This window comes from Pelodiscus sinensis, chromosome 4, assembly GCF_052426305.1.
Source record: "Pelodiscus sinensis isolate ZL-2025 chromosome 4, ASM5242630v1, whole genome shotgun sequence".
NCBI lineage: Eukaryota > Metazoa > Chordata > Testudines > Trionychidae > Pelodiscus > Pelodiscus sinensis.
In genome coordinates this window covers 67352812-67496990 of record NC_143055.1, presented here as the reverse complement: position 1 = coordinate 67496990, position 144179 = coordinate 67352812, and the positions used below count along the sequence as shown (strand labels likewise).

At 41.7% G+C, this 144179-nt stretch overlaps 2 protein-coding genes across 7 annotated transcripts; one reads left to right on the top strand and one right to left on the bottom strand.

Moving 5' to 3' along the window:
- Positions 1-30180: 30180 nt before the first annotated feature.
- FBXO8 (F-box protein 8) lies at positions 30181-52923 on the bottom strand. 3 transcript variants are annotated; one of them, XM_089777914.1, is made up of 7 exons: positions 52779-52917; positions 49626-49740; positions 43689-44025; positions 40992-41118; positions 32933-33072; positions 31625-31821; positions 30181-30816 (listed from the first exon to the last, which is right to left on the bottom strand). In XM_089777914.1, exons 2-7 carry the CDS (start codon positions 49711-49713, stop codon positions 30629-30631), a joined length of 1077 nt encoding a protein of 358 aa, XP_089634040.1. In that variant the 5' UTR covers positions 49714-49740; positions 52779-52917; the 3' UTR covers positions 30181-30628. The 3 variants fall into 3 exon arrangements, with proteins under 3 accessions (XP_089634040.1, XP_025042403.3, XP_089634041.1); XM_025186618.3 differs by having other exon boundaries at positions 30182-30816; positions 32933-33051; XM_089777915.1 differs by lacking the exon at positions 49626-49740 and having other exon boundaries at positions 30182-30816; positions 52779-52923.
- An 85-nt stretch (positions 52924-53008) lies between these two features.
- Positions 53009-106605, top strand: CEP44 (centrosomal protein 44). 4 transcript variants are annotated; one of them, XM_006126986.5, is made up of 11 exons: positions 53009-53277; positions 61094-61244; positions 73230-73377; positions 75785-75931; positions 80738-80845; positions 90879-91013; positions 92691-92900; positions 101599-101674; positions 103578-103705; positions 103967-104004; positions 104866-106605. In XM_006126986.5, exons 2-11 carry the CDS (start codon positions 61156-61158, stop codon positions 104912-104914), a joined length of 1128 nt encoding a protein of 375 aa, XP_006127048.1. In that variant the 5' UTR covers positions 53009-53277; positions 61094-61155; the 3' UTR covers positions 104915-106605. The 4 variants fall into 4 exon arrangements, with proteins under 4 accessions (XP_006127048.1, XP_089634039.1, XP_006127046.1 ...); XM_089777913.1 differs by having other exon boundaries at positions 53025-53165; positions 73227-73377; XM_006126984.5 differs by having other exon boundaries at positions 53115-53246; positions 73227-73377.
- Positions 106606-144179: the final 37574 nt, after the last annotated feature.

Genomic DNA, 144179 nt, shown 5'->3' with positions numbered 1-144179 from the left:
AGAAAGAGTAGGCTAGAAAAGATTCAAAACTGGTATTCAGCAGCCATCGAGGATCCAAAATACTGCACACACCCTCCACATACAGAATATTCACCTGCCCCTTCAACGCTCTGTTCAAATACCGTCCTTCCTGAACACTCATTTTGCAACCCTCGAGCCAGGGACCATTAGTTCTACTCACCATAGTACAATTCGACTTCAGTAAACCAAATGTTTGAAGTACACAATGCCCGTGTTATTTCCTCCTTTATTTTCATGGAGCTCTTATAGAGGCATTGCAACCTCCTGGCTGTGATGAGTCCTGATGCCAGCGATCGATGCACGCCTTGTGCAATGCATTATGCTAAGAACGGATTTAGTTCTTCAGCTACAAGCAACCAAAGAGGAGAACGCAATACGAGCCGAAAAAAGAGACATTTGAGCGAAATACCATTGAAGTGCCGTTCCGATACAGTGTGTACTCAAAAGACACTTTTAATCCCGCTCTACTAACTTTTTATTAGGAAATGAGAAGCAACTTCCACCTAACTTCCACCGATTTTGGCATTAATGAGCCAGTCAGTTGGGTGGACAAATATACTGCCTAGTTTATGGACGAGACCCACTGGGCAAAGGGCATTGGTCCGCAATAAAAACTGTTTAGAAACAGTTGCTGCTGGTGAAGGAGGGAAGCTGCTGGTGACGTTGGAGGCTTTAGTTTGTAGAGCAAAATCTTCAGTCAAGTAATTTTGTTAAGGAAAGAAAATATTTAAAATCAATATCCTCTCTAGTAGCTAAACAAAAATCCTGACCAAATTGGAATCCCCCTTCCCAAACACACACACACACCTTTGAATCAAAGACACTTCTATGCTTAGCAATAGAATATCACCCTAAAAGATAGATTGCTTTAAAAATAACTGCACCCAGACCCATCTGGCTATTTAAAAAACGCTGTTTTAAAAAAGTGTCAGGCCAGAAATCTGCCATTGTAGCTATTTCAAGCAGAATAAGATGGGCACGGATTAAAGATTTACTCACAATTGATTTCTGCCTTAAAATACTGGAATAATAACAAGTTTGGTCAATTCTTTCCCCTGAGTTCCCACAAAGCACACGTTCGCCAATGTAGAATTTCACTATTATTTTACATATAGTTTGTCTCCAGATTCATTGAAAGAATTTAGCTTGTGACAGTTAAAATTAATCAATTAGTTTAATTCTGTAAAATATATGGAGATGGAACAGTCAATTCTGCAATGCTTGTGGAAACATATAAATAATAATAAAAATCTTTCTTATTCTCATTGCTTTGACTTGTATTTAGAAAATAATTTCGAACCGTAAATATGTACACTACACATTCCAGTATTTTAGAAGCCAGCAAATTACACAAGAGAGTAATCTTGTGATCAAAACTACGCCAAATAGGCAAAATATGTTTCTCGTGGTTCTATTTATGGTCGTTGTTAATATTCTCATAAAGTTAAAAGTTTCCTGTAACTTTTGAAGTGTAACTATTTCTTGGTCGTTGCTCTGCATTACAGAGGCAAATGCAAATACTAACGCTCTTGAGCCTCCGATTTAAACGTGACCATGAATTTTGCACTTGTTTAAAACCCTTTCTATGAAGCACAGAGAGTGAAAAAGTGCCAATGAAACGGGTTTTAATCAAATTAAGGGGAAACTGTCTGCCTCTTTTACATATCCACCTTGCCCTTTGGGATTTTTGCTGTGCTCAACATGAAAAATGTGGTTTTGCGTTATAAAAATAAATACATACATTTTAAAAAGCCGCGTCCACCCCGTTGTTATTTTGCTTTCATTGTTCTATGCTGAGATATAACAAACAAACGTTTACAGGCTGGAAACCACATTAGAAAACCGTAAAGTCACAAAGCTCTGGGCAGTATTAATCTGGTGTTTGGGAAACGGCTGACAGTTGAGCCTTTCCCCCTTAAACTGGTCTTTAAAAAAAATCCTTAAAGCTCCCTCACCCCCAAATATTAAATGAAATCTCGTCCGGTTTTCCTCTCACAATCAGAGTCAGCATAAAAAAAGAGTTGTTTGTTCTTTCCATTTATACTCTACTTGCCAAACCCCTCTTGTACTGGGAAGAACAAATTATTCGTATTTTAACAACATCCACGCAACCCTACATTTCCTGCGCATTAACCGCTTTCGGGCTGCACCGGACCCTATTCTTATCTCGAAAAGGGGTGCTGTGCAGTAAGCAGCATAAAGGAGAATTTTATTTTTAGGGCGAGCAAAAGTTTCACGGGGGGGGGGGGGGGAAGCTTACTGCAGCAAACTCCAAAGGAAAACCACCGGTTTTTACTTGGCCTTTTACTCACGCACAGTCCTAGCTAGCTCAGTGAACGTACTTTAGTAAAGATCACAGGCTCTGATCCCCTATATAATACGGAAAGCCCAGTATAACCTGTTTCTTCTTAGGAACCCGAGATGTGCCCTTCCTGCTTGCTGCTTTATGTATGGGACTGCTGAGAAACTGTAATAATCAAAAAGGTCTCGCTATTTGGGGTTCTCAGGAGGATTCTCTCCCGCCCCCCGTCGTCCCCCCCATAGGAGCTAGCGGTGGAGATTTAATTCCTGATTGTCCCGAATCGAGGACACCCCCCCCCCCCCCCACTTGTCCACCCGCTGTGTGAAGGTGAAGAATTTTTTTTCTCCCCTTTCCGATGAAGTCAGCCCCTGGGGCGGAGACTGAGGCACTTGTAAGCTTATCTGGCGTCTGGCACTCGGATATCTGGCCATGCTTGCCTCAGATTCCTCTTATCTAAATTCCTAACCTGGAGACTTCAAACAACCCGTCCGACTGGGAGAGAAATGCAGATTTATTTTGTATATTCTCATTGGAAATAAACAGATACATACTGGGGACGTCGCCAGATTACCGTCGTTCATTTACTAGGAAAACAAAGAGGAGACGTAACTGACTCTGATAACTGCACCAGAAGTGACTCTAGAATGCATGCGATGCTTTCTGTGGCAAGATACACGTGCCCTTTTTGGTGGTCCTGTAGGGGCAACCAAAACAACGAGGAGTCCTGTGGCCCAGGAAAGCTTCTGCTCTGTTCGTCCCTCAGTTGCCACAGGACTCCTGGTTGTTTTGGCAGAGAGAAACTGAGGCCTCGGGCACCCAACTCATCCGACCGATCCAGTTCAGATCACAAAGGGGCAGCTTGCAGAAAGCGACGTGGCAGAGAATCTACTGCGGCTAGTTCTGGGTTGCTGCGCGGTGAACTCAGACCGTGCCGAAGAGGTTTGCTTCTCCCGCTGTCTCTCCCTACTGCGGTGGGAATCCGGACAGTGATTTATGTGCTGGTGACACAGGCGCAAATGACCATAAACCTGATGTTGTTTTACAATAGTTAGACCTGCAAAGGTTCTAAGCAGGCGCTTAGATCACACGGAGGGCTTGGTGTTTCTTTACCAGCCTGGATTTGTCCCTTCACAAATCAAATCTACATCCGAGGTGTCAGTAGGTCAATTATTTTCCGGAGGCTTGCAGGTTATACTGTATTGGGCCAGCCTGCAGAGCATAATAATGGTGAATCACAAGGGATTTGGGGGAGGGGGAAAGTTTCCCCAAAGTTATCCTAACTATCTCCTGAGCGGCACAATAATTGCAATATAATCTCCCTGATCTACACCACTTACATGGCACTAGTTGAGTCCTTACATTTGTTCTGAGATAAAAACAGAACAAATGAGGTTTCCATGTGACATTTATCTACTCAAGCATCTCATTTCTTTTAGTGCTCAACTGCTGTTCGGATTCGGCTGTGGCTTACGTCTGAGATCAAACAGCAGCTTCTAAGGGCTTTCCCTCGATCGCAGGGAAAAGATAAATGTGTGCTTGCTGTCTGCTTGGCGAAGGGAAATGGTTCCAAAAGCAGTTTATTATTATTTCATCTCACTTTCACTGAGAAGGGAACTGACAGATTTGCATCCCAGAACAATTTTGACCGATGCCTTCAGTCGGATCGCTCCATTTCAGTTTAGCTTGTTTTAATCCTCTCCTAAATGATTGAAATGCCCTTTCGCCGTCACTCGCATTTGCCTACAAATCTCGTTTACGTACTTTGCTGGTTTGCGTTTTTCTTACTGTAATTGAATCGTTTCAGTCCAAAGTTTCTGTGCCAACAAGGGTGACACGATCTCTCTCCCTGCCTTCCTTGGGAAACCGACTAATCCAACCGAGCCCGTTCTGAAATGGCCTTTTCGGAGCGAAAGCCAAGGAGATTTTCAGCTGGTGTAAACTGCCAATGCAATGGGTGCTTTACATCGGTGGAAGATTTGCTAGGATACACAAAGACATGGGAGAGGGATTCATCCTGCCCTGCCCGCGAGGGGAGAAACGCACACGGATCCTGTCGCTTTGCGTGGGAAATTGGGAGTTTTGCCGGAACGGGGACTGGGAGCGAACAAGAGGAGCCGGGGAGTAAGCGAAGACAGAGACCATTTCGCTTATGAAGAAAGATTCCCCTGCATGGGAGAGGCAGCTGTGGGGGAGAGGGGCAGTTGCAAAGTGTGATTGCTTCAGACCTGGGAACCAGGAAGACAGTCGTACCTGTGTAACTACATGTATACGATGTAGAAACGTTTCGGTAATCGTTGTTACTGGATTTATTCCAGTTTACCTGGCTTAAATACCCCAACTCTTACTACCTAGAAAGATCATAAGATCCTCCAAAAGTGAGAAGTCCGGCTCCCCACTGCTCTTCAGTTAGGGGGTTCCCCTTCTTTATTTTCAGGGGAAAACCTTTCCCAAGATGAGTTTCTGCTAGGACCAGATGATTAATTTTTCCTGGACCACCCTTTAAATCTTCAAAGGTTGCTTTGCCTAACTCTTTATGGCTTTATGGCAACTGTGTCCTGGATACTACAGCAAATAACAGGCACAGAGCCTCTCCTCTTAAAGGTGTAGTACTGCGTGAAAAGGCGGAAACGTTCACACCATTTTAGATGTATTCTGGGTACCTTCATAGAATCACAGGGTCGTGAAAGAGACTGCAAGGGTCATTGAGTCTAAAAGACACAGGATTTGTTCTGTCTAAATCATCCAAGACAGCGGACCACACTCAGTAATAATTTAACTCTTCCTGTGATTTTCTTTGGTAGTTCAGATAACTACTGGTAACTTGCTTGTAAATTTGTACAAAACCCATTAAATTTAAAAAAAATCCTACGATATTGTGTCCAGAGAGCTTAAAATGTATTTCAAGCATAAGCGTTATTCTGTCCACGCATTTAAAAGTTCTAACAATTTTAGCATTTTCCACTCTAAAGTTATGTGCTTTTCTAGAAGAGTATGTCTACACAGCGTGGAGGTATCCCAGAGGTATCCCTAAATAGCTACTCTGCATCTTAAAAAGCCGCCTGTTTTGAAATATTTTTTGAAATAATGTGTGTGCTATTTCAGCAACCCTGTAACCCTCATTCCACAAGGGTTAAGTGATGTCTCAAAATAGGGCATTATTTCAAAATCTGGCACTATGTAGACATGCCAAATTTCAAAATAAGCTATTTTGAAATAGAATTGAATAGTGCAAATTGCCTATCTTATTTCGAGTTTAAGATGCTGTGTAGATGCACCCAAAGAATTACTACATATAAATGTCCCCTCAGACAAGCAACATGTCTAAATAAATGAATCTTTCATTATGAAGTCAGTCTTCCTTAAATGTTTTCCCTCTGCTACCAGATACACATACAAGCAGGTTGTGCCTTTTAATTCTCAGTAATATTGAATTCAGGAATAAACTGCTGAAAAAAAGTTGTGTGTGGCAATTGTAAAATGTTTTATATTATCCCTAGACTGATCAAAGTTTACTGGAGAGTCCAGTCAGAAAAGGAGTCATTGTATTTCAGTCATCTGTAAATTTTACTTTTAATTTGAAACATATTTATAATTTAAGGCTACAGTTCTTGCAAAATATAATACACTGTTTTCTCATTAAGAAGATTCAATGGCAAAGCCATATAGGTGCCTTGTGTGCTTCTTGGAATCAATGGGGGTACGTCTACACTGCAACACTATTTCAAAATAACTAGTGCTATTCCGAAATAACTTAGGGTATGTCTACACTACCCTCCTAGTTCGAACTAGGAGGGTAATGTATGCATACCGCACTTGCTAATGAAGCCCGGGATTTGAATTTCCCGGGCTTCATTAGCATAAGCGGGGAGCCGCCATTTTTAAATCCCCGCTGCTTCGAACCCCGTGTAGCGCGGCTACACGGGGCTCGAACTAGGTAGTTCGGACTAGGGTGCCTATTCCGAACTACCGGTACACCTCGTTTCACGAGGAGTACCGGTAGTTCGGAATAGGACCCTAGTCCGAACTACCTAGTTCGAGCCCCGTGTAGCCGCGCTACACGGGGTTCGAAGCAGCGGGGATTTAAAAATGGCGGCTCCCCGCTTATGCTAATGAAGCCCGGGAAATTCAAATCCCGGGCTTCATTAGCAAGTGCGGTATGCATACATTACCCCCTAGTTCGAACTAGACGGGTAGTGTAGACATACCCTTAGTTCGTGTCTTCACAGTGGGCAGATATTTCGAAATAGTGTCAAAATAATGTCAAGCTGGATGTTTCTTACTCTGACTTCTGTAACCCTCATTGTATGAAAGTCGGAGGAAGGGTGTATTATTTCAAAATAAGTGCTGTTTAGATGCTCTCTATTTCAAAATAAACTATGCAATTGACGTAGCTCAATTTACGTAGCTTATTTTGAATTAAGCCCTACAGTGTAGGCACATCCTGCGAGGTTTTGTACTTAAGGACCAGGACTTGGTTTACCAAACAGAATTCACACCACAAGAAAATGTGGCAGGTTGTGACATCACAAGAACATAAGGATAATATTTTCTCCCTCCAAATATGAAAACAATAGACTTTGATTTTGGATTAGAATAGAGGGCCAATTTTTTCAGCTAGTGTAAATCAGCATAGTTCCACTGAAGGCAACCAATTTGTTAGTTTAAACCATCTTAGGATCTGGTCCTTATGCATATGGTCCCCTATATGAGCTAAATGCTAGAGGAGGTGCTATTCACTCATTGGTTTGAGGGCTGCTGGAACAATTTGAGAAAAAGAGAGAAAAAGTGGCACACTCAATGTGAACTAGAAAGAATGATGGTATATTTCATGGTTGTGACATATTTAATGGCTGTAATGTCAGAATCATACCATCATTTTTGTGTGATATCAATACAGTGTATAAAGTGAAGAAAAATTAAATTCTTGGGCTAAATTCAGATCTAGTGAAAATGTCTGCCACTCCATTAAAGCCAATGAAATGGCATATTGTTCCACCATCTCTGAATCTGTCTCTTTGACTCTACAAGTATAACTCACAAACAGGAATCATTTATCCTACACATTTTCAGACAGTGTACTGATTCTGCTCTTGTAAACTGTATAAAAGTGCACAAACACATACTAATTAATAAACAAATGTTTCACGCACATTATTGTAATCACAATCTATCCCCAAACAATGCCAACATCTACTTAGATTTTTTTTCTCATCTACCTTAAGTCAGTTTCCTCAGTTTTTGAACACCTCAAGATTTTAAACCTAAATGGTTATTCCTTTGATATATCACAAGTTCATTTAAAGAGAAAATATCATATAAAAGTTCCTTATAACCTACATTTTAGCTCCCTATATTTATTAATTTTACATATAGACACCCCAGTTATTTATAAGAACATCTGGGGTATATTTATATAGAATATCATTAATAGGGAGCTAAAATTTAGGTAACCAAGAAACTTTTATAGGACATTTTTTTAAAATAAGCTTGTAATATATCAAGGGCTAACTATTTAGGTCTCAATCTTTAGGTTTAGAAAGAGATTGAGGAAGCTCATTGACTTACTGCAGATGAGATTTTAAAAATGCCTGTTTTAAAATCTCAGGAATCCCATTTTCAGTTTGCAGGGCCTTTAAGAAATGACAATTACAAACTCAAAAATTCACCAGTTTCATTTCACAAGAAGCATATGGCATACAGTTCTTTAGATAATCTGCCCTCATTATTGTATTTTACAACATTGTTGTATTGTACAATTTGTTATTGTATCTATGGTGAGTATGAACAAAAAATAGAGACTATGGAAAGAGATGTAACTTTTGGAACAGCATTATTTTACAAGAAAGGAAAGCAGCTTCACATAAGTTGTTCTTTGCAGATTTTCTGCTTGTTGTAGCATATATATATATATATACACACACACACACTATAAGACTTACCTAGCATCCTAGCATTACCCAACGGTGAGGGCACAGACCAGCCCCAGTGTGGCCAAACTGAGCAGCCCAGTAGGGGAGTGAGTGCTGCCTGTGGGTCTGCAGGGGTTGTGCTATGCTGCCTGGCTCTGGTGGTGTTGCAGGGGGAAGGAGTCACAGTGGGGCCAGCAGGGCTTCCCCCCCCCCCTCCCTGTGTGGCACTGGGGCTGAGAGGCAGGGGGAAGGATTTGAGGCAGGGGTGGGAAGTAAGGTTGCCAGGTAGACCCCGCCAAAAAAACGGACACACTTGATCGTGGGCGGGCGGGGGGGAGAACCATCCAGGAGATGGGCGGGGTGGGAAGCAGAGCTGGCGGGGGGGAGGGAGGGTCCGGGGCCCGCGGGGCTAGACGGGAGGAAGGGGGGGCAGGAAGAAGAGCTGGCGGGGGAAGGGTCTGAGGGCTGCGGGGCTGGTCGGAAGGAGGGGGGGCGCGGAGGAAGGGGGGCAGGAAGCAGACCTGGCGGGGGAGGTGGTGCAGCCACTGGCCACAGTCAGAGTCCTTCGGGTCGCGCCCCCAGCAGGCACTCCCTTTAGTTGTAAGCAGAAGCCGGGCGGGGGCAGGGGTGGGGCTGGGAGTTACTCCCCCTGCCTGGCTTCTGCATGCAACCAGAGGCTCTCAGCTGGGAGCCTCTGGCTGCATGCAAAAGCCAGACGCGGGGAGTGGCTGGGAGTCCCGGTCCCTGCCCTCCCCCACCCACCTTTTGCATGCGGCCTCGCCTCCCAGTCGCTCCCCCGCCCCCACCAGGCTCCATCTGGTGCCCAGCCGGAAATTCAGAAAATACCGGACATCGCACATGTGTGGTATTGTCTGAATGTTTCTACCGTACAGATGGTGCAAATACAGGGCTTTCTGGTAGAAAACTGGACACCTGGCAACCCTAGACTGGGAAGCACTTACATGGGCTGTTTGCTGCCAAGATGTCAAGCTCCATTCCAAGTTGGCCACTCCTTTCTTGGTACGGCTGTCCTCTAGTGGTTACCCTGCAATACCACTGTCCCTCTGTATTCGCTGTTCTTTTGGTGACTGTGCAGTATCATGTCCCTCTGATTAGCCCCTCCCTTTCCATGTTATGGAAAACTGTCCCATTTCAGATGCATCCAATTTTTCTTGCCACAAACAAACCCTGACCTTGCTTTAAGTTTGGATAAGAGGAAGCTGAATATCAAATTTGTGGTCCTAGCTGTTGCACAGAGTGGACAATGCCACTGGAAAGATTAGCATCATATTGCAAGGATTTTAAGAGGGATTTGAACAGGAGCAAGCTACTTGACATTCATGAAAGAGGGATGGTGTTTCAGGAGCAAGGCACAGCACCTAAAAAGGCACAGAACTCTGAATGGTGAGGGAGAGGAAGTAAGAGCCGAGGCAGTTGTATTTTTAGTCATTGTAATTTCTGTGCCTTGAGACATGCATAGCATAAGGAATAAATTGAGTAAAAACAGCAAAAATTGAAACTGTGACTTCGTTTTGACTTGTTATTCCTTTTTGTGTTCATTTTGGCAACATTCGAGCAATTGAATTTTACTTGCACATATGCTAGTAAAAAACAAGTTTTATACAGGTATGCCTAAGCTCTTTGAAATAAGAAATTTTAACCTTACGTTAGTATTTGCTCTGGAAAACACCCCCTCGTACAATTACTTTTTGTGAATGTGATGACAGAAAGTTGAATTCTACAGCTAGATAATTGCTCTTACACTGGTTTCATATATTTATAGAAATGATGTCTTGAGGAAGGCCTGCACAGGCCAGAAAGGAAAAAGTTTAATGCTGTCTCACTAATCCTGTTTATCCTCTATCTCGCATACTCCCTGGCTGCGTCTAGACTGGCAAGTTTTTCCGCAAAAGCAGCTGCTTTTGCGGAAAAACTTGCCAGCTGTCTACACTGGCCGCTTGAATTTCCACAAGAACACTGATGATCTCATGTAAAATTGTCAATGTTCTTGAGGAAATACTATGCTGCTCCCGTTCAGGCAAAAGCCATTTAGCGCAAATGCTTTTGTGCAAGAGGGCCAGTGTAGACAATGTTGTATTGTTTTGCGCAAAAAAGCCCCGATCGCGAAAATGGCGATCGGGGCTTTCTTGTCCAAAACCGTGTCTAGATTGGCACGGACTCTTTTCTGCAAAAAGTGCTTTTGCGGAAAAGCGTCCGTGCCAATCTAGACGCTCTTTTTCGCAAATGCTTTTAATGGAAAAACTTTTCCGTTAAAAGCATTTGCGGAAAATCATGCCAGTCTAGATGTAGCCACTGGCTTCTTCAAAGCTCAGTGACTCCTCCTGATTATCTAGTCAGGGAACAAAAACAATACCACAACCCTCATATAAGCAATCATGATTAACAAAATACAGACTTCGCATGGCCTCAGGCCCTTTGTTTTCAATTTTACCACCTTTCTATGAAAAAATTCCCCAGTTTTGAAGCAGCAAGTTTGAACCCAAATTTTGCAAGAACTAGAACTCACTGGAATTGGTTCCATCTTTGCAGAGTTCCCACCAAATAGCACAATGCAAAGTAATTCTTGGCTGGTGTTAGCTGCTGTGCAGAGGGAGAGCAAGCCCGGCAGTGAGCTCAGTCTTGGCAGCTGAGAGGGGTTCCCTGTCTGTCTCTCAGTGGTTAAGGGAGACAGGTGACGGTCCCCAACTGCTTTCTCTGATAGACAAAGCCCTTCCTGACCTCAGGGTATGTCTACACTACCCTCCTAATTCGAAATAGGAGGGTAATGTAGTCATACCGCAATTGCAAATGAAGCCCGGGATTTGAATTTCCCGGGCTTCATTTGCTTAAAGCCGGCCGGCGCCATTTTTAAATGCCGGCAGTTCGAACCCCGTGCCGCGCGGCTACACGCGGCACGGAGTAGCTAGTTCAGATTAGGCTTCCTAATCCAAACTAGCTGTACTCCTTGTGGAATGAGGAGTACAGCTAGTTCGGATTAGGAAGCCTAATCCGAACTAGCTACTCCGTGCCGCGTGTAGGCGCGCGGCACGGGGTTCGAACTGCCGGCATTTAAAAATGGCGCCGGCCGGCTTTATGCAAATGAAGCCCGGGAAATTCAAATCCCGGGCTTCATTTGCAATTGCGGTATAACTACATTATCCTCCTATTTCGAATTAGGAGGGTAGTGTAGACATACCCTCAGATATTAAGCCCAACCTCATCTATTTCCCCTTTGCATCGTGGGAATGAGATAGGCAAGGAGCCACATCACAGTAGCTGAGATCACCTGACCATGGAAGCAACAGGCCCAATGAAAGTGGGAGACATCCATCTTTCCCCCGCCCCATTTCCTTTTCAGTTTTTGCTGATTTTCATCTATTCTTAATTTTTTATAAACACCCAAGAAATGTCAAACAAAATAAAAGCCACAAATCCTTACCTCGAGTCCAGCATGGCTACTTGTGTGCTATATTACCACTGTCACTTACCTATACACCTGGTTCACTGACTCCAGGAAGGATCTCTCCAGTGCTAGAGAGATTCTGTGGGTGTGTCAAGCTAGCCACGGGTTTTGTATGTCATATGTTCTCTCCATTCCCAGACTAGTAGCGGAAAGGGGATGTTGCTGCAGAAATGAGGGATGGGCCCATCAAAAGTGATCATAAACTGTGATTTTGATATTCCATAATCATTAAAGGCTGGTAGAAGGAATATTATGCACACTGCTGTGCCAGTATTAGGGCAGTGCAAGATGAGATGTAAGCTACTTTGCATACTACCTTCTGACTTGTGCTCTGTGCATTATGGCTATACCCACATACCTGGCCCATTGAGTATCATATACTTCTACTCAACTTTTTGCCATCAATCTCTGAAGTAAAACAACAAAACAAAAATACCAACAAAAAATACAAACAAAATTTTGTCATGTACATTTGAGAAGTGAAGAAATTTACAGTAGATAGTCCTTCTCTGTGCCTCAGCTTTTCCTTCTGTAAAATGGGACTGGTGATAAAGAGCTTTGAAGAAAGTGCATAAGAATTATGGTCCCATCCTACAAACTGTTCCACATTTCTCTGCGGCTGCATCTAGACTGGCAAGTTTTTCCGCAAAAGCACCTGCTTTTGCAGAAAAACTTGCCAGCAGTTTACACTGGCTGTTTGAATTTCCGCAAGAACACTTACTTCCTACTGTTTGAAATCAGTGCTTCTTGAGGAAATGTTATGCTGCTCCTGTTTGGGCAAAAGCCCTCTAGCGCAAATGCTTTTGCGCAAGAGGGCCAGTGTAGATAACGCGGTATTGTTTTGCGCAAAAAAGCCCTGATCGCGAAAATGGCGATCGGGGCTTTCTTGCGCAAAACTGCATCTAGATTAGCACGGACGCTTTTCCGCAAAAAGTGCTCTTGCGGAAAAGTGTCCGTGCCAATGTAGACACTCTTTTCTGCAAATGCTTTTAACAGAAAACTTTTCCGTTAAAAACACTTGCAGAAAATCCTGCCAGCCTAGACGTAGCCTGCAAGAACCCCTGTACTCATAAAAATGGAACTCCTTGCAAGATCATGACCTACATCTTCAACTTTGTTTTACGTAAAGGTTGTTTGGTCTAGCTCCAGAAAGACTCAGGCTATTTTCCATAGACTGATCCAAATCCTGTTTTTCTGTGATCATATTAGATTTCCTGTGTACAGGTTTTGTCCCACTTGCTCTCATTTCATTTTTATTTTTTTAATTTGTTGTATCGTCATTTCTATTACTCTCATTTATATTCTGTGGTTCCCTTTTGTAATAAATCATACATAGTCTGATTCAGCTCCCATTGCAGCAAAAAGTGTAAACACATTTGAATCTTATTAGCTTTAATGGGTCTTAATTGTGTGCTTAAAGCTAAGTGTGTGCTTTACTGAATAGGGAAGAGATTATTCACATGCTTAAGTATAAGCACATACTTAAGGACTTTGCTGAATTAGGTTAGTATTACTCACATACTGAAAGATAACCATATTTTTCTGTGAATAAAAGTTTCTTACTTGGACCTTATGAATTTCTTCTTTTGCTTATAAAATTTGTGGCAGACTTTTCTTTCCACTCACCATCACACAAGGTTGTGAGGCAAAGCTCAGTGTAGTATTTACCAATCTTGATTGCTGTAAACTTGGTTCATAGTTTCTGTAACATTTACCATAGCAAAGGATTATATGACATCTTCATAGCTTTCACTGTTAAAAAAAAATCCTGTCTCACTTTGTGGAGGCCCAGCATTGGACAAAATGTGGGATGAAAACTCATACTGAAAGATGAAAATAAAGTAGTAGATGAAGACCCTAGAAATAATTAATAGATTTGACATGAGAGATGTTTCATATAGGCATATCTCCGCCATTCAGAATTATAATGGTCAGTGGTTGATAATAAATAGGCCTAAGTAAGCATGTTGATAGAATGGAGATAAATTTGTGTAAAAAATGAAGTACATAGTCCTTATCCACAAGTATCTTTGTGAGAATTCACAGGAATGGAATTTTAATATATTGTGGGAAAATAATAGTAGCCATGTATCTTTCACCATTGTAGAGAGAGCAATCTTACTTTAATGAAGACAAAAGATAGACAAGAATGATAAAAATGGGGCAAGATCTTGAAGTTATTCTCTCTGATATTTCCTCAAACTTCAAAATACTTCTGACAGCATAGAAACATCTGGTGGATGGTTTTCATGATTCTAGTATGATATTAACATGTACTGATAAAGCTTACAGTTTGACTGCTAACAAACCTAGTCCCAGACTTCTATGAAGAGATTTAAGATCCAGATGCAGGATCTGACTTTCCTTTCAAAACAAAAACAGAGGCTCTTTCAGAAAGGCTAGGAGATTTGAAAACAAACTGTTCAAGCCCACGCCGAATATATCATTATTTATGCCTGGTCCTGTCAAATCTTCTATGGGACTTTTGGGAGTTGAAAAAACAGGTGAAAGGTGATTATTCGTCACATCCCACAGTGTAAGGGGGAGGAGGGTACATGTTTTCATCTAGCTAAAGCTCTCAAGCAGAAGCTCTAACACTTGATGATGTGGCTGGTGCAAATACCTCTCTCGAAGATTCCATTTTGTAAAGATTCATTCAGAGACCATCTGGTATTCAGATTGTCAGCTAGAGCATGCACTGCTGATTGGAATGCTCTGTCTGAGCCACAACATTCCCACAGGTGACTTGTTACTGATGAAATATAATATGGAGGCCTGGAGCCTCCCTGGTAATTTTATCTGGAACAGCACCACTGTGTTTGCCTGTGAGAATGTGCATCAACTTTCTTTTGATCAGACGAAGGGTCACTCTTATAGCCCAGAATACCAAAATGTGTGGGTGTAACATGGGTTCATTTGGCTTTTGATATTGAGTTAGCTACTGAACATGCCTCACAAAGCTGGATGCTGTCACTAAGGTGATATCGCTCATTTTTTTTCTTTTACATTGGCCAGTGTCACACTGTACAGAGTATGTAGCACTTTATAATATTAAATATCAATGAATCTTGCCAGATATGCCATGTAAAGTATCTGTGAAATAGGCCAAGTATGCTAATCTTGTTTATATGTTTATATTACCGTTATCAGACTAACATTGCTACATCTCTATTACTATTACCTTTGTATTGTGAGTTATAGATATGTAGGATATACCTGTATTTCCAAACCTGTGACACCTCCCCAGACAGATTGGCATCAGCACTGGGCCTGTTCAATGTCAAGGGGCATCAGCTATACAAAGAACCCATTGAAAGAAGGTAGCTGCATCTTATGAGGCATCAGGACTTGTAGAGGCATGCCTAAGGACAGGGGACACTGAAGTTTTTCCATGTCATGTGCCGTAAAGCTTTTGTTTGGGACTATAGTGAGCAGGGGTGATCGCTCACTGACCCCGAGGGGGAGGAACCCCTCTCTGAGCCTGGGTGTACCGAGCTGGGTTCTGCCTCTTTAACTTCACAGAGGCCAAGGAATGGGGCAGGGCACATAAAAGCCCAGCCCAGGAGCTCAGTAGGGGGCTCAGCGGCCTGAGGAAGCAGAGGCCTGCCCTAATCTCTCAAGCCAGGAGGGGCCGAGGATCTTGCAGAGGCTGAGCAACACCGGGCCCTTGCTCTGAAGAGGAGACCTTCTACACCCTGCCCAAAGGTTCAGAATACCACGATCCCAAGGACCAGAAGCTGGTGTGTAGCCAGGTAGATGTGGAGGGGGAATTAGGAAGTGGCCCAGGGGAATCCAACAACTGTCAGGCTGACCTCTTAACATATTGGAGTGTGTCAGTGTGTTGTGGGCTGGATTCCACTGACTCCACTGCTAGGGCCCTGGGCTGGGCTGCAGCAGAGTAGGAAGGGCCTATGTCTCCTGTGCCACCACATTTACCGGGTGGCAGTCTCCCTCTCCCAGCTCGTGCCTGGGGAACTGCCTTGGTTTGCTGCCCCACCCTGAATTAAGACCAAGGCCTTAATAACTGGAACTGTGTTTGTTTGCTGCCCTGCCCTGCACCAAGGTCTGGGGCCTTATTGACTGGGGCAGCCGGTTGACAGCCGGACAGCACAGGGAAGGATGGCGCTAAGACTCCATGAGTGCCAGCTGCTTCTGAACCTGCAGGAAATCGAAACCGAGCGTGAAACACCTGGTGCGGGTGGCACACAGGGCAGGGGTTCAGGCTGAACATGCGCAGAACGCAGCTGGCGCACAGGCCTCATCTGCTACTACAATCCCCTTCACCACCAATTGGTCCGAGGCACCGCTGATTGGGCCACAGTGTCCAGGTCCTTGCCTGTAGCCCACCCCTCTGAGAAACTGCAGCCACTCACTGGCCAGAGGGTACGTCAATCTGGCTGGAAGCGGAACGGCCCCATGCGCCGGAGGGAACCCCACATGGTGGTGGGACAGGCAAGTGGTGGGGTCCAGCTGGGGGGTTGTTCTTTTTATTTACATTCTTATTTTTGCTGACTTAGAAATAAATAACATATACATAGTAACAAATGATTGGGGGGGGTGCAAATTTTGCCTTTGCCCCTGGGCGCATAACACCCTTGCTACACCACTGGACTAGGGGATTGCATTTGCATTGCTGCCTGCCGTGCCCTCAGGCCCTGTGTTTGAAAGGAACCACTGGACCTTTACTTACAGGCCTGAGCACAGGTCAGGGGTCCAGGACCATGCCAGCCAGCTTACAGTGACACAGGAATTAAAAGCTATATAGTAAAAGGAATATAAAGGGCAGCTGCATCATTTCCATTTTGTCTTCATTCCTGCTTCTTACCTCTGGAGTGATTTTTCTAAAAACAAAACTCCGAACAATGGACTACATGACCGATCCAAACTATGGATGTGTTCCAGAGGGACTTTCAAGACAGCAAGCCCACCATTACTGCTAATGTAGACTTTGAAGTCACTGTATGTACCTGAATGCTTTATCATTTTTCACCTTTCTTCTTGTTCTTTCTTTTTTTTTCTTTGTACTAAACCTGTAGTTTTAGACACAGAAGGATTGGCTGGCAGCATGGTAATTTGATAAGATCCAAACTAATATTGACCTGGTATTGGGGCTGACACTTTGGGGGCAGAAGAATATTTTGAATGGCCAGAAGAGTTTTTAAATAACTTCTTAGTCTACTGGATCCACAAGCTGATTGGGAGCCAGAGAACTGGAATGCAATAAAGGGGCCTATGTGATTTCTTTTTTCATTTTCGCCATAACCAACGTGTGGGATCAGAAGCACAGTTTGCACTGGTCTACACTAGTAGACCAAAATAAAACAACAAATAACCCCCCTCAGGTCGAATTTGTAAGTGCAACGTCCACACTATTAAGCCTGTTTCAAAATAACAGGCTGCTTAATTTGAAAATTTGCTTTTCATCAGGAGTAATGCTAATTCTAAAATAGTTATTTCAAAATAATGGTAGTGTGGACGCTCTGGTGCCACAATTTCGAAATAATTACTCCTCAGAGTAATTTGAACTAATTACTGCCCAGTGCTTCCTGGGATTCCAAGCCTGAGGAAGCACATCTACATTATCAAAGCCTGCCTCGGACTTAGTTTGAGTCTTCCTCCGTAGTGTGGATACGCTAGTTTGAATTTGGTAAATTGGGAATAAAGTCAAATTTACTAATTTCAAAATGGCTTCCTAGTGTAGATCTTTGTAACTAGTTGGTGAGTTTAATGTCAGTGTTAACCATTAGTTTTGGGAGTATCTGCTCTCCCTTTAGCAGCTTGCCCTGACCTTTGTATTTTCAGTGAGGGCTGCACTCAGTCCATGAACACAGGGTCACAGCCAATACATGCTCTGTCTGTATAGTTTCACAGAGTTTAAGGCCAGAGGGGACCATTAGATCTAGTTTGATCTGCATAGCATAGGTCATTAAAATTTTCACCCAGTGACCCCTGTATTGTTCCAAATTACTTGTAGTTGTTTAATTGTATCTTGGGTTTGGCATATCTTCCACGGGAAAGCATCCAATATTGAGCTGAAGACACTAAGAAATAGAGAATCCACTATTTCCCTTGGTAGTTTGTTCAAGGAGTTAATAACTGTCACTGTTAAAAGGATTTTTTCATAGGGTGCAAGAAGTCGGGATCTGTAGTTACCGAGAATATGGTAATGTTTATCCACGTACACAGTATGCAAAAAAAGAAAAAAAAAAGAAAAGAAAAAGAAACAATATGTAAAAAAAGAAAGCAATGCTGTCGGGGGGACAAATTCTTAAGCTACTAATCAGTTTTTACTCACTCCAAACAGAAATTGGGAAAGCCTAGCACATTTCAGACAATGGAAGTTTTGCAATTGATTTCAAGGGTTTCACATGAGTAGGATTTTTTATGCAGCATAAAAAGCAACATGGTTTTGCTGTGTTTAGTTCCTAGTTATTAGCATACTCATCATCTGAAGGAGCACCAAGGAGATGCTTCAGTGTCACTATTTATACAAAATAATGGACAACCCTTCACAACAGATAAAATTAATAGTCTTGCATCAAGGGTTTTAGTTACTTATTGTTTTATTCCAAGAATATCTCTGTGCGTTTTCTGGTTCTCAAAGTTATTACAGGTTGAACATCTCTCATCCGGGACTCCCTGGTCTAGCAATATCTGTGGTCCTGCCAGAGAGTCCCGGCTGTAGAGATTGAGAGTGACTGGGAGCGGAGCTGGTTTGGTCCATGGCAGCCTGCAGGGACAGGGACCTGGGGGTAGAAAGTCCTGGGGGCAGCTGTTTCTATGCATGGGGCCTGGGAACCCCGGCAGCAGCTGCTGCCACTGCTGCTCCATTCATGGGTCCGGGGAACCCTGGGAGCAACTGCCGCTCCAAATGGGGCTGGAGGCAGGGAGCAGAGCCCTGTGAGAAAGCCGGAGGAAACAGAACCAGGCAGGTGAGCTGGAGGAGGTCAGGTGTCTGGATTCTCCTGGGGCAGCTGCCAGGAGGGGACCCTGACCTCCTCTGGTCCAGCAAATTCCCTTGTTTCGGCCACTGTGGTCCTGAGGGTGCTGAACAAGGGAGGTTCAACCTGTAGATAGAAAGCTGCATTAGTTACAACATTTATTTCTATGGTGAGGCAAACTACAATATTTATCAGTAATTTAGCTCACCAATACTCTCTGTAAAAGAATTTTACATGTCTAATTTCTTGTGATATTTATAGTTCTGTACTCGGTGGATGAACAACAAAATATATAGACTACAGCTTGTATTTTTTAAGGAGAAGACTCTTGATGCCATATACTGTACATGTGTATTCTAGGTCTACCCTCTCCTGATTCAAGCTTTCGCCTTTCATGATACCCATAAAAAGTGCACAAACAAAACATAATCTTTGAAACTCAAAGCTAATCCTTCTTCTAGGGTTTTGAGAACATCCTGTCTCATTCATTTTGTCTCCTGAGATCCACAATTATTCTCCTTAGTAACATTCAACTCACTTAAGAGTCTCAGGCCTTTATACTCTCAGCATTTCAAGTTATTTTGGGTGAATTTCAGTGCTATCTAGAGGGCCAATGCAAGTCCTGCAAGGAATTTAAATCCTCAGATTAGGTCTTAAGTGCCGTGAATATTACAATGTGGCTTAGATAGCACCGAGTATGTTGTCAACACTTAAATAGTAATAAATACCAAGAAAAGGAAATAGTGTTAATGGGTTTATAAAAAGGATGGTTGAAAAATAGACATCACCAAAAGAGTTAGATTACTAACTATACGTTCTCTATTTTATTGTTTAGTAAAGGTGATATTAGTCATTTTTTATCATATTTCTAGTAAGACTTTTAATATATTGTTCTAGTGTGGAGTAGTTTTCCTATATACAGATCTTTCATTGGCATGTCATATCTGAAATGATACTATTGCTTTGTAGAAGGAACTTATCAATTACAAATATGAAAGATTAATCTAATTGTGGAGTCCATTAATTACAGCTTGCATGTCATGTTAACATGTGGAGAGTCTTACTCATCAATAAGGAATATGTGAAAGGAGAAACAGTTTTGCAGTTTGATGGTTTCCTTGGCTTTGCTTTGTCACAGGGATGACCTCAGATGTAGAAGCAAATGTGAGTCTTGCAATGAAAAAGTGTTTTTGCATTACCTGTGCTGTTCAGAACATTCTCCAATTATAGAAGTGTAGATTAACCCACAATAGAGAAAGGCAGCACAATGCCATCCATCATGCTTGACTTGTCTGGGGCTGCATGGGGAGATGGGCCAGCTGAGTGGTTAGCAGAATTCTGCCATGGATTGGAGGAGAAGTGTTAATGCATAGCCATAAAAATCTAAAGGTTGCACTGTCCCATGCAATGAGCAAGAGGGTGCCCCGACTCTGGCTGTGGAATACATTTTATCTCCCTAGCTTCCCCACACTTCACTCATATAGAATCCAAATATGCAGGCTTTGTGTGGGCAAACTAACATTTTTACAGAACAGAATAAAATACAAATTACAGAAGGTACGAAAATGATTTCCCTTAAACAACAGAACAAAGACATAAAAAAAGCCTCCCACATGAATCACTCATTTTCTTTACTGTGGTTATTACATAAGTTATCTTTACAGGATCATGAAATAGATTCTAACCACAACGTGTGGGCATGTATAGATGTGCCTGACTTGAGGCCTCAAATGACAAAACTTGACTTATGGTCAGTAGTTCCTTTGGCTACAATAACCCACTCAAGTGAATTAGGGATTGTAGGCATCCAACTCTCAGATTTATAGTCAGAGTGAAATGTGTTGCTTCAGGAAAAAACATGTTTGAACAAGTTTTTTAACCATATTAGCTCTTTCTTTTAATTAAAATCTAATTTCTGAGGATCTGATTTTATATAGTTAAAAGTAAGCCAAACATCTGCTATGAAAACATTTTTTAAAAGAATATAGTCGTATCCATTGTCCAAACCAGGCTATTCAAATAATGAATGATGTTCACTTCCTCAGAATGTGTAAATGTCCTAACTTAGAGTTAAACTGTCAACAGCTGAAAGACAATACCATTGACATGTACCTGGCACTAGTTACTCAGGTTTATTTTTTCCTGGAAAGCTGTTTGGGGCGACAGAGTGGCGTCCGGGTTTCCCAGGTTGTTGTGCTGACAAACTGCAGTGGTGGCAAAGGCAGGGAGTCTGACAAAATCTCATTAATCATTTTAAATTAAATCCAACATTCAGCTCCAACACTGCCAAGAAGAAAGCTAAACTTTTACAAATGAAAATTCCCTCTGAAAAGATTCGATATCCTGTCCTTGTTGCTCTCTAAATAAATATATTTGACACACACAGAAGAAATAATATTATTTCTAACCTTAAAAAAATAACTGTGGGGCCAATTGTCAGACATGTTGAGCTCCTTCAGGTCCTGCTGATTTTAATGGGACATATGGGTGTGCAACGTCCCATCTGAAAAGCAGAACCTGTTTGTTTAGTTAATATTTCCACAGAATCACAGTAATAAAAAAATGAAAAACCAGTTAGGCAAATAGGGAATTTTTTTAAATGAAAAAAACAAACAAACCCAAAAAACTTCTACATGGGAGTAGGAAATTTTGTCTGTAATAGCTTTATAGCCCATCTGTTCTTTTTAGTTTGAAGGAGTAAGAAAGGAAAATTACAAACCAGTTAACAGTGTTGGCAAATACCGTAAAAGGATGTAGTAACAGAAATGTGTATATTTCAAATATATTAAAGATATTTTATCTACAACTAATGTTAGCTGAAATATATTATGCTTTTACTCATTTATACAACTAAGAGATATCTTATATTTTCATCTCATTAATAATATCAAAAGATTTAGATTTTTTAAAAATTTTCATTGCTAAAATTACTATTGTAGATAGGTCGTGCAATTTTATATATTATTGCTCTTTAAACTAAAATGAAACCATAGTATGCCTATGGGAGATGCAGGAAATCCTTCAAGTCTGTCCTTTGTCCATTTTAATAGTGCTTTTGAGATTAGTGTGAAAGATTTTACAACAGCAGAAAGCTAGTAATTAACCTTAATGCTTATTAGTTTTGATACGTATTTGAAATATGTAAAAAGAAAAAAATTAAAAAACTTTACATTGATTTTCAACTGTAATTCAATACAAGGCAAGTTAATCTGGTTTTTGAGATGCTTACAGCTATGTAATTATGTGTCTTTTCTAAAAGAAAATAGTGCATGAATGTTGCTCATGACTGAAAATGGTTTCAGATTTGGTTCTAGTAACCTAGCTCACTTTATAAAAGAAAGTAGATTCCACAATGGTAAATTGAGACAGAGAAAACCCCACCATTATGAAAAGAACAATTCTTGCTGACAAATTAAATAGTGTATGTAAATGTATTATGCATACATTAGAAAGGTACTAGTGATGCTTATTTGCTGAGATTAGCATTTAATTCTTCAAATTGTTTACAATTTTGTCAGTGATATTCAAGGTGGGAAGATATTGCTTTATAATTGGTCTCATCTGCAAGGTGATTTTGATTTTAAAGTTTCAAGAAAATCGAACTGCTTTTGACTGGCAACTTTTATTCTCAATGCAAAAGAAACAGACCTATTTTATTCTTAAAATATGTTCATGTTGCATCATTATAACTCAGACAGCTTAATTTTATTTTAGAATGTCTAATTTGGCATACATCTACTGTGAGCTTCAATACTATGCAAGTAGCTATGCACGATAGAAACAAGTAGTTTTGAAAAAAAAAGACATTTAAAAGAGATTGAAGATGACATACTGAGCATGTGCAGGACATCATATTCTTTAATGAAATAAGTGCACTTGACATTCCACTAGTTTCATCTGGATATATGCAGAACAGTTGTGCTTGTGTCACATTCGAGTATGGCTGAAGGCTCCTCCATGGTGAAAGATTAAAACGTGGTCTCTCAGAATATGTTTTATAGGGCTCTGATCTGGGTGTGGCTCTGAATTTCTTCCCCTCCCCCTCTTCTGTCCATACACCAGTATTTTCACCCAAAGATAGTGGTGCTTTTAACCTCAGTCCTGACACAGCTGGGCATGTGGACTAAAGAGAGGCTTTCTCACCTTGTACAATAACTGAGGTTCTTTAAGATGTGTGCGTTTATGGCTGCTCTTCTTGAAGTGAGGCAATGTCCCTGTGCTTGGTATCAGAGATCTTCACCAATTGTGCCCATTGGAGTTCACATGTGCACCACCCTTCTCTCTTGCTGTGTGAGGGACATATATATAGTATTGTGTGGTCTGATTGTCCCCACTTCCTTCTCTGCCACACAGCTTGTGTTTTTGGCTCCGGAGAAAAGCGAGTGCAGCACCCATAGGGGGACACATCTCAACCTCAGTTACTGCACAGAGTGCGTGAGTAACAATCTCTTCTTCTTTGAGTGATGTCCTGTGGGTGCTTCATTATAGGTGACTGTAACACTGTTCCCCTAATTGGAAGACTGGGGTTTGGGGCAATATGAACTGCTGAGGATAGGGCAGAACGTCCAAGGAGAGTGTGTGTAATAGTACAATGCCAGGCAAAAGTGTCTGTCAATGCCCATCTGGCAGCCTTACAGGTGTCATCAAGGAGGATATTATTAACAAAGGCAGTTGAGGTAGATAACAATCATATGGAATGTGTTCTGAGGTAGGAGATTATTTTACAAACTCCATGATAAAAAAACATGTACACTGTGAGATCCATTTCAAGAGGCATTGTTTTAGACATAGCATTGCTTCTAGATCTTTCAGTCTTAGAGAATAATAATTGTGGTGATTTTTGGAAGGGTATAATCCTGTCCAAGAAGAAAGGTAATGCACACTTTGCCTCTCTGGTGTAGAGAGCTGCTTCTTGTTGATTATTATGAGACTTAGGGAAGAAACAAGGGAGACTGAGATTAAAAGATGTTGGGACCTTAGGTAAGAATCTAGGATATGGTGTAATGTAACTTTGCTTTAATAAAACTGTGTATGGTGGATATGCCCTGAGGGCCACAGTTTCGCCCACATATCTATCAGAGGTGATGGTGATAAGAGACTGTTTTCACTGAAAGGACATATGTACAAACAGGTTGCCATTGATTTAAAAGGGACCTAGTCAGAGAATATAGGACAAGGATGGGGCTGCACGGCGGAGTCAGGTCCTGTAAATGGGGATAGAGATTTTTTGAATATTCCTTAACCAGAACTTTGTGAATGGGCGTGTGAAGACAGAATAGCCCATCGGTGGGAGAGTGAAAAGTAATGATTGCCCCAAAGTGTACTTTAATAGAACTATTAGTCAATCCTGACTGTTTTAAGATGCAGTATGTAGTCAAGAATAAGTGGTAACAAAGCATGTCTGGTGTGAGGTGCATTAGCAGTGAAAGCTAGTCCATTTAAGCTAGTGAATTTAAGTGACCTTGGTCATGTCACACCTCTTATTGAAAAGTATCTTTTTTACTGTGTCTGAGTAGGTTATTTTCAGGCCTCTGAACCATGGAGAAGCCAAGCTTGGAGAAGAAGCGTCTGTGGAGTGGGATGGAGAATGCAACCTGTGTTCTGCTAGGGCATGTCTACACTACAAAGTTAATTCGAAATAACAGCAGTTATTTCGAATTAACTTTAATAGCGTCTACACAGGCAAACCGCTATTTCAAAATAAATTGGAAATAGTGGAGCCCTTATTTCGAATTTGGTAAACCTCATTCTATGAGGAGTAACACCAAATTCGAAATAGCTATTTCGAATTAAGTGCTATGTAGACACTTAATTCAAAATAGGGGGCCTCCAACCCTTCCCAGGGAGCCCTGGTGGCCACTCTGGGCACAACCAGGAAAACTTACTCTCCTCTCCCCCAGCCCCGGAGCCATTAAAGGGGTACACCCTGGCCAAAGTGCCTGTGCCAGCTCCAAGCCTACCAGCCCAGAGCCAGCAGTGCCCACTTGGGGCCCCTGACTCAGTGGCCCCAAAACATGAGCCAGCAAGCCACTAGCAGCCAGCCCACCACCGTTCCCCAGGAGCAATCTGCCAGCTCCCAGGAGCCTGCCAGAGCCCGGAGAAGGCAGGCGCCTTCCTGTTCCAGGGTGGAGATTATGGACCCTATTCAGGTTTGGGGCGGATGTCCCCAACGTCCATGATCTCCGAACTAGACAGAGGAATGCAGCCGTCTATGGCAGGATATCTGCCAGCCTGGCCACCAAAGGCTGCCTGCGAACCCAGGAGCAAGTTTGCATGAAAGTCAAGTTGGTCTGGCGAGACCCCCAACCCTGAGCTTCCCCTCCTCCTTCTTCCCCTTGCTTCCCCCTTCCAGCTCCCTCCTTCCAGGTTTCCTTCTCCCCTCTTCCACCCTCTCTCCTCCCCTCTCCCAGCTCCTTTTCCCAGTCTCTCCAGAGGTTCATCCTCCCCCAGTTTTGTTCAATAAACCCAGTTTCTATTTTTGAACGTATGTGTCTTTTATTTGACATCAGGAAGGGGGCTAGGGAGGGGTAAGTGGAAGGACGTGAGGGAGGAATGGGGCACAAGCCCCCAGTGAGGAGGACCAGGGAGGCTCTGAGGGCTCCTCGGGGTGGACGCTCTCCCTCAGGGCCTCCTGGATCCTGACAGCCCTCTGATGGACCCCCTAGATGACAGCCTGCAGCAAGTGCAGCCGGGCTGATGGCAACGACCCCACGAGACGCACCGGCATGCCCTGGGGCAGCTCTGGCTCCATGTGGTCGAGTGCTGTGGTGTCCCAAGTCCAAAGACAGGACTGCTTTGCTTTGGTAGACAAGCAAGCGGGGAATCCTGAGAACTGTCTGTCCGGGGTGGGGGTAGGGTCCCTTTAAGCACGGAGCTCAGTTAGCCTCAGGCAGCAGCCCCACACACTAAGTCCTAACCTGATGTCCTGCTGGCACTAGTTCCGGCCAGCTTTTACTTTAGTTCAGGGTCCACTCAGTGTGGACGTGCTATTTCGAAATAGCAAAACACTATTTTGAAATATTTTTTTGTGTATAGATGCCTTATTTCGAATTAGCTTAATTCGAATTAACTATTTTGAATTAAGTTAATTCGAAATAGCACTGTAGTGTAGACATACCCATAGAGAAGCCACGGTGTTGCGTGGAGAGAGTTCAGTCTGCATTCCATCATGGACCAAAGGTAAGTATACCAGACCTTTTGTGGCCATATTAGCTCTATTAGATGACATGAGCTCAGCCAGCCTCTATTTTGTGAAGTACTCAAATTAGAAGTGGAAAGGCAGGGAAAGCATAAAGGGGTGGTGCCCACACAAAGAACCCAAGTCACAAAGAACATGTATCCCAGAGATCTGCATCCCAGTCTCATTCTGGAACAGAATTCAGGGCAGCTGGCATTGTGCTGAGTGGGAAAGAGATCTATGGCTTTGGTCACATATCCAGCTCCCACTTGTGATCGAGTGACAATGTCCTGTTTATTGCACCCGCAGTAGTGTTCTGGTAACTCAGACTTGGAGATCTTGCACTTATTACACCAATTCCACAGTTTGCTTCCAAGCATAAAGAGTGGGACCTCACTCTGACATGCCTGCTGATATAATATATGCAGACAAGATTGTTAACTAACACTCTGAAGGTATGATGTTTGAGAAGAGATAGTAAACCTCAGCAGGCATTACAGACCACTCGTAGTTCTAGAAGATTGATATGTAAGGCAGATTTGATGGAAAACCCTGCACCTGCCTCGGGAATTCAATGCTCAGCCCTGCACTGTGTATTTGTGTAGATGTGCTCCCCAAATGATCAAGCAGGCATTGGTGATTAGGATCACAGTCACTGAGGGCACGTCTAGACTACATTTTACTTTTGAAAGAAGATATGCAAATTTGGTGGGAATTTGCATAACTTTTTCCAATCACTTTTTCAAATGAGTTTTTTATGAAAAAATACCCTTTTTTCTAAAACTTTCTTCCTCAAAAATTGAGATTACAGGTTCTTTAGAAAAAAGGTTTTTTTAAAAAAAGAACCGCATCTAGACTGCTTGCTTTTTCGAAAAAAAAAACCCTCTTTCGAAAAAGCGATTGGAAGATATGCAGATCCCCACCGAATTTGCATATCTTCTTTCAAAAGTAAAACAGACTAGATATGCCCTGATGGTGGTAGGAAAGGATCTCCAACACAGATATTGGTGGACTGTGTCAACCGCATCAGTGAGACGTTGGCTCATCTCAGCATGGATAAATATTTGTGAATGTTGTGTTTTGGGGGGAGGCATGCAATACAGAGCTATGCTAGAAGGCTTTACACATGGGCTGAGTCTAGATTGGCATGATTTTCCGGAAATGCTTTTAACGGAAAAGTTTTCTGTTTGAGCACTTTTGCAGAAAAGCGTCTGTGCCAATCTAGACGTGCTTTTCTGCCAAAAAGCCCCGATCACTATTTTCGCGATCGGGGCTTTTTTGCGGAAAACAAATCTGAGCTGTCTACACTGGCCCTTTTGCGTAAAAGCTTTGCGCAAAAGGGACTTTTGCCTGAACGGGAGCAGAATAGTATATCCACAAGAAGCGCTGATTTCTTATAGTAGGAAGTCAGTGCTTTTGCGGAAATTCAAGCAGCCAGTGTAGACAGCTGGCAAGTTTTTCCGGAAAAGCGGCTGTCTAGACACAGCCCTGCAGTCTAGAGTGCCTGACCACAATCATGGATGCTGCTGTGTGGCCTAGAAGCTGGAAATGGGGACAGATCTATGTGACAGGTTACAGATCCTTGATAACCAAGAATATATGAGATGGTAGGAAGGATCTGGCTTGTATGACACCCAACAGTGCATCAGTGAATTCCAGCTGTTGTACTGGCATTAGAGTTGACTTTGCTAGGTACATGAGGCAGCCTAACTTCATTAACATGTTTATTGTTATGCGGATGACTTGGCAAACATTGATTTTGGATGGGGCCTTGAGGAAGCAGTTGTCCTTGTCTGGAAAAATGATCATATCCTGTTTTTTTAAGTAGGCTGTGGCTACTTAAAGGACTTTGGAGAACATGCAAGGTGCCATGGATAATCCAAAGGGTAGTGCTTTTTATTGGCAGTGGGATGATACAACAAACTGAATGTATCATCTGTCAACAGAATGTATGGGAATATGAAAATATGGATCTTGGTAGTTGAGGGCCAAGAATGTCCCCCGGCTGCAGTGCTGGGATACAAGTGGAGAGGGTAACCATCTTAAATGTTGCAGCTTGACTAATTTGTCTAAATTGTGAAGGCCTAAGATAGACCAACTGCTGAATTTCTTTTGAATCAGAAAATAGTGGGAGTAGAAACCCTGTCCTAGTGAAGGACCTGTTCTTTGGCTCCCAATTGCAGAAGATGACTTATTTCTTCTCATAGAATGGACTCATGAGAAGGGTACTTAAGACAGATGAGGAGGGGTGGAGGTGGGATGAGATAGATAGGAATGAGTTAGCATGAAGCTTTGGGAAAAACATAGGAAGGTTTGATTCAAGTGGACGGAAGAATGTATCTTAAGTAAAAATTCTGGATGGATGTGGAAGGTCACTTTGTCTTTGAAGAAGGTTGTGTATGGAGGATCCTCCATGAGCATAGTAATCTCTCCCACTCATCTGGCTGATGAGATGGTGACGAGGAATGCCTTTTTCATTGACAGGTGTAGGAGGGAGGAGTGTTTAAGTTCAATTCAAAGGGGCTGTGTCTACATTGGCACCCTTTTCCGTAAAAGGGATGCTAATGAGACACTTCGGAATTGCAGATGCTGCGGGGGATTTAAATATCCCCCGCGGCATTTGCATGAACATCGCTGCAGCTTTTTTCCAGCTTGGGATTTTGCTGGAGAAAAGCACCAGTCTAGACGGGATCTTGCAGAAAATAAACCCTTTTCCGGAAGATCCCTTATTCCTACTTTCAAGCTTTGCCTGCGAAGGTTATCTGTACTTTCAAAATTCACTGTTATCCTTCCTATTTTTTTTCCAAGTACCTTGCACCTGGGACATACTACCTAGGAACTTCATTTTACATCTCTGACCAGGTCACTTTAAAGAGCATGTGTGTTTGTTCCCTGCTGGTTTGTAAAGATTACGCTGTATAATCAGACAGATGAAACTATATGTATCGAAATAAACATAGAGAGAGAAAATTAAGGAACAACTAAACATCATGGATCATAAAGAGAAACAGTGAGCTAAGTAACTTGGCTAAGTAACTTAGCTAAGAGTTTCCCATTCACTGTAACCCAGTGGTCTCCAATCTTTTTAAGCACAAGATCACTTTTTCAATTTAAGTCAATCCAGGATCTACCTTAAACCCAAATACACTTGCCCCACCTCCTTTCCCCTTCTGAGTCCCTGCTCTTGCCCTGCCTCACTCCTTCTCAGAGGCCTTGTCCTGCTCACTCTGTGGAGATGTGGTACAGGGGTAGGGAGAGGGGAAAACCCTGACATCACCATCCCCTTTTTTTCTTCCCCATCCCGCACAGCAAGCAGGAAGATCCTGGAGTGCACCTCCAAGGCAGAGAGCAACAGAACCATGGCAATGTGGGGAGGGGCAACTTCCAAGCCAAACCAGTTAGGATCCCCTGTCAATCTGCCTACAAGGCTAATAGTCTAGGAAAAGGTGCTTTTAAAAATTGTTAGAAAATTTATCCTCTTTCCCCCTCAAGAAGCCACAGTTTAACAACTTCAAAATTGTGTTAATTGATTATGTTTATCCCTAATTCTGGAATATCTAGATTGGGAAACTGGTTGAGGTAAGGTTAAGGTTAGCACATAATAGGTTAACATGTTGCTAGTCTTGACATGTCCTACCTTATCACACAATGAGCTAACATAATTGTAACTGCATTTATGCTATATGTTAAGGGGTGGCGCCAAACTTGAATTTAAAAGGCACAATTTTTCTAAACTATTACTCTTAAGCTACGACTACACTAAGAATTTTCTCGGCAAAAAATATGCTAATGAGGGATTCATTTGCATGAGTCATGATCTCATTAGCATACTTTTTGCTGATCCGTTTTTGCACTAGGGGGTTTTGCGCAAAAACAAGTAGTGTGGACATTTTCTTTTTGGGCAAAAATCACTTTTTCCACAAGATCGGTATACCTCCTTTTTTGGGGCATAAAGATCTTGTGGGGAAAAAGGGGTTTTGTGCAAAAAGAAAACGTCCACACTGCTTATTTTTGCACAAAATGGATTGGCAGAAAATATGCAAATGAGATCATAAGTCATGCAAATGAGTCCCTCAGCATATTTTTTGCCATGAAAACTTGTAGTGTAGACGAGCCTCTGCCTCAGAGACTGGTCCTCAGAGTTTGTCTAACTAGAGTTTGACTTGACTCATTTTAACCTGAGTTAATAACTGATTGCCAATTAATTCAAGTTAGCTAATGCAATATTAAAAATTTAGACACTTCACAAATGTTTGGATCCTGGTACAAACATTGATGAAGTAACAGGACAAGCATTATCTGAGAAAACCAGCATTACAAAAATAAAGACAAAGTTTTAAATGTAAAAGGAAGAAATACAAGACTATTTTTAAGAGAGAAAAAGGAAAAACTTTAGTTAAAATATTTTACAATAAAATAATGATTATAAATCTCTTTAGTTAAATATGTACACATTACATGGTATTTTAAAAAAGAATGGAACTGGTTAAAGTTTTCAAGCAAATCTAGTGCACAAATTCACCATCTTGTCAGCTTTAGACTGTAATGTCAGTTTAACATTCGTAAATGGCTGTGTCAGACTAATGGCACGGCTTTGTGCAAAACATAAACAAAATTAAGAAAAAACTCTGCAAAATCCTTCGGTTCCCATGGTAAATTGCTAAAAAAGGTAGTACATACAACACACATTGTGATTGTATACAGAGGTTAGAATGACCAGCACTAATATAACCCCCATATCTACAAAATAATTAATTCCGTGGGTAGCTTTAGTTTTTGTAAACTATAAATTCTAAGTCCTAGCAAATTGTGCTTTTAGGCAGCCACATGGCCAATAAGGTAGATGTTGTCATAAAGGTGCCCTACATAATCTTCACTAATGTTCTGAGCAGCACGTCGTGTGTTTCGGATGAATTCTCTCTTTGACATTTTGTTCTTCACATGAGGGCTGGTAAGATCAATGGAAAGCAGAATCAAAGAGTAACATAGTAAATAAACTGCATCTAAAGAAAAGAGAACATTATGAAGTTATTGTTTATAGAATTGTAAGTATAGATTGTGCCTTACAGGCAACTAAAATGACCAGTCCTTGCTTTAAGGATCTTGCAGTCTTAAGGGCATGCTTGAAAAAATATGCACAAGCAACTTTACTCACATGGAACAGCCCATGAAAACCAATTATTATTAAAAGTCATAAAGATAGTGCAGCACTAAATAAAACTGATCAATTTATTAATATTTACATGGCATCTAAACTATGCAAAATTCTTTACATTCATGAAGGTAGACAGATCCTTGCCCTGAAGAGTTTGCAGGAACAGGGTCTTGAAGTGCAATTACTATGTATGTTCTTAACACTAAGTAAGTAAGTAATCTCATTGGGTAAAATCCTAGCCCCACTGAAGTCAATGGCAAAACACCCACTGACTTCAGGGAGGCCAGGAATTCACTCCTATTTGCATTAGTGAGATTATTCATATGGTGTAAAGTCTTTTCAGGGTCAGAACCTATAGAGACCACAGAGATAAAGGGCAGACCAGGGTGAAGGAAAAAGATGCAACATTTTTGTACATGGAAGTTGTTTACCTGTCAGTGATTTTCCTCTTGTAGATACCCAAATCAAAAGTTTTTAAAATTACTTTTACTTGTCTGTATCATGGTAGCTCCTGCTCAAACCTGATCCTCTGCCAAGACTAATCCTTGTAAATGTAATTAGTCCCTCATTTAAACCCACTATGAAAAGTAAAACTTTACAAAGTAAATGTAGATAAATACAGACTCGTTGATTGTAAAGAAGTCCTCTCTTCTTACCAGGACTAAGGCCAAGTTCTCTCATCAAATCAGGATTACAAGCACAAAATCTGTGCGAGAACTTTGTTATAAGAGTCTCAAGATACTCCCCTCGCTCCTCAGGGGCATGAATGTGTCTGAAAAACTCTCTCAGTGCATTTGGCAAGAACTGATTTCTGAAATTGTGCAGTGTCACAAGGTCATCCAAAACATCTCTCCTGGTTGGAAAAGAAAAACATATTTAGAGAAATGTTTTCAACTATTTAAATATGAAACAAGGCTTCATAAATTAAAATGAACATTTCGTAAGAGTTTAAATTATAGGTATTTTCTGTCATGAGCAAATGAAGAAAAAAAATTCAAAAATGACAACACAAAAACAGGAAACAGATTTCTCATACTGCTACTACAGCTTTGTATACTTAAGCATAATACTTTATTATACTTCAGCCTAAAGTAATATTCTAAATTTGTGAGCGTGCGCGCGCGCGCACACACACACACACATACATAGAGGAAGTTAAGTCTGCAATAATGCCTGACAAAGTTAAGGAAAAGGAATAAATACACAATATGTCTTTTAGGGCTTATGTACATGAACAAACAGCTAAAGTAGCATTCTGTTAAAACCATGCTCAAAAGGGGATATTCAGGTCCTCTGCAACACTCAGATTTTATGGAAGTGCATGCTTCATCTATCCCCGGAATATCAAAAGAGCTTGATATGCAAGAGAAATCTGGAAGCAATCCAGCAGAGCAGCAAGAGATCCAAAAATGTTCTGATCCAGTGGCAGAAACAATCCAAGTATGGATTATGGAGAATCAGTATCTGGAATTCCAGCCTACACATCTACAATTTCCACACTCCAGTCCAAACAAAATGTCTTGCTTAAAGCATAACTCACTCTTATGGGAAATAAAGGTGAATCTCTTTCTTAAGAAACAGGAAAAATATACATAGCAAGTATTTAGAACAACATTCCAATGCTAGACAGCCCAATGATCACCCATATAAGGTGACATTCCAGTTAGAAATATAACTTAAGCTTTGAAGTGAAAATGTGGAAACAAGTTCACTATTTGACCTTTACTAGATAAACACACTATGCTTATATATATGGTGGTACACACACAAATGCTAGAACTAAGTAAATGTTCTGCTTTAGGAATAATATATATTAGCTGAATCTCTGAGTTTAAACTTACTTAGAAAATTTTGCAATAAAGAACATTTTTCATTAGATTAGTACATATAAGAAGAGTGATTACAGAAAAGTGCTATAGACTGAAAATGAATACAGAATTTTTTCCTCGTTAGATTCAAATTACCTTTCATCAAGATAGATTCTCAATTTCTTCCAATTTAGTGTTCTTGTACAGAAGATAAACTTAGCTATTTCCTTTGGTGAATCATCCAATATACCCTTGGACATAAAGTAGTTAACTCCCTGAGACAAAACAAAGGACATCTGTATATAAATAAGATTGGCCGTAACAATTCTTTTACGGGCAAATATAGTAATGATACTGGAACTAATAATAATACTAATGCATAATACCTTCTTCATCCTTTAAATTGCATTTCAACATGCACAGTGCAGTCTACAATTAATACACATTTAATGCATATAGGTTATATAAAATTAATGCAACATTATGGTTCAGCTTTTACATGTACTAACAGTAGGAAATTCAACATTACAGATCCCACAACAAGCACATTTGGCTGTTATTCTCTCTGTCTCTCTCTCTCTGTCTCTCTCTCTCTCTCTCTCTCTCTCTCTCTCTCTCTCTCTCTCACACACACACACACACACACACACACACACACACACAATGATTATATTATGTTTGTTGTAGGGATCATAATTTATAATTTCTATGTCGACTTATAATAACAATGGTATGCATCTTGGCCGTAATGTGCTTTTTGACTTTAATTTCTTTTTATTTAAAGCATTGATTTCAATGTTCTTCCAGGCATATAGGATCACATTCAAATAAATGCACTATATACATTTAAATGTATAATAAATTAAAGAAATGCAAGTTTTTATTTCAAAGTGCAGATCCAGATACATACACAAATACATACAAAAATTCAACATCAGTCTGCCTCTGCCTGATTTAAAAAAGGAGACTGGTTTAGAAAGTGACAGAATGAACATATATCATGTGATCTATTCACTTATATATTACTTCTACATTACAGCTATTTTCCGACCCTTTGTCAAGCACACATTTCTCACTGTATGTCCATGCCAAATTTGAAAATACGAATACAACATTTAAGAATTTTTGGATGCTTTTTCTAAAAAAAAAAAAAAAAAAAAAAAAATAAATCAGATATCTCAAAGAATGAAAACTACTTTTGTCATGGTCTTATAACTAAAAAACATCTTACTGGATTTTAACAAAAATGTTTGGGATTGGGAGACAGAGAAAGAGGGAAAAAAACAACTAGAGGTTGGACCTCCCTGGTCCGGCACCCTTGGGACCAGACCCGTCTCCCAGATGACGGATTTTATCAGACCGGGGTGATCATTTCTTCCCCCCCCCCCCCGGCACCAGCCCCCTGCAGACCTGGCCTGACTGTTGCCCTCCCAGCTGTCTCCCCTGTCTCCCTGGCACTGCTGTCCCCTCAGCCCCCACTGCTCTACCAGACAGTCCTGCTGCCTCTGCATGCTGGGGTCCTGCTGCAAAGCCTGGCTCCTGCTGTTGCTCCAGGCAGCCCTGCAGCCTCTGTTCTGGGCTTCCACTGCTGAATGTGGGGCTCCTGCAGCCGTGGCACTAGCCCTCCACTGAGACTTTCTGGTCCTGGAACATCCATGGTCTAGTGACCAGAGTGTCCCAGTTAAGAGAGTTTCAACCTGCATAAAAAATTTAATCTCAGAGCGTAACTTTTTTTTGGGAAGGGTCTTAAGCTCAAATTGTGTCTTCAGCAATAAATATGGCATCACTACAGTGATAACATAATGCTGAAATTTGTGCAAATGCACAATCTAGTGTCTTAATTTGCTTTAGCTATCAGTGCAATTCCCACAATCACCAAATAAGATAAACCTTACCCCCTCCACCCATTATAAATCTTCCTATGCCACGACTTCATAATATTTTGCAAATTTCCCTTTTTGATTTGTTATATCTATGAAGACAGCATAGGAGTGGGGGAACAGGCAACCTTCCCAATCAGGCCGACTGAAGTTCTGCATAAATAAGGAGTGTGGGACTGAGCTTTTAACCTGGAAAGTTATTTTATAAAAAAGTGAGACAGCTTAGTAAGACAGAAAAGCTGAAATGTCAAACAAACAGGAAACTAGAAAATTCATCTTAAGAGGATAACCAGGGACTTTACCTAAAACACAGGTGAAAGACTAGCATGCACACCAAACATAATATACCTAGCCATTATTTTTTACTGGTCCATAAATTTTGTTTAGTATTTGCAAAAATATTCCCTGCAATAACACAGTGCTTTGGTTAAAATCAAAACAATATTTTAAATATATGCAAAAATGAATATATGCAAACAATTTTCTATTAGGAATAAGGAATCGTGGTAATTTTAGAGTCTGATTCAGGGAAGCATCCAGATTCAGGGCAGCACTTTAACATGTACTTAAATTAATGCATGCTTTAAGTATGTGCTTAATACCTATTGACCTAATTGGGACTTAACTGGGCTGTTCTATATAGGAATGGCCTTAAACACATGCTTAAGTACTACTCTGAATCAAGGCTTAACTAGGAAACTGAAATTGATTATCCAAATGATTGAAAAATTGTTCACTGGTGTCTCAACTATTTTTTACAATTGCTTAACTATGAAAAAAGCAAAACAGCAACACAATCTCTCCTTACATGTTCTGTTTAATTCTGCCTCCTTAATCTTGCATTCTGATTCAGCAAAACACTTATGTGCTTAGATATAAACATATATTTAAAGTGCTCAGGTGAACTGGGGTCTTGAGTAATAGCCTATATTTAAACACAGCACTTACTGCAGAGTGTTACTAACAGATGAAGACATTGGACATCCTCCCCCAAGCTGAACAGAATGGATTTACCATCTACCTTCACAATGAAAAAGGTCATCTGCTCTAGAGAGACAATCTGGACTTTTTCTCCCAGAGTTGGAAGATGCACTCCCTAGTTTTTGTTTGCTCATGCTGTAGGTAAGTGAAGGTTATTTGTAAGGACACTGGACAATTTGCACGCTAAATTTATAAACTGTTGTATGTTGATGGAATCCCCTTTACCTCCCTGCCTCCCAAAGTCACTTGTTTGATAAACATGTTCCGCGATGAATGTATGCTATTTGAAGGGCATAATTCTACAAGGAGGCTAAATAAAAGTCAAATTATCAGCCTTAAAGACCTATTGCACTGATCCATCTTAAGCAGGCATTTGAGGATTCCTGCAGCATAGGGAATACTTGGTTGGAATAAAGCCAGTTAATCTATTAAGCTTTATGTCACCTGTTTCCCATCAATGTTTGGATAGAAGTGGTTTAAGGATGGTCAGGGCATATTGGGAGGGACAATCCTGATCCAGTGAAATGGTCCTAAAACCACCTTTCAAGTGGCCATGATTTACAGCAGTTCCATGGCCGCTCTAACTTGTTTCTGCAGCCAGCTTTGTCCTTTGGCTATCAGGAGTGCAGACTGAGAAAAGGTGATTTCTAAGGTGAACTGTCTGTGCCTTCCTTCCTCATTGTACTACAGGTTGAGCTTCCCAAATCTGGGACTCTCTAGTCCGGCAACATCCCTGGTCCAGCAAGGTCACGGATGTTGCTGGACTAAAGTTTCCCAGAGATGGTAGCAGGAGCCAGCTGAGAGAACATGAGGCTGGGGAGCCCCAGCTGGGCCAGCAGCAGCTGGACCAGGTGGCGGCCAGGGGAGCTCCTGCCCCGACCAACGAACCTCTGGCCAGGGGGCGGGGCCTACGGCAGGGCAGAGAACCCAAGGGAGAGGTGCCCAGGAGTGGAGCAGCCAACAGGGGAGCACTGACCTCCCCTGGCCTGGCAAATACTGTGGTTTGGGACAGCAGAACCTTGGGATGCAATTCTAAATTTGAAAAAGGCTATTTAAAGTATATGCAACTAACAGTCATTATCATGGGCCTTGCTTGACTAGGGAAGTAACTATCATAACAGGGTCTAGCTTATGGTCACTAGTTGTTCATGTCACACCTTTCTCATTTTACCATTTAATTCCAAAGCATTACACCAGTTCTTATTTAAATTCCCTCTGATTTTACCCCTTTTCCTTATCATGCCTCCATATTTCCTGGATAGATGCCTGAAATTGTGTAATATCAATTTATTTTTTCTTCATCTGCATTCACTTCACTCCACATTACTGTCGTACCCCTGCAGTTATTTTCAATATGCATGTTAAACCTTTTTAACTGCTTTTCATTGTTTGCCTTAGGGGTCCAGCTTCCATCACATACGTACAAAGATGCAAATTCCACGGTGAGCAATTCTTGAACATGGCCTTCTCTCAAATTTAGTTTCAGATGGACTTACCATGCCAAAGCTAGACTTCAAGATAGCATCAGCATAGGATTTATTGTAGCACATGGAAATGTATTAAAAGTAATAGATAAACAGCAGAAAAAGTGGACAATTTACATGTGTGAGGAAGTTGAGGTGCTGCTCTTTGATGCAAATCTAGGTGATTATCAGAATGGATTGCCAGGGATGCATCTTATGAAAGGAAAGGTCAGATTGAAGGAATTTATTAGAGATACCATTCAGAGTTCTAGAGAATTAACTGTGGCAATTACACTGTGTTCAGTCTCTAATCAGAGAAGTTATGTAGGCTTGTGTACGAAAGTCTTTTACTGCACAATAGAGTCAGGGAACTGTATAGCCTGGAAATATCCCAGCCAGGAGGGAAAGAGATGCATGTTTCCAGGAGAGTGATGACTAAGGAGCCCAGAGCCCAGCATGGGTGCCCTTGTGCAATTATAAAGGGGTAATAAAGGTGCAGATGCCCTGAAATGTGAAAATGAGGTCAATTGAAAATAAAAATATACATACATGACAGTCCCCATTCCACTTTCAATTCTCATAACTTTAACACAGCTGAACATTTCCCTTTAACCTAGGTTACTCCTTAAATATGTTTTTGTCATGAGCTGATTACCTTGCACAAGAATTTGGACAAAAACCACACGGGAAAGAGCATTTTCTGCACACAATTGTGATTATTAAACAAAATAAAAACAGACTAGTTAGTTTTGCTCAAAACTTCTGGAAAAAACCTCACTTCTCACCTGGAAAGCACAGAAAATTCTCCCTCACCAACCAAATCATGAATTAGTCTGACAAAATTAGGAATAATTCAAAGGAAGAGAGGAGGATGAGAAAGTAACCTGTCAAACTCAATTACAGATGCATTATACTCACTATAGTTTAGAACATTATTACGCTGTATAGGTGAAAATCTTGCCTCTGACATCAATAACAGTTTTACCATTGACTTCAGTGATCAAAATGTCACTGTTATTCACAAACAAATCATTAATAAATTCATGAATTCAGTTAAGACTATTAACATTAAGGGTAAAACAGAAATTGGGCATCTTTTCTGGGGAAAATATTCTCTCCCATCTCCCTTTCTAGTTTATTATGAGGCTCAGTTATCCACTTAATCTTGGGAGTATACTTTATTTATCTATCCTCCAAACTTTGAGTAATACTTTATTAATACTCGAAACTTTGAGTAATAAGTCTGCATGATATGGAATAAGTATTGTGTGGAAAAGTTTCAAGCACACAATATATTATTTAGAATAATATGTGGCAGAAATTAAGTTGGCTCCTTATAAAAATAATTCTCAAACTCTTAAAATTTCCTGATTCATTTTGTAGTTAAAAAAAAAATATAGATTTTAGTTAGGAGGGCATTGCCAATGGAATAAAAATAAAAAACAAACAAGTCTTGCACATGCATAAGGAGGTTGTCACATGATGTGTAAACATGGTTAGGCACATTCTTTAGTAGAATGCGGTCACCTGCCATGAATTATGCAAGCTCATGCACACTGTCAATATAGCATATACAGCAGATTTCACAACGCCATGCACACAACAATGGCGAACCAGATAATCCTACCACAAAATGTGCAGATGTTCTCCCCCACCCTGTGAGCCACCGCTAGCTCTGGAGTTGCTGCTGTGGAGCTTGGTTACCCATTTTCATGACATGGGCGGTGTCCTTTGGAGAATCTTGCTCCTGTGGCTGTAAGTATTCTTATTTTTATAATATTTTAATTAGGTCTGTTACCAAATGTAAAGCAAAGTTGGGCAGGAAATTTTAAGACATAAGATTTATCATAATGGAATGGTATTTCATATCATATTCCAGTCAGTGTCCTTATAGTAATAATTCTGCCAATATCACAGTTGTAAAGAAAATAAACAAGTGAATGTTTTTTTCTACTTTCAGGTCCAAAACACTTTCTGCCAGGCTATGATGCTCCACAGGGAGAAAAGACCAAAAGGGCTGAAGAGTTACTATGAAATTCCAAGTTCCCAGGGAACCTGAACTTGACTGTTCATATTCTGATTGACAATCACAAATCATGAAGCAGCAAATGTACTGTAATAAATTTAACATATAAATTAGACCATTAGAATATTTACAAATTGTTAATTTTCACGTACAATAAAAAGTATGTATCTGTATATAGTACATTTCTTATGAAGGATCCCAGAGTGCTTTACACTATAGAACAATTAACATCATTGCTAAATTGGAGTGTACCTGCGCACGGCAGGACAGGAGCGAATAATAATATATCCAATTGAAACTGCAGGGAGAACTGTATGTCGGCAGAGCTGTTACCAAATTTAGGACTTGGCCTGGATACTAGGATTAGCACTTGTACTCTTCTAAGCAAATGTTATATATCTCTATGTAAACTCTCATTTATAAGTCTCATTCTAGTAATATCTCTACTAACATTATTCTGGAAATAAATATATGAATTGTTCTTAACTTGAGCTGTAAGATACTGAAAACTTCAATGGGACTCAAGGTTTTCTACCCTCTTCTTTTTGTACTATATCAAAAGAACTGGGTGTTATATTTTATTTTGTGATCTATAAAAAAAGAGCATAGAATCCTAGGGCTGGAAGAGACCTCAGGAGGTCATTGAGTCCAGTGCCCTGCCCAAAGCAGGACCAACACTAACTAAATCAACCCTGTGTGGCTTTCAGCAGTCAAAGGACAAAAATGTGTGCTAGGGCAAATGACTCAAAGAATTTAAACCAAATTACTTTGTGGCATTGCATATATGACTGCTTTAAAATTGCTGGAGTGAATTATAAATACACATTATCTGTATCATACTGAATGAACCAATCATTTTTTTCTAAACATAAAATGGGAAGTAACACTAACTTTTTACTACTCTGGATTTATCCAAATATCATGTCTGTATTTTGTGAGAAGACTCCGTTTTTTCAGTGCAATTTATCATCTTTTTGAAGGAAATATGATGCTTGGGGAATCTAATTTTATATACAAGGGAATATTTTCAAAATGCTGGTAAGGTTTTTACCACATATTTGCTAGGCTGAACCTGGTTCTCTCAGATTTTTTCCTTACACAAGCAAAGATGTGACTACATTAGAAGTTAGTTTGGTTTTTGATTAGTTATATGAATTAATAGGTAAACAATTTTGTTTAGTTCTAAGACAGATCATTTTATTTAAAATAAATGTACATATTTAATATAACAGAATGGAAATGGAAGGATTCAAAAAAAATAAAAATCACTGCTATTTACAAAAATTCAGTCTATAAGAGCTTTGTTTCATCAGTGGGATTTTATCACATATGTTATAGGTAGGGCAAGATAAATACTATTTCAACATTTGCACCTTGAAACTGGAAATTTGTGCATTATCTTTGAAGACTTTTTATAAACAGTGTCTGCTACCATCCTAGACTTAATTGGTGTTCCACTCTATGGCAGGTTTCATTTGCTTTTAGGGCCTGATCTTACTCCACTAAAGTTAATGGGAGTTTTGGCACTGATGTCAATGAAAGCAGAACCAAGAGCATATTACACAGTAAGATTTTTTTAAAATATGGATACTACTCCCAAGTCAGGATGTGATTATGAATTTCTGACATCTGTTAGACTGTTGTGCAAAGTACTTATGAGTCAAGCAAGTAAATAACATGCCTGGGTACTGTAAGCATAAAAGAACAGTATAGGGCCATAACTTCGTAGTCAGTATTCACATAGTACAGTATCCACTAAAAATCAACTTCTAATGTTGATACAAATTCAGTGTTCCCATGAACAATTTTGTTAACGTTATTAAAATTACTGCAACTGTTGCTGATGTTAACAACACTCCACTTACCTCATCAGGGTTGGCATTAAAGGTGAGACTGCCCTCATCCAGCTGCATATACAATTTTCTAAAAGAAAATCCTAGAGGCGGATTCTTATTGTATATAGAGCAGTGTCCCCACGTGGATTTACATAGCCTATCAAAACAGGAATAAATATAGTATAAAATACTTGGCCTACTGAACAATTGGGAGAAAAAAATATTGAATAGCTGCTCATTAATTGACACCCAGTCGTACTATGCACTAAACGAGGCCAGGTCCTTTGAAAAGTTACACGTAACTAATGAGAATATTATGATCCATACGCACAAGGGAGCTGAATGAAGATTGCATAGATGTTAATTCTGTCACTTCCTAACTTTTGAGTGCTTGACTTTGCAATCTAAACAACATTTTAAATAATTTTTGTACGTAACTGTATAATACAGGACACCCTTGCCATTTGCAGTGGATGCGTCCCGGATCCGCTACGAATGGCAAAATTTGTGAATATTGAAAACTGTGTCTCCCGATCCCTGCGGTGAGCTCCTCACAGCTCCCGAACCCATTGTGGAGGCTGGGAGCCACTGGGAACACCCCATAGCTGCCAGGAGTTGCAGAGCTGCGGTGAGTGCCCAGCAGTTCCCAACCCCCACAACACCCCTCCCTGGCCAGGACACAAGAGCTGCAAATATGCAGAACCATGAATAGTGATTCCACAAATTGCAAATGTTTCTTGTATACCTCAAAGGGAAAAAACAAAAGAGGATTCAACTATAAATACATACTTCAGAGCTGATTTCTCTCTCCCTTTCCTTTAGTTTTTATGCTATAAAAGGAATACACATTTAGTTTAAGGGAATATCTGTTCCTAGTCCCGTGGTTCTCAAAATGTGGTCCACAGACCACTTGTGGTCTGTGGCCACCTTGTAGGTGGGCCATGGCTCGAGGCTCAGCCTTGTACCTGCACCAGGGAGCCAGTGATGGCACTCCAGCCCCACGCATCTCCTGCACCCCATGAGGTTGGAGTGCCAGTGCTGGCTTCCCAGTGGATCCAGTTTGTAGAGTGAGCACTGGGAGGAATGACAGCACAGAGAAGCATTGCCTGGTGGCTTTCCCCACTACTTCCATTGGCTGGAATCATGGCCAATGGGAGGAGCAGGCGGTGGTGCCTTGGACATGGTGCCTGGGAACAGCGGGGGGGGGGGGGGGTTCAAAGATAGGTAAGCACCCCCGCATCCTCCTAACGTCCACATCCTGCACCCCCGTCCCTTTCACACATTCCCACTGTTGAGACCGTACATCTCTCCCGCACCTATTTTTTCATCATGGGTATTTGGCTGGTGGTCCACAGAAAGGTTTGTGTTGAGCAGGGTGGGCCGTGGGCCAAAAAGTTTGAGAACCACTGGCCTAGTCTAAGATTTCAATAGAACCAGGACAAGACAACAGCAATTTCCAGTCACTTATGGACTTCATATTAGGTCATGCAAAGGAGCTTGCAAGTTTTGGTATTTATACTTTTACATAGCATCATTGGGTGCTAGAAGTGCATCACTGCACCTTTTCACTGTAAAGTGTGAAATTGACACACATTTATTTCTTGTGTCCAGGCGTGCTGGTAGTTGTTGGTCCCTCACTTCTTCCTGACCAGAAGAGGAGAAGATGACAATCTGTTTTTAACAGCTAAAAAGTTTTAAAAACACATTTTCATTCTCTCTTTCTGTCTCTCTCCCTTTCAGATGTTCATTTAAATTTGAAATTCAGTCTGATGAAAGGATGACTCTCTTCTGAAATGTGTAGGTCAGTTCTCACAGAGTTTAAACTTAAGTTCTCTATTTTTGATGGAGACAATGGCTTCCTGACTATTCTCCTTACTGATTTCAGAAATCTACAATGCACATCACTTTTACTACCACTGCAGTATGACACTTCTGATTTATTACATTCCTTTTTCTTTGTTGACACTTTTCTATTTAGATTCTATATTCTAGACTTACACCCATTATAACATTTTGCACAACAAAATGTAATATTTCAGTTGCCAGGTACACAGTGGGCAATGAAAAACACCTGGGGAGACACAGGTGTACTAGAGGGCTTGTCTTCATTTCAGTAACGAGTGTAGAAAACTCAAGCTAACTTCTTTCCAACTTGAGTGGCAACATTGCATTTGAGCACCAGACTAGCTGAGTCACCACTACATCATCAACTCCAGCTTCTGCATCACTTGAACGTCAATCTACATCTGTTCATTAAATTAAAGCATCATTGAATATGAATTACAGTATTCTGCATGCATGAAAGCTGAGTTAGGGGTAACACTTGAATTACACTTCAATGAAGACAAGCCCTTAGTCTTCTTTCTAGAAGAGATACCACATGCAACAGAATGTTTATAATTTGCACATCGATTTGTACTAAGTATTTGCTTACCCTTGTATATACAGTAATCTCTTCTAACACTTGATTGAACTTACAAAAATATTATTCTGCATTTGCACTGGGCTCATTTTCTCCCTGTCAAGTATGATTTGACCTGGGTAATATATTTGTTTGCAAAAAGACAAATAGAAAATCCTTAAAAATGTATAAAACAGTTCATTAGTATAAGTTAAACAGTAACTTTTCACATTTGAAACATTGTTTAAAAGGCTAAACAATGTGACAACCAATAATCAATCTAGTAATCCTCTTTATCCCATGCAGGTGACCTCACATTAACTTACCCTTGCCAGAGAAGCTCATCATTAGCAAGATCCTGCCAGACACAAGAAGCCAGGCAGAGGTCTGTTGCATTCAGGTATGACAAAATGGTAAAACTAAGCTCAGGGGGCAGCATTTCCAGGTTAATGAATCCTTCTTGTTCTTTAGATTTTCTTGTTTTCAACAGATGGTAGATGTCAATTCCTCCTTGGGCTTGTTTACGGTGGTTTGTGTTTGAAATGCTGTTAGTAGCTAATCTTCTGCCATGCTCCCTGGTGAGATAGCCTTGCCCACTGTATCCTTGGTGTTGCAGCTGCTGGTTCCTAGCCACTCTCCACAGCCCCTGACCCATCTGCGAGCCTGCAGATCATAAAATCCAAATTAAAGGTTATTTAGGAAAAAAATTGAGAGTGGGCCTTTTTATGGCTGTTAAGGAAATTAGTTTATACATTTACAGTTGCATTGGCAATTTATGAAAAGTGTTAGGAAAGATCTGATCGGTACCGAAAAGCTGAAAAAAGCAAAAGTTAGAACTGACTGACAACATTGTTCTTATTATCTGATAATTATTATGCTATAAGTTTATCCTCTGTCCCCATGAAAACAAACAGCTACAGAGAACAAAAAAGCTGATGAAAACTTAGAAAATAAAATTTGCCAAATGTTATTTCTACTCTAGACAGAATTACAAAATACAGGCCCAGATTCTGTAAATACTACTTGACGACTATGCCTGCTAACGTAAGTAGCTCCATTCAAGTAAACAGGACTTGCAATATGGAGTGCAATGTTTGGGACTAGTGTCTTCAGAATTATTTGTAAAATTTACTCAAATGGCCTGTTTGGAAACTGTAATGCAGACAGTAAGCGATCAATATTCTTTCTGGCAAATTTTAAATATAAGATTTAGAAAGGATGGCTGTAGGACTGCATTTTTTTTAATGTTAAATGTGCTTCATTGCACCACAAGATGTTGGTCAAAAGGCATCCAAGACCTTTTTAACACAACCAAGGTTGTTCTAGGCTATGCCCTCTTTTTAACAACTCAGCAGCTGTGTATGCAACTTTATTTCTTACTTATTGCAAGTTAGTTGTGCTATAGACTGCAGTGAATGCAGCATATTCTGAAGTCTAATTCAGCAGCCTTCTAAACTTGACCCATCTGAATGACATACTTCAGTAATAACTTATGTTTAATCAAAGGGACAAGGAAATTAATTAGCTTGTAAAGCAGGCCACACTTGAACTCCCCTCTCAAGCACGGAACATTCTCTGAATTCTAGGGTGTTTTACACCTACCCAGATAAACAACCTTATTTTTATACCCCTGCAATAATGGCAGTGCTTTCCAGAGCGCTGCAGTTTCCTGTGTTGGCTCGTTAAAAAAAATACTTAAGACGCGTCTGAACTGTGTATTTGGACACTGGTGTGGTAGGAGTTAGTTTGCATACTATTATTATTCATATTCAAGCAGTACCAGGAAATCAGAATCAGGTTTATTATATTAAGAGAAACAGATGATGAAACAGATCCAAAAACAGCTTAAAATTGTAAACAGTAGAAAACTAACAATAAGAGGAGGTTCAGGGAAAACAAGGTCAGTGGTCATAAAACTAAAACATTAAATTGTTTTAGAAGTTTGCAAGAAAGGTGGGGTATTTCTGCCTGTTTTGTACCTTAACTTTTGAATGGTTTATATTTCTACTGGAACCTCTGTTTATGTAAAAATGAGAGATTTAAACACCTCTTCCTTACATATGCACATCTTAGTGGGAGGAATTTATTTTAGAAGGCTTAAAAACATTGAAGGGAAAGAGAAAAATAAGGAAGGAGAAATGAACTTGAAGAAAAAGCATAAACATGGAGAAGAGAGAGTAGGGAAAGAGGAGGGCAAAAGTTCTGGTGAGGCAGACCAAGTAACCGTAATGTCCACTGAAAAATCCATTAGCTACAGCTAAAGGAATATAAGGTCAAAGTAACAAAATTCAAGACATCTAGTTGCTGTATCAGGTGTATATGATGGTCCCTTTCTTCTCTGTGTCTTGCTCTTACTAAGGCTGAGTTTGTGAGGATATATGAGCTTTAAAGTTGTGAGTTTGTGGGGGTAGAGGTGGGTTGTATGGTGGCGGACCCTTCCCAGAACCTGGTATCTTGTAACATCTAGACATAATTTTGAAGGAGACATCAAATTGCCTCACAACTGTCAACAGCCAGCAAGATTAGCTAGCAGACTTACAATTTCAACATTTTCAGAGGGGTAGCCAAGTTAGTCTGTTACTGGAAAAACTTAAAAAAACAACAAATCATCTAGCAGCACCTTAAAAACTAACAAAACATGTAAATGGTATCATGAGCTTTTGTGGGTACAACCCACTTCTTCAATTCCAAAACTGCATCTGGGTGGGAGGATCTTGACAAAATGTCAAGAGACCCACTAGCAGAATGTCATGACAACACCAACCTGTCATGACAACACCAACGCTGTCACAACACAAACATCACATCACTCAGATTCTGTGAGAAGACATTTGTCAGTATAGGTTGGACCTTCCTTGTCTGGTACCCTCAGGATCTGACCCATCCCAAATGAGGGAATTTGCTGGATTAGGGGAGGTCCTCCATTATCAGCCTCCAAGGATGCTTCCCGTCCTGTGGACTGGCTCTGCTCCAGCCCCACTGCCACTGAGCTCCAGCCTGAAAGGCTTTGACTTGGGCTCCTGCCCTCTGGGGCTCCCCAGGGACGGAGTTCCCCAGTCACCGTGGCCCCACTTCTCCCCTGCCCAACTGGGAATCCCTAGGAATGGAGCTTGTGAGCTGACCCACTCTGCCAGGGCTTCCTGGGGACAGAGTTTCCCAGGGACGGGTTCTCCCAGCCAGTTTGCACTCCTGGGCACTGGGGCTCTCTGATCCAGCAACATCCGTGGTCCTTCTGGATCACGGATGTTGCTGGACCAGGAAGTTCTGGATTTCAGAGGTTCAACCTGTACAAACAAAGCTTAAAATGAAAGGAGTGGCTGGTTGCACTAACTATTGCTAAGGGTTCTTGACACTTCAAACTACAAGACTGATTTTCAGTGGCTTATAATTTTGTCAGACTTTATCATTTGAGCTGCAACGCTGGTGTCCACCTCAAGATGAATTTTTTTGGAGAGAATTTCAGTCTCATGGTTCAACCATTTCTGATCGAGGTAGGAAAAACATCTTTCCCCCATATAAAAAATTCTGGAAACTTTCTCTTTACTCTAGCACCCATATACTTAGGGATCAGGGACTTGGAACTGGGCAGGAATGTGTATTTTGCAATCTGCATAAAAATCTGCTAAGTTAAAAGCATCTGAAAAGTCCCAGTTTGCAAGTTCACTAGAGACCTGCTAAAGAGCTTAATAGCTAAAACCTCAAAATTAACCATTCTCCTTTCACAACTGCTAGTGCTGACCAGATGCTGTTTGTACTATCCCCACACAATAGTACAGCATGCTCCAGTGCAGGGCAATGGAGGCTTAGGAGGATTTTCCTTATTCTGGGCATGAGATGAGCATCAGAATTACCAGCAAGAAGCCTGTCTCTCCACCTCTCTAAAAAAATACCCCTGCTGGCACGCCATCCAGCAGCATGGAGGGGGAAGCCATATGTCTCCAATGTGCATGGGACAGAAGCCAGTTGAGGGTGAGGAAAAGGAATAGATTTGGACAGGAAATCTGATGAGATTGGGACTGGAAGAGGAGGGAAAACAAATTGGGAGCAAGTGGGAAGAAGACTGCAATGAGCTGGGTAAGGAGATTGGGAGCTTAATAGGAAAGGCTAGGTTTGGGAGCTAGTGAGGAAAGTAGAGGCGGGGCTGGAAATGTTGACTGTGGGGGAAACATACACTGGACAAGGAGCTGGGGAAATGGGAAAAAACAGGGATTAGGGAACACCATAGAGAAGAAAAATCTGACATAGGACATGAATAGGAATGGCTGGGCAAAAACTAGGGAAAGGTGCTAGGGGACAGAGGAGAAAAGAGAGAGAGAATATATGTAGGGAGACTGAGATGGTAGGTGGAGCCTGGGGAGCAAGAGTGTGTGTGTGGGGGGAGGGGGGAGAGGAGGAGACTTTAAATTGGACAGGTCGGGTAAGAGGGCTGGGTACTGGTAGGAGCAGAAACTTAGATAAAGGTGGGCATGGTTTGCAAGGTGAGTGGAACTGGGAGAAGGAGCCAAGAGTCAGGAAGAGACCAGACAGGGGCAAAAGGTTGGACAGAATGGGGCAGAATGGGTCAAGCATAGGAGGAAACAGACCTACTAGAACACACACTCTTTTAGAGCATGGAATGGAACCCAAGGTTTCTGAGTTGACATTTTAATCCGGTCTGTAAATATCTGGGAAATCCATTGGCAAAATATAACTATCATGCCTCTCAGTTACTGGTCCACAGAGGGGGATCATAACCTATTATGGGTATGAATGACTCCATTAGTTTAAAGTGGCTGAGTTTGGTGCAGTGCATCTAAAAGTTCTAACCATGCTGATGACCATGTGGATGTCAATATGATACTACAGAATTAAAATTTCTGTATTTTCAAATTATTTTTTTAAAAACCTAGGAAATTATACAAAATATTTCCTACAATTATGAAGAACATTACTAAGGTTGCAAAGTCAAACACATATTAGGAAATGCCTGTGCAAACTTAATTTGTCTCCTTTAATTCAGTCACTGGGAACTGGAAATGGATATATGAAGGACTATATACTGCTATAAATACACTGAAAAACACAGGTCCTATCTATTTCAAATTGGGTGTCCAACATTAGTGGCTACTTTTGACTTTAAATCTCTCTGTGCCTCAGTTCCCTATTTGTAAAATTATTATAATAAACCACTCCCTCACATCATGCAGTGTTGTGAATGTAAATTAATTGTGTGTGAAACACATTCCACAGTGACTAGCACCACAGAATAACCCATGGCAAGGGGGGACAGGAGCGGGTAGGGAATCAATTCTGTCTTCAGAACAGATTTTGAATTCAATAAAGTTAAGGATCACACACTGAACAATGCACATAAAACATGTTGAACAGCTGCTCATTATATGAGTACTATCGCCATTACTGTATATGAAAATCAGAAAACAGTAACATACTTTCAAACATATTTAAATTGAAGTAGAATACAGCAAGGGTTCTCAAGCTGGGGTTTTGGCCCACCCTGAGGTTACGAGGTTACTGCACAATGTAGTGGAACTCCATCTGGTTTGTGGCCACAAAGGAGAGAGAAGGATTGACCTTAAAAGGCTGTTCCTGTTCGCATCATAGTAGTGCCTAGAGGTGCCAACTGAAATTAGAATTCCCACTGTGCTAGGCACTATACACGTATAGATCTTAGAAAACTGTTGAGTTTCCAGATCTGTGAGACTTCAGCCAGCCCCAGCTCTGTGTGTAACTCAAGCATTGGCAGCAAATAAACTTGAAAAACTGTAGCTGCAAATGTTAGAGGCTCTTCATATTCAGAATTTCTGATGTCTTTGTCAGTGAACAGATTACGAGTCCGGTGGCACCTTAAAGACAAACAGATTTAATTGAGCAAAAGCTTTTGAAGGCAAAGACCATGCCCAAATATATATGTTAGTCTCTAAGGGCATGTCTACACTAGCAAATTATTTCAAACTTATTTCAAAATAATAACTTCCAAAATAACTATTTCAAAATAAGCATTATTCTTCCTGGAGAGCAGGAGTTATTTCAAAATAACGGTCTTGGCAGTGTGGATGCTTCACTTGTTATAAGGGATATTGCGAAATAACTCCCTAGTGTACACCAGACCCATGGTGCCACAGGACTCTTGATTGTTTTTGCAGACACAGACTTACACAGCTACCCGTCTGATTACTACACTAACAGATAAACAGTAATGTTAAACTTAAGTCTTAAGCCCATCGTACTCTAATAGGCTCTTGTAGAATCTAATATATCCCTACCAGTGTATATATCCAGTGACCCTGTCCTCTGAGAATATCTTCTGAACTGTAGTTCTTTGAAGCAGGGATGATCTTTGTTTTTGCACATTGTACAGTGCTGAGGATATTGCTGGAACTAAACAAATGATATAATAATTAGACAACAAGAGATCAACAATACTGAGACGTGAAAAAGGAGAAAAAAAAGCGTATAGGACGGGGTAAGAGAGCTTCCCCAGGTTGGTCCAGCCCGCAAGAGAGCTTCCCCAGGTTGGTCCGGCCCGCAAGAGAGCTTCCCCAGGTTGGTCCGGCCCGCCAAGCAAGTTGATTCGGCTCACGGACACCCTGCCTCTCCCCTACTCCCAAGCCAATCATTGTCTGGGGATAGGGGAGCATGCAAAATCTCCTCCCCCACCAGGGGCATGTGGCACATAGAGTGAATCATCAGTTGAACAGGGGCAGGGGCAGGGAGTGAGAGACTTTGCACTCTACTATGCCCACAGGGGTGGGGGAGCGCGCAAAGTCTCTTCCCGTTGCCAGGGGTGCGGGTGCCTAGAAGGAACTGCCAGCTCTTCAGAACAACTGGCAGTTCTCTCTGGGGGGTGGGGGTGGAGGGGTGGCAGGGGCAGAGACTTCACCCGCTCCCCAACCCCCTGGCCAATCAGGGACTGTGGGTGGGGGAGCACAGAAGTGTCCTGGTGCCACCCCTTCCAGGGCAGCCCAGGGCCACTTCATGAATTTATGAAGTGGCCCCCCTTCTAAAATTATTGTCCACCCACTGTATAGGAGAAGAATCCTCCGGGATCTAAAGGTGTGAGGAGAATCCCACAATGAAGATTGTTAATTCAAGTATCAGAGGGGTAGCCGTGTTAGTCTGAATCTGCAAAAGCGGTGAGGAGTCCTGTGGCACCTTACAGACTAACTGCAGTGTAGGAGCATAAGCTTTCGTGGGCAAAGACCCACTTCGTCAGATGCATGCATACATGCATGCATCTGACGAAGTGGGTCTTTGCCTATGAAAGCTTACGCTCCTACACTGCAGTTAGTCTATAAGGTGCCACAGGACTCCTCGCCGCTAACTCAAGCGGTCACTTTTTCTAGTATTACAAGACATTGAAAGATGATTATTTTTTCAAGTCAGAGTATTCCAGAGAGGTTTATAAGTGAGAAATAAAGAACAGCATCATCATCAGAAATAGGCTATGGAATGATCATGCCTGCTGAGTTATCAAGTGGACTTTACGCAGGCAAACACTCAAGGGATTGTTTTTTTTTTTTTATTATAGCTTCTGATCTGCTGCAAGACAGATTGTCTATATGTAGTATTGGTGTTAATAACAATTGCAGGTGATTAAGGCCTTCCTGTTAAAGGCCTTCAAGTGAAACACAGAACAATCAAGTACATGGGGCTTTTATACACAAAAGCCAATCTTATGGTAAACACATAAATCAGACCACAATCACTTCTAATCAATTTCACTTTATGGAGTAAGTTTTCCTGATATTCAGAGATACAAACACAAGTAGTACAATAGCAGTTCTTATGCTTAGTTTTTTTATGTTGATTACCAAATGAGCAGATTTGATGGATGTGACAGATTGAGATACATTACATCTTATGGCTTTATCATAATCAGTGCATAGCTAGTTTAAAATGTATCTGTAACAGTTTAATAGATTATCTAGCATTTGTTAGAGCAGGTGTCTTATTTTTCTCCATCAAGTAATTATTTTCAGTTTTGCAGTAATCAAGATGAACACTTTAGAAACTCACTATTACAATATGATTAGGAAAATCATTTCTTGGCCTAAAAACATCTGAGTAACTAAAAAGTAACTGGAAAAACTTAAACAATGAATAGTCTAGCAGCACCTTAAAGACTAATAAAACATGAGCTTTTGTGGGCACACCACACTTCTTTAGATTAATTTGGGTAACTCGGCTACCCCCTGAAGCTTTTGAACATAACAAATAAATGTATTTTTATTGTAGTCCATTTAATTTTCTATTGGAAAGTTTCAGATTTCAATGTTGATGCCAAAAAAATTCATTTAGGCATCAATTTCCAAGACCTCAACATTGTACTCCCTACTCATTCAGGCTCTTTGATTGGTCTACTCTTGTGAGTAGGGATAACCACTAACATTTATTTATATATTCGCTACCCCATTTACCTGTTTCTGCACAGAGCTTAACACAACCAGGCCCCAATCCTGCACAGGACTTCTGTGTGCTATGTTATGGTAAATAACACTGTATTACAGTGCTGCTGTGTGTTGCAGACTACTAAAAGTCAACGCATAGTCTCACTGACAGCAATACTATATTGTGTGAAACTGCAGGTACATATACATCAATGTTACTGGCCTGCTCTCACATCTGTGACTGTTTTGGTTTAAGGCAAATGCCAGTTCCCTTGGAGAAATGTAAAATTCCACCCCTTGGTGAGCACAAAGCCCCATTACACTGTGCACCTTCTCTTACAATCAGAGGTATTCAAGCCATGAAGCATCATTACAATTATTACTGAACATGGATGTTAGATGCTCGAGGTGCATTAAGTAGGAAGTTTTTTAAACTACTATTAGAGTTACTTAAAAGATGCTTCAGTTTGCTCATGGCCGTGATAAGCGGAGCTGTCACTGTCTCCTCGGGGAATCCAAAACGTCAACAGCAGCCTCTTTTCCCTCCCGAGCCCCACTTCTAGGTCACACGTTACTCCCACACGGTCCTCCAAGTAACTCGGAATCATGATCAGCCTGCTGTAGAGTCACCTTCCCCGCCCTCTTACTCGAATAAGCTCCCCCCGCTCGTGGACAACAAACACTAAACCCATCACCGCCCGCAGCGCCCCAAGGAGAAAAGGAAGTAAGTGGGGGGGTGCTTGGGGGGCACTGAAAGGGCATCGGTGCTGCGCTGGGAGGGAGCGGGCAGGCGCAGGCACTAAACGCGCGGCGCGAATGAGGCAGGAGCCGGCCGGCCAGAGGCTCAGCAGCCCCAGAGCCGGCTCCGAGCCCCTGACTCTCTCACAGACCCGCTCGGGCAGGGAAAGTCCCGCCCCTGCGCCAGATTGGCCCTGTCAGACAACTCTGCCCTAGCGCCGATCTCTGATTGGCTGCGGCGCCCATCATTCCACACCGACCCCACGGACCCAGCTCGAGGGTCTCTCGTACCTCTTCCAAGCTCCGATTCCAACCGCCGCCGCGACGAGCCGAGTCGGTGCGTGAACCTCGCCGGCTGGGAACGAACTCAGGAAACCCCGCGTACTGGGGGGGGGGGGAGGGAGGGGGGAGAGAAGAAGATAAAAACCCTCCTGCGGCGCCGCCGCCGCCGCCCCCTTCTCGTTCCTTAGTTTTGACGTCGCTGTTGTTGGTGGAAGTGACGTCAGCACCCGAGACTTCCCGGAAGCGGAAGCTGTTGTCAGATTCGTGTTGGCAGATTCTGCACGAGCCGAACCTGGCTAATGGCCAAGCCTAAATGTTAGTGACCCTGCCCCGCCCGCGACAGCCGCCCGGCAACGCGACCTCGCTGTAGGGCTGACCCAGAGTGCGCTCTGGCGGGTAGGCGGCGGAGAGCGAGCGATGAATCTGCCAATGCGGACGCGGTAGGAGGCGGTTCCCGCGGCTGGGCTTCAATTGCCGGTAAAATACAAACCGCCGCCAGGAGCCTCCGGTGGGTGCGGGGACGGCGCAGCCGCTGCGGGGGGAGGTTCCTTGAAAAAGCGGGCGGAATGGCAAGAGGGGGCTTTCTCTGCGTGCCTGGTGCCACCTCCCGGCCCCGCGTCTGTTTCAGTCTTGGCCCCGCTCCCCAGAGCTGGGGCGCCGAAGTTTTCTGTACTTCGTCCCGGAGGCCGGGGCGGGCAGGGACCCTGCGTCCCTTCGCTTTGTTCTGCCGGGGCCCTTAAGTCTCCTTCCCCCGCAGAGCGGCGGGCTGGGCGCTGGATTCTCTGTAGGATTCTTGGCGAATTCCCGTGAGAAATGGTCCTGGGCGGGAGAGGGGCTGAGCCATAAGAATGGCCAGACTGGATCAAACCAAAGGTCCATCTAACCCAGCGGTTCCCAACCTTTTTCAGAGGGGGACCAGTTTTGAGAAGTCAGCAAGACTCGGTGACCCAGGGCAATTCAGAAAAAGTGTGAATGGCTCCTTAACAGCCACCTGGGGAGACACCTGGCGACCCTTTTGAAGTGTAATGGCGACCCATAGGTTGGGAAACCCTGATCTAACCCAATTTCCTGTCTGCTGACATAGCAGTGGTCAATACCAGATGCCCTAGACTGGGAGGGAACACAACAGGTCATCATCAAGTGATCCCTCCTTTGTCATGCATTTCTAGACAAACAAAGGCTAGGGTCACCATTCCTACCCATCCTGGGTAATAGCCATTGATGAATCTAACCTCCATGAATCTAGCTAGCTCTCTTTTGAATCCTGTTAAAGTCCTAATCTTCACCACATCCTCTGACAAGGAGTTTCAGAGGTTGACTGTGTGCTGAGTGAAGAAAAACTTCCTTTGGTTTGTTTTAAACCTGCTGCCTATTATTTTCATTTGGTGACCCTTAGTTGTTATTTTAACGGAATAAGTATTTTCCTTATTCACTTTTTCCACACCAGTCATGATTTTATAGACTTCTATCATATTCCCCCTTAGTCTCCTTTTTTCTAAGCTGATAAATCCAAGTCTTTTTAATTTCTCTTTATAGGGGACCCATTCCAAACCCCAGTAATTTTTGTTGCCCTTTTGTGAAGCTTTTCCAATGCCAATAGATCTTTTTCGAGATGAGGCGACCAGATCTGTGTGCAGTATTCAAGTTGTGGGCGTATCATGGTTTTGTATAGAGGCTACCCTTACTTCTGTAAACCTCAGAACTGGGAATCTGGAGAGTGGAGGCTGTTATTTTGGAGCCCGGTAAAGACAGCGCCACTCCAGTAAGCATCACGGAGATGAGGATGACCTGGTAGGCTATTGCCACCCTTTTCCATTGCTGCTTGCAGGACACTGTCTTACAGGCTGGGCATTTGACTAACAGCTGCCACTCTCCAGCCACCCATATCTTAAGGCAGTGCAGAAGTTAGGGTAGGAATGTTGCACACTTCCCCTCCACCCTATAACCTCTTGAGCCCTCTGCAACTTCCTTTAGGGTCAGGATACTGATCTACCCATGAAATCTGTATAACAATGATCCCCAACTGCTGGTCTGTGGACTGGTGCTGGGCCACAAATCTCTGGCTACTGGGCTGTGGCGGCTCTGGGGCCGGCGCTGGGGTACACTGCCAAGTGCTTCCCCTCCCGCCGCAGCTGGTGGAAGAGACATTTTCTGCTCTGCCTCTCAGCCAATCAGCACCAGGCAGGGACAGTGTTTCCTCTGGGATACAGAAGAGCGGTTCGCTGCGCAGCAGGAGGTCACACAGAGCCTAGCATAGCAGCCTTAGAACACCTGCAACCTGACAGCAGTGCTCAGCTGGTGGCTGGGATGCAGCGCAGGGCTAGTTGGGGAGGGAGGGTGCAGGGCAGGGCAGGCACTGGGTGCTCTGGGGGTAGGGCTAGCTCCAAGAGGCCAGGGACTGGCTTTGGAGGGGCTCTGCAGGTGGAGCTTGTACTGGGGAGCTCTTAGTGGGGGGTTCTAAGAGGTGAAGAGCTGACACTGGGGGGCACTGGGGCATCTGTGGTGGGGAACTGGCACTGGGCGGATTCAGGGGCAGGGCTAATAGTGGGGGAGGTCTATGGGGCAGGGCTGGCACTGGGGGACTCTGGGGATGGGGCTAATATTGGAGTCTGGCACTGGGAGAGTTCTGGGGGTTGGGTGCAGTGGGGCTCTTGAAAAAGGAGGCTGGCACTAAGGGGCCTGGTGGTGGAGGGCTTTAAGATATGGGGGCTTGGCACTGAGGCATTTGGGATGGGGGCTGGCATTGGGGGGCTCTGAAGATGGGAGTCTGGCACTGGGGAGGATTGGGTGCAGGGGACTTGGGTCAGTGGCTGGCGCTGGGGAGTAGTGGAGGGTTCGGGGGGTTCTAGGGTTTAGAGCTGGCGGGGGATGGGGGAGGTAAGGGTACCTCTCGGAGCCACTGCAAACAGCCAGCTTCAGCTGCGCCAGCTGCCTGCTATGTTGCAACTGCCGGAGCTGAAGCCAGCTGTTTGTGGTGGCTCTGGGGGTTGGGGCTTTTGGCGCACCAGTAATATTTTATTTGTGCATTCATTATTTGCATACTGAATATGCAAATAAAATGTTACCGGTCTGCCAAAAGTTTGTGGATGGGTTTACTGGTCCACGGTATAAAAAAAGTTGGGAACCACTGCTATATAGTATAGGGCAAACTAGGGATGGCAAATAATTTTTGATAGAGGGCTACTCCAAAAATGTGGTAAGTGGTCAAAGACTGCAATCTTTCATGACATTAATGGAGGAGGAATGAGGTCTGGGGTGGAGGTTGGATGTAGAAGGGAGTTATGGGCAAGTGATTTCGATGCACGGGAGGGGAGAGGGGGTGTGTGGAGTGGAATTTGGGAGGGAGTTTGGGCGAAGGAGGAAGTTGTGACTGAGACAGGATTCTGGAGTGCAGATGGGGATGCAAGGTCTGGAAGGAGGTATGGGTATAGGAGAGGATTCTGACAGGGAGGGAGGGTGCAGGAGGGAGTGCAGTGTCTAAGGCGGAATTGTGACTTGAAGGAGAGGTGTAGCAGTGGGTACAGGGTAGGGATGTTAGCTATCAATTAATTGAATAGTTGACTAATCACGTGAATTCTTAGCTTTTAGTCGACTATTCTATTTCCCAGGGGAAGGGCCGACAGCCAATGTAATCCAGCCCCCTGCCACTCCGCGCTGCTGCCTCTTTATCAGGGGCAGCAGCATGGGGTGCCAGGAGGGAGCTGGTCCGTGAGGGAAGCCGGTCAAAGTTCCCCTTTGACTGGCTGCCTGCCGCCCTGCGCTGCTGCCTCTGATAGAGGCAGCAGCACGGTGGGGGAGGGGAACAACAGCGACAGGTAGCACCATGGAGCCGGTGCTAGGGGGAACTGGCTTTTAAGACGGTGCTGGAGGGAATTGGGTTTTAAACCAGCTCCCCCCATCACTGGTTCCTACTTCCCCTGCACTTGTAGCCTCAGATAAAAAAGGAAGTGGGGGTGGGGCAGGAAATGTAAGTAGCTGACTAGGTTAATCAATAAGCCTCGGCTTATCAGTTAACTGACTAGTTGATGACTAGTTCACATCCCTAGTGCAGGGATTTGAGATATGACTAGGGCTAGGGGATTTGGGTGCAGGGTTTGGGAGAGAGTATTGGTGCAGGAATGGGAGTGTAGAGGGTTTTTGTTTTGTGTAGTTAGGGGTTGCAGAAGAGGGGATGGAGGGTTGGCGGGAGGGAAGAAGTGGGGTGCCTCTGTCCAAAAGGAACTTACCTGGTTGTCTCCCAGTCAGAAGCCCAGCAGGTTCCTCTGCTATACTTCCTCCCTTCCTTCTTGCATGCTTATCAGAGGGAGCCATGTGCTGCTCTGAGTGCTGTGAGCCCAGGAAAGGTGTCTGGCCAATAGGATCTTTGAGTTAGAGTGGGCACGGGGGCAATGGGTGAACCCTCTCTCTCCCTTCTCCTAGGCTTGCAGTGTTTAGAGAGCTGTTGTTAGTCCCTCTTAACTGAACAAAGCTCTCTTGCTCAAGGGCAACTAAGGAATAAAATCATCACCACTTGCAGCACCCCAAGAAGAGATAGGTGTGTGGGTGTGTGTGGGTGGTGAGGGAGGCTTGAAAGCTGGCTTCCTGCATGTACTGGCTTCCGCCTGCCCATTCTCTGTCCATATTGCTGCCTCTCTATCAGAGGCAGCAGTATGAGGGTTGTGGGGGCAGGGGGCTACGTTGGATCTGGTGCTAGTGGGGAGCGGGCTTAAAACAGAATCAGCAAGGTGTGAGGACTGCACATAGTTGATGGGATTAACGGATAAGCCCGGCCAGTAGAAGCTGCCTGTTTGCAGGACAGGCAGCATGTGAAGTGCCCCTCCCTCCACATTCCCTCAGGCTCATAGCATTTAGTTCACAGCAGCAAACATGGCCCTTGCAGCTGCACTGAGTACCTACAGGGACCCTAGCTAAGGAGACTGCTGGGTGGGAGCCACCCTGGTAAGGTCTCCCAGCCAGAGTCTGCCTGTGGCATCCTAGTGCCTTTCTCTCCCAACCTGCTGTCCCCCTACCCTATGTAACCCAAACCTTCTGCACCACTATTTCATCATCCACACACCTTCCCAGATATGGCACCACTGCTCAGGTCACAACCCTTTCCAAGACCTTGCCCCCAATCTGCTGTCCCTGGTCACAGCCCAAATCCCTGTACTCCCGCCCCAGGTTACAATCCCCTCCCAGACTCTTCACTCCCTCCTCCTAGACCCCTACCCTAGGTCAGAATCCTTTCCTGAACCCATACCCTTCCCAGACCTTGCATGCCAATTTCCTGTCCCAAGTCACAACCCAAACCCTTGTACCCCTATCCCAGGTCACTCTCCCTCCCAGACTCTGCACTCTTTTTCTGCATCCTAGTCTGCTGCCCTGGGTCACAATCCCCTCCTTCACCCAAACTGCATCCCAGACCCCCATACTTCCTCCATTAATATAATGGAAGAATACAGCCCTTGAATACTTACCAAATTCTTGGAGTGGCCTCCCATCAAAAATTATTGCCCACTCCTGGCATAGAGAGTACACTTACATTTGTGGCCTATGCTAAGATGAGTGGGGAGGTTGCAAGTGCTTTGGAGGATAGAGTCATAATGATCTGGAGAAATGGTCTGGAATAAAGAGGATGAAATTCAATAAGGACATATGTACTTCATTTAACAGTTAGCGGTAAGGGCTGCCCACCCTGTTCCTGGGGTTGAGGTTTTGCTACAGCAATGAAGCCTCCCTCCCAGGAGAGGAGCCTGCTACAGGCTGAGCTCCAGGAGGCTTCCCTGCGGGCTCTGAGATTTTCAGTGGTTACATGGCTACCCTATTACTCGATATGTGTTTTTTTTTTTTAAACATTGCTAGTATAGACCTTGTTTTGTTGATTGAAACATTCACAGAAGTAAACAACTATACTGAGGGAAATGCCATCTTCTATAATTTGACACTGCATATTTTCAGAATTTTTCTTTGAACTCTTGGAAATTGTCCTCTTGCTAATTAACCCTTTTTGTGAAGTACCAATAGAGGAAGCTTGGCAGTTTGCATCTTGTGTTCAAATAGTTTATGCAGAGTTCTGAAATAGGCCATTTGTTTTCAGTTGGGACTCGTAAAAGCTGGGCTGTTAGCCAGTCTGTGCTTTCAAAGTTTAACCATTCTGGAGAACCACCAAGTTTGACTGCCTGTAACTTCTGAACATGTGCTTTCAGAGTGCTGTAAATGCTCTTCAGAAAGCTTCTCTAAATAGAAATTTAATGTTTAAAAATATGAAGCAATATAGGCTTTTTTGAAAAATGGAAATTAGCATGTGATAATTCAGTTTTTATGATCTATTCTAAAGTCACCATTCAAGATGAATTTTTTAAAAAAGGAAACTTGTTAATCAGGCATAGTTGCTAACAGCGTCAGCTCTCGTTTGGCAACTAATCCTCCTAACATCCTTCTTTTCTCTCCATATAAGAATTTCCTCTGTGTTTCTGTTCAGAAGAACGTATAGAACAAAACCTTTCCCAGCCTCCATATGTTCTATTGCAAGAGTTAAATTGTGGGATTATAGGAATATTATGTTTTGGTCTTTTGTGTGTCTCGCCTCTTTCCTGTCCACACTTATGAAACGTCTTTACAAGACAGGAATTTTCCACAGTAAAAAACTCTGCTGCAGATCAGACTGAGTGAAATTAATATAAGCTTCGGTTTCTTCTGTGAAGGAAACTCCATAGAAGTTAAACAATAAGCTCTGAGTTTCCTCATAGCTTGGGCACCAAAGTCAGACCTGCTACATGCAGGCTAGGAATGACCCTGAAGTGCCCAGCAGTTTTGCTCTGCCTTCTCAGGGGGTAAATAGACTTTATCAGAAGATGCAGAACAGAAATTGAAACCAGGACAAGTTTTTAAACTAAATAAATTTGGTCCTTTCTGAGTCTGACTATATAGCCTGGTTCTTGCTCTTGTTGCGGCTTGTAGCAGTAAGTGTCCATGTAGCACTTCTGAGAGTGCAAATGTGGTGAACAAACAAAAAGGGTAGATCTTCATATCCCATTCTTCCTTTATGGAATGAGTAGATGGAGCTATTTCACTTTCTGTGTTGAGTAAGCTAGGGCTATTTACTGAGGCTCAACTATCCAGATATTACCCAAGCTCTAGTCTAGATACTACCCAAACAATGATGGAGCCAGGTGTATTCAGAGCAGTCTGCTGAGATGGAGAATTGCAGAGGGACACAAAACAGCTGTAGTAGCTTGGATGTTGCAGAACCCATTCATGCTCACGTGCACAAATTGCTGCTGCTGACAGGGATCCCCCATGCTTTTATTTCTTTCCTCCTGCTTTCCAAATCCATACTGTAAAGGAAACAGCACTTAGAAACAGCTTGGACCCAACAAAAGCATTAGAATAGCAACAAAAACGTCCATTCTTTATACATTTAGCCCATTCCTGCTTCCTCTTCTCCAGTGGTTTGGCAAGCCTTAATTTTTAAGAAGGTTCTCGTTATCTGAATTTTTCAAGGTCCTAGGTTGGAGGTTACCAATCTATAGGCTATACTTTCAGGGGCAAAGCAGTCCTATTCAACTGGTTGTGTTGGGGGAAGACACCTACTCTGAACCTCTCCATGGTGATATGGAGTGACTCAGGGAAATAGAAGCTAAATAGAAAAGCAGAGTGTCTACTTTTTTCAGGTAGCATTTCCAATGAGACCCACTGTTTCCCTCCCCCCCCCCCCTCGCCCCACGTAGCTGGGAATGAAAGAAGAAACAGGAGCCCTAAGAAAGGAGAGAGATTGAGTTGTTACAAAACTATTTATGGTCCTATTTAATGGCTATACAGGTCTTACTGGCAAAGGTACTTTTCCCCAGTAGGGGTGATTTAGCGTTAACTTTACTTTTCACTAGTATAAATTTTGGGGAGGGAAGGGGATATTCTTCACGTGAGACATTTCATGCTAAAAAGCCTTTGTTTCTTTGATATAAAGACTCATCCAAATCCCATAAGCTGGTTGTATAGCTCTGTCTTCAGACGGTAATAGTAGGACTACCAGACGTAGAGTAAAACACATGTCTTTGTTCTGCCTGAGCAAACTGTTTAAGAAGCAATAACCCAACTATAGAATTTGAACTCTGATTTCCCTTTCAGATGGTAATAATTCTAGTGTACTGTCTGACTTATCTATTGTATGCTTTTAGTTTGAATGAGGAAGAACACAGACATTAATTTCTGCAGTATCTTGGCTTAATATCATATTGGGAAATAGGTATCAGAAATAGGACAATGTCTAGGGAGGAAAAGCCTGGGCTTCACTGGTAATCCTATTGTAGTTTATAATGGTCATGTTTGTTTGTTTTCTTTCTAAGGAAGAGAATATCCCGTATTAAAACTTGTCACAAAATCGAAAAGAAGAATAGTGTGTGAAATAATGGCAACAGGAGATTTAAAAGGAAGTTTACGCAAGCTAGAACAAGGACTTCGCTTGTTAAGCTATCCTAGAGATGTGGATTACGCAGGGTAAGAGGCAATTAAATATTTTGAATGATGTTGTGCTTGGACATCGTGATGACTACGAGAATGTAAACAGTTCTGGTAATTGTTAATAAAAACCACACTACAGACTAAGGAAATTATGATCTTTTGTATGTATGCTTTAATGGCAGGGTATGGTATATAGCATCAAATACTGAGTCTGTGCAGAAAGAAATAGGTTATTCTAGTTGACAAAACTGATAAAACACGTTGGTGTTTCTGGGTTGAGACTGTCTGCAGTGGCAAATGGTCCAACAATGTCTTCTCTTAGCAAATACCTTCAACAGCCAGAGATGGAGGGCTGGACTCAGTTACTACAGATTATTGTTTCCATAGTGTCTGCCTGGCGGGTCTTGCCCATATACTCAGGGTATAATTGGTTGACATATTTGGGTTTAGGAAGGAATTTTCCCTCATATCAGATTGGCAAGAGAGTCTGTATTTTGTTTTGTTTTTACCTTTCTCTGTGTGAGAAACAGGTCACTTGCTGATTTGAACTAAATCGTTGAAGATCTGAGGATTTCAATAACTTAGCCAGAATAGGGATGTAGTAGTGTAGTTGATTAACCAATTAACCAATAAGCAAAAGCTTATAAGTCAGTGCTATAGACTACATGCATTTCTGTCCTCCCGCCCTTTCACCAGGCAGGGGCAGAAGGTTGAGGCGCAGGCTCTGGTCTTAGACTAAGGGATTTGGAGAATGAGAGGGGCTCTGAGCTGAGCCTGGGTTAGGGGCTTGGGCTGCAGGAGGAGGTTCATTACTGAGATAGGGGAATGGAGCTGGCTTCAGTTAGACACTGCTTACCACAGGTGGCTCCTGGGTGGTGGTGCAGTGGATTTAAGGCAGGCTCACCCCTGCCCTGCCCCTGCACCACTCTCAAAAGCAGCCAGCAAACTCCCTCCATCCCAAGCCCTGTTGTGCCCCCTCTCTGCTCTGTGGAGATAGAATACAGGAGGAGAGGGGACACCCTGACATAAGCACCCCTCCCTCCATTTCCTGTTCTGTACCGCAAGCAGGAGGCTCCCAGGGAGGAGCAACTCCCAGGCAAAGGGCAGGAGATGCGCAGCAGTGTGGAGAAGGGTAACTGAAGTGCCAGCACTTGATAGCTTCTTGGCCAAACCAGTCAGGATCACCTGTCAGAGGCTCCAAGATCTACTAGTAGATCCTGATTTACTGGTTGGTGACCACTGGACTAGATGATCATCACAATCCCTTCTGGTTTTAAAGTCTATGACCTGTTCTAGCTGAAGGTGTTTTATAGAAAAAGTCATATGTATAGACACTACTGCCACCCTTTACGGTATTTAACAAATGATTTGGGACACTTCCATGGTTTCACTTTCCTCTGAAGCTTATGGGGAGAGTCCTATGTTGTAGACTGGATGCTTTATGACTAGCTATTATTTACATATCTCTGATGGCAAGTCAATTAATAGTGTAGCTTCACCAATGTTGTTATCAAAGGGAGCACAAGGGAAGAAAGATACTGGCTTTTTTTTACCACCGCTCTCTTCTCAGTGCGGATCTAGAGAGGTAATGATTAGAAATGGCACTGCTCTCTCTACATTAGTGCACTCATTGGTAGTAGTTTAGTACTTAAACACTGCTGTACTTCCCACATTGTCATCTAGACCTAAGCAAGATTAGATGACACAGTGATAAAACGCTTCTGCATTTTTCTGTAGCACTACCTCAAGGGCCACTAAAGTACTTAGAGATTTCATTGAAAAGGTTATTACAGGTACAGCCTGACATGATTTGCCTCATTTACACAAATTTTTCTCCCTAACAAATGGATTTAGTATTTTCATAATCTGCTGAAGTCATAATGTCACAATGTAAATATGCAGTATTTAATACAGCAGTTATTGCATGTTCAGTTTTCCTTGGTATCACCAGATATTTGTGTAAATAATTGCAAATTAAAATGACTTTCTCAGTAACACATTGAATGAAACATATTTGTTCTTTTCTCTCTTTAGCAATGCTTTACATGACAGGTGATTTGGAAATGGGAGGTATATTCAGTTTAGAACTGATGACAGCAGGCATAAACACTATAATTTTATTAAATACCAGCCTTGCGGTGAGGGTGTAAGAATTCCGAAGTGATATAGTGTCCAAATCCAAATATGGATTTTAAATTACTTCACTTTTGTAATGTAATTTGCCTTTGACATTGCCTTTTCAGTATTCTGTAATTTGTGGAACAGGTAGGGAAGAGCATTTTCATTTACTTTTCAATAATGGTTCTCTGACCCGTTGTATGGGGTAAGAAAGTTAGGGAAAAAGTTCTTGGAGGCCTGATTTTTATTTGCTTTTCCACCTCCCAAGTCTGTCTTTCTCTTTTCTCCTGCTAGTTGATGTCTTGCCAGTCTCAGTACAGGCATTTGGTTACCTCGGAGCGTCTGTAGACTAGCATTTCCCAAGTAACACCCTTTGCAGCATGAAACTAAACAGGCACATAGGTTTTATGTATGTTTCTTTTTCAGTTTCAGTTGGGAAAGTACTTATGCTCAAGAATATAGTGTTAGTGTCTGTGTGACTACTAGGCATGGTATCTCCACAGGAGACAGTAAATGGAAAAAACAACTGCTTGTTAGGAGGGAGGGTGGATCCTGAGCTACTGGACTACAGATGAGCTGTATACAGTAAAACTCCATTGGTCCGGCACTTCTGATGGTCCGGCACCATCAGGAACCCGGAAGTGCTCCGGGCAGCGGGACCATTGGAGCTGCTCTGCCCCTGGCTTCCCCGATTCAGCCTCTGCTGAAACTGACCAGCAGCTGAATCGGGAAAGCCGGGGGAAGAGCAGCTGGAGTGCTGCCGGTAGGTCCCGTAGCGCTGCCCCTCGGTGCTGCAGGACCAACCCAGCAGCACCTCAGCTGTCCCTGATTCAGCTGCTGCTGAAACTGACCAGCGGCTGACTCCGGGAAGCTATGCCTCGGGCTTCCTGGAGTCAGCTGCTGGTCAGTTTCAGTAGCAACACCCCTTGGCGCTGTGGGACCAACCCGGCAGCACCCCAGCTTCTCTGCCCCAGGCATCCCCAAGAGCAACTGAGGTGCTGCCAGGTTGATCTTGCAGAGCCAAGGGGTGGCGCTGCTGAACCAACCCAGCAGCACCCCAGCTGCTCTGCCCTAGGCATCCTGATTCAGCTGCTGCTGAAACTGACCAGCAGCAGCTGAATCGGGGATGCCTGGGGCAGAGCCAGACTATCAGAAGGGGGGGCTATGAGGGGTCTGGGGTGGCATCCCTCCCACACCACCCTAGACCCCTCCCCTTCCAATAGTCTGGCATATCTGGCACCCCCTGGGTTCCTAAAGGTGCCGGATTATTGGAAGCTTACTGTACTTGGTTGAAAAAATGCCACAACACAATTGCAAAAGCTAAAACAAACTAAAAGCCATAGTTTTCTTATGCTTATTGGAGAACTAGGGATTTAAGTGTAACAGAATTCTAGAGGCCCCGAGTAACAGTGTGATTATTATGAAAAGAGTAATATGCAAAACTTAAATATTGTCCAATGAATCTAATGTGCGTGTATGTATATATAAAGTTACTGTAGGATTTTATGAACTGCCAACCTTCTAGTTTATCTGCTGGGATTTTTTTTTTTATGGATTAAAATGGATCTTCGGCACAAGTTGTACTTGCTATCTTTAGATGTTCATTATCCAAAAACCCTCAATGGTGCCTGCACAAATGCAAGAAAGAGAGCAGTTTCAGCATACTTGGTGATATAATTTGATCCACTGTGTTCTAGTTTTTTTCCTGTTGTGCCTTGTTTAAAGTTGGACCTTTGCAAAAAAACCTTTCTTCACTGTGCTGTGGAAGCAATAGCATGCCACTGAAGTTGTTTATAGTGAATGCTTCACATTTGGCTTAACGAAAGTTCAGCTGGAGTTTTTCATCTAAACTGATCTTAGAGCTAATGCAATTCTTTCATTTATAATCGTGTTTATGAATTTTGTACAAGAGTAAAAAGCAGTACATTTTTCTGGAAACTGAGGACTGTCTTTATAAATAATCTTAGTACATTAACCAGGTCCATAAACTTAAGTGGCTGAATACAGCAAAAATGTTGTTTAATCCCTCTGAAGTTTTAGTTCTTCAAAAATTGAGAGTAAATGTCAGTTAAAATGTATATCTACTAATAGAAATATATCCATGGCCAATTGATAAAGGTGGAGGGATAATTAAAGGATTTATATGGCTAACTTTTGCAGAAAGGCAGCTCTTACTCCATTTAAAAAGCAGAAGCACAGTGTCTGGGACCACGTGTGAGCCAGGACAGCTGAGTCCTGGCTCATGCCCAGTCCCCACTACACCTCTGCATTCCCTGCTCCCCCATGGAGACTGTCCTGGGGGGAACTAGCTTTTAAGCCAGCTCCCCCCAGCACTGGCTCCTGCTCCCCTACTTTCTGCCTCTGATAGAGGCAGCAAGGTGCGGGAGAAGCGATGAGTTGAGTAGTAACTCAACTAGTTGCTTACATCCCTACTCTTGATATGTATGGGCTGGTTCCAGTCCGCAGGGTTAGTCCCTGGCAGGCATCCACCTCCATGTTGACCTGTGCCGCTGCAGGTATGGGAGGATCACAGCTCTCATTGGCTGCTGTGATGGGACGCCCCCGCCCCGCACTGAGGGCCAGCCCCAGGAGGCGTTCTGGAGCCGGCAGGCTAGGGAAGCCCGGCGCTGCCCGGGCTGCTTGGACACCGCCCAGCCGGCACCGCCGGATGACGTCACGCCCGTCGCTGGCGGAGATGTCGGCTATGTCGCCACGGCAACACTGCGCTGGGCAAGCTCAAGGGGCGGAGTCCTGGGAGCATGGCTGCATGACCCCCCCCCCCCACCCCGAGCAGGGATTGGTGCCGCAGCCCCGGCACGGCATTCAAAAGACGCCAGCGCCGGGAGTACAGGAGGCTCCTTCTCTGGAGCAACTCGGCAGGAGAGGAGAGCCTCGGCGGGGCCAGCTAGGAGCCTGGATGCTCTCATCAGCGGACGACCCCTCCCCCATCGGAGGGCCCCGTGGTAAGGAGGGCGCCACGGGTGTCGGGATGGGACAGCACCGCGCAGGAGGGGAAGGAAGCAGCCCAAAGCGGAACCCCGGAGTGGTTGGCGGGCTGACGAGTTACGGTGCCGAACCCCGTCAACCAGACCGGATCCCTTTCGATCCGAGTCCTCAGGGCCCTCGTTAGGGGCATGATCCCATCAACACAACTGCTTACCTTTGGGGAGTGATGGGTGCGGACCGTCACAGCTGTGAATCGCCATTCGCAACTAATGTGAGCTGCAGGAAGCAGCATCTTCATCTGTGATGTTTTCCATCACTTGTATTGGCCACAAATGATGATTTGCAGCGAACCAGAGCTGCAATCTTCCAGTACCTGTGGAGGCACAGGTAAACCTAGCGGCGGCAACCTGAAAGGGACTAACTCTGCATGCTGCTGGTTTTTTTTTATTGCTCACCCCTGCTTCTAACATCCCTAGTTTAAAACTTGACTTTCTCAAGAGAAGTTTCAGTACCACTTAACAGGTACTCTAGATGCTTTTGTTCACTGAGGCGAGGAATGGGTTCCATACATACTCTTGAGAAGCTGATTCAATAAAAGATATTCTCACCCATATAATCTCTCTGATATTCCATATATCACTTCTCTGAGTTGATTCAGAAAGCTAGAGAAGCTTAATTCTCCATGGAATGCTCTATGCCAGCTTCCACAGATGTCAAAAGGAAGGATGTAGTGAAACCTTAGTCCTTATCTATGCGTATCCCAGTTGGCTAAGACTTCAGCCTGAACTTGTGTCCTATGTCAACTAAGGCTATATCTACACTACCATCCAGATCAATTCTCTGAAATACATCCAACAGTTGATTTAACTGGTCTAGTGAAGGCCTGCCAGATCATTGACCCTGTTACTCTTCTCGCCCTGGTAGAGTAAGGGAAGTTGTTGAGAGACTTTCTCTTGCCAAACCCCCTGTGGTATAGAGCCTGGGGTAATTTGGCTTAAGGTCCGTTGACTTCAGTTATTTTATTCACGGAGCTCAAGTTGCATAGTTGACTTTCTGCTGTATTGTCTACAGAGGCAGAGAACTGAAGCCTCTTAGGCTGTGTCTACACTGCCATCCCTTCCGGAAAAGGGATGCTAATGTAGCACTTTGGAATAGGCAAATCCGCAGGGGATTTAAATATCCCCCACGGTATTTGCATTAACATGGCTGCCGCTTTTTTCCGGCTTGGAGATAAGCCGGAGAAAAGCGCCAGTCTAGACGTTATTCTCCGGAAAATAAAGCCTTTTCCGGAGGATCTTTTATTCCTACTTTCAAGTAATCTAGACGTGATTCTCCGGAAAATAAAGCCTTTTCCGGAGGATCTCTTATTCCTACTTGAAAGTAGGAATAAGAGATCCTCCGGAAAAGGCTTTATTTTCCGGAGAATCACGTCTAGACTGGCGCTTTTCTCCGGCTTATCTCCAAGCCGGAAAAAAGCGGCAGCCATGTTAATGCAAATACCGTGGGGGATATTTAAATCCCCTGCGGATTTGCCTATTCCAAAGTGCTACATTAGCATCCGTTTTCCGGAAGGGATGCCAGTGTAGACACAACCTTAGTGTATATTCTAGCATCAGATATAAGCTGCAGCATAAATTATTGTCTCTGGTGCCTATCAAGTTAGGAGACCAGAGTAGGGATGTTAAACATACTTTAATTAATGAATCGACTAGGGAATGGATTTTCCATCGACTAGGTCCCAGGAGCTAACCCTGCTGCGGCTCTGCCTTTTAAATGTATTAAGAGCTGACAGGCTAAAGTGCAGCAGTGGGGGCCCAGCCCAGCGTGAGCTGGGCCAGCTGATTCTTAGCTCACGCCGGATCTCCCCTTCTGTGCTTTAGCCTTTTAAATGTATTAAGAGCTGACAGGCTCTTAATACGTTTAAAAAGGAGAGTTGCAGCTTCTGGAACTGGGTGCAAGCTGGGAATCAGATAATTCTCAGATTGTGCCTGGTCCTTGCTACTCCCCTGTCCCCTGCACTGGCTCCTGATTTTAAGCTGGCTCCTGCTCCCACCACTTGCTGTCTTTGATAATGGCAGCTGGGGGGAGGGAAAAGCAACTAATCACTTACATCCCTAGACCAGAGCCAGCAGATATCTGACTTGCCTTGACCTCAACAGTTAAAGGGTAGTCCAGTGGCTTGACATAAGTCAGTCTGGTGCTTTGGTATCTGAAGTACTGATGAAACGTATGGACTGCCATTGCTCCATCATTGGTCTCCGAGTACCTGGCATGCTAGTACTGTCTGTATTGGCACCTAACATGCACGTGGTACAGTTAGAGAGTAATCTAAGCTTAGTAGTGGCATCAATGAGGATGCTGATATCTAAGTTACCAGTTAATGAGTCATCAACACAGCAAATGAAGGATGTATCTCCAATACTAACATCAGCCCTTTCCCAATTTGGGAAAATAGAGCAGAGTCAAGGCACTCCTGAAAGAATGCTCCAACTCTTCCTCCCTTCTACCTCTCCTCCTCCCCCCCATGAAGAAATATGCTCCTTCTCTTCATCCTCATTGAAACTCAATAGTGAGTCATCTCCTATACAGCTGGTCCCCAAGTTGCGAACGGTCGAGTTACGACCGTTCGCATTTATGACCAAATCTCCCATGGAGCAGTCGTAAAGGCGGTCCCCGAGTTACGAACGTGACCTGTGTGGTCGCTATGTAACTCAATGGGGTCTGAGTTACAAATGGATCGAGTTACGGCCAAGTGTTTGGTCCGTAACTTGTTCGTAACTCAGGTAGAGGCTGTATAGTCACCCTTTCTCATTTGGATAGCACAATAGCTGCAGGAATCAATCCAGGACTTGCAGGGAATATCCATCTTGGTGCTCACATTGCAGTACTCACACCCTTATCAGTCTTCGGCCTGCTAGATCTTGTGTGTGCGCGCAGCCATATTCTCATAAGCTTGTAATTTCTGCACTTTCTGAGTTTAGACTGCCCTTCCCAAAGAAGCCATAAAGACCGTCCTAGGCAGGCCAGCGAGTGCAGCCTCAACTCCAGAGACATTTGGAAGAAAATGATATGGAACAGTATCTAAAAGGGAAGGAACAACTTGTCCCTGCTTTACTTGCCTCATCCTTCCCCAAGGAGGCAGGAAGTTGCTCAATGCCTTCCTCACTGAATAACTTCATCAAACATATGGCAAAGACTCTGGAAATATTTCTGATAGTGGTACAAAAGAAATATGGCAAGCTCTTGAGTAGGGATGTTAAATAATGGTTAATTAGCTAATCAAGTAGTTGATTAAATTTTTATTGACTACTCAATTAGTTGATAAGGAAGGTGCTTACTACTCCAGCTGCAGCTTTGCATTTTAAATGTGGTAGGAACCGGGCGTGCAGACAGCCCAGCTCATACTACATTTAAGATGCAGAGCCGCAGCGGGGTTAGCTCCTGGGGGCGACGCGAACTGGGAGCTTGTGCTTGCTTTGGGACTTGTATGGCTCTGCTTCCCCTATCCCTTCCCCACTCTGCACTGCAGACAAAAGGTACCAAGTGTTTTCAGATGTATATTTTGGCTGGACTGTCCCTTAATCATTGTTTAAGTAGGACTCATCTGCCTACCTCCCAGCAAATGATCAACTATTTATTAGTCATCAAGCGTGAAATCCACGTGAACAATCACTTGAAAGGTTATTGTACCTTCAAGACATGTTCTGCGAAGTGTGTTGTCCACCTGGATTCAATGGCTACTTTCCTTTCTGACTATTACAGAATCCCTGCTCCTCCAGATTTTTGTACTGGTGAAGGAATCCATACGATGGCTGAGCTGTCTTTTATGCCCTTGAATAGATTGACATCTGCTTGAGGGCATAGGAGTGGTGTCAGTTGAAGCTGACCAAAAGAATGTAATCTAGTGTATTGTGTGCACATGCATCAATAGTAGAGTTTTGTATGGGCAAAACAATCTTTAAAATATACAGTTTCTCTAAGTCAAATACAATTTTCTGGTTTCTATTAAAAATGGTTAACAAATATATTGCAGCTAGATAGGTTATTTGAATTATTGTTAGACCCCAAGATTGATGGATGGACTGAATGAGAAAATAGAAAGTAAAAGACAATTCAGGTTTATTTTAATAAATAGGTCACTATTTGCAGGTGTGACCATAATGCCTTTGTGACCATAGTCCCTTTTTAAAAAGTCTTAAATTCCATCAGTGGTCCGGCTGAGTGCATATGACTTCAATAAGAGAGGTCTTTAATGTATGGATAAAGGAATACTGCTTTTTGAAACACGCTATATTACCTGCATTACCGCATCTTGGATATTGCAAGTAGAATTGTTGATTAAAAGAATTCTTTAATGAAACTGAAGGCAATTCATGTTGTTCTCACTAAAATCTCCAGTTATTGCATTCTGCTTTTATCTTTGTCATTCCAGAAGTAACTTTCTTTTATTTCAGATAATAAAGTATTCCAGTTACACAGTGCTGATAATCTGCCTTCATTAATTCATTGCCTTTGGCATCCTGTTTATCCACAAAAGGATTCAAACGAGAGAGAAAGAAAGAGAGACTATATGATGTCAGTGCTTTTGCCTCTAGTAGTCTGTGGTCTGCTGAAGGTGCAAAAAATATCTGAATAACAAAATATTTAACTATGCATTTCTAAATATTGATGTAAAGCAGAGCTTGAAAAATTGACCAGATCACTATTATCTGAAGTGTAATGCTACTAGAAAGTTGTAGCAAAGGATACACGTCAGTGAGAATCAGGGCGAAGTGTTCTCACAACTGGAGTGGAAATCTGTCTTCATGAAAATAGCAATAAAGAACTGGAATGACATAAAAACACAAAACAAAAATTAAAAAAAAATCACACAATAAAATGCTTCTTACAGTACAAATCACAGATGCAAAGCCTGAGCTGAAATAAGGATGAAGGACTATATTTCAGTCTCTGAGTACTACCTTTTTCTTTTTCTTTTTCTTTTCTAGTATTTAAATGATAGGTCTAGATTTCTATCCAAAATTATTTGCACAGGATATTTTCATTGTTCATTATGTCAGGTATGTAAAGTGTGGCAGTAAAATCATGGAGTATATTTCAGAATTTTGTCAATTGAAGATTTAAAGTTTGTGTGCATGAGCGCATCACCAGTTATACGTGCGTGTTCTGCATATTTGCATTAGTTTGGTTGAAAATGTGAATAGGCGCTGAAAAAACAAAATTGGCTAAAAGTGTTAGCATTCAAGGTCATGTAAAATTCATATTCTGTTAAACATTGGTCTTAGAATACCATCTATGAGTGCCCGTGTATAAGGAATTAATATGGCTTATTAAATAAATTGTATATAATATAGCTTGAAATTTTCATTTTATAACTTTGGGATTTTTTGGGAGTCTGTTCTTTTCAGGAATTGTTTTTCCCAGCGCAAGTACAAATCTCACCCTCTATTCAAGTTTTGTTTATACCAGGGGATATTGCCTATAGAGGAGTAGGGATTTTAGATACCATGTAATTGAATAATCGCGTAACTTTTTCACCAAATATTATTGGTTACACAATTATTCGATAGTCCCCAGATGCAGGATTGGCAGCCAGTGCATTGCTGGCCCTGCTCCCAGGGACCCCCCTGCCACCCTGCGCTGCTGCCTCTGTATCAGAGGCAGCAGTGCGGAGTAGTAGGTGGGAGCAGACCAGCTCCTTCCTGCCACCCCAGTCTGCTGCCTGATAGAGAGGCAGCTGCGTGGGGTGGCAGCAGCCCCTGTGTTCCCTGAGCAGTAGCTTGAGCTCCCCAGCTGTTGCTTGGCATCCCATGGAGCAGCCTCTGTCTGAGAGGCTGCTCTGATGGAGGTAGCAGCGCCAGGGGAGGCAGCTCCTGCCCATTCTTCCCTGTCTTTGTGGGAGGCAGTAAGGAGGGACAATAGGTGGCTCAATGGAGCCAGCACACATGGAGACCTGGCTTAAAAGCCAGCTCCCTCTGCATATCAGCTCCCACCTGCCACGCCTTCTTCTGTGCTGATGCCTGTGAGAGCCAGCAGCCCGGGGTGGTGGGCAAACAGCTCTGAGTGACCTGATAGGTGTGGACAGCGGCTTCCTGCGTGTGGTGGTTCCTGTTTGCCCCCCTCACCCTCTGCACTGCTCCCTATCAGGGATAGAGGCAATAAGGGGGAGGAGAGTGCATGTAGTTGATAAGATTAACCAATAAGCCCAGGCTTATCGATTAATCGTGTAGTCAACTACATGTTGACCTCACTGTAGAGGAGTGCATTAAACTTAGTCAAGGGCCTGGCCATCAATTTATGATTCTGTACTCCCCACAGAACATAGCAGAACTCTTCTGATGTCCCTAGGAGGTTAGTAGCATTATCAAGACAACAATACTGTATTGCCATTATGTTATAACTACATTTTTTTCTCTTTTGTTCATCACGTTCACTGCTCAGTGACAGATCTGCTCCCTTTTGGGCCACTTATTTCTGCCCCTTGTTTCTTTTCCTTCCCATCTTTCCTCCATCTCTCCTTGTGACTCTCAGATGCCTCTGCATTTTCTTCTGTTCAGACCCAGTATGCTTCACTTCCACCTATTTTCTCATTGCAGCTGCTAAAATGATCAATGGTAAAATACTTAATTGTTGACAGTAAAATGTCATTATGCTTTAGACATTACACAGTTATTCATAGGGAGAGAGGAGTTTGAGTTAATTTCAGGCTATCTTCAGACTCAGGCAATCTTCAGTGAATCAGGTGGCATAAATGTGAACCATGTTTTTACCTCTGAATCCCAGAAGGCTAGAAGGGTACCTACACTTTTTTAAAGGAATATCAACTTCTATACAGTTTAGATGTGTCTTGTTGGCCTTATAGATATACCACACAGTTTGATACCACTGGTTTATACTACTTGCTGATTGTTTACTTCCATTTACTGTGTAAAATACTTCTCCTTTTTTCCCTAGCAGTTTGGCAAAGGGTGATCCCGCAGCATTTTTACCCATCATCAGTTATTCCTTCACGTCCTTCTCAACTTACATAGCAGAACTTTTGGTGGAATCTGATGTAGAGCTTACTGCTAAAAGTGATTTGCGTTTTACTGAAGCTATCTATAAGGTACTAGTAACTGGAGAAATTATAATTTGCTACTTAAAATTGTTTTATCGCAATCCTCATAATTAATATCAAGTAGCGGGAATAAGGCCAAATCTGTGACCAGAGGAAAGCATGGGCTAGAGCAGAACTACTCAATACGCGGGCTGCATGTGGCCTGCATGTTTGCAGCCCGCAGTGTGGTTTGGGTTTACACGGGGCTCAACACAGGGTCCAGAGGTGGGATCCTTTGAACATGGCTTGCACTGGGAACACGCTCCACAACGGCGAGGCATCTCCCAGGTGGGGTGAACATTTAAAGACGCAAGCAGACCGAGTGGCTAGAACAGGGTGTCAACATTTCTAGGGGCATTGTGGGAAGTGCTTTGTATTCATGCCCGCCAGTGTGAAAGAAGTAATTTGCATATATATTTGCATGTATATGCAACCACACTTCAGTTGCGGCCCTCAGCATGTGCTGTATTATTGTGGAACCCGGGGCTTTCAAAGTTGAGTAGCACTGCGCTAGAGAATACATTATTTAGGAAAAACTGTACACCACTGATTACCATAACATAAGTAATATATAAGGCTTGATATTTTATATCTAAAAACACATCTCACTTTTACATGCTAATAAAATGAAAGTAAGCTGGCTAGCGCTCAGCAGAAAAGAATGAGATGATGCTGGAGGGAGAGGTGAATGTAGTATTGCTTTTCTTGATTGAAAGAATGTGCTATAAGAACATAAGAACGGCCGTACTGGGTCAGACCAAAGGTCTTTCTAGCCCAGTATCCTGTCTACCAACAGTGGCCAGCACCAGGTGCCCCAGAGAGGGTGGACCGAAGACAGTGATCAAGCGATTTGTCTCCTGCCATCTCTCTCCAGCCTCTGACAAACAGAGGCCAAGGACACCATTTTATCCCCTGGCTAATAGCCTTTTATGGACCTAACCTCCATGAAATTATCTAGCTTCTCTTTAAACTCTATTATAGTCCTAGCCTTCACAGCCAACATAGCTATGAGTTACCAATGTTTACAACAGAGCTACAGTTTACCAGATCTGCAGTGTATTATAAAATAATGTTTTTTTTATTGTAGCAGTGCACTTCCTGATAATACACTTCATATCTATGAGACTGGGGAAAAGTCAACATGGTTTATGTGAAGGGAAAACGTACCTTACTAATCTACTAGAGTTCTTGACGGGTTTGGGGGGGGGGGAAGGTTAACAAGCATGTGGACAAGGGGGATCCACTAGATATAGTGTACTGAAACCTTTTGACAAGTTTCCTCACCTAAGGCTCTTAAATAAAGTAAGTTGTAATGGGACAAGAGGGAAGGTCCTCTCATGGATTGATAACTGGTTAAAAGACAGGAAACAAAGGGTAGGAATAAATGGTCAGTTTTCAGAATGGAGAGAGGTAACTAGTGGTGTCCTTCAAGGGTCTGTACGGGGACCAGTCCTTTCAACATATTTATAATCTGGAGCAAGGAGTAAACAGTGAGGTGGCATAATTTTGATATGATACTAAATTGCTCAAGATAAGACCAAAGCGGATTGTGAAGGGCTTCAAAAGGATCTCACAGAACTAGGTGATCGGACAGCAAAATGGCAAATGAATTTTAATGTTGATAAATGCAAAGTAATGCACATGGGAAAAATAATCTCAACTATACATGCAAAATAATGGGGGCTAATTTAGCTATATCTACTCATGAGAGAGATCTCAAAGTCATTGTGGTTAGTTCTCTGAAAACATCCACTCAATGTGCAGTAGTAGTCAAAAAAGCAAATAGAATGTTAGGAATCATTAAAAAAGGGATAGAGAATAAGAGAGAATATCTTGCCTCTATATAAATCCATGGTACGCCCACATCTTGAATTCTGCATACAGATGTGGTCTCCTTAACTCAAACAAGATCTATTGGCATAGGGAAAGATTCAGAAAAGGGCAACAAAAATTATTAGGGTTTGGAACAGCTCCCTTATGAAGAGAGATTAAAAAGACTGGGACTTTTCATGTTAGAAAAGAGGAGACTAAAGGGGGGATATGATAGAGGTCTATAAAATCATGACAGGTATGGAGGAAGTGAATAAGGAAAAGGTTCCCATAACATAAGAACTAGGTGTCACCAAATGAAATTAATTGGTAGCAGATTTAAAACAAGCAAAAGGAAGTTTTTCTACACATAGCACATATTTTTTAAGGAGTGATTTGGTTGAAGAGTGCCTGGTAGATTGGTTTATGATGGGAGTTTCAGATATGGGGGCAACTTAGAATATCCAAAACCAACGTGTGAAAAGATTGACTATCCTAGCTAAGGTGGAAAAAGGGGCAATTGTTTAAAAATAAGATTAAAAACATTGTTTCTACATAAAGAGAATATACAGAGTATATTGGGTAACTAAGTTTTACTCTCTTGCAGGTACTTCGAGATCAGTTTCAGTACAAACCAGTTTTAACAAAACAGCAGTTTCTCCAGTGTGGCTTTGCAGAAAGGAAAATGCAGATTGTTTGTGACATTATCAGTGCTGTGATGAAAATGCATAAGGAATTAAGTAATATGAATAAGGTACTAAGTTGGTAATACTTCAGATACAAAATATAGTTAATCTTTCTCTCAAATACTGCAAATCGTAACATTTCAGTTTAAACATTGCTCTAACTAGAAGAACTTCAGTAAGAATAATTGAAGTTTGAATGTGGAGGGAGCATAAATCAGAGTCCATCCCCTTGAAAATGCAATATGTACATCTGCTCATATGGGTTTTTTAATTTAAAAAAATCTGAAAAGTGTGACACACTCAATATAATGTTAAAAACTTATGTCCAAGCATCTTCATCAAATTGTGTGGCTGTACATATTCTAGATATGTGAAGGACTAGTTAGCTAATGCTCCCCAATTCCCTTTTCTGCCTCTGTCAGAAAGAGGCAGCCAGAGAGGTGAAAGGGGGGAAGAAAAGGGTACTTCAAAGTGGCAGTGCTGCGTGGAGCTTGGGGCCAGACGTCAGGTTCCTCCTGGCATTTCAAAGCAGCAGCACGGCATGGATCCTGGCATCAGCTGGAGACTCCCCTGCTGACCCCAGGCTCCGCAAGGTGCTTTTGCCTTTAAAGTGTAGCAACAGCCCTACGGCTGTTCCTACACTTCAAAGGTGGAGGCGCCCTGTTGACTAATTTAATACAGGCAGTCCCCGACTTACGAACACATCGACGTATGACCAACCTCCCATTAATCCCATATTACTGTAGTGTATAATATTTTCGAGTTGAGAACCACGTACGTTTAGTTTTTCGAACAGTGCAGGCAGAGTGGTATGAGAGCTACCGCCCAGTCATGGCGGCAGCCGACATGTTGTCCTCCCCTTTGTTTTGTTTTGGTTCTCAGTAGCATGTTGTGTTTGCATGTCTGCAGTCAGGCAGCATGTTTATGTTTCATTCCCTCATATTTTCTGTGTTTGCTTGTGGCCATCCTGGCAAGTAACAGGAAAAGTGCTAGTGATAAGAGCGGTGAAAAAAGAAAGAGAAAAGCTATTGATTTAGAACAGAAAATAGCGATAGTGGGGCAATACAAAAGGGGCCAAGCAGTGTCGTTCATGGTGCGTAATTTAGGCCTATCGAAATCCACCATAAGCACTATTAAAAAGGATAGCAATCACATTCATGAAGCAGTGAAAGGGTCTGCGCCTATGAAATCAACAATTATAACAAAGAAAAGAACAGGTCCCATCCATGACATGGAAAAACTCTTAGTGCTTTGGATCGAAGACCAAATTAAAAAACGCATGACATTAAGCCTCAAGATGATACAGGCTAAGGCTCATAGTCTTCTTGAAGACTTTTTTTTTAAAAAAAGGAGGGGTATGACTACGACCAAACTTTTAGTGCCAGTTACGGTTGGTTCAACCGTTTCAGAATTGTGCAAACTTTTACATTGTGAAAGTAAGTGAGGAGGCAGCCAGTGCTGATTCGAAAGCAGCAGAAACTTTCATAAAAGAATTGGATAAACTGATAAAAGAGAGAAATTATTTGCCAAACCAGATCTTTAATGTTGATGAGATAGGTCTCTTTTGGAAGAAAATGCCCGACCGTACATACATACGTAAGGAGGCAAAAACTATGCCTGGTTTTAAGGCTTTCAAAGACCATCTAACAGTCTTGTTAGGAGAGAATGTTTTTGGGTATAAATTGAAACGCTTCTTGATTTATCACTATGAAAACCCTAGAACAGGGGTGTCCAAACTTTTTTCAAAGAGGGCCAGATTTGATGAAGTGAACATGCGTGAGGGCCGACCATTTTGCCTGACATTCTTTGAACCATTAAAATTAAATGCAAATTAACTATTTTATGCAACGTTTATTGCAAACGGCATACTTTTCATTTCGTCACATGGATGACAAATCTAAACAGGTGTTAAATCACTCTGCCTTTCATATCTGAAGGCCAGATGAAAAAAAAAATCCAGGAAGCTGAAATATATGTCAGGAACATTGTAAAGTACATTACATATTATTGGTAATAAAGGTTGTCTGTCAACTTTTAAGTTCAAAAAATATGAACAGGAACATAACACCAAGTATACATGTTGTGTCCAAATATATTTATAACTGATTTAGACCAACTGACATTAACTGAGATTTTACAATGTATTCATCTCAATACATATGGATTCGCTGGGGGCCATAAAAAATAGATATTGCCAAATTACCTGGGGGGGCCGTATTAAACCGGAACACGGGCCGCAATTGGCCCACGGGCCGGACTTTGGACATGCCTGCCCTAGAATCTTCAAGAATATCAGCAAGGCTACTTTACCAGTTCATTATCGTGCTAATAACACATGGATGACGCTTGCACTTTTTGAAGATTGGTTCATGAACTGTTTCATACCTGAAGTCAAGGCATAGTTTTGGAGAAAGGAATTCCTTTCAAAATTTTGCTTATTTTGGATAATGCTCCAGGTTACCTCAACATCTAAATGACTTGCATCCCAATGTGAAAGTGGTGTTTCTGCCTCCCAACAGCACATCTATTCTCCAACCCATGGACCAGGGGGCCATAGCTGCTTTCAGAGCATATTATCTTCGCAACACATTTGAAAAGGCAATTGCTGCCACAGAATGCAAAAATGCCAAAACATTATGTGGATTTTGGAAGGACTACAACATTCTGCATGGCATAAGGAACATTGCTGCTGGATGGGAGGAAGTCACTCAACAATGTATGAGTGTCATATGGAAGAAAATCCTAAAAAGATATGTCAACAGTTTCAAAGGCTTTGAAAAAGAAAAGGCACTAGAAGAAATTTCCAATAAAATTGTACTGATGGCGAAAGAAGTGGATCCGGAAGTGGATAAAGAAGACTTGCACTAACTGGTTGAGGCTGTTGGGGAGGAGCTGAGCAATGAAGATTTAATGGAGCTGAATAATGAAGACATACGCCAACTGGTTGAGGCTGTTGGGGAGGAGCTGAGCAATGAAGATTTAATGGAGCTGAAGGCAGAGCGGGTAACAGAGGAAGAGAGACAAAAAGCCTAAGAAGAAGAAGCCCCCAAAAATTTGTGATGAAAGAAATGGCTGCAGTCTTCAGCAAAATAAATGAAGGAATTCAAGTGTTTGAAAAAATGGACCCTAATGTTGATTCTCAAAAGTGGATCATTTAATTCAGGACGCCCTGGCTTGCTTTAACGAAATTTATAATGAGAAGAAAAAAACAAACTGTCCAGTCCAAAATGGATATTTTTTTGAAGAAAGCCCTCAGCACTGCTGCCTCTCCCACTGAACCAATGCCTTCTACAAGCAAAGGCACTGCTGAAGTAGAAGATGAATCTGCTGTTGATGATGTTGTTTCTGTAGTATTGTCACCTACCTTCTCCAGTTCCTCATCCAATTAATTCAGTTCATTCACCTTCATAATTATCAATCCAAGTGTGCACAACAATACCAAGAATAAAGGTAAAGTTCATGTACAGTATTTACATTATTTACATTTTATTTACAATAAAATATTTACAATATTTACATCACATTATTTACAGTACTGTATTGCATTGTGTTTTGTATTTCATGTTCATGTTTGTCAATTTCAGTTTGCTGTCGCTGTAGTTTATTTCCCGTGTGTTTCTGCCCTCAGTGTTTTTTTTTTTTTCGTTTGTTGATTGTTGTTTTGTAGGCGATTTGTTACATTTGGAGTGCTAGTGAATTAATATTATAAACATTACTGGTAGTGGGCATCTGATACCTACCTGTATAAAGGTATTTCCGACCAAATCGAGTTAGAACCAGATGTTTGGAACGTAACCCATTCGTAAGTCGAGGACTATCTGTAGTCAATGCAAAATGCATCGACTTTGATTAGTCAATTACCCACAATTTAAGATCCCTAATATATTCTTACTACTTGTATGTGAGTTTTACTTGGATTTCACAATGCACATTTTGGGTCTTAATACATGCTAAGATCTAAATCAATGATTTAGAATAGAGCAGCTAACATATCAGCTGATACTATGTGTATGTGGAAGTTCCTTCTAGAAAAGAAATATGAATTTGTAGGGGTGGCCAAACTGCAGTTTGTGAGCTACATGCAGCTCCTTTACTGGTAATGTGCATCTTCTGGAGCCCTCTATGTCCTTCCATTCACTGCCTACCAGACTTAGGGGGCTGCTGAGCTCTTCTGCCCAATGGGAGCAAGGCGAATTTTTGAGCTTCTGTCCTGCAGGAGGCATCTTCTGGGGCTCCGGGCTGAAGCCCTGGCAAGTGCCTCTCACAGGACAGAAATCCTAACCCCACCACTCTGACACTGAACAGGATCCCTGCAGGGTTGAAGCCCTGAGCCCTGGCAGATGTACCTTGTTCTTGGACTTATGACAATTATTGTGTGCAGCTCAAGGGGTCAGTAAGTTTGACAATATATGCAATGATTATCTACATCATGAAACACTAGCATTAAGAAGTTCTATCTTATGCATTTGTCACTTATTTATTATTATATGGTTGTATTTTAATTGTAATTTAATTTTTTTTAAAATCAGTGTTAAATGCCTTATGTTTTTTCATTTATACCCATGACCAGACTAGATCTAGCTTTGTGTGTGTAAAATGTGGTTTGTGAATGTATAGTCATGAGATTCATTTTCAAGTCTTTACTCTATCCATTTTTAACAATTTGGGTTATTTAATTTTTTTCTATTTTTGGTCACTATTTCATAATGAAGAAATCTAAATGTGTTTTATATGTATGATGTTCAATTGAATTATATAGAGATAGCGTTAAAGCTTATTTGCCTTTATTTAATGACATTAATTAAATTTATTTATTTAATGACATTGCCTTTCTTTCTTTGTGTGTTGTTGTTTGTTTTTGTTTTATTTTGAAGGCTAAACCTCAAACAAGAAAAAAACCCAGGTCTTTTAAATCTGAGTCACAGGCAAATGGTGAAAAACTTCTTGTTGATCCTGTTTGCAAGACAATGATTTCTCAGCAGGTATGAAAATAGGAGGAAAATTGTTTGCTTTCTTATGTATACAGTTTATAGTTCTCTGACATTGGTGATATTCAGTAAATCAGTTCAGGATTGATCAGCAAGTTGTTCAGCCAGCCAGTACCTTACTTAAAATAAAACAAAAACTTTAGTTGTGAAGACTGATATGAAAATAAAAGCCAGAAGCAAACAGATGCAAAATGTAGCTCTGAGAAATGTGCTCTATTTCAGTGTGCAGTTGATGCTGAAGTCTAACAATGGTATCGCTATGGATAGTAATTCCCTGCTCTAATAAGAATATAACAGTAGGGATCTATTATCGACCACCTGACCAGGACAGTAGTAGTGACTATAAAATGCTAAGGGAGATTAGAGAGGCTATCAAAATAAAGAACTCAGTATTAGTGGAGGATTTCAACTATCCCCATACTGACTGGGTTCATGTTGCCTTAGGACGAGACGCAGAGACAAAATTTTTTGATACCTTAAACGACTGTTTCTTGGAGCAGCTGGTACAGGAACCAACTAAATCGAGAGGTAATTCTCGATTTAGTCATGAGTGGCGCGCAGGATCTGGTCCAAGAGGTCACTATAACAGGACCACTTGGAAATAGTGACCATAATATAATAACATTTAACATTCCTGTGGTGGGAAGAACACCTCAGCAGCCCAACACTATGGCATTTAATTTCAAAAAGGGGAACTATGAAAAAATGAGAAGGTTAGTTAAATAGAAATTAAAAGGTACAGTGGCTAAAGTAAAATCCCTGCAAGCTGCATGGATACTTTACAAAGACACCATAATAGAGGCCCAACTTAAAAGTATACCCCAAATTAAAAAAAATAGTAGAACTAAAAAAGAGCCACTGTGGCTTGGCTTAACCATGTAAAAGAAGCAGTGAGAAATAAAAAGACATCTTTTAAAAAGTGGAAGTCAAATCCTAGTGAGAGAAATAGAAAGGAGCATAAACACAGCCAAATTAAGTGTAAAAATGTAATAAAAAAAGCCAAAAAGGAGTTTGAAGAACATCTAGCCAGAAACTCAAAAAGTAATACAAAATGTTTTTTAAGTATATCAGAAGCAGGAAGCCTGCTAACAACCAGTGGGGCCCCTGGACGATCGACATACAAAAGGAGCACATAAAATACGATAAAGTCATTGCAGAGAAATTAAATTCTTTGCTTCAGTCTTCACGGCTGAGGATGTTAGGGAGATTTCCAAGCCTGACCCATCCTTTGTAGGTGACAAATCAGAGGACTTGTCACAGGTTGAAGTATCATTAGCAGAGGTTTTGGAATTAATTGATAAACTTAACAGTAACAAGTCACTGGGACCAGAAGGCATTCACCCAAGAGTTCTGAAAGAACTCAGATGTGAAATTGCGGAACTGTTGACTATGGTTTGTAACCTATCCTTGAAATCAGCTTCTGTGCCCAAGGACTGGAAGACAGCTAACATAAAGCCAATATTTAAAAAGGGCTCTAGAGGTGATCCTAGTAATTACAGACCGGTAAGTCTAACGTCAGTACCGGGCAAATTAGTTGAAACAATACTAAAGAATAAAATTGTCAGACACAGAAGAACATAATTTGTTGGGCAAAAGTCAACATGGTTTCTGTAAAGGGAAATCATGTTTTACTAATCTATTAGAATTCTTTGAAGGGGTCAGCAAACATGTGGACAAGGGGGATCCAGTAGATATAGTGTTCTAGATTTCCAGAAAGTCTTTGACAAGGTCCCTCACCAAAGGCTCTTATGTAAATTAAGTAGTCATGGGATAAGAGGGAAGATCCTTTCATGGACTGAGAACTGGTTAAAAGACAGGAAACAAAGGGTAGGAATAAATGGTACATTTTCAAAATAGAGAGTGGTAACTAGTGGTGTTCCCCAAGGGTCAGTCCTAGGACCAATCCTGTTCAACTTATTCATAATTGATCTGGAGAAAGGGGTAAACAGTGAGGTGGCAAAATTTGCAGACGACACTAAACCGCTAAAGGTAGTTAAGACCAAAGCAGACTGTGAAGAACTTAAACTCTCACCAAACTAAGTGACTGGGCAACAAAATGGCAAATGAAATTTAATGTGGATAAATGTAAAGTAATGCACATTGGAAAAAATAACCCCAACTATACATATAATATGATGGGGGCTAATTTAGCTACAACTAATCAGGAAAGAGATCTTGGAGTCATTGTGGATCGTTCTCTGAAGATGTCCACTCAGTGTGCAGCGGCTGTCAAAAAAAGCAAACAGGATGTTAGGAATCATTAAAAAAGGGATAGAGAATAAGACAGAGAATATCTTATTGCCCTTATATAAATTCATGATATGCCCACATCTTGAATACTATGTACAGATGTGGTCTTGTCATCATGTCATTAGGGGGGAGGGATAGCTCAGTGGTTTGAGCATTGGCCTGCTAAACCCAGGATTGTGAGTTCAATCCTTGTGGAGGCCATTTAGGGATTTGGGGCAAAAATTTGTCAGGGATGGTACTTGGTCCTGCTGTGAAGGCAGGGGACTGGACTTGATGACCTTTCAAGGTCCCTTCCAGTTCTAGGAGATAGGCAATCTCCATTATATATTATATTATCTCAAAAAAGATATACTGTCATTAGAAAAGGTTCAGAGAAGGGCAACTAAAATGATTAGCGGTTTGGAACGGATCCCATATGAGGAGAGATTAAAGAGACTGGGACTTTTCAGCTTGGAAAAGAGGAGACTAAGGGGGATATAATAAAGGCATATGAAATCATGAATGGTGTGGAGAAAGTAAATAAGGAAAAGTTATTTACTTGTTCCCATAATAAAAGAACTAGGAGCCACCAAATGAAACTAATGGGCAGCAGGTTTAAAACAAATAAAAGGAAGTTCTTCTTCACACGGCGCATAGTCAATCTGTGGAACTCCTTGCCAGAGGTTGTGAAGGCTAGGACTATAACAGGGTTTAAAAGAGAACTAGATAAATTCATGGAGGTTAAGTCCATTAATGGCTATTAGCCAGTATGGGTAAGGAATGGTGTCCCTAGCCTGTTTGGCAGAGAGTGGAGATGGCAGGAGAGAGATCGCTTGATCATTACTTGTTCGATTCACTCCCTCTAGGACACCTGGCATTGGCCACTGTTGGCAGATAGGGTACTGAGCTGGATGGATCTTTGGTCTGACCCAGTGTGGCCATTCTTATGTTCTTATGGTATTTAAAGTATCATTATAATGTATTTTATTGATTAAAAAGTCTGAGTAGTGTTGGCCTGTAACTTTAAAAACAAGTAGTCCTTTGGCACCTTAGAAACTAACAAATACAATAAGTCATGAACTTTTGTGGGTAAATTCACTTCATTAGATGCATATTTTATTGGTGGTCAAATATGCAAGAAAGAAGAGACACAAACCTAATATTAAGATGTACACAATCTGTTGATCATGGGTAGAACTTAAGCTATGAATGTAGTTTGAACTCTGACCCTACGTAATACTCCAATGATCTGTCATGAGAAATGATTTAGGTGGCCTGCCAAAATCTGTAAAATATCTCTTCATAACACATTTCTCATTTCTTAGTCCAGTATGCTTGATCTACTAACTTCTCCTGCTGTTATACTGTGAGGGAGGCAAAGAGGTTTTACTCTGCCTCTTTGCCATAGATGCAGGAAATTTGCACCCTTCAGAAATTTACAGAAATGTAATTGCTTAGCTAATCCAGACTCAATGCCAGAACATAACACTGCTAGCTGGTAAAATCTGTTCTCATCACAAAAGATTACCTGCTTCTGGGGTGATTTACCACCTGACCCTATCCTTTCTGGATGATAAAGTAGAATGGAGAACATGTGGGATTCCTATGGACAGATAAATCACATCTCCTTTGAAGAGAGGAATTTATCAGCCGCACTAAAATGTGCATTAATCAACCAGCATTGAAAAAAAACCTATTAATTGATACTTGCAACTCTGCGAACTGATGACTATTAGTTATGGCCTTTATAAAAGCATGCTGACTGAGAATCTAGTAGAGAAGTTTCCAATTCTACTGTTCAGTTGCCAGTTTCTGGATCCTTTTAATTCTGGCTTTTGGCCAGTACACAATACAGAAAAAGAGCTTATTGATCTGGACACAAATAGATCTTCCATCATAGATAATAGAAATGGATTCCTAGCAATTTTACTAAAATTATGACACTTTATACTATTGATGACTCAGTGTGCTTGTCTAATCTCTAAGGGTATGTCTACACTACAAAGTTAATTCGAACTAACAGACGTTAGTTCGAATTAACTTTGATAGGTGCTACACATAGAAACCGCTAGTTCGAACTTAATTCGAACTAGAGGAGCGCTTAATTTGAACTAGGTAAACCTCATTCCACGAGGACTAACGCCTAGTTCGAATTAAGTAGTTTGAATTAAGGGCTGTGTATCCACTTAATTCGAACTAGTGGGAGGCTAGCCCTCTTCAGCTTTCCCTGGTGGCCACTCTGGGCACCACCAGGGAAACTCTTCTGCCACCCTCCCGGCCCCGGAGCCCTTAAAGGGGCACGGTTTGGCTGCACCCAGCCAGCAGACCCTGCACCTGGCACGGTACGAGCCAGCCTCTCGCTGCCACCCAGCCCTCTGCCTCTTCCCGGGACCAGGCTGGTGGCTCCCAGGAGCCTGCCCCGGTCTGCAAGAGGCTGGCGCCCACCTGGTCTAACGCGGAGATCGTGGACCTCATCCACGACCTCCGCACTAGGCACAGGAAAGCAGCCTTCTAGGGCAGGATAGCTGCCAGCCTGGCCACCCAGGAGCACGTTTGCATGAAAATCAGGGTGGTCCAGTGAGACCCCCGACCCTGAGCCCTGAGCTTAGAACATAAAAACATAAGAATGGCCGTACTGAGTCAGACCATACTGGATCAGACCAAAGGTCCATCTAGCCCAGTAGCCTGTCTGCCGACAGCGGCCAACAGTAGGTACCCTGGAGGGGATGGACCGAAGACAATGACCAAGCCATTTGTCTTGTGCCATCCATCTCCAGCCTTCAACAAACAGAGGCCAGGGACACCATTTCTACCCCTTGGCTAATACCACTCCATGGACCCAGTCTCCATGAATTTATCTAACTTCTCTTTAAACTCTGTTATAGTTCTAGCCTTACAGCCTCCTGCAGCAAGGAGTTCCACAGGTTGACTATTTGCTTTGGGAAGAAGAACTTTCTGTTATTAGTTTGAAGCCTGCTACCAATTCATTTCATTTGGTGTCCTCTAGTCCTTCTATTATGGGAACTAATGAAGAACTTTTCTTTATGCACCCTCTCCACACCACTCATGCTTTTATAGACCTCTATGATATCCCCCCTCAGTCTCTTCTTTTCTAAGCTGAGAAGTCCCAGTCTCTTTAGCCTCTTTTCATATGGGATCTGTTCCAAACCGCTGATCATTTTAGTTGCCCTCCCCTCTCCCAGCCTCTCTCTTCCCCTCTCCCACCTCCTTTTCCCAGTCTCCCCGAGTTTTGTTCAATAAAGAGAGTTTCTATTTTTGAACACACGTGTCCTTTATTTTGTACATCAGGAAGGGGGGCTAGGGAGGGGTAAGTGGAAGGAGGTGAGGGAGGAATGGGGTACGAGCCCCCGGTGGGGAGGACTGGGGTGGCTCTGCGGGTTCCTCGGGTGGAATCTCTCCTGCAGCCCCCAGATTGACCCCCCCCCCCAGATGGCAGCCTGTGGCAAGTGCAGCTGGGCTGATGGCCGAGTGCTGTGATGTGCCGAATGTGGGCACTCAGGGCACTCCAAGCCAGGACTGCTTTGCAAGCGGGGAACTCCTGAGAACTGTCTGCCCGGGGTGGGTGTTGGGTCCCTTTAAGCACAGCCCTCGGCTAGCCTGAGGCAGCAGCTCCACACTCTAAGTCCTAATCTGATGCCCTGCCGGCACTGCTTCCGGCCATCCTTAACCTCGGTTCAGGGTCCACTCAATGTGGACATGCTAGTTCGAATTAGCAAAATGCTAATTCGAACTAGTTTTTAGGACTAGATGCACTAGTTCTAATTAGCTTAGTTCGAATTAACTAATTCGAATGAAGTTAGTTCTAATTAGTGCTGTAGTGTAGACATACCCTAAAAGACTTCAGGGGCAAATGAAAGTACTCTGAAAGGGCGCAGATTCTTATCATGCTAAAATGATTAGGCCATCATAGACAGCTGTTCTTCGGTTTCCAAAGCCATTGCCCCTGGAGTCTCACAATGTACATGATTTTCCCCTTTATTATGCTGTTGCCAATAGCAAGCCATCAGGGGTATGTCTGCACTGCATTTAGACACTTGCAGCCAACTGGGGCTCAGGCGAATGGACAGTTTTAATTATGGTATAGACATTTAGTCTTGGGCTGCAGCCTGAGCTGTGGCACTCTCACACCTTGCTGGATTCTAGAGCCCAGGCTCCAGCCTGAGCCCGAACATCTACATTGCAACTGAACAACCCCTTGGCCCAATACCTGGAAGCTAAAGTTGGCTGGCATGGGCTAGCTGCAGGTTTTAATTGTGGTGTAGATATAGCGCGAGATTTACACCATCTCCCTAGCCTGAGAAAACTCTTAAAACAGGTTGCAGTATAGGTAGTGCATGAATGACACATAGCTCTACCTCTCTTGTAGAATAATATAAACCCCACTGTCTTATTGCTTCCTCATAGTTTAAAAAGATCTGTATAAAGATAAATGGGGGGAACAGTAGAATGACGTTACTGTAGAGTGGTCTACAATAGATCATCAGATTAGGAAGAGGAGATGGATCAGGCATTTCTATCACACATAATAGAAATACAAGAGTACAAGACCTGCTAGTAATGAGGAACTTCACTCAGACACCTGTTGGAAAAGTTATACAGCAAAATGCAAATTTTCTAGTATATTCTTGCAATGTAGCAGGGACAAGTGGTATGTATTAGGGATGACTTTTTGTTTCACCAACTGGAAGAAGTAAGTGGGAGCAGCATTTTAGTATTGACTGTGACCAACAGGGAGGAATTGATTGTGAATCTAAAGGTGGAAGTCAATTTGGGTGAAAGCAATCATGAAATGGCAAACTTCATAGTTCTAAGGAAAGGAAAGAGAGAGAACTGTGGATTCAGTACAATGTTTAAAAAGGTCTGCTTTTTGAAGTTCAAACAAAAAACTGGAAGATATGATCCCATGAGGAAAAAAGGTTAAGAAATAAAAGTTCAAGAGAGCTGCCAGTTTCTCAGAAAGATATTAAGTTACATCTGCAAACTATTCCAATGCAAAGAAAAACTAAGAAAAACAGTAAGAAGCCAATTTGGCTTTTTCAGTAGCTCTTTGATTACCTGAAAATACAAAAGATAGGAAACATGGATAATTGACTGAGGAGTACAAAAAATAGTATCAGTACATAGCAACGAAATCAGAAAGGCCAAGGCACAAAATGAGTTACATCTAGACAACAAGAAGAGGTTCTTTAAATATATTGGAACCAAGAAAAAGACAGTTAAAAATAATGTTGTTAGTAGAGAAGGAGAGCTAATAATGGACAACATAAAGAAGACTGAGGTGTTGAATGCCTGTTTTGCTTCAGTCAACAGTCAATGCCTGTTTTGCTTTAGTCAGGGATATGAACAAGTAGTTCAGTAGATGATTAATTGATAAGCTTAAACTTATCAGTTAGTCTAGTCAACTACTTGCGTTTCCCCCCCCCCCCCCCTTGCTGCCTAAGTATCAGAGGCAACAAGTAGAGGGAAGCAGGAGCCAGTACTGGGGGGAAGCTGTGTTAACAGCTGATTTCCTCCCAGAACCACCTGTGCAGTGCCACCTGCCTTCCCCCATGCTGCTGCCTCTGATACAGAGGCAGCAACACAGGGTGGCCTGGGGCTCCTTCGGAGTGGGGCCAGAGTGCATTGGCTGCCAGCCCCACCCTCAGGGACTATAGAATAGTTGACTAACTGCTAAGGTTTATGTGGTTAGTCGCCTAGTCTGTTACCTGCTGTCTAATATCCATAGTCATCACTAAAGTTGTCTTCACTCAACACAATTAAGGGGGAAGGAATGCAAGCCAAAATAGCAAAAGAACAAGTTAAAATATTTACTCTAATTTTAAATATATTCAAGACACCAAGACTTGATGAAATTCATGCTAGAAGGCTTAAGGAGCTAGCTGAATCAATTCTGGAAACAATGTAATTATCATTGAGAACTCCTGAAGGAAGGGTGAGATCCAAGGAATAGAGAAAGAGAAACATAGTACCTCTTTTTAAAGAGGGAAATAAAGAGGACTTGGGAATTATAGACTAGTCAGGCTGACTTTGATACCTGGAAAGATACTGGAATAAATTACTGAATTTATAAATACTTATTGAACAATAGAATTATAAAGAATAGCTAGCATGGATTTGTCAAGAATGAATCATGCCACCTACACCAACCTAATTTCCTTTTTTTTTCTTTAGCATAATTACTGGATTAGTGGAGAGGGAAGAAGCAATAGACATGACCTATCTTGATTTTGGTAAAGCTTTTGATGCTATCCCCCATGATAGTCTCCTAAGCAAGATTAGGGAAATGCAGTCTAAGAGAAATTACTATCAGATAGGTGCATAACTGGTTGAAACTCCTACTCAGAGAAGTTATCAGTGGTTCACTGTCAGACTGGGAGAGTTTATTTAGTGGGAGTCACAGGACTCTTTCCTGAATCTGGACACTGTTTAGTATTTTCATTAATAACTTGAATAGATGAGTGGAAAATAGGCTTATATGTTTGCAGATGACACAACGCTGGAAGGGATTGTAAGCACTTTGGAAAAGGATTAGAATTCAAAATCACTTTGAGAAATTGGGGAATTGGTTCAAAATCAACAAAAGATTAAATTTAGTAAAGACAAGTGCAAAGTACTTCATTTAGGAAGTAATAATCACAGGCACAAATACAAAATGGAAAATAACTGGCTAGGTAGTAGTACTGCTGAAAATTCTGGGCGCAATACTGGATCATAAATTGAATGTGCAGCATGAACTTATCAATTACCCAAACAGTTACATGTGGTGCCTGTTCCGGTTCTTGAGGATCCGGCTGTAACCCTGCTCTGCTGCCTCTGATATAGAGGCAGCAGCACGGGGTGGCAGATGGTAGCTGGTACATGTGGGGAACTCCAGGGATATGGGCTGCTGCCCTGTGCTGCAGGTGCTTGTAACCGTGTAATTTTCAGCAGTTACATGGTTAGCCAATTATCTGCCTTTTAACATCCCTAGAATAAACAATGTGATGCATTTGCAAAAATCTAATATTCTTGGACATATTAACAATAGCATTGTATGTAAGGCATGTGAAGTAATTGTTCTGTTCTGCTTGGTACTCATACTGCCTCAGATGGATTCTGGGCACCACACTCTAGGAAAGATGTTTGTAGACAAATTGGTGAGAGTCCAGAGAATAGCAATACTGAAAGGTTTATTTGGGCTTTAGATAATGCCTTATTTCAGTTGTTGTCTTTCGTTTGGCATTGAAGAGCAGCCTTCTGAAATTTCATCTAGGCTAGGCTGAAGTGCTACTGGCAGAAAGGGGGAAATGTTGAACAGCTTGCCTTCTTTAGGTCATCCTCTGTTGTAAAGGTGTCTATCTTTATGTTAAGTTGATCTCAAGTCTTGGGTCCTTTAGGTCTCATATTTTTTGATTTGGCTTTCCCTCAGTGAGTCTACCTAGAAAAAATACACACCCTCCTCGCCAAACAAATAGGCAAACAAACAACCTGCCCCCAAACAAACATGCAGACAAACCCCATCAAACAAACAAATCAAGCTATTTTTCTAGTAAACTGCCAAGGACCAGGAGATATTGACTTAAAATATGAGAGAGGAAATACTGGTGATGACCCATATGACTTTCTGAAAGGATTATCAAGTATAACTTTGCTGATCTGTCTTGCAACTGTGTGAGATCAGATTGCTTGGGTGTAAAGACAAAAGCAAAATTGTTAAAAACATCACATTGTACGTTTTGGTGGCAGACATTTTGTTGTAATAAATCATACATGTGGATTACTGTTTTTACATACAAAGAAACCTCAAGTGGAACGTTACCCAGACAGTGACGTTAATGTGATTGTCCTTCATGATTCAGCCATTCCAGTAGATGGAGATAGCGGAGAAGAGTCTTGTATAGCTGATGATATTTTGGAAGTTGGAAGTGAACAAGTAAGAATTTGAATTTTAAAATGAAGAGTTGCGTGACAGCCTAAGTGTCTTCCAAACTGCTTTTTAATTTTTTTCAAAATTAATCTTGATATAGAAGTATTCTGTAAAGAACATTGGTAGTATAATTGTATTATTTGCTTAGAAAAAAAGGTTTTAACATTTGTAGGAAGTGAGTACAGTGAGCCCTCGCTACTTCGCGGTTCGACCATCGCGGATTCACGACTTCGCGGACTTTTTTCTGTACATTAAAGGGTGGTTTGTTAACAGTACTACCGTATATTCCGGGGGAAGCCGGCGGGGGGGGCATCCCAGGCGCGCCTGGGCTGCTCCCCCGCCGGAGCCCCTCCGCGGCTTTCAAAGCCTCGGGGGAAGCCGGCGGGGGGGGCATCCCAGGCGCGCCTGGGCTGCTCCCCCGCCGGAGCCCCTCCGCGGCTTTCAAAGCCTCGGGGGAAGCCGGCGGGGGGGGGGCATCCCAGGCGCGCCTGGGCTGCTCCCCCGCCGGAGCCCCTCCGCGGCTTTCAAAGCCTCGGGGGAAGCCGGCGGGGGGGGGCATCCCAGGCGCGCCTGGGCTGCTCCCCCGCCGGAGCCCCTCCGCGGCTTTCAAAGCCTCGGGGGAAGCCGGCGGGGGGGGCATCCCAGGCGCGCCTGGGCTGCTCCCCCGCCGGAGCCCCTCCGCGGCTTTCAAAGCCTCGGGGGAAGCCGGCGGGGGGGGCATCCCAGGCGCGCCTGGGCTGCTCCCCCGCCGGAGCCCCTCCGCGGCTTTCAAAGCCTACTTCGCGGATTTTCAGCTATCGCGGTCGGGTTTGGAACCTATCTACCGCGATAAACGAGGGTTCACTGTAATTTATTTTCAGTAGCGTCCCCAATATACAATCTACTGTAGAAGCACGTGCACACATTGAAAGGTTTTTGCCCTATGACTTAAGTTTTCTCCTCTCTTAAAAGACCACATCAGAGGTAGCAATGTAAGCATCTAGTCAAGCAATTGACTACCTAATAAGCATGTGCTTATCAGATACTTGAGTGATTACTTGACTAGTTCCTTCCTATCAGAAGCAGCAAGTGGGGAGATGGAGCAGGAGCCAGTACTGGGGGTTTCAGCATTGGTCTCCATGCCAGGGGAGGCATAGGGACAGTGGGGGACTGGGTGCAAGCCAGGAATCAGCTGATTCCCGGCTTGCACCCCGTCCCAGATGCTGTGCCTCTGCTTTTTAAATGTAGTAAGAGCCACATTTAAAAGTCAGAGCCTCAGTAGTTGAAATTCCATCAGCTACTCGATTAGCTGATTAAACAAAATTTAACATCCCTAATAAGAGCGTCAAAAAACAATGTATAAAGAGAAAAGAGGTACAAAAAAACTTGTGGGAAAAGTCATATGGTGGTTGGTCTTACCTTAATTATTGTTTCAATGTAAAGCATCCCCAGTTGCCCCACAACTTCACAGTCAACTGGCTGATTTCTGTCAAGTGTTTCTCTAATGTGCAAACTTTTTGCATGTTCACAGCAGTTTCTGAAGGTAAAAGCATTCTCAAATGTGATTGTTCACAATGGTTGAAATGGCTTAGTAGTGAAGAAAAAAATGTTGTAAGCTTCTGCAGTTGAGTTTATCATGTCTGTAAAATTGTATTTATGTGTAAAATTAGAGAGAGCAAAATTTTTTGTTGTCGTTATTTCCAGGTCACCAAAGATAATAGTCTGATTGAGCTACTGCAGAGCCAGCTTGCTGATTGTCAAGAAAAACTTCATAAGCTAAATTGGATGGAAGATAAACTACATGTTTTAGAAGAGAGACTGAAAGGGAAGGTGATTATAGATGAAAAGGACTGGAATAATCTCCTGAGCAGGGTCTTACTCCTTGAAACAGAACTGTTATTGCAGTCAAAAAAGGTATTTTACTATAAACCTATTTTATTAGGGAGAGAGAATCTGTAGCAGGGTGGATTAATTTAAATCAGTGATTTTAATCTTATTCATCATTTGAATGTTATTTGCTTAAATAAAGGATGATTCTTATAGGTTGGTATAACTATCAGAATATATTGCTTTGCAAATAAATACATCAAACTTGAGAGTTATGAACATCAGAATTATGAACAGATTGATCAATCACACACCTCATTTGGACCAAGAAGTGCGCAATCAGGCAGCAGCAACAGAGACAGACAAATGCAACTACAGTACAGTACTGTGCTAAATGTGATCCACTAAAAAGATAAAAGTTAAGTAAAAAAAAATTTGACAAGCTAAGAATTTTCTGTGCTAGTTTCATTTAAATTAAGTTGGTTAAAAGAACTATTTTTTTTCCTGAATAGTAAAGTTTCAAAGCTGTATTAAGTCAAAGTTCAGTTGTAAACTTTTGAAAGAACAACCATAATGTTTTGTTCAGAGTTATGAACAGGGCTTGGCAAATTTGTTCATCTACTTGCCCACAGCCCCGATTTCAGCCAGTTGCGCCATTCACTGGTGGTGCGCGCATGCGCAGTGCGGGTCTGGCGCATGTGCGGTGCGGGGCTGGTGAGTGGATTTCGCCGCGGTTTGTCGAGTTCTGGTTATGAATATTTGAAGTCTGAGGTTCTGCTGTGTAGCCTTTACATAAATCTAGTACTACTTTAGTTTAACAGGAATACAGTATAAGCAATTATAAAGCTTAACATACATTTATTCAAAATTTTAATTTTTACTACCTTGCTAGAAAATGGGGAGTGAGGCATTTCTTTTGTACTAGATTTTTTTTTACTTGTGATTTATATCAAGATACATTTAGATAAAAATTGGAATGCAATTCAGAATGTACAAAATAGCATTCAAAATTTGCTAGTTAAATGCTGGATACTTAAGAAAAAAGTAAGTTTATCAAATCTGTTTTGCGTTTAAAACCTAACTGTGAAATAAAGGAGGTATTGTCTATAAGAAGTGGTTCTCAAAGTATGGTCCTCAGAACACCAGGTGGTCCACTGCAGAATCTCACCCTCCTTCCCTCCATGTAGAGGGGAGCCTGGGCTGCGGCTGTAGCCTTGCGGTTGGCACACAGCCATGAGGCTGTAATAGCAGTTCTGGCCTGCAGGCAGGGAAGGGAAGAAAGCAAACTCGTCCCCTTCTCTCCCCCCAGCGGGCTGCGGAGCTACACATGGAGGAGTGCCGTAGCTATGGTAAGAGCAGCGCTTCTGTGGTTGGTCCCATGGGGCAGACAACAGGTTGGGCTACATGGGGCTCAGCCGGGCAGGGCAGGCTCTCGTGGTGCACAAGTGGCCAGCGCGCCCTCCCCTTCCCAAAGCAGGTTGGGCTGTGTGAGCTGGCAGTGATGAGAGGAGGCAACGATGGGACTGAGGACCCTGCACACGCAGGAGTCAGGTGGGGGCTTGGAGCTCTTTGGAGCTTTGTCCCAAAGTTCCCTCTAAGCTGCATGGTGTCAGCGGTGCAGTGGTTCAAAGCTGCCCAGCCAGCAGAGAGATCAGCTGATTGGCGGGGAGTAAACAGCAGCTATTTTTTTTTAAATGGAGAATAATCATCAGATAAGGAGGGAATGAGTGTCTGGGAGGAGGGAATGAGGGAGTAATTAATTGACTGGGGGGGAAGTCCCATCTGCAGGGGAGAGGCAGAGACCCAGCAATCTCTTCAATCTCACTGGGCTGGGCTGGGGGGGAAGTAAAGGGGCTGACTGCATGGGATAGGTTGGGGAAAGAGAGAGTGAGGGTATGTCTACACTACCCCCCCTAGTTTGAACTAGGGTGGGTAATGTAGTCATACGGAGTTGCAAATGAAGCCCGGGATTTGAATTTCCCGGGCTTCATTTGCATGAAGCCGGCCGGCGCCATTTTTAAATGCCGGCTAGTTCGGACTCCGTGCCGCGCAGCTACATGCGGCACGGACTAGCTAGTTCGGATTAGGCTTCCTATCTGAACTAGCTGTACGCCTCGTGGAACAAGGTGTACAGCTAGTTCGGATTAGGAAGCCTAATCCGAACTAGCTAGTCCGTGCCGCATGTAGCTGCGCGGCACGGAGTCCGAACTAGCCGGCATTTAAAAATGGCGCCGGCAGCTTCATGCAAATGAAGCCCGGGAAATTCAAATCCCGGGCTTCATTTGCAACTCCGTATGACTACATTACCCCCCCTAGTTCGAACTAGGGGGGTAGTGTAGACATACCCTGATTGAGTGCTGGCATCTGTGCAGTCAGGGGGCATTTTGTTTGGGGTGTCTGACTCACAGCAGTCTTCTATTAGGCTGGTTTAGTGGGGTGGAGGGAAAGCCAGGTGTGTGTGTGTGTGTGTGTGTGTGTGTGTGTGTTTGTGTGTGCGCGCGCGCTAGGAGGACATTTGCATGATTACATTTCAAATAAAGGTCACATAGGTGTTAAAATAATCTTTTCTTTCTTATCTTAAGCCATTAACCGTTTCAGAGGGGCAGCTGTGTTAGTCTGTAGCTGAAAAAAACCAGTGAATAGTACTAAGGTGCTGCAGGACTTATTTGCAAGCTCTTTGAAACATGCAACTGTCTGCAAACCCTGAAGCTATGTGTTAATATGTTCTGGGGCTTCTACTCTTCCTTCAGTAGAAGGCTAATTCCCTACCTTTGTCCAGCACCTTTGTAGTCACTAAAGGTACCTCACAGCAACTAGTCACGGGTGTCTTTTTTTAAATATATTTTATTCCACAAATATGGACTGCTTAAAATTTATGTATATATTGTTTGTCTGTGTGTGTGTTGTTTGTATTGGTGCTGCACATCCACACACCACCTCAATATTGGTGGTGCACATAAGAAAATTCAAACTGGCAAGGATAGAAAATGTTAGAGGGAACACTACATTGCACCCATGGGGACTTCGTCTGGATGGAGCAGCTGAGCAGCAGCTCGGCCCCTGAGGGTGCAATAGACTGGACTCCGTGGTTCACCATCCACCCTGCAGGGCTAGACACCCTGGGATCACCTATCTGCCCACCCCCACCTTGCTGTGATGCTCCCATCCTCCCTGCCCTCTACCTCTCCATTTCCCTGAATCCCCACCCCGTGCTACTTTGACCCCTGCTCTGTTTCCAGGGGCACCCTGCTTCCCATCTCTGTGAACCCCCTCAGCTACTCGGCCCCCCAGCTTTAGCCCCAGGCACTCCCTGCCACAGTCTCCTGGCCCCTGGCCAGACACCCTACACCAGTCTGCTCCTGCACCCTCCTTCCTGGCCAGCCACCCTCCCTCCTGGCCAGACACATACCCCACTCTACTCTTCAATCCATGGTTGCTCCTTGCACCCTCCCTTGCTCTTGCTCACTCCCCCACCAGACACCTTACTCCCAGGGTTCTTCTGCACCCTACCTCCCACCCAGACCTTGCACCCTCATCCCCTTCTGCACCCCACCTTCCTCCCAGATTCTGCACCCCATACCTATCCCAATCACTGGCAGTCCTGTCCTGCATACTGAACCCCTCATTTTTGTCCCCACACCAGAGCCAAAGGGGTCCATAAAATCCACTAACTTTGGAGCCCCAGAAAAGTAAATTTGGCCTATGGGAATCCCTGAACTTCAGTCTTCCCTTCTTCTTCCCTTCCCCTTGCCCTGTGGGGCTGGAGTGCCAGAGGAGTGAGGTATCTCAATCGGGGGCCAAATCAGTGAGGGTTGGGGTTTTTTGAAAGAGTTCTTTTGCTTCTCACTTGTGTGGTCCCCAACTGATTTTTCTGTGGATCAGTGGCCCCTGACACAAAAAAGGATTTCCATACCTGCCATAAATGAAGAAAACATTGAAACCTTTTGTGTTGGACATAAATTAATACTTTATTTTATTTTAAGTTAATTTTGATAAACATGAGAGAGTTTAAAATACTCAATCTATTTAATAATTTAAATTAAACCATTCTCCCTAGCTGCAGCACTAGCAAAGTGGCTTGGGTGTAATTATATAATTAATGGTGAGTGTCCATTAGCAACTGGTGGTCCGCAGAAAGGCTTATATTGAGCCAGGTGGTCCAAGGGCCCCAAAGTTTGAGAATCACTGGTCTATAGTTAGTAAATTGAACTGATTGTTTCAAAGACTCATAGAGTATGTCTACACTATGATAAAAGACCCACACTATGATTTCAGCTAGTCCTGGTCAGCTTACTTGAGTTTGAAGGGCTTGGTTTATGGGGCCATAGAATTGCTGTGTTGACATTCGGACTCTGGCTATCCAGAGTGAATGTCTGTGTAGCTGTTTTGCAGCCTTGTATCTTGAGCTCTGTGAGCTTGAGTCAGCTAAACCATCTCAACTATAAATGTTAAATTACTCTGTGTGCGTGCATGCATGCGCGTGTAGAGAGAGAGCGAGCGAGAGCCATAGATTCTGGTCACCATGCCCTTCAAGATTTTAGAAGTAGTAGATCTCATTCTCATACCTTGGTTTTATTCATGGATTGGAAGAGAAAAGCAAATGCTTTCCTCTTCAACTTACTTCTAATGAACTAGTGATTAAGCTGAAATGGAAAAAGTATTCTTTCTGTACTTAAAGAAGAGGTTACTGATTCAAAAACTAGGGTAGCATTTCAACAATTATATGGTTCTGAGTGACTTTCTTTACAACTTCAGAAAATGTGCTGCTTAAACACTACCTGTTCACTTAATTTTAAATGTTTTTAATAGATTAAGCCTGATACAGGTTTTCATAATTTCAAATTTAATTGTCAATAAGTTTTTTTTTAAAGAAAAATGTATTTTAAATTTAAATGTGAAAGAATGGACTTTTGATTTAAAAATGTTTTCTCTATCTGGATCTGTATTCATATTTAGCAGTTAGAATATCTACTATTTATAAGGTGATATGTGGCCATGATCACATGACAATATTTTAAAGAAGGCAGAACCTCAATTTCCTCATGAGCCTGCTATTCTTCATTTCTCCCAATTGTGCACTCCTCCCTTTCAGAGGCCCCTGCCTTCCCCTCATCCAAAAAAAGTTAGTGGCTTATAACTGAAAAGTGCACCGCTTTTTTTCAGGGCCTCAGTACTGTGCATTGTAATGGTATTTCCCAGAAGAAGTCCACAGAGCCTGAGGGAACTACAGAAATAGCTCTGCAGTTTATCAGTGATAGCCACTGTGTGAGTTGTGGTACTAATATATTTGCTAAAGAAATACTGTTTGAGATGTTGCTATTGTGTTATGGAAAAATTCCGCCTGCTTAATGGCATATGATTTTTCTTACCCCAGACTGTCTTATCCTACCCTGATGGATTTTCTTTCTCCTAACTGTAATAGTTTGTGAGACAGCCAAAGTACCACTGATGAGGTGAATACTATTTAATTTCCCAAGACAAGGCATATCATATTTTCAAAATACATAATCCTTTTTACAGGAGCTTCTTGAAAATGTTAGGCTTTCATTCTGTTTAGCATTCTCTGGGTTTCCCACTAGACATCTTCATTTCTGATGGTAGAAGAATGTACTATTTTATCTTTAGGTACACTTCATTCATTGGGCAAGTGTCTCATTGATCATTATCTTATCAATTTCTGTTTTAGTGGTTTTCATTTCTCCAATTCTTTTACTCCTTGTTGGTGACATTATGTAAACTTTCTAAATGCACCTGAGATTTAATGACATCTAACAAATTCTTGAACTTCATTAGAGATAATTTTTTATCTCAGAAGGTTGAGAGAGCTACTGGGGAAAGCTGTTCTAGATTTGATTTAAACAAATAGGGAGGAACTGGTTGAACATGTGAAAGTGGTCATGAAATCATAAGGTTTCTTGATTCTAAGGAATGATAGAAGGGAGAACAGCAAAATGAAGACAATGGATTTCGAGAAGGCAGATTTTAGTAAACTCAGAGAGCTGGTAAGTAAGGTCCCATGGGAAGCAAGGCTAAGAGGAAAAACAACTGAAGACAGTTGGCAGTTTTTCAAAGGGACATGTGGCGAGGACCATTCAGTCCTGTCTACCGGCCCCTCCCCCCCAAGTCTCTTCCCTTGAGTCTCTGGCCCTCTCTCACAGTCCTGGGCGGCCAGTCACGCTGACACTCCCCGCCTTGCCGCTCAGGCCGTTACTGTTTGGCTCCTGGCTTGGCCAAGTTGGTCGCTTGCCATCAGGTTGCCTCACTCTCCTCTCGGGGAAATTCCGTCACAGTCAGCGTTGGCGTCCTGGGCATCCGTTGCCCCTGGCGCCCTCCGAGCTTGTCTTCTCCACCTGCGAGGGATGAGAGCACAGCCAGACCCTGCTCTCCTCCCCCCTTTTGTTCCCAACTGTCTCTCTTGAACATCCCGGCTGGCGTCCCACCCCCGTACGCTCAGCGTACCGGCTGCCCCCTCCTGGGTCCTATGGTCCTCCTGCCTGGCTCCCAGCTCTACTGCGCCTGCGCCCGTGTGTCCCGCTCTACTGTGTCCCGTGCCCCCTGGCGCTTGCGCCGCTGGCATGCCATTTACTCTTCGCGGCAGCCGTAGCCGCGTCCCTACAGCTGCTGGCATCTGCCGGCCAGCTGACTTGAGTGCGGGGATTGGCTTCCCCGTCACAGGACATTATTAAGGGCTCAAAAGCAAACTATTCCATTGTGTAGGAAAGATAGAAAGCATTGCAAGAGACTGCCTTGGCTTAACCAAGAGATCTTACATGATCTAAAAATAAAAAAGGAGTTGTATAGAAAGTGGAAACTAGGTCAAATTACAAAGGATGAATATGAACAAATAACGCATGTATGTAGAGGCAGTTTCAAAGGCAAAGGCACAAAATGAGCTCGATCTAGAATGTTAGGAAGCAAGTAATTAGCTAATCATGTACTTGATAGAATGTCTATCGACTACACGATTCGTCGATAAAGGAGGAAGCCTCAGTCCCGGCTCATGCCGGGTGTAGGAGCTACCTTCCATTGTGACTGTAGTTTAAATGTAGTAAGAACTGGGAGTGTAGGCAGCCTGGCTCCGATTACATTTAAACTGCAGAGCTGCAGCGGGGGTAGGTCCCAGACCCAGCGCGAGCCGGGACTGAACAAAGCAGCCCCGTCCATGGTGGCTTAGGATGGCCGCGAACACAGGCTGCTCCAGAAGCAGCCTCTGTCTGTGGAGGACCAGGCACTAGCTTCTTACTCCTCCCGCTTTGCTGCCTCTGATATAGAGGCAGCAGTGGAGTGTGTGTGGAATGCGAGTAGTCTACTTGACTAACAGATAAGCCAAGGCTTATTGGTTAGTCAGCTACTCACATCTCTAGTTCAATCTAGCTAGAGACACAAAGGGTAACAAGAAGGTGTTCTATAAATATATGAGAAGCAAGGGGAAGACCAAGGGACATGGTAGGGAGGGAGAAACAATAACAGGAATCTTGGAAATGGCAGAGATGCTTAATGACTTATTTGTTTTGATTTTCACCAAGAAGATTGATGGTGATGGGATGCCTAACATAGTGATTGTTAGTGGAAATGGGATAGGTTTAGAAGTTAAAATTAAAAAAAAAATTCTTAGAAAAGTTAGATATCTTCAAGTCACAAAGGCCTAATGAAGTGCATCCTGGAATACTCAAGCTGATAGAGGAGGTATCTGTGCCTTTAGCTATCATCTATAAAAAGTCATGAAAGTTGGGATTGATTCTGGAAGGCTGGAAAGGAGCAAATATTGTGCGCATCTATAAAAAGGGAAATAAGAACAACACAGGAAACTACAGACCAGTCAGCTTAACTTCTGTGTCAGGGAAGATAATAAAGTAAATAATTAAGGAATTCATCTGCTAACTTCTGGAAGATAATAAGGTGATAGGTAACAGCCATTATGGATTTGTAAAGAACAAATCATGTCAAACAAATTATAGGTTTCTTTGATACTATGATAAGTCCTATGGATAATGGAGCAGCAGTGGACGTGGTATACCTGGATTTTAGTAAGTCATTTGATACAGTCTCACATGACCTTCTTATAAATAAACTAGGGAAATATAACCTGTACAGGGCTACTATATAGTGGGTGCATAACTGGCTGGATAACCATTCTCAGAGAGGAGTTATCAATGGTTCACAATCTTGCTGGAAGGGCATAACCAGTGCGGTTCCGTGGGTGTCTGTTTTGGGATCGGTTCTGTTCAATACCTTCATCAATAAACCAATTTTCTTTTGTAATATAAATGGGCATATGGTAAGGATGTTAAGAGGCAGGTAACTTACTAATTGTGTAGTTGATAAAACTTTTAGTCAATAATGGAAGGCTTGCACCAGGTGCAGGAGCTACCCCTGCTGCAGCTCTGCAATTTAAATGTAAGAGCTGGACACACAGGCAGCAGTGCACGGGTGGGACAGGTGGCACTGCGGAGACGGCTCCTGCTTCCCCCTCACGCTTTGTGCAAGTGGGTGACTGAGTATGACTCAACTACCTGATAAGCCTATGCTTATCGGGCAGTTGACTACTTGACTACTTGCTTACATCCCTAGTATATAGATATAAAAGGTGAAATTTTGCATGCTTTCCTCATAGGGGTAGTCATGTAAAACTGTCCATAATGCTAGCAAAATTTGATCAGTCTTATACATAGATATGCATGTATTCACCATTTGATTATAATTTTAGTACTAAGATGGCATTTAAATAAACCTTGTGACTAAGTTAGAATTTTTTTGTAAATGGCAAAAACAATTACTGTTTCAGAGTGACCTATCTACAGAATTTAACAATATGAGTGAAGAACATATCTCTAGTAGGAATATGACTCCAATTTCTCCTGGTGAGTGTTTACAATGATTTTTAATGAAAAGGTTTTCTGTTAAGCAGCTTTTGCTAACCTTGCATAAAATTGTATCATAGGTGAGATTTTAAATTGTTTAAATGGATGCAGTCAACTTGAAGTATTAATTAGATTTTTTTATTTTTTACGTTCATCTTTTCAAGGTATTATCCAGCCCCTAAAATCACCCTGTTAGTTTTGGAGCTTTTATGTACATTTCTTACTTGATAAAATATGTTTTCCGCCCTGTCCCCCCATGTTGCTCTGTTTATCCTCACAAAGATAATGAATTATTAGAAGAAAAGTATTTTTCATTTTTGTGTTTTGTAAGCTCAGAAAAAGGCCTTAGACATATGCGATTTTTTTTAGTTGATATTAAGCATAAATCTAAAGATTTATTCTTTTTTCCCTGTAACAACTGTAAAATAGTAATAAAAGTAGTGGGTAATAGCCAAGTAAATTCTGAAGGTGTACACAATAAACTTTTAAAATTAATTATTTTCTAAGTACAAAGGGACACCGGAGAGAATAACATGAAATATCTTTTCAGGTAAATACCCTGCCTCTGGACAGCCCCATTACTGCGTCCAGGGAGGTAGTGAAAGACTGAATCAAACTTTTCATTCACTCTCTTCCTTTGACTTCCTCAATATTGGCTCTCCCTTCTTTCTCAAACTGTGGTTTGCCTCCCATCAGTCTGATAGATCCTTAGTTTCCTAATTATCCCACTTGGTCTTCTTTGGTAATATACACTTAAAGTTGTTGGCACCTCTCAGTGTTGTAACTTCCCCTTAAAGTGTTCTGAGAAGTAATATAGATATTATCCAGCATGTTTATGGTGCTGTCAAAATCTTATTTTTAATAAGTCATATATTTTAACATAATTTTTGTAGACAGTAGAGTAAGGATAAAGTTCTCTCTGACTGTAATGACTGATAAGTGAAGTGACAAACTAAATACAATACCACTTACCTGTAATATTTTTCTAGATTGTCCTACATATCAAACTTGATCTGAGACTCACAGTTTGTGTTAGTGGTCTGTATAAGTTTAATTTAACTCATCACATAATGTAGATCAGCTGCCCTCTGGCAGTTCTGAAATCCACTACTATCTGGTGCAGTTTATTATTTTCTGAATGTGAGGATTCAGGAGTTTTTTTCTGTCCTCAGGGAACACAGGTTTTTCAATTAATTGCATTTGTGAAATGCTAAGATAGCATCAAACTTTTCCTGATACAAAGGATAGGTATTTTCTAATGTGTTTAATATGTTGGCTTAACTCTCTTCTGATTGAATCTTGCATTTATTGCTATACAAATGTTTAAAACCTAGTTCTGTTGAATATGTCCTAGCCCTAGATTACTGTAAAATGACTACATTTTTGTTTGTATTTCAACTGTTTATACTGTAAATCACTTACTGGACAGAAGAATGAAAAAACGTATTTGGAAAAGCTTTTCATGTTATATTAAAATATGTTTACAAAGATAATTACTATATTGCTTAATTTTTTTATGTTTAAAAGATCTTGCAGCTGTATGAGACAAGTGGTTTATAGTAAGAAAACAAATGTGAGCTGTCTAAAATTATTATTAAATATTTTGCTAGTAATTGTACTTCCCTAAGTGTTTGAATTGACTGTAATCATGACACATGCAACAATCCTGGATAATTTTTGTTGGAATTTCTTTTTTGTCTGCATCATACTAAGCATACTCAATTCATGTTATTTTAAAATAATATGATAGTCCCTTCTTGGACCTTTACCAGTAGCCTTTTTCTTTCTAAACAATGCATTCTCTGCTGTTATTACATACTGTAAATCAAACTGTTTGATAGCTGACCCTGCTGCAAGAGAGCAAAAAGGCAAAGGTGACCTAAAAATGAATATTTCTCCACAGATATTGAGAGGAAGGAGGAGATGCCAGAGAGTCTTCACCAGTCGTCTGGATACAGTTCGCTATTATCCACAGACCCATCTCCTAAAGCCGCAACCATTAATTATCATGGTTTGACAGAGATTTCAAAGGTAAGTAAAACTGGCAAATGCTTAGTTGATTTCCTTTCTAAGGTCAAGAGAACAAGTAAGCATTAGTTTTAGTTGTATATACTGCGGGCAAAAAACAGCAAAACTATGCAAAACTTCAACTAGGTCTGTCTCATAAAAATCCTTTTGATATGTAAACAGTGCTTAAAGTAATTTTTTGCATGAATTCTCCAGGTTAAAAGTCCATTTCTGAAAAATGTTGGCTTTGAAGAATTGCCTAAATATGTTGCTTTTAAATTGCAGGAGACAACAAGACAAAGAATGGAGAGGATAAGTAAAATGTAAGTAATAGAAAAGGGCAGCAGGAATTCATTTCCCAGTAGGGAATTGTACTGGACTAAGGCATATATAGAATGTGCATATGTGTTCCAAACCTCAAAGGTCTCTACATCAGGTGTGGCATTTCCTTATGACTACACTGGATAATAAATCCACTTACAGTTCTGTGTTTGTGGGATGAGTCACTGTTTTGGTTTGTAACAAGCAATATAAAGCATACTTAATTATATTAACTAGGGATTAAAGAGTGTTTAGAATTTGGTTGACAACTAATAGGAGTATTATCTCTCTTCTGATGAGTTTACTGGAACTAAATAAAGCTTGTGTTCAAACTTTGAGGTGAAATATTAAATATGAAGAGCTAAATCAGTTTCAGGTTAGGCATCACATAAAGATACCTGCAGAATAATAAGCAGTATCTTTTGCTAAATCTGCGATTTGTAATAAAAGTTTACAGTTAAGAATAAATTTTTGTTACACTAGCTGAAATAAAATAAAATGCATCATCACAGTATAACTTTTATTCAAGATTTCTGTGTCTTACAAATGAGTTACTTCTGGAAGCTGAAGTCATTAATCTTGTCTGATACTTGGCAAAAACCTAAGCTCTATGATGGTGACAACCTTTTTAAAGCTAATTTGCAATATACAAAGTGTCAGTTATCTCCTCCATTAACTTTGTTTTTGTGAGTTTTGTTCCTTCTCTATGTATATTTTTTAAATGTCTCTCAAATAACATAAATGTAATAGCTTGATTAGATTAAAACAAAGAAGGTCAGGAATGCTGCTTTTATACTTAGTTTCATTAATGGCAATAAATGTTTTTTTTTCTTTGTTTTAACCAATTTTAAAAATATTTTTAGGATTGAAGAAACTTCAGAATTTTTGAAAAATTCAAGTCATACATCATAGACAATTTTCTGTCGACTTCTGGATCATAAATCTATTATGTAAATTTGTACAATTTAATTATCAGTTTTAAGGAGCATAATTGTTTTTATTTGTATTTGAAAAATAAATGTTTTCTAATAGTTTTGTGTCATAATTACATTGACTTTATTTGCTATAGAAAATTTTAATTTTTCTGGAGTTGTAGTCATCATAGCAGTGTATTTTTGTGTTGACATTTGTTGGCAGCGTGCTAAGTAATATGTTTTTTAAAGTGCAGGCTTGAGGACCATGGTTTACATCCTGTTGGAAACACTCCAGCCTGGACTTGCATATTGCACCCAAGAGACTTTCATACATACCATCTTGCCATCTGTACTGTTCAATAAGACTTAATGAAAACTTAAATGCACATATTGTAAATGTGTACTTTTTTTGTTTTGTTTTTTTAATTATAAATTTTCATGCTTGGTCAGAAAGCACCCCAACACATTATGGCTTCCATTAACACTGACAAAGTGAAGGTCATTTGGATCCTAAACACTAAAATGTGTAAGTAAGTCCACAGACTTTGACTATGAGAGATGTGTTGAGTGTTTTAGTGCTCTATTACCCAACACATTTTAAGAACAGCAGCACAGATGGAGACCATCCAGTGTACAAAGACATACAACATTTTTATGATTTGAAACTATATAAAATTTCTCTTTTGAGACATAAGTAGATGTAAGACTTCCATAAACATGATATAATCAAATCAAAGGTGTGAGTGTAGGCTGGGTAGTAAGATGGAATTTCATCCTTTTTTTAAATTTTTAAATTTATAGTGTTATATAAAGAAGCTTTTAACAACATGCTGTAGCTATCCATATTCCTTTGATTCACATGAAAAGATCAAAAAATGAGATTGCAACAGTTGAAGATATGAAAAGATTTTAAAGGTATAATTTTCAAATGAAGCAGCTGTTGCTCTCCCTTTGTATAAAAAAGATTTATTTGAATTAACAATAATTATGAGCATGTTCCTCCGTAAATTGACTTCATTTTACATATCCCATCTGAGTAATATGTAACAATCTGTTATGCTACATAAACTCAGTGAAAACCTTAAGGACAGGAATACACTGCCATTTTCCCCCAATGTATGTAAGTTGCCGATTCTCTAGAAAACAAGCTTTACATTGGTAACAACAACTTTGCAGTTTTTTGGAAAACATGCCTTATTCACAATCCACGCTTTCACTATCCTAAAGAATAATTGTTTAAATTGTCTTCTCTCTAGAATAAAAATTTCCTACTGATCTGAGATGTGTGTTGCATGAGTGTATAAGAGCTATGGCACCACCTTGTGGTGCATATTTATATGAAGTATTTTTTCAATTTAGAATAAAATAAGGGCACCCACAATCATTGTTGCTTTGAATTGGTAATGAATGACTAATGACAATGTTTTGAGTGTCAGCTTTTTGTTGTTTTCTATATTATATTGAAACAAGCTTCTACCTGGTAATTTAGGGTGGAAATTGCTGCGGTACCCCAAAATAATGTTGTGTACTTGTACTGTAGTCTGGAGAAGGAGCAATGTGAAAGATTAGTGAAACCAACATTTTGTGTTTAGGATGGAAAACTATAAGAAGTTGATGCCTGTTTGATGTAGCTTATTAATATAAAAAGGAACTTTGTGTGTGTCTGATAAAATAAAATATCTCTCAGTATACTACTGCATATTCTTAGTTTTTGCCTGATGCCATTGTCCCAGGGATGATTTTTTTTCTTGCAACACACCTGAATTTTATGAAGTGCTTTGTGATTTTTGGATTGCAGATGCTGAGAAGTACATCCTATTATTCCTTGTTTGGAAACCTTAGGATTCTTTTTTTCTGAGTGAGAAGAAACTATACTTGGTAGACAATGTTGGTCTTTTAATAATCTTTACATATATATATATAGATATTTTTTTTTGGTTGAAGTTCTATAGATCAGAGATGGGAAAATACCAGTCCATGAACCAGATCCTGTCTGCTGCCAGAGTTAACTCCTGGTGAAAATTCGCAGCCAATGGTAGTTGAGTTCATCCGTACCTTTAGAGGTACAGGTTAATATAGTGGCAGCAGCCCACCAGGGGCTAACATTAGGTGAACTGCACATGTTTTATTGCCTATCCCTGTTACAGATGAAGTACTGGCATTTTTACTATTAGGCCAGGTCTACACTAGACCCGGAGGGTAAGGTTAAGGTATGCAACTCCAGCCAGAAGACTGATTTCCAATGCAGCAAGTAGAGATGTGGTCTTAGATTGTGGTGGGAGAGGTGGGAAATATACCAGTGGCGTGCTCTCAAAAGTGCAGCTCCGCTATTAGCAGCAACAACAGAAACACTAACCTAGATGAGCTGCTTTTATTATTGTAGTGAGTAAAACTAAAAATGCTAGTCTCTCATGTAGACCTCCATGATTGCTAATGAAAAAGTTGGTGATTTCCCTGACCTTCTCCAAAGTCATTAGACATTAGAAAGTATTTTTCTTAACAGCTTTTTTTGTGACTAGGCAATCTGAAGGAAACTAAACACTTTCCTAGGTTTCAGAATGGCTGTTTTACATGACTACTGTTTTTATCTGTTTATTGTACTGTGCTTCATACTTTATCTTTTTTATATATAATTTAAAGAAATTAAAGTCTGTCTCCTCATAGATGAAACCAAGGAATCCCACCTTTTAATAGTTAAGACACTCCTAATCATGCAAATGATAATGAAGTATAGTTGTATTAAATTGAACACCGAAGCAGGAACTGTTCCTAGAATTGCAGTTGATCTTGGACTGAGTTTTAAATCTTCTAGTAAATGTGAACTGAAGCATGCCTGCATGCTTGTTTGAAGAGTCAAAGTAATAAAAAACAAAACCATAGCAGTCATCCAATATTATTTTAAAAAAATATTTAGAACATGCTCAGCTTGTGTAATAACTATACAAATTTGAGTTATTCAAATATAATCTGTGTTGTGGCTCTTTTGTTAAACTTTTACTTGGAACTGCTGGGGGGGAGGCGTTATGTGGGGAGGGTTTCTTCTTTTTAATATTTGAATGCTATGAAGCATAGCTAGTAAGGAAACAATTGCAATATATAGCTTTATCATATTGGCCTAGGCACTCTAATAGAGATGCCAGAAATAGTATCTTGGGAAGGGCTTGACTTAAATAGTCTCAACACAGTAATGCTTTTTTGGGGACAGGATTTAATTCTTAATTTGGCTGTGATCTGTGAATGTCGGGGGTAGTCACCATTATTACAAAGTATGTCCACTTTTTCTTGTTTTATGTTGCTTCTATGAATTACATTTCATATGTTTACACTGGTCCTTGGGGGAAAATATATTTCTTCCTTGTATTATTGAATAGCTCACCAGCTGGTCAGAAATATGAAGCATTTCAGCTGTGAAAAAACAGCCTGAACACACACAGATTTTGAAGATTTTATGGGGAAAGTTTTTGGGGTCCAGGGTTTTTTGTTCACTTTTGAGTAACACTCTCTGTAGGTTGGAGATATTTAGGCTACTGGCCTATATGGGACACCCAGGTTCAGTCCCCACTGTGTCTGATTTAGAGTAGAGTTTTTCATCCCAGATCAACCTAGAATCAGGCAGAAAAGGGACTTGAACCTGGTTCTCCTACATTCCTGGCCAGAACCTGAATCACCAGACTTAAGACGGTGAGAGCACATTCCTCCTCAGCTCCAGTTTCAAACCCGACTGGACATTTTGAGAGAATCCTGTTTTTTAAAAATGTTGGAAAGGTTTTAGTTTTATTCTTATGTGGAAAAAAAACAAATTCAGAAATCCTTGAAAGTTACTATGAAATGGAATTGTTGTCTCCAGATGGTTCTACAGAAGGGGAAGATTTTCATTCCATAGATGATGGGTATTATACTGCTCTTTTAACCCATTGACTTGAGTTGTTTATTGGTGCAGCTTTGAAAAAACACTCCACTATATGAATGCTCTTTGCATCTCAAGCACATCTGAAACTTGTGTCCTTGGCAGTATGTATCTGATATATACAAAAAGTGCACTTTTCATGTATCGTTGTTTTCAGTCTGAGAAAAAAACACTTTTTCTAGCATTCCCACTAGCATTTTTCCTCTAACCAAATTAACATAACTGAGAGAGCTAAAATCCTTGTTCAGTGGATCTGTTTTTGCCTGGATCTTGAAATTAGGACTAAATTTTATGGTAATTTAGGAAGTCTCAAACACGTTAAAAGAATGTAGCTTTTGGTGACAGAACCTTGGGCCAATCAAAATGACAACTGGCATTTACAAATTACAATTACAAAATTGTGTTTGTAATGATCTATAGAAGCAGACATAATAACATAGGGTATGTCTACACTACCACCTAGTTCGAACTAGGGTGGTAATGTAGGCAACCGGAGTTGCAAATGAAGCCCGGGATTTGAATTTCCCAGACTTCATTTGCATCTTGCCGGGCGGCGCCATTTTTAAATGTCCGCTAGTGCGGACTCTGTGCCACGCGGCATGGAGTAGGTAGTTCGGACTAGGCTTCCTATTCTGAACTACCGTTACTCCTCGTTTCACGTGTAGCTGTGGGTACGGAGTCCGCACTATCAGACATTTAAAAATGGCGCTGCCCGGCAAGATGCAAATGAAGCCCAGGAAATTCAAATCCCGGGCTTCATTTGCAACTCCGGTTGCCTACATTACCACCCTAGTTCGAACTAGGGTGGTAGTGTAGACATACCCATAGCGTTTAATCATTGACTTGCAATAAGTCACTGACAGTATATTTTTAACAGATGCCTTTCAAGTCTGTCCATGCATTTTAATCTTTATATTTTTGTTCTATTGTAAGTCAGAAAATTGAACACAAACTTAGAGGTTTTATTTGGGATTATTTGTGAGCCTTGAGTATTGATTGCAGGCAGAGAGAAGATGCAGAAAAAGCTTTCTCCAAAGTCCTGAAGTTAGTTTATACAATAATATGTATTTGTTGAGTCTCTTTGCATGTGGCTCCTGCCTATACTGTATATACATCCGTTGCACCAGACTAGGATCCATGTGCACAAAACATCTTGAAGAATGAGGTACTGTAGAAAGTAACTGTTCATTATATAGATGAACATTTATATTTGAACTGATTTAAATGAGAGCAAATGTTTGCCTTGATGACAGTATGAAATAGGTTTAACCCAGCCTTAGGAGTAATGGGAGGTATATGTAAACTAAATCCAGCAGTATCAAGGAGAATATGTGGAGTTCTGATATGTATGCAGATAGATTAGTGATTCATTTTATTTTGTTTAGTAGATAACTGGGATAATATGGGTGTAACTGTACAGAGTAGTGTTTTCATTCCATGCTAAGTTAAGATTTGGAATTTCATAGTTTTCAATGGTATAGTCTTGGATAATTAATCTACGGTAGCTTCAGTATCTTAGTTTTCACCTGAGAGAGGGATGCCTGCCTGTTTGCCTCACAGGAACATTGGGAAAGATCAATTTTTTTGCCATGTGCTTTGAAATATGGAGTATGAATAACATTTCTAACGTTGTAGACGTACAATGTCAGGGTTATTTAAATTGAAGCCACGTTTTCCTTGTTCAATTATTTAGGCTCAATTTATTTTAGTGTTAAGCATTTTACTTTTTTATATCCTCAAAGTGCTTCAATATTTTATCAGCATTGTAACAAAATATGGAAACTGATACTTGATGGGCTTCTTGGCTTGAATTTGTTTATCAAACTAATATTCATCCTGGGCTATAGTGACACTGACATCTTGCAAGGCTATTGATTTAAGTTTTGCTGCCTTCTTGTGTGTCTCACGTTGCTATTAAATCTTGAATTTCTGTATGAACTTCATGCCATTTAGTTCAAAGTGACTGGCCTAGTGTCACAAGTGTTATTTTCTGCCATGCATATTATTTCTAGCAATGTATTCTTCTTTACTATTCTGGAGCTCTATTTGGCAAAGTTCCTGGGAAAAAAATCAGGCTCCACAGCCAGAAGTTGTGATAAGTGCTTCTCCATGCCAAGGTACACAGATGTCTTGAACAGGTTTTTCTTTTCTAATAAGTCAGAAAATCCTGGAACAAGACCACTTTTACCCCCAGTTTAGAATGTTGCAAATGTATACAAATTGGAATACTTTCTTAAAAGTTAAAATGGCCACTGTGCAATCTTTATACATTTGTTTAATGTTCTTAAGTAACAGCCAGTTCATACTTTATTTCTGGCCTGTCCTTGATTTTTTTTTCCTTTTTTCATGAAGATAATCATTAACATTAAGAGAAGGTTTATTGTATGTTAAAAATGTTTAACTTTTGCTATTGCTGTTATAATACTGCTTTGATCCAATGATTATTAATTGTCCCCATTATTAAATATCTACGCACACATTATTGTCTAGTAAAGCCTTGTTGTTAATATATTTCTTACTAGGCCAATTCACTTCCCATCTAACGTTCCACCTTACAATTGATAGACGTACATGTTAGCTTAAAAAAACCTCCTCTTTAACATCAGCCATTTTTATTAACAAACAAAATTCATCCATTATTTTCAAACTTAATGACCTATTATAATTTACTGAGCCATTGCTCTATAATAGGAAAGTATGACAAATACAGTCATCAAGAAAATCTAAATATCTTTGGTTAGTGAAAACTATCTACTGAAATAATGAAAATTGAATGTTAATGGTTCTGTTGTACTGTAGTTATTACAGGTTCTCGCTAGATTCCCCTATTTAGCTTTACTTTGAAAATGTCCTTTGTCAATTTGCAACACAGTCATACTTTTCATTCACTCTAGTTGCATTGTGTCTTAATCTCAGTTTGCGGTAAGTCTGTCATCTATGCAAGTGCAAGCCCTTGAAGGCTCTTACAGGTTTCTTGCCTGAATTGTATATCCTCTGAAGGCTTGTTATATTTTATGAATCCTTTGGATATCCAAGGTTATATCACTATGCAAACTGCTTTGGAAACAAATTCAATTGGCAGTAGCATAGTAACTCTCATATTTTTGCTTGCCTCAGCTAAAAGCTAACCAATGGAGTTACAGTGTAAGTTTCATAATGTGACAATAAATTCCTTGAATAGCCTTGATTAAGACATAGAATAGTTGAACGCTGATAGATATGACTTGCTTTTCCAATTTTTTTAGCCATAGCAGCTCTTAACAGATGGTACTGTGGTTATCAATCTTGAAAAGTGGCATTTCAGTGAATTCAACAATAAGCCCCATTTAATTTTAAACAGACCAACCACTCTCACAATCTACATTATTTGTCTCTTCATTCAGGTAATGTGTTTGCTTTATTATCTGTTGAATTTGGCTTTTATTTTAGTCATGTCAGGAACCTCTTGTGTTCCAGACATGGTACGTACAAGTCATAGTAAGATTGCACAAAAGAGCTTAACTGCTACATAAACAAGATGAAGAACGAGAGAGAAAATCACCCCCATTTTAAGGAGGCTGAGAGAGACTTTGTGACTTGCCCAATGTTACACAGCTAGTGGTAGAGCAGGTGGCAGTCTACCATTTGGAGATAACCATAGTGCAGCATGCTGCAGCTCCAACCTTCCCTCCAACATGCTGCCTTTCTTTGAGGCTTTCTGGATATGATTACTGGCTGTGTTAGCTCTGTGGTGCCTCTCTCTTGTGAGTTTCTATCCTCTTTCCACTTCTCGAGTGGAACAGGCCACAGAATCTAACTCATCCTTTTTAATTTTGCCTAGTAGATAGGTAAACTTGAGCTGGAGAATAACTTATTTTAAGACATTTCCATTTCTTTAACACCCAGTCATGTTCAGATTAGCATTCCACGCCATTTTACAAACATTGTTTTTCTTAATTGAAGGTCAGTTGCCAGTATGACCAATATCAAACAATATTTGAAAATGTTTTTCAGAAACCACAAGTTCACCACTGATCAGATGAAATTGCTTTGCATACCTTAAAGCAGCCACTAGGCTTCTCTAAGTCAATCAATGGCAGTGATTCTGTACGAACTGCTGCATTGGCTAATGATCAGGCATCAGGCAGAATTCCATAACCTACATATTTGCCTGCACTCCCTCTATGAATAGAGAGGAATTCTCTACTGTCCTTTCAATACATGTAGCCAGGACTGAGGATTTGGATTTGTGTTTTCAAAAATCAGTCTAGACTACAGTTCTTAAACTGATTTAATCAAGGTTTCTTCGCTGTTGGTCAAAGCCGGTCTGAAATTAGTTGTGTTCTGAAACTTTTAGAACGCAACTGTTAACAGAACCCAAGGAGAATGACACTATATTGTTATTGCAGTGTAATTTGGATAATATAGGGCTGTATCACACCATCAGTTCTTAATCAGAACTCCCTCGTAAATATGCTCTCAACACTACAAGTGTAGCATAGTGAAAGTACAGGTTGAATGTCCCAAATCTGGGACTCTCTGGTCCAGCAACATCCATGGTCTGGCAGGGCCAGGGATGTTGCTGGACCGAAGAGCTCTGGAGCAATACAGGGCTGGACTGCCTGTGGCTGCGTGGCCCTGGCTAGGAACCCTGGGAAAACCCCTGTGGCAGCAGGGCTGGGATGATCAGGCAGCCTCCGCTGGGGAACCCCTGACTGAAGCAGGGTGGCTGGAGGCAGGCGGCTGGAATCCCTAGCAGCAGCAGTGTGGTCTCATCAGTGGGGTGGCGTGGCCAGGCAGCAGGGCTGGCGGCAGCTGGGTGGCCTCAGCCGGGAACCCCAGCGAACATGCTGTGGTAGTGGGGACCAGCAGCAGCCAAGCGGTCCCCACCAGGAACCCTAGGAGACACTAGGACAGCGGGCAGGCAGCAAGGTGGGGAACCAAGGTGGGCCAGCTTTAGTGGGGCCGGCAGCAGGGCAGGGAGCCCCAGGGAGAGGCTTGGGAGCAGGTCAGCCAGAAGGGGATCACTGATCTCCCCTGGTTCAGGACAGCTCTGGTCCTGAGGGTGCCAGACCATAGAGTTCCAAACTGTATAAGATTGCTTGTTTGTTTTAGTAACATGTACAAATCCTCACAGTAAAAATTTGGATATTCCAGCTATATATTAGTTTTATCTCAGAAACAAGGAAGAATTTTATTCCTTTTTCATTCCTAACAATGTGTATTTGTGCATCTTCCTCTCCTCCTCCACACACATGAGAACTATAAAAAAACCACAAACTTATTACTCAGTATAACATCCTGTACTGTGTAAACTAAATTTGTTCTTCAAAAATAATGTTTGATCTTTAAGTTTTTTAAGTCACAAAATGTATTAAAAGATCATTCTTTGTTATTTCCCCTGTACTATACAAAATTAGTAAGATTGACTCTTACCACAAGTAAATCTCTGGAAGTGTAAGTTATTCATATAAACGAAGCATATAAATTATAACTTGAGTTTCCTATTTCAGTGTAGTTTATTGGCTAGCTTAGACAGAAGTGTCTACCATAATGTAAACAGTTTAGTCTTTAAGTTAAATTTTTTTCTTACAAGATCGACATTTGCTGCTTTCTCCAGATAACAGTAGCCAACACTTTTATCGAGGAGAAGATTGACTGCAGTTCTATCAGTCATTGTGTGCATAAATGGTCTGCAGTTGGACCTTGGTTTTTAATCTTTTCCTAAACACAGACATATTTCTCAGCAGCCTGACCAAACTGGTTCTTGTGTCCAGGAAAATCTCAATATAGTTTATAGAAAAATAAACTGCTGATAAATGCTTTTATAATGAAGTGCAAATGAAACAAAACTCTCTGAAATCCAGGAAATATTCCATATTTTTAATATTTTTGGTATATTTTTGGCATTGTGTTTTTGGCAACGTTATTCTTTCTTGTGAGACATAGCTATAGATTCCCTAATCAAGCAGTTATAATTGGGGGAGGAGAGGGAGGTTGAATTTTCAGTTTGATGTGATTACTTTTCCCAAATTAATTTTAATAGCTGTATAGATAGTAAAGTTTGAGAACTCCTGAACATTTAAATAGCATTACAAGTAGAGATTAAGTTGACTATAACTTTAGGGCTAACAAATTTGTCATTGGGTAGTGTGGGGAGCAAGACATATTGATTAACAAAAATGTTACTGTTCTGATGTATAATAAGATGGACTTTATTTCAGTTACACTACCAGAAATCACTTAGAAGAAAGAAAGCTACTAAAGAGGGGTTTAGTTTTCTGATGTAAATTCATCCCCTTCCTGGTTGCCCCTCACAATATACTGTTACCACCAGAACCTGTGATTATTCTGTATATATATATGGTTAAGACCCTCTTCCAAATGCAATCACTGCTATTAAAAATTAGTGTTATCAAGAAGGTTAAACAATTAATTGTGGTTAGAAATCATGGTTAATCATGTTTTTAAACAATAATAGAATACAATTTTTTGATATTTTCGAATACATTTATTTCAATTACAACACAAAATAAAAAGTGTACAGTGCTCACTTTGTATTTATTTTTCACTAGAAGATTTACCCAGCATTGCTCAGGTCCTTAACTCAATTGTTGTATTTCTTCATTTAAATCATTGCTTTAGGGTGGGTCTGGGGATGAGGGGTTCAGTATGCAGGGTGCCCCAGGGAGAGAGGACTACCCTAGCTCTCTCTCACTGCAGCAGCTTGGGGCCAGGTGAGAAGTGTCTCTCCATAGTCACTGCAACCCAGTGGGCACAGCCTGGGAAGAAGTGCATGTCTCCCAGGAAGGTCTAGATTCCATCTTTGTGTCCCCTAGCCAGCATGAGGAATGCAGCAAACTGTGCTCTTTCCCCTCACTTGCTGGAACAGCCAGCAATGTACCCGTGCAAATCGGGAGCGGATGGAGGAGAATTTCAACCATCATTACAGAGCACATGCATCTGTGCTGCAGAAGGGATCTGCATGATAATTATCTGAAGCAGAGCAGACTAGTATATGCTCATTTTCATTGTCTGCTTGATTTTTTTAAGTTATTTAGGTTCTGTAGTTTCTGCATTGGAATAGTGTTCCTTTAGGACTTCTGAAAGCACGTGCCCCTCTAAAATTTTGGAAGGCATTCCGATTCTTAAATGTTGGTTTGAGTGCTATAGCTATTTTCTTAAAGTCAACTTTGAACATCAGAATGGATATCAAATATTGTATTTCAATTTATAGATAGTTTTATCTTATCAATATTTAACCTGATAGCGCTGTGTGTTAAATACAAAGTCTCACAATACACACACTCTCCTGAGAAGATACAGGAGTAGATTCCACCTCCCACTCACCCCACCTTCAAAAAAGCAACCATAGTTATGTTGCCAAAAGTCATTCCATAGTCATCTCATTAACTTTAAATATCATTTAAATTAATAAGTCTGTTTTCTTGTTCATAAGTTTTCCCCTCCTCAGTCTTTTTCCCCCCCATTTTCTCAACACAGAAAAGCATTTAGCAATCAGTCAAACTACTTATGCATAGTACAAAAATTAAGTCTATGCTTGCTATATCGTGTTTAGCAGTGTTCTTTTTGTATCTTCAGTGAATAAGCTTTAGGGTATATTTACCACAGATGGGGAAGTCATTATTATTATTCACATATGTGGTTAGCATCATTATTCTGTTTGACTAGAACTGAATCCTATGAATAAGAGGTCCCAAATATGCCTAAGTACTTCTAGTAAAGATTATATATAGCATTGAAGTAGTAATGTTGTCAGTGGTAAGACCCCCTCCCCCCCCAAAAATGTAAACTAACAACAGAAAACTGAATATAGTAAGAAAATCTAATGTTAGTTGAACTTCAATACAGAGTTTGCAATATGAAGGTAAAATGTATAGTCTCGACTCAAAAGGAGATTAGCAAATGGGAATAACACTAAGCAAATTAAATATGAATTAGATATTCTAATTAGTTAACAAGAGGCTTGACTAAATTGCTCCTTGATTTCAAAGTCCTGACAAATCCATGTGGGACAATATTGTATTTTACCAACAAAACTGAACTGTTAAACACATACCACTATTCCCAGAAAATATCTATACAATAAAATAGTTAATTGTAACATTATTAATTCTACATTTTTGTAATGAATTGTGAATATTGTGCCAGTTACTAATCTTACATTCCCAGCTTCCCCACTAGAAAGCTCTATTAAGTATAACCATTTATTGTGCTGGGATAAATATACTAAGTAAACAAAGCTGTAAGCACTGAAGGTCTTGTTCTGGACAGACAATATATGGAGATTATTCAGGTGAGCACATACAATCTGTCTCAGCAGCATATTTTTAGGCTATCAGTGTTAATTTTCCTCCTAATTAGATGGACTCAAAGCATATTATTAAGCCCTTTACTTTTGTGGGATTGATGCTTAGAATGTTATACTAGTGATTAACTCATTTGCTAGTTGAAGCAATCAGTCAAGCTAATGAGGTAAGGATTTCTAATTCAGGGGAGGCAGGCTTGGACTTCATTGAAAATTTAAACATGATTAGTGGGCACAGGTTTTGAGGGAATTTGTGGTAAGGTTGGCAGCTGAGAAGTTTTCCACTCTGCTTTCAGGAGCAGTGCTTGAAACCTTCACTGTTTTGATTTGTTATATTAAAAGTGGCTTGTGCTTATTAAAAGTACATGATTTTTGTTATATTAAGAACCACAGCATCAATATTGACACAATTTAGAAGACTAATCACAGATTCTAAATTCACAGGAATTTTGACTCACCCATGTTTCATCTAACTCAGTTTGTGATGTCGATGGTATTCAGCTCTCATTTATCACTGTTGCATACCTTTTCACAGCTGAACTTTCAAATCTGATTTTAAGGATCATTTGATATACTTTCCCAAAAGTAAATATGTCAGTGAGTTTTGTTTTATTTTGCATACTCATTTTAAAGACAGTTTAACTTAATACAAACATGTACTACACTCAAAAATTTTAGCCAGAGTTGGGCAAGACTAGAATCATTTCAGATTATGAAAAGTGATTTAGAAACACCTGGTTCCAAGATTTATAACCATGCCTAAATCCTGAAAGTACTCTGGTTTTATAGCTCTTTAGAGAAAAGACAGGAACTACATTAACACTTGTTAGTGTAACAGTTAATGCATTGCTGACTAAAACTTCAAAAAAAACCTTATGTCAAAATATAAAGAAGGAGAAGAAAATTGGGGCATTTTTCTTAAAAAAAAAAAAAAAATTCTGGGTTATACATTATCTTACATTTTTAAAAAGGCCAGTAAATATAAAGGCATTTTGGATATGTTAAATAAGATACTTTATTTCAGTATTAATTCAAAAAGTATGGACTTCTAATTTTAAGTCCTTTCAAAATATATACTTAATTGTGAGTGGAGGAAAATCTATCTTGGGTTGAAACTCAGACCAGGGCTCCCTGGTCTGGCAGCATCAGAGAGTCCTGGTGGAGAGCTAGCACCTGGGAGCCCTGCAAGCTGGCAGGGCAGTGGGGTTTCCTAGTAAGCTAATAGGAGCCCAACACACAGAGGCAGTGGAGCTGCCTGGTGTGGCAACAGGAATAGGAGCACAGAGGCAGCGAGTGTGCCCTATGCTGCAGCTGGAGTTCAGTGCGTACAGAGGTGGCAGGGCTTCCCAGTAGGACAGGAGGGCTGATACGACAGTGGGGGCCAGTGAGATCGGGGGAACTTGCCAGGAGGCTGACATTGGAGCCGGGCTGGTGGCAGGGGGGCAGAAATTACCTCCCCTGGTCTGGCAAAATCCATGATCTGGGACTGGTCATGTCCCAAGGGTGCCGGATAAGGGAAGTTCAACCTGTATCAGAAGACTCATCCCCTTCAAATTGGAGTTGAACAGGAGTTTTACCATTCGCTGCAGCAGAAGTAGAGTCAAGCCAACATGTTGCAAGTGGAGACCTCAACTTTGGTCCTTCAACAATTTCAATGTGTGTGTAAGTCTTCCCCAATACTCGTAGTCATTCAGATTTCTCCATGTGATTAAGCCTTCTCAGACTTGGATGTGTTTAAAAGTTGCATTATGAACATTTTAAAGACCGTCTCAGAGTCTAAAGAACCAAAAAAAACTCATACTTTGGCAGTCATTAATTTGACTAGATTGAAAATGACCATGGTATGTAAAAATATGGCAAGCTGACCTCAGTCAAGTGTATTGGAGCTTTACCACATAACAACTTCTGCTTTTTTCCCCTAGCATTCCAATCAGTCATAAGTGTCATTCACTACTGACAGCATGCTAGCCAGAATAGTTACACTTGTGTTAGTCATAAATCATGCTGTCATTTCTCAAAAGACCATAAAATGATTCCACCACTACATCTGTTACGAATATAATGCTGTTCTTTCTAAGCAGCAGGATACTGAAGATTTAATGAGAACACCAACCAGTTAGAGGTCTCCATGAAGATACTTAGATATTCTGGTTAAGAAAGATCCTAAGATTGAAATAATCTTTACTATCCAAGCAGTTTCTATATAAAATAAAACAATGTGTTTGAAATTTGGAAAGGAACTTAAAAGTAGAAAGTGTTTCTAGTGTTCTTAGGGTTTGTTTGAAATATTTGCATAGAAAGAGGTCATTGCTATTATTTTCAAAAAGTGACAAATCTAGTTGCTCATGATCTAGCCATACTTTCTGTGAAAGCCAGGTTTTACTTGTGCGGGAGGAAAATCTTTTTTGAATATAGCAATCACAAAAAGCCTGCAAAATTAAATGAAAAATGACAAATTTTGTGAATGGTATTTCATTCTTGGAAAATGTGTTCCTGTCCACTTCTCCAGCTATTTTATTGGTACAAAGCCAAGGAATATTTCCCTTCTGTAAGTTCTTATTGAGGGGGCATACACAGATTGAGGACAAGTCTGTCTTTAACTAGGCTGTGGTAGTCTTTTTTTCCCCCCCTACTGCCTGAAAATCACCATGATTAATTTACACATTCCTCTCCACCTGATTTAAGTCTGGTTTGACTGTGCTAAAAATAACTTGTCTTCTGCAGCCAACATAACATCAACTTTGTTTCCAGCTTAAAGAATTAGTACCAGTTTAAAACTTGTTTTGTCACTGGAAAAACCTTTTTTTCATAAGGTGTGATATTTCAGGTGGTGATATGTTTAAAAAAACTGTCGATTTTTTTTTTTCTTTCGGGGCATATATTCAAAAACTTGAAATATTTCATTTGGTCACAATCCAGACAAGTATGTTTTTTCTCTTAATCACTTTTTTAATAGCCGTATGGCTCCCAAACTATGACACCAATTGTAGATTTGTTGCAGTAACTATGCAGAATTTCACGTACAACTTAGAAATATTTCTCTCTCGTATTGAAGGTTCATTCATTTTTATTCCCTCATGCAACCTGTCACTGGATTACTAGCTCTTGGCTTGACAATAGTGGAATCCACTGGCCTGAAGTGTAAGATCAGCAAAAGGAGGGAGATGCATAGCTAAATTCCACAGTGGAAAGCATGTCCATCCTGCATTGTGTAGCTACGCATTAGTGAAAGGCTCTGGCAGAGGTGAGGCAGTAGGAACTGCCAAAGCCTTTCCACATTGTCTCCCCCCACTAGAGCCTTGACTTACTGCTGGAGTCTTTCCATTGGGCAGGGAAAGACTCAGACAGAGAGGCAAGAAGACACTATACTGCTGAAAGGAGCAGTGTTGCTGGTAGCAGTGTTGCTGGCGGAAGGTATTGCTTGGGTATGTAGAGAACCATGGAAAGTATGTACCACAGGGTTCATCTGTGTCTTTACTCATCTAAGCACTGCTTCATGGGTTGCATCTAGACTGCAAGCTTCTTTTGAAATAATTTTTTTCTGGCAAAGCTTATTTTGAAAGAGAGAGTATACACAAAAAGCACAACAAAATAGTGATGTGCTATTTTGAAAGACCGTGTCACTGATTGGATGCTATCTCGCATGTAAGGCCACCTGGAACTAGTTTGGACAGGGCATTAGGTCAGCAGTTGCTTCCAGATGCTGTTGCCTAAGACTATCTGAGACGTGTGCTCAAAGGGACTCTCCTGGGCAGCCATTTCTCAGTAGCTTCTGCTTGCTTGCCTACTTCTCCAAGGAATAGCAAAACATTTGCAGTGTGTGCTCAGGTTGCCCAGCTTTTGGACACCACAGCACACTCAGAGCTTATCATTGAGCCCTTCTGCCTGTGTGTGGGAGCAATGCCTTTGCAACCACATCCCATAGTGGAGAGAAGTTTCTGGAAGCTGAACACCAGTTCCAACTGGTGAGACCGACTGGTCATAGAGTGGTGGGATGACCAGCAGTGGCTCCACAAATTTCAAATGAGGAAGGCGACCTTCATGGAACTGTGTCCCTGGCTTGTTCTGCCCACCATCGGCGAGACACCCAGATGTAACCCGCCACCCCCCTGGAGAAGCGGGTTGCCATCTGGAAGCTTGCCATCCCAGACAGTTACTGGTCTATGGACAACCAGTTTGGTATGGGAAACTCCACCGTCGGGGCCCTCCTCATGGAGATAAGGCACTCTCGGGCTGCAGTCCCTGAAGGGAGGGGAGAGTACCAGAAAGGGAACCTGGGGAAAGGGGGGATGAGGGTGGGTGAGTGGGGGAAGTTGGGGACCTCCCAAAGGCTCATGCACTCTCTGTGATTCTGTTTTGTGTCTTTGTCTCCTTTTGCAGGTGGTGAGGGCCATCTACTCCATCCTACTGCGCGGGGCCATACGCCTGGGAGACCTGGACCCCCGCCATGGCTGGATTTGCTGCCCTGGGTTTCTCCAGCTGTGTGGGAACCATAGATGGAACCCACATCCCCATCTGGGCCCCAGAACATCAAGCCACCCAGTATATCAACAGAAAGCGATACTTCTCAATGGTCCCACAGGCCCTGGTCGACCACCATGGACAGTTCACAAACATTTTTGTTGCGTGGTTGGGGAGGGTGCATGACGCCTGTGAGTTCAGAAACTCCAGCCTCTACCAAAAGCTGAAAGATGGCACATTCTTCCCCCAGATTTCAGGGTTGGGGACATGGAGATGCCACTGTGCATCACGAGTAACGCAGCCTACCCCCTTATGAAGCCGTGCACTGGCCACCAGAACCTGAGCAGGTACTGTTTGAATGCCTGCCTGGGCAGGATCCACATCCAGGCAGTGTGTCTGGCCTCCTCAGAGCTTGTGAGCAGGAGCCTGGGGGTGCTCTGGGCTGCTTCCTGGGGCTTTGTGGTGCAGACTGCTCCAGAAAAAGCTTTTTCAAAAAAAAAAATTATTACTCTTAGAATGAGGTTTACCATTGTTGGAAAAAGCCCTCCTTTATTTTGACTTTTGGTTAAAATAAAACCATTGCAGTATTTTTCCAGAATAACAGCCATTATTCCGGAAAAATGCTACATTGTAGACTTACCCATAGTCTACTATTTCTACACGTGCTGGGAAGGGTATATAGAGTACATATTATTTAAAACAAAAGGACATTTTTTTTTATTCAGCACAGTCAACCTCTATCCATGGTCTGTCCATGCCGCTGAACAAGTGGAAAGTGTGGATGTACTTTTACATAACACGACTTCAGGAGCTGGACTTTAAGAAAGTCACCAATATCATAAGACTCACGATTTTTTCATGAGACTACAAAAAGGAGTTGTAGGGACAATTTCCATGGCGAGTGGGATTTAATTTTTTTTTAAATCATCTAAAGGCCTATTAAAAAAAGCTGAACACATGAGACCTTGAGATTTAGGGGAAAACAGTAGGGTAAGTTATATGTTCTTATTTTGTAAACATTTATTAAATATTAGCTAATACATTCTTACAGATGCACAGGTAAAGAAATTAAGATATGCAAAAGTTAATGGGCCAAATCCTGAAATGCATAATCAAGTTTTACTGTGTTGATATGAAACAAGTGCAGAATATCCTCCATGCTCCTTTGGGCAAGCAGAAACACCCTCTCTCTTTACTGCTAGGAGGTTCATCTAGTCAACTTCTCCTCCTTTCCACTCTTTGTGCTGTTGCTTTTCCTCGTGTTACTTGTCCTACACTAAACAAAGTTAAACACCACTACTGGCTTTAGTCTGCATAGCAATGTGTAGCGTAGATGAGGCAGTGAGTGGCAGAGAGAAGGCTGAAGGCCCATTGTGCACAGAGAGAATGAGGGCTGAAATTAAGAGGAGGAGAGACTGTGGAAAAGGAAGAGAACTATGACAAGCACAAGAATTAAAAATTTAAAGGAAAAGAATTTTTAGAAAAACCAACAACCCTCAAACATTACCAAGAAAAGAGTAATAAATAGCCTGATGAAATACAGTGCAGACCTGAAAATTTAATCCTGGGATACTGAAATAGAAGGCAAATGTTCTGCTAGGAAAGGTGCATCACTATACAGGCAGTCACCGGGTTACATGGATCCGACTTACATCGGATCCCTACTTACAAACAGGGTGAGGCAACCCCGCACTAGCTGCTTCCCCCCAACAGACCAGGGAGACGCGAAGCTAGCGCCCCCCCCCCCCCCCCCCCAGCAGACCAGGGAGACACGGAGCGGCTTTTCTCAGCAGACACCTCAGCTTGAGAATAAAGGACTGAGGGAAGTGAGGTGTGGGAGAATAAAACTGAGCTCTGGAGAAATGTTTGGCTAGAGTTTCCCCTGCAATATGCACCAGTTCCGACTTACATACAAATTCAACTTAAGAACAAACCTACAGTCCCTATCTTGTACGTAACCCGGGGACTGCCTGTAATGAAGTCCAGAGTCTGATTGATAGGTAAAGTGTGGAGAACAAGTACAACTGTCTATGTAAGCCTTCTTGCATTGGACTGCAAATCTTTTCCATTCAAATTAGCATGCTCTGCTGGTTAGACTTCTGAGGAGGTAGGACGTGTCAACCTTCCCCTTGGAGACAAAAACATCTTGCTTTCTGGACTGACAGGGAATGATCCCAAGGCAGGATGGACAGAAATACCAGTTTCTGTACATGCTGATAAAAGACTTGCAGTCCTGATAGGACTGGTTTCTGCCAGGCGTTGCAGGATTTCAACCCTACAGCTAGTAGGGTTGAATCCTGAATCTTCCAGGATTAGCAATGCCTCTTACAGTAAACAAACCTGTAGAATGAAAGTAGTAGCAAGAGTTTTTCCCCATTAACAGGTCAACAGTCCTTCACCCTGCTACTGTTTGATAGCCTCACGTATGCCTTTTCTAAAATTAAGTAATAATTTTTTTCTGGGAAGGAACTGTGCCTTTAAAAATGTGTATATATAAAACGCTCTTAAGTACTTGGTCCTCCAGCTATCCCATGCTACAAAAATTATTTGTAACATTACCATTCAGTGGTTTGAAAAGAACCAGTTTCCCTCTGTGCTTAAAGTAGGATATTATGTGGATAATATCTTGAAAATGGGCTTGTCAATGCTGTGCACGATACTATTAAATATGTATGTATGTGTGTATTTAATCATATAGTGGTGGCGTCTATGTAATAAAAATTGCAGAACCTTTGTGACAACCGCCAGCTTGGCTGACACACGGGACTGAACCAGGTTCTGCCAGAAGTCCAAGTGCTCCTGCTGGAGTGAGTCCTACTTCTGTAGGGGGGATGCTATCACTCTAATTTTCTGTGGATTGGCACAGAAGGGAACTTGCAGCATACTCACCACGATTGCCTCCCCTGCACTCTGACTACTTCTAAAGCCAGAGATAAGCTTGTAAATCTCTAAGCAGCATCAACCAGTTGTTCAAAAATAAGAAATATGTGAGAGTAGGTTATTTGGGGAGGGTTATTTATTTATTTATTTATTTATTTATTTTCTATCTCAACAGTATTCTACTTCTCTGAAACACAATGTGGGCAATGGTCATTCCTAGGGCAGTCATTGTTTTGGAGTTTGATAACAGAACACATCAAGGCTAAACATGGCTACTTATTCCATTAGAACTGGGAAGATACAATACTTGCCGGTAGCTCCAGAAGGTCTGGAAGTGGTTTATTTTGATTTTAAATAATAACTTAAAAGATGTCTATTCAAGACTCCAGGCACCATAATGCATTATTTGTACTGCTGAGGTTTCATTATATCAATCATTTTAACAAGAACCTAGCTAGTCAGACACCTACAAAAACACCTTTTCACTCATTTATTGTTCTAGGAGCACTCTCTCAGCCCTCTGGCAAAATCTATCCATCAGCTGTCTTTTACAGACGGCTTGGAAGGTTGTCACTTTTGCTTTACTTTGGACAACGTGGGGGAATATATTCTGGAGTCTTGGAGACCTCTCAGAAAATATCATGGCAGCCATCTCTGTTCCCTCCTGATCCTTTTGTAGCAAGGGGAATCTAGCTCCAGCACAGCTGTATCAGTGTGGCACTGAAGGTAGAGGGGGATGTCTCTGGCCATTAATTCCCATATTCGAGTTTAAAATCATAACTTGCTTTCAGAATATTGTCATTTTTAGAGAATTTCTTAAGAGTTTTTTTTTTTTTAATTTTCTCCCTACAAGGGTTATACAATGTTGTGTATGGTCTCAAGGAATCCTGCTTGTGTATGAAGACAGACAGGAAATGTATTTTGGCCATTTTTTTTAAAAAATTAAAGATTTGGTAAAATGTTGGGCATGGCCACATGAGATAATGTAAAGGGTTTGGGAGGGATTGTGTAACTTGTTTCATGGCTTTGAGACTTGTAAATGAGAGCTATCCTAAAATCATGCCAATAAATCTTTAAATACAACATAATTATATATTCCCTTTTCCCCATACATACATATATGTCCATATGTGTCTGTGTGAAAATATAAGGTGTGTATCTTGATTTCCTCTTTGAAATCTTTACTACAGCCTAATCAACAACATATGCTTTTAAATATTTCTTACTTTTATATACTCTCTGAGCAGTGTTCCCTGTAATCTGGGCGCTTATGCAGCCACTCAGGAGAGATTCAATGCTGCTCCCCAGATTAGCAGAGTGCTCATTGCTAAGTTTTTTGTTTCTGCTGGTGGTGAACATTCACACATAACATTGGTGCACATAACATTTATTCTGCACGTGGATGGAAAAAATCTTAACATGGGTGGATTAGAGGGAACATTGCTGATGAGCTTTATCACAACAGCATTAATGAATAAATCCTCATGCTCTTACTGCACATTTTGTAAATCATGTAAATCAGTGCTTAATGTGGCTGAGCCTCTAAGGAGTTTCACTAACTTCACATTTACAGGTCTTGTTGCAAATTTTCCAGAATGGCTGCAAGATGTCACAAAAATGATAATTATATACAAAATGTAATATACTATTATTTTTAGAATAAATTGTACAAGAGTTCTTTTCCTAAGGTAAGATGCTGTTGGCAAGACCACTCCAACTGTTTCAACTAATTCTACTAAGGAAGTGAGTGCTGCATGTAGGAGGAGATTTTAGTGGTACAAAGACAGAAATAGGTAAGTGAAAAAATATATCAGTGCTGTAAGAAGAGAAGGTAAGTTTGCTTGAGTTTCAACATCACTTCGCTTTGAATATGTTTGTTTCCTTCCTGTTTTGTTCATTTTACTTTGCCAAATACCAATACTCTTCATGAACATCCCAGAGTCTGAGGCAAATTATCTGTTTATATATACATTAACATGATATTTAAAGCCATGAACTACAATAAGAAGCTAAAAGACAAGTTTGGAAAGAATGTTTGGACTTCTGCACTGTACAGTGCCTAGCACAATGGGTGCCTCGTTCTTGTTTAGCCCTTGTTTGAAGCACCTGTCATTACTTAGAGGAACATTTTACTACAGTATATAGCTAATTTTGCTTTAGTGAACTAAAAATTCCAAACGTGTTGAATAATACCTAGAAATAACACACACAAAATGGTAGACAAATACATATGGGGAAAATTTACCAATAACACAATTTAGGATTAATGTAATCATTTCAATTTAAACAAACATTTTCAAATGAGGTTATCTTCTTTACATATAGGAATGAATCTTCTTAGCAGAAGTCTGATCCTGCATCATTGCAGTAAATAGAAAAATTCCCATTAAGGTTAATGATAAAAGCTGAAATCTTAGCACTGAAATCTTAACAGTATTTAAAGAATGTCTCTTACTTCTACTCATTCAGAGACTGAAATTTTTCTTCAAAACCTGAGTACATCACATCATGTTGCTTGTGAAATTGGCTGCAAAGCTTGCTTGACAGTGTATAATCACTCATTCTTTCTGTCTATCTGTCATATAAACATGGGCGTGTGTGTTATTGACTTACTACTTCATATCCCAGGGCAAAAATTGAGGGCCTAATATAGCTTGAAGTATTTAGCCTACCTGGTTTATGCAGCTATTCACAACAGGATCCATTTTTATCAGCTTTAAAGGTGGTTATTTTTACCTTTGATACATGCCTATAAAATTTTCATGAGGGTCAGTGAATCTGTGGACATTGTACTATAAGGAAAACAGGCCCAAAAGCCCTTACAATTTGATGTTCAAGTGATGTGGTGAAACACTGTGGACTAATATTAATACCTTATTGGAGAGAACATAGACCTGTAGGTCTTCCAGGAACAAATAATTGATTGCTCCTAGTTATTGAAGTGAAATTAGATCTTCTATAAAACTGAAGTTTAGGGACATAACGACCATCAGGAGGATGTTGCACATTGCAGGCCAGTCATTTGAAGATTTGATTTGCTACCTGTATGCCTCAATCTGCTGTTACGGGACTTCGGAGGCTGTATAAAAAAAGTCTTTGTTCTTGCAGCCTCTGAGTAATCTGCCTCCTTAGTGTGTGTATAGCAAGTCCTACAAAATAGATTTGACAATTAACTTTTAAAGCTGTATACAATACTAATGCTTAATGTTCTTCATTCAAATAAATATTTGAGAAGTTCTGAACATATTTCCAAAAGTATATAAGAAAACTAGGGAATTCTGTGGTATGTAGATACTGTCAGTCTGATATTCTTTATTTCAGACACCATGGAAATAAGTGAAATATAAGAATCTAGATCTGTAGAACATATCAGATGGGTTATTTAGGTTACAATCTCTGTTGTAGCAAATCCTAACCTGTTGTTATCCCTTATAAATCACAAGAGGTTGGTGATTAAAAAGATAAACATATTATTAAAACAAGGAAATATTCCAAATTTCAAATTTTTGACAATTTTTCTTTGAAAACTTAATTTTCAATTTAAAAAGCCTTTAATTTTTGATTGACAAACTTGAAAGTTTAAGCTGTCATTACTTTATTGTAACACTACAGTTTATAATGCATGTAAGAACAAATGTAGACATAAAAGTAAACACAAAGCAGGTTATCTAATGTTATGTTATTTTGATTAAACTCAGTTTAATTCAAGCAACTATAGAATAGGACAATTATTGGAAGAGACCACACTAACTAGCCCCAATAATTAATAATTTGTTTGCTGAACAATACGAAGATTCCGACAAAATCTACTTAAATTTTTAATTGGACAATACAGATGTTCTGGAAAAAAATAGATCTGTTTTTTTGTATTCTGCTCTTTCTCAGTGGTTTAATTTTATATTAATCTAATATATATATATATATATATATATATATATATATATATATATATAAAACCAGCAATGGTCCTGTAGCACCTTAGGGTGCATCTACATTGCATTGTTTTTTAGAGATAAATAGCGTTATTTCAAGGTAACAATGCAAGCGTCTACACAGCTGTTCTGTTCTTTTAAAATAATACATTATTCCAAAATCTGTAAACCTCATTTTATGAGGAATAATGCCTATTCCAAAATAGCTATTTTGAAATAAGGCATGTGTGGATGCTCCACTGTTGCTATTTCACAATAGCCCCTCACCAGGTCCATTCTAAGTTATTCTTCCCCGATACCTCCTGGGGCTCTAAATTGAGATGGCACATCTACATTAGGGGAGCCTGCCTCAGACTAATTTTGAGGCTTCCCTGAGGTGTAAACGTGCTATTTTGAAATAAGCTATTTCGGAATAACTGTTCCAGAATAGTTTATTTCAAAATAGCCATGCAGTGAAGACATACAATTTATATATTTTTGTTAGTTTCTAAGGGTATCAGAGCTTTTGTTGGCACAACCAACTTCTTCAGATGACATATATGGAGAAAGGGGCATGTGGCTACCCCTCTGAGACCTATATATAATTTACATACATATAAATAATACTATATGTATAATATATATATATATATACATATAGTTTTATTATGTAATACATATAGTTTCTCATATCATGCTCATAATGCAGCCTAAGAGGTGTGGCTGCAATCTGGTATTTCAAGTGCCTTCTTAAAATGCTTCCTTAATAGAGCAGGTTCTGTACAATCAATCCCACAATCAATCTGTCTGAACTGAAAAACACATCCCATGACAGCACCACCTCCACATAATTTTCCAACATAAAGCACCTGACAAATACCAATTGTTCATGGAATTACAGCAACAGAGAATTTGGTCTTGTATTTCTGGTTTCTTAAGTAGTTGATGATGTTTGTCATTCCTAGAGGCTCCAAATCATGGCACCTGTGGGACCTTCCTTCACTAGTATGATAGAGTACAGAACTGTTTTACAGACATGTTCTGCAAAGTGAGAAACAAATAGATTCATAATAGCAAATGGAAGGCCATAAGGGATTAAGTTAAGCAGGACAGGGTGAAATGTGAAACTGACCCTGCCATCTTAAAAAAAACAACCCCCCCCCCCCCCCCCCGCAAACGTGCAAAAATACTAAGAAGCCACTACAGGGGACATGACTGGAGAGTGAATCCTCCTCCCACACATATTCATCCTGCAAATAACAGCTCCTGCCCCATATGCCTGGGCCTGGCTCCCCACTCTAGGTGTTGTGACTGGCACACAGGTTCACAACATCACAGAGGCGTAGACTGACTTCCCCATGATGGAGGCATGACCAGGTCAGACATAAATGGTGCTGTGCCACATGTGCAAAGCCACAACATCCCTCATTAGGGGTCCCCTTCTCAAATGGGGAGTCTGCAGCAATTGTCCCTTTCCTCCCACTCCAGGTAGCCCTGAATTGTCTACACATTACAAAGAAGTTTGAGATCTATTTGCAGCAAGGCTAAAACAGGTATATTGAAGAATAAAGGTCAATAATACCCCAATAAAAGTTATTAATGGAAAGTAGTTCCCTGTGCTTCACATATAAAAGTGAAAACTTCCCTTTTAACTGCTCTGTTTTCTGAAACTAAGTCCAGCAGGAGCCATGATCCTGCATATAATTTTAAAATATACTGGCTGTCAATATGAAAATACATGTACTGTTTGATTTTTTTAAAAATAAAACCTCAGAGTACTTTGGAATAACTTTCATTTTTGTAACTGAAGATACAAGTGGTTTTAGCTGCCACAGTAAAAGAGATCAAAAGAAAAAGAATAGGAATGACTAATAATAAGAATTATTTGTAGATGTTTCTGTAACTTTTGTTTTTATGGATAGGGTTGTTAACTCTAAGCTAACCCCTTTTACCTCGCGGAGAGGTGATCCAAGTTTGTCTGGTCTCTACCCTTTGACCTGTCCAGTTTGGGTGACCCTTCCAGGAGCTGTAGCTCCCACTGGCATAGCTCTCCCAGTCATTGAGACACATAAGCCATCTCACCACGGCAAGGAATGGACCACAAAGTGAAGTGGAGGACACTTGCAGATGACCTATGCTCCACTCGGCGTACAAGGGTTTAAGAAGGAAGAAGAAGAAGAATAGATTGTAACATGGCTGTCCACTGCCTCCTTTCACAAAACATCACCAGAAGTGTAAACACCCAAAAAGGTGCAATAGGCTTGGTCCTTGGCCTCCATTCCTCTTGTTTTCTATTGGCCTCAAGACTACAGTAAATATTTATCAGCCAGCTTACTAGGTGTATAACTATCTATAGGTTTTTGTTCTATTTAACAACAATTTTAAGTCATACAAGTAGATGATGTAAATATGCTCAAGCTTATTTATCCCCCCAGTAGTTGTCAGGCCCCACTTATTTCCTTACATAGTCCCTAGATTCTGTTGCAAGTGTGGAATAATTCATATCTCTTGTTTTCTGAGCCTCCCAACATTTCTTCCTTCCACGTGCTTCAGGTATCAGGTTTTGAAAAATGGCAAGTTGTCAATTGATCTTAATGTCTATAGTCCTCATCAGTCATCTTCTGTAGGTATTTAAGGCCTTCCCAATAGTAGGGGAGTCAGATACTGAATCATCCCTGGCATCCACCTGGTTTAATTCATATCCACTCTTGAAAGCTCTTAAAAATACATCAGTGTGACAGGGCCTTCCCGATGCTTATGAAAATGCATACCTGGAATTGCTTTCATGCAAAATAATTCTTGTAAGGTATCATTGGAAAGCTTATAATCTACTGAGTGTGCATATTTTACTTATGTGCAGCTACCATTTCTGTATCTGACTGTAGTTTTATTATCAATGTGTTGGAAAAAGCCTCTTACCAGCCCATTAAGAGCAACAATGAAGAAGCCAGACACGGACCCAATAGCCCATTAGAGACAATTTAGAGTGGGGGAAATGTCTTCTTGCAGATGTCCTATACTGCTACTGACTTGTGGACTTTGAGGTGCTACAAAGACATGTCACCCGATGCTTGAATCCATCTTGAATTTTGTACTCTTCCATAAGGAAGTGGAGGAATTGAACAAAGGCTGCTCACCTAGGAAAATTCTATATAAGGCAAAAGAAGTAAACAATGATGATTTTCAGCTGGCTTTACAGACTGCCTCCCCAGCTCAAGAGGATTCTTGAAAACACCTGGAAACAAAAGGATTGTAAAGATACAGGTAGAAGAGAACTGCTGGACCCAGGTCAGAAAGGACATCTCTGGCCTGAGGACTTTATCTGAAATAAGAACTAGGGTGAGAAATTATGGTTTGTAACAAGTTCTCTTAATATATTAAGCTTAGCTTGCATGCTTTGTTTTATTTTGTTTAGTATCCTACATTGTTCTGTCTGCTATTTCTTATAACTACTAAAATCCTACTTTTTATACTTCAGATCACCTTTGTTTATTAATAAACCCAATGCACATAATTTTTACGTGGTGTGTGCAAACAACTGTTCATATCTCTTTCACTGATAGAAGGTGAATATTTTATGATCTCACCTTGTATAAGCTTTATGCAGAATAAGATGGATTTATCCAGTGATCTGGTCCCATTGGAGCTGTGCAACTGGGTGGTATGGCAAGTTCCTGTAACTGAGCCTTCCCAGAGTTGAGCTGATATCAATGTCTGTATTATTCTTTTGCGGTCCCGGATCTATCTCTGTGCCTATGCTGGAGTTGGCAAGAGAGCCTGGCACATCAGGACAGGGTGGTGGGATACCCAAGAGCTCAGGTAAGTGGGCTCAGTGGTATTTTTCAGCACGAGGTGACAGTCTCAAGGGGATCTCTGAGACCAAATGCATTACAGTTATCATTTCCATCTTTATACTGAGGTAACACATCTATAATATATGATGCCCAAGCAATTGGAGGCACAAAACCTGTGTCCACTTAGAACTTGTGGATAGCTGCTTACATAGTCTCTCCAGTTCATGCTTGTAGTGGGGTACCCCTCCCTCTTTGTTACGGGGTACTCCCCCTTCCCAACACCCACGGGGTCATTAGTTCAAACCCCTCCTTGCGGTCATCTATGTGCGTCCCAACTAATCAGGTCATTAACTTGCCGGGTCTCCCCAAAACGTCGGCTGCGCGGTTTCCTCCTGGTGGGGAGAGGGGGGGTCCGGGCCCACTCCCTCTCACGGACCCCAGCCCAGGACCCTAAGGACTCAGACGGAACCTTCGTCTGGTCCGGCTGACGGGGCCGTAGCCGCAACTCGTCAGCCCGCAGGCTCCCTTCGCCCACCCTGGGCTGCTTCCTCTCCCCATTCCAGTTCACCCTGCTGAGCAAGGCTTACCCCTTCGGCTTCGGGCCCCTCCACCTAACGGCCCCGGGGAGGGAGGCCATTCGCGGCCTGCTTCCCCCTCCTTCCCTGCCGGCGGCGTTTAAATCCCCCGGATCTGCTCCGCCGCCGCAGCCCCACCCAGCGTGGCGTGGTGACATCTCCTGTCAGCGGCTGGAGTAGCGCGATGGCGTCATCCGCCTGGCCGCCTCCCTGGGATCCTCCGGCATTTCTAGCCGGAAGGCCGCTGCCGCCGAACAGCTGACACAGCGGTTGGCGGGGCGTGCAAGGGCCGCACGGGCAGCTGTTCGCGGCACGCCCAACTTGGGGCTCCCGGCCTGACCCTCGAGAACCGCCGCGTACGCGGTCGGGCGGGTCATCTCAGTGCGGGGCGCTCCTGCCCCGTCACAGTGCTATTGGGTTTTTTTCTATCAGTATCTCTCATCTTCTCCTCAGTGCAGTTTCTTCCACTCTGGTCTCCTATGCAGTGGTGGCAGATTTAGAGTTAGTGGGGCCCTGTGCTCAGCTTCATTTTTGGAGGCACCTTGAGGACCCAGCCAAGAAAAAGAACATTCACTCTAACTGCCACTCCCATTTTTCATTCTTTTTTCTTCATCCTCCTCCTATGTTCTAAGTAATGAGAAGTAAATGAAAATAAAGTGAAGTACCTTGATTGTTTTTTGTAGTCTAACTTTTTTTTCATACTACTTGAAAATTGCTGAGGGTCTCAGTGGACCACTTAATGATCTTTCCAGATATTGTTTGTACCATTAGCTAACTATTGTAAAGTGCTTTGGATAAGAGCACTTTATTAAAAAAAATACATAATAACTGTTTCTGCCCCGTGCCTCTCTGAAGCCTTCCAGCCCATGTGCACACTGCTTGCTGACTCCTGCCACCTCTCCTGAGGCTGCAGTCTGCAGGTGGGCCTCCCTGCCCTACCCCCTCAGCCCTCTCTACAGAGGGACTGCCTCTCTCCCACACACATAGGCTGCCTCCTGCGTGGGGTGTGTGTGTGCCAGACCTGGTGCTGGACTGCCCGGCCCTGGGGACCCTGAGTGGTTGGGAAGGCCCCATGTCAGGGCATGGTATTTTTAAATGTAAATCTGCTCCTGCTCCTCTTGTTCATAGTCGTTGGCCTGGATACAGTCTGGTGTGGCCATCTAGTCAAAAACACCCCAGGTACTCTCATCTGCACCTCTGTTTGAAGTCTTGTAATTGTTCTCAAAGACCAAGTTCTCCTAATCCATTCAGGCCTCCGCCTATCTTGATATTTGCAGGCTACACCAATTCCTTTTGAGTCCTTGTCTCAGTCTTACAAAACATGTTATTTTAGTCATCGGAGTGCAGCAGGCTAATCAGTTGAGTCTTTAAATGGCCTGCAGTTCAGCCTTCTTTCTTTGCACAACTCCACAGTCTCATCTTTCCTGATCTCCTTATAACTCATTTTCCTAGCCTGTTTTCTCCTATTTTTCCCCCAGAATAATACAGACTTTCCCTTGCTTTTTTCATACAATACACTTTATTTGTTTGCTATTGTCACTTATTGGAAATTCACCACTATCATAATCTGCACATGTTGCCACCAGTATGTCAGATATGGGGCCATAGCTGTACTTTGTCGTCTCTGAGTGCAACCTCTCAGATGTAGGCTTAGTATGCTTACTTATAACAAGAGTAGAATTTTGCAATCCTTCTCCTCTTTGCTTGGAATCTGGATATAGTATCCAGTGTGTGATAACTACTTGTTAGTCTGCTGCTCCGACTCTCTTCTGGGCACCTGTGAATCTCCTTTTTAGAGCTTGTGACCAGTGATTTTGACCAAGAGCCATTTTAAAATGAAATATTTTTATTTACCAGTTGGAATAGAGCATCATATTAAAAAACACTGTAAAATAACAGCCTACACATATTTAGTCTCATCTAATAGTAAGCTTCACTACGAGATAAATTTAGATATGCTATACTTTTGTGTATGTATGCATTTCTGTAAAGGTATATTTTATATATTTTGGGAAATAGATATTCAGTACAAATATTTATAGCAAAGAAATTTATTTTGAAAGAACCTGATATGCTAGATAGCCAATAATTTTGTTTTTGTTAACTATAATTAGTGCATTCTTTAATGTTTTATTTTTGTTTATAGTGAGTGAGGGAGAAAATCAAGCTAGGCATGATGATGGGTTTTTCAAATGATTTTCCAGAGGGTTAAAAATTCTAATAATCTGGGGAGAGTTGGTGAAAGTTTTCAGCACATTTATAATCTCTTCAGCTTCATGATGTGTTCAAAGTGGGGCAATGTTGCCTCATTAACAATGTATTAAATATTGGCACTTATGTCCGAACTCTCTTAATCCACATCATAGTACATGAAAAATGTTTAAAATATTTTTGTAATCATAAAAGTATGCATATTGTCTCATAACTGCTTGTAAGGAGTGAAATAGAGTAATATTATCCATTTCTTTGGAAGTAGACATTTCACAGTCACATTTCACATTTCTGACAGTTTGAAAAGCACGTGTACTCTGTAATATAGCCTGTAATACACTAGTATAGTAGTAATAGTAGTCCATCACAGATTATGATGACTATAGTGTCACAATTGTCATATGTGATTATGTATATGCCTCTCAAGTCTGAACTATGATGCAGAATCGACTATAGAGAGGACATGGGAAATTTGTGTCCCTGATGTTTGATGCTGATGCTCTGTGGTGCCTTTCACGTGCAATCTATAAACAATTTAGTTGGTCTAGCTTGAACCTGTTACATTCTAATCTTGAGAGAGACCATCAGTAAGCCCTATTCTGAGGCATTTGATTAAGCTGTTTGAGACTGATGTTCCCCCTGGAGACTGTTCTTCAATTTTTCTTTGTAGAGCTCATATAGCTGACTGGTTAGCACACTCTCAGCTCTCCATGGGTATGTCTACACTGTAAGGATATTATAAGTTATTATGAAATAATTATTTTGAAATAGCACATCTACACTATAGGGAAGCCTCAAAATTAGTCCAAGGCATGCTCCTCTAATGTGGACATACTACCTCAATATGGAGCCCCAGGAAGCAGTGGGGAGAAATTACTCTGAATGGCTCCGGGGTGGAGCTATTTCAAAATAGCAGCAGTGAAGTATCCACACTATCACTATTTTGAAATAGCAATTTTGAAATAAGCATTATTGTTCATGAAATGAGGGTTTATTATTTCAAAATAAGAAGCCCGTTCCTTTGAAATAACACTGTAGTCTAGACATGCGCCATCTATTTAGGGAAGCAGTGGTTTTCCATTTTGATTACCTGTTTGGTCCATCTAGTGTTCTCAATAGCATTTCCTTGATGCTGGTAGTGTTTGCTTTCACAAGGACCTTAATATTGGTCATTCTGTCCTGTCAGCAGATGTTCATTATTGTGCAAGGGTGTATGTGAAATTACTGAAGCTGTTTAATAAAGGATACAGGAGAGATGTTGGAACAATAGATCCTGAATTTGGTGGAAAGAAAAATGTCGGTTAAGGGGTCTTTTTCCAAATTGACTTTATTGATTCTGGAGGCCATTTCCTTTTCAAAGGCACCATCACACGAGATGGTACTTCCTAAACACTTAGACTGACCTACACTTGTACCTTGGATGAAGATGGTTGGTGTTGGGGCATTGGAATAAGGTACTGGTTCGAAAAAGTCTTCTGTCTTGCTGAAACTAACAATAAGGCCAAAGATCTGGGATGTCAGAAAAACCATCAACAATGACAAATGGGCCATCAGAGTGCAGTCATCTGCAAAAAGTGCAGTGTCTTGGTCTTAGCGTTAAGTCAACAGAAGATCAGAGAGAGAGAGAGAGAGAGCGCTTTCAGTTGGTAATGGATATATATCCCTTGATCCAAGTACCTTGTGACATGGCTAAGAGGTCACCGGAAAAATACAAATTGAACAGGACTGAAGCACTCCATTTAATATTTCAATCCACTTGAGATTTCAAATATATGAGGAGAGTCACTATTGGCGAGCACTTGAACTGTTATATTGTCATGGAACAGATGGATGGTTTGTCTGAGTCATCTTGTTTATACAGATCTAAACTAGAAAATAATATCTAACATAGCTTATTAAATGCTGTTATGAACCTTTTTTTACAGCGGGAAAAGACAAAACAAAATGTATTGTTTTCAGAGTCTTGCATACAAATCTAGAATTACTCCATCATTTGACCCCCAAAAATCAGTGTTGTGTTAGTAATGACTGTATCAGTATAATGTAAATACATCCCCCACAATCGCCCTCTGACAGCACAACCTAGCACTCCTGAGATGTTGAAAAAGCATGGAATATTTTACTGAGATGTCATCACATTATTGCCCACAGCAGAAAAAAAAAATCACTCAACTTAGTAAGATCCAGAGTGTTGCATAACTTGTTCCCTGCTCTTGTCTTGCATTTTCGTGAACTGTAACTATTATCTTTCATCACTCTGTGATTGATAGAGTATGATGAGTAGCACTTCATCCTCAAGTGAAAATATAATTATTTGAAAACAACTGTTTTCCAATTACCATTTTTGTATGTTTTAGGACTTGAAACCCGAGCACACACACCTGCCTCACTTATAATAGATAAAGCTTCAGGGGGTAGCCGTGTTAGTCTGTAACAGGAAAAACTTAAACAACAAATAGTCTAGTAGCGCCTTAAAGACTAAATAGTTATAAGACGCTGATAAGAACCATTAGTTAGCACTTGGAAAGGAAGATGACCAAGACCAGATTCTACACAGACATCAAGAACCTTCTTTGGTTGGTTGATAATGTGCAAGCAATCCGATTCATACCATTTGCATGAAAATTAAATTTGTGAATGAAGTTAAGTTCTAATCCTTCTCTGAGTATTTGGCTTGTGGAATTGGTCTGAAACAAAACAGCGAATTGGAGATCCATTAATGAGTTCCCAGGAAGATTAAAGTGTTCTCCAACAGCTTTTTGTGGGTTGCCTTTTCAGATATCTGATTTGTGTCCATTAATTCTTTCCCATAGAGATTGTCTGGTTTGGCCAATATACATTCATCATGATCATCAACAACCATTGCAGTGAGGCATTGCTGGCTTTTGATGGCATAGATCACATTACTGAATGTGCAGTTAAATGAACCTTTGATTTGGTGGCTGATGTCACTGGGTCCAGTGATGAAATCGCAGGTATAGATGTGTGTGCAGAGTTGGCACCGGGGCTAATTTCAGGGGTGGGTTCCTGGATGATTATGATGGAGATGTGTTGCATGGTTACTGGAAAGAATTTGTTTGAGGCTAGGGTGTTATCTGTACGCGAGAATTAACCTTTCCTCCATGGTCTCTGAGAGAGAGGGGTCATTTTCTAGGATAGGTTGTAGATTGTTGATAATGCATTGGATGGGTTTAAGTTGAGGACTGCAGGTGATAATGCATTGGAGGGATTTAAGTTGTTTTTTCTTCTTGGCCTGTCTTGAAATAGAACTATGTCTGATGCTCTTTTGGCTCTGTTGATCTGTTTTTTCACTTCGCTGGGTGGGTATTTCAGTTTTAAGAATGCTATATATAGATCCTGTAGGTGTTTGTCTCTGTCTGTGGGACTGGAGCAAATCCGGTTGTATCTTAGGTCTTGGCTATATACAATAGATTGGGAAATGTGTCTGGGATGGAAGCTAGAAGCATGAAGGTAAGTGCAGCATTTGGAAGGTTTCTGGTATAGTGTGGTAGAAATGTATTAGTCATTTATTAGCAGAAGGTGGGATAAAGAATGGTCTGAAAGTGAGATGGTAGGGCGGGTTCCAGTGTGGCCTAGAGAATAGGGCGTTCACCTGGAGAGGGGAGGGCGGCGGGCTCAAGTCTCCCCCACCCCTCCCCCTGGCAGAGGAGGGATAGTCAATTCACTGGCTGACCCAGCAGAAGGTAGGGTAAAGGGCGCTCTGATGGTGAGGTTGTGGGGCAGGTTCCAGCGTGTCCTAGGGGAAGTGTAAGTCAAGTAAGTGGATTTCTCATGTGAACTGATCCAAGCTGTGGTTGATGGTGGAGTGGAAGTCATTGAAATCCTTGTAAAATTCTTCAAGGGTTTCTTTTCCATGGGTCCATATGATGAAGATGTCATCAAAGTAGAGTAAAGTTCTTAGGGGGTGAGAGCTGAGGAAATGTTGTTCAAGGTCAGCCACAAAGAAATTGGCACATTGTAGTGACATGCAGGTGCCTGTGGCTGTGCTGCTGACTTGAAGTTACAAATTGTCTCCAAACTGGAAGTAGTTGTGGGTGAGGAAAAAGTCGCAAGCTAGTTGTGGGAGAGCTCTGTAACCAGGTGTGCAATGCTGTCATCGACGATGCTGTTCCTGATAGCCTGTAATGCATCTTCATGTGGAATGTTGGTGTAAAGAGCTTCTACGTCCATGGTGGGCAGGGTGGTATTTTCAGGTAGATTACTGATGTTTTGTAGTTTCCTCAGGAAGTCAGTGGTGTCTCGAAGGTAACTAGGAGTGCTCGTAGCATAGGGTCTGAGGAGAGAGTCAATATAGCCAGATAATCCTGTTGTAAGTGTGCCAATGCTTGAAATGGGTTGTCCGGGATTTCCAGGTTTGTGTATCTTGGGTAGCAGATTGAAGACTCCTGATTGGGGGAGGAGGGGTTAGTGTAAATTTGGTCCAGAGCAGCATCAGGGAGCCTCCTGAGCAACTGTTTCAGGGGTTTTTTTGGTCATCTTTAGTGGGATATAAATGGAGTTACTTCAGTTTTACGTTGCTGTAGCTAAATGAGAGCAGAATTTGGACACACATCTTAGTTTTTGCAAAACTGCTATAGCTGTGCAAAATGCTGATTATAAAATGTAGAACCCATGTTTCTTTTTAAACTTGTGAAATACAAGTTTAAAAACAAACCTGAAGCTACCTGACAAAGGTTGCCACCACTTATAAATCCTTGAATACAGCTTTGCCAGTTTCTGTTGCCTTCTGCAACAAAATCATGTGAACTTGTTTCATCTTTCTCTCTTTTTATTTGATTTATATCTCCAACACAACTTATCTACTAACTAGCTTGTTCACTGCCTGAAGCTTTTGTCTGTCAGAGAAATATGAAAGATAACCACATAATTTAAAAAACTTATAAAGCTTTTAATTTCTGGACTATATAGGCCTTAGCGAACACATAATTCCTGGACAATATAAGCAACTACAAGACTGAACGACTGAGAGTAAATTTTTGCACATGATTTTTTCTCATCTCCTTTACAGAGTGTTTGCACGAGAATTGTATAGAGTATGGTAAGATCCTTGTTTGTTCCTTAAATCATCCTGAATCAAGGTTTTGGCAAGAATTTTAAAAAACTCTTCCACTGCTGTGTCGAAAAATACTGTTCCTGCTAACTTTTGGTATTTCTGGGAATAAGTGAGTACAATATTAAAATTAGCTGTCTGTTGGCATCTGTGCAAATTAAAGTCAATCGCTTGAATGTTCATGGAAAGTAAATATAAAGGGCTATAAACATAATCAAAGCAAATAAATTTTTCAATTAAAAAAAACAGTGGCAGATACGCTGGGGCTTAGTATTCACCCAGATCTTATTAATTAAAAATAAAATCAGCACACTTCTCTGTCTTGCTGGTCTCTCACGTTGACTATGGCAGCATTTAAAATGGATTGTCTTTCTGCTTGTGCATTGTCATCAGAATTATTTATAAAGGCCTTGGTTGTGCCATTTATATGGGCTAATATAAGGACGTTAACACCCTTGCCACTTTGGGGCATGATGCACCTCTGGAATTGAATGAAAGAAACACTCATTACACTCACTGAAGTGGAGGGATTGTGTTACAAGCTTTATGGTAGTGCAGTTGTCTCCAACCAGTAGATCGGGATCTACTGGTAGATCTTGAAGCCTCTGACAGGTGATCCTGACTGGATTGGCCAAGAGGCTATCAAGTGCCAGCACTTCAGCTGCCCCTCCTCACACTGCTGCACATCTCCTTCCCTTTGCCTTGAAGCTGCCTCCTCCAACCCCCCGTAGCCTCCTGCTTGCTGGGCAGGGCAGGGGAGGGGAAGAGGGGCACTGATGTCAAGGTTCCCCCCTCCCACCCTGTATCCTATCTCCACAGAGCACAGTGAGGGGCTCAACAGGACTTGGGATGGAGTTTGCTGGCTGCCTTTGAAAGTGGTGCAGGGATAAGCCTGTCTTAACCCACTGCACCACTAAACAGGAGCCACCAGAGATAATCAGTGCCCAGCTGGAGCCCACATCCTGAAATCCTGCCCCAGTCATGAACTCTGTCCTGCACCCCAAGTCCCAGCCCTAGCCTCAAGCACCCTGCATCCAAACATCCTCCCAGAGCCTGTACCTAGAAATCCTTCCAGCACCCCAGGCTCAGCTCAGAGCCCCTCACACTCTAAACCCCTTAATCCAAGACCAGAGCCTGCACCCCAGCCCGCTGCCCCTACCTGATGAAAGTGAGGGAGTATGTGGGAGGGAGGGAGGATGGAGTGAGCAGGGGGCGGGGCCTCAGAGAAAGGACACAAAGGAGGCGGGGCCAGGGTGTTTGGGTTTGAAGTAGCTCTTGGTTTGCACTTAAATTCAAAAAGTGATCTTGTGCTTAAAAAGGTTGGAAACCCCTGCTGTAGTGCATCGGCAAGTATGAGATGAAACTTCCTGCATAGTTTCCCCCTCCCTCCAATCCATACATATACACAATCTGGCTCTACGTTCTAGCAAGTAACATCTGTACATGTTTTACTAAAGGCAGTGTATGTTGTACTTACATCACTTGCAGCTTAATTTAATCTGCAAAATCGTTATTACTGATGACAGTTTCATATAAAGGAAAATTCAATTGCATTCAGATTGCAAGCTGAATTTTCAGTGAGTGCGTGCATTTTCCCCTTGGAAACTGATCGATGCACTGTCATTGTTGTTACCTGATCTTTAGATTGTGTATAATCACATAGATTACTTACGAATTTCTAGTTACCAGTTTGAAGGTCGACAGGTCCTTGTCCCAGGATCAAGCCCAGTAGTTAAATTATTTGCACATGATAGGAACACTTGTATATTTACAAATATAGTTTATTAATACATTCACACTCACAAACACCCCCACTTCATGAGCTAAGTAATGTATATCTGTACTTCCATCTACTCACACTATTCCTTCCAGAACAACCTGAAGTATTAGCCATCATCTTCCTCATCACATCACTTTCCCCATTGGTCACCAGTGACCATCATTCTGGCATCTCCCATGGACAAAATCTCCTTCTTCTACCATCTCTACACCGGGATGCCAATTTTATCATATGTTATGCTGACGTTATGTTTGATACACATTCAGTAGGGGATGTTTTCTCTTTCTCCTTGTTTGTATTTCCTCACTTTACTAATGGTGAAGTGTCTGTTATCTATTAGTCAGTACATCATGGCTACGTCTACACTGGCACCCTTTTCCGGAAATGCTTAAAACGGAACAGTTTTCTGTTATAAGTATTTCCGGAAAAAGCGCGTCTACATTGGCAGGATGGTTTTCTGGAAAAGCACTTTTTCCAGAAAAGTGTCTGTGGCCAATGTAGACGTGCTTTTCCGCAAAAAAGCCCCGATCGTCATTTTCGCGATCAGGGCTTTTTTGTGGAAAAGACTACTGTGCTGTCTACACTGGCCCTTTTCCGGAACAGTTTTTCTGGAAAAGGACTTTTGTTCGAACGGGAGCAGCATAGTTTTTCTGGAAAAACAATGATGATTTTACATTAGATCGTCATTGCTTTTCCGGAAAAGCAAGCGGCCAGTGTAGACAGCTGGCAAGTTATTCCGGAAAAGCGGCTGCTTTTCCGGAATAAGTGGCCAGTATAGACACAGCCCATTAGTCTCAATTTATGCTCATATACATCAATTTGTTAATATGGTCCTTTTTTGTGGTTATGTATCACATTTATTATTTCTGTCCTACCTGGTTATTTGATCTGTTCCTAACTGGTTGTTTCAGGTTTTTCCAGGTAGTGGTGTACTTGTTGAGTTTGAGGGTATTCTTGGAAGACCCTATACCACTGAAGGTTGATTTACCTACGTGGAATGTCCTGAATATATGCATATTGACTTTGCTATCTGAATGAAGGGTCCAATGCATGTGTATGCTAGCTTTGCCTTGGCTCAACATACAGGCAGTCCCCGAGTTACACGGATCCGACTTAAGTCGGATCCACAGTTACGAACAGGGTTTGCTGCCCGTCTCCCTGGTCTGCTGAAGATAAGCAGACCAGGGAGACGGGAAGCAAAGCCTCTGAGGATGCCGGTAGCGGGACAGCCACGGCGCGTCTGGGCTGTCCGCTGCCCGCGTTCTCCGCAGCTTTGCTCCACGTCTCCCCAGACCAGAGAGACGGGGAGCAAAGCCGGGGAGCAAGCGGGCAGCGGACAGCCCAGACGCGCCGCGGCTGTCCCGCTGCCGGCGTCCTCAGAGGCTTTGCTTCCTGTCTCCCTGGTCTGCTGGTCTCCAGCAGACCAGAGAGACGGGGAGCAAAGCCGCAGAGCACACGGGCAGCGGACAGGCCAGATGCGCCGTGGCTGTCCCGCTGCCGGCGTGTTCCGCAGCCTTGCTCCCCGTCTCCCTGGTCTGCTGGAGACCAACAGACCAGAGAGACGGGGAGCAAAGCAGAGCAAAGGAGACCAGCAGACCAGGGAGACGGGGAACAAAGCCGCGGAGCACGCGGGCAGCAGGACAGCCGCGGTGTGTCTGGGCTGTCCCGCTGCCCCAGTGCTCCGCGGCTTTGCTCCGGACGCCTGTGGTACAGCAGCTGGGGCGCTGCCGGTTGGTACCGTAGCGCCGCTCTGGGCGCTACTGGACCAACCCAGCAGCACCCCAGCTGCTCTGTCCCAGGCGTCCTGATTCAGCCACTGCTGGTCAGTTTCAGCAGCAGCTGAATCAGGATGCTTGGGGCAGAGCAGCTTGGGTGCTGCTGGGTTGGTCCAGTAGCGCCGTGGAGCAGCGCTACTGGAGCAACCCAGCATCACCCAAGCTGCTCTGCCCCAGGCGTCCCCAAATCAGCCGCTGCTGAAACTGACCAGCGCTGACTACAGGAAGCCCGAGGCAGAGTTGTTCTGCCCCGGGCTTCCTGGAATCAGCCGCTGATCAGTTTCAGCAGCAGCTGACTTGGGGACGCCTGGGGTTCTTAAGTTGAATCTGTATGTAAGAACTGGCGTCCAGATTCAGCCGCTGCTGAAACTGATCAGAGGCTGATTCCAGGAAGCCCGGGGCAGAGCAACTCTGCCTCGGACTTCCTGTAGTCAGCCGCTGGTCAGTTTCAGCAGCGGCTGAATCTGGATGCCAGTTCCGACTTGCATACAGATTCAACTTAAGAACAAACCTACAGTTCCTATCTTGTACGTAACTGTAGCCAGACACAAAAACCCCATCTTGTTTTTCCACGAGCCCCATCTTGTTCC

Excerpts from the sequence above, each read along its gene's own strand:
- FBXO8 (XM_089777914.1), bottom strand. The coding sequence starts at position 49,713 with ATGTGCAAAAACAAAGATCATCCCTGCTTCAAAGAACTACAGTTCAGA. Across the intron at positions 44,026-49,625 it reads GTCACTGGATATATACACTG|GCTCGCAGATGGGTCAGGGG; the intron begins GTAGGGATATAT and ends TATGATCTGCAG. Across the intron at positions 30,817-31,624 it reads AGAACTTGGCCTTAGTCCTG|ATGCAGTTTATTTACTATGT; the intron begins GTAAGAAGAGAG and ends TCTTTTCTTTAG.
- CEP44 (XM_089777913.1), top strand. The coding sequence starts at position 61,156 with ATGGCAACAGGAGATTTAAAAGGAAGTTTACGCAAGCTAGAACAAGGA. Across the intron at positions 80,846-90,878 it reads AGACAATGATTTCTCAGCAG|AAACCTCAAGTGGAACGTTA; the intron begins GTATGAAAATAG and ends TTACATACAAAG. Across the intron at positions 91,014-92,690 it reads TGGAAGTTGGAAGTGAACAA|GTCACCAAAGATAATAGTCT; the intron begins GTAAGAATTTGA and ends CGTTATTTCCAG.